This window comes from Mirounga leonina, unplaced genomic scaffold (genome assembly GCF_011800145.1).
Source record: "Mirounga leonina isolate KUSES-001 unplaced genomic scaffold, KU_Mleo_1.0 Mir_173, whole genome shotgun sequence".
In the NCBI taxonomy this organism is placed as follows: domain Eukaryota; kingdom Metazoa; phylum Chordata; class Mammalia; order Carnivora; family Phocidae; genus Mirounga; species Mirounga leonina.
In genome coordinates this window covers 46156822-46300986 of record NW_023270447.1, presented here as the reverse complement: position 1 = coordinate 46300986, position 144165 = coordinate 46156822, and the positions used below count along the sequence as shown (strand labels likewise).

At 40.2% G+C, this 144165-nt stretch overlaps 1 protein-coding gene and 1 pseudogene across 1 annotated transcript; both read right to left on the bottom strand.

Moving 5' to 3' along the window:
- Positions 1-27654: 27654 nt before the first annotated feature.
- CUNH1orf87 (chromosome unknown C1orf87 homolog) lies at positions 27655-108511 on the bottom strand. Its single transcript, XM_035018425.1, has 11 exons — positions 108405-108511; positions 91305-91539; positions 73423-73563; positions 72582-72845; positions 69870-69991; positions 66033-66195; positions 58771-58868; positions 45772-45836; positions 37407-37486; positions 33737-33944; positions 27655-27815 (listed from the first exon to the last, which is right to left on the bottom strand). Exons 1-11 carry the CDS (start codon positions 108509-108511, stop codon positions 27655-27657), a joined length of 1644 nt encoding a protein of 547 aa, XP_034874316.1.
- Positions 104167-106177, bottom strand: LOC118020367 (annotated as a pseudogene).
- Positions 108512-144165: the final 35654 nt, after the last annotated feature.

The window sequence follows — 144165 nt, the reverse complement described above, 5'->3', positions numbered from 1 at the left end:
TCCTTCCTTCCTTCCTTCCTTCCTTCCTTCCTTCCTTCCTTCCTTCCTTCCTTCCTTCCTTCCTTCTTTCCTTCCTTCCTTCCCTCCTCCCTCCCTCCCTCTCTTTCTCTCTTTCCCTCTCTCTTTCTCTCTTTCTTACTCTCTTGCGTTCTTTCTTTCTTTTGTCCTGTTCTCTATCATCTAACCTGAGAGGATTTGAGGGGAGAGGGTAGGGACATGGTCGAATTCAAGAAACCAAACAGGAGAATTAAGACTTTCTAACAATTAAGGAACTGCATCTTGGGCTGCAGGTACTGTTGTCTACTCTATGTCACTGGCACTCCATCCAAGGACTCTAAGAAGCTATGGATTCCATTTGCTGGAATCCTCTTCCTAGGGGGTTTCAGATCAGAACTGGCCAATGAGTGGCACTAGCAGGCGATTTGGAAGATGGAAGAGAAGGAGAAGCAAGGGTCAGCTGCAGCCATAAGCAAGGGCAGATAAGGGATTCTTAGAGGTTTTCCTGCAAGCTCTTGGCACCATCTGTTTTACTGCTACAGGCCTGACACAGTTAGTGGGAACTTCCCAGAGATCTTTATCGACTTTATGGCAAGCTCTTTAGAACCACCCCTACAATTCCTAAGGCTGAGTCTTCAATAACATTTGCTCCTCTAGCTGTTCCAATGGATGTATACGTCCTTACTCCCATATCGAATTCCTTATAGCTGGAATATGTGGAGTTGTTTCTGTTTTAATGACCAAACTCTGCCACCTCTTGTGGAAGGTGCGATATATAGAATGAGTTAGATAGTTGGGCTGTTGACCAGCCATAGCAGGCATCTAAATCACCCCAAAACATAGGGGTTGAGAACAACAGCGTTTCATCATTCCCGATCCTGTGGGTCAGGACCTTGCACTTTCCAAGCTCAGTGAGGATGTTCATCTCAATTCCATGTGGTGCTGCCTGGGCTTGACTGAGACTAGGAGATCCACATGGTGCCATTTAACACTGGAGGCCTGGATGCTGGCTGTCAGCTGGGGCACCTTGATTCTCATCCACACGGCCTCTCTCTCCACGTGGTCTGCCGCCACTCAGTAGTCCAGACTGAGTTTCTTTCCCTGATGGTTGGCTTCCAAGAGGAGAAAGCAGAAGCCACAAGGCTTCTTCAAGCCTAAGACCTGATTGGCACAGCATCAATTTTGCCACATTCTATTGGCTCCTTAGAAGGGAAGAGTGGCAAGGACACTTTATAGGGAGTAGGGGAGGGAATGTTACAGCCACATTTGAAAACAATCTCCACACTAGCTGAGAAACCTGAGACAGAGAGAGGTTAAATAACTGGCCCAAGGTCACTCAACTGGAAGTGGCAGGGCCAAGATTTGACCCTGATCAATTTGACGCCCGTGTTTGTGTTCTTTACCATTATACAGTACTGCCTTACAAGTTCCCTTTTATTTATCTCTAAGGCTTTTCCTAACTATGTGTTTGTGTGTCCAATTTCCGTGTGGCTTTCAAGGCCCAGAAAAAAAAAAAAAGAGAGATCTTATCTATTATTTTAACCTTGAAATAAATAGAATCAATTTCTTCCTCATTTGGTGCTTGGATAACATCTTTGTGTGCCCCCCCCCAGCCAGTCATATTTTTTTTAGTGTGTATTATAAATACACAGCCTTGACAGCCTTTCTTTTAAGGTCCTTCGTATTAAAAAGTTAAGCAAAAAACTGGTCTCTATTTCAGATAACTAAATCAGAAACTTCTGAGTGTCTCAATACTTTAGTGTCTTTAGTTTATACCTAAACCTGAGAGAACCCTGTGGCTGGGCTTGGTTCTTCTCTGCCTCTCTATCTCCTGGATCATATAGCATGAGGTCTAGTGTATCATAATTAATAACAAATACTGAATGAAGAAACATGTGAATGAGCCCACCCTGTTTCTTAAACAACATTCTGGGTGCATTGGGAAATGTTTGGTCATTAGGAGTAAGCTCTAAGAGCCTGGGCCCTACTCTTCTTAGTCATTCAGGACACTCTTGGCTTCTCCCCTGATCTCATTCTTCTCCTGTTCCATATCCAGCTAATATCTCGCCTTCGGCTTAGTATCGTAGCTTTGGCTCATTTTTTAAGTGATGGTTTTGACATTCTTGGTCTTGACCTTTAATGACCTCTGAGAACCACTTTGGATTGGATCTCCTACCTTGTTTCCCATGTCTGTCTTTGAGACCTTGGTTTCGATGACTCCATTATAATCTCCATGAGAACAGGGACAGTGTCTGTTTTGCTCACCACTGACTCACTACACAACACAAAGTTCAAACAGTATTATGTATTTTGAACTAACTGGTGCCCTGAACCAGGCCCACCCTGGTCCCTGATGAGACTGCTTGAGACAGAGTGAATGACAGAAGTACATAATGAAGAGCCCTGGGGCTGCTTTTGCACTAGGGAGGATCATGAGGGCAGATTTATCAGACGGGCTTCCCATGAGCCAGTAAGCTGAATAATTTCAAGTGAAGCATGCTTAACATAGCCATAATGAACCTTGTGTCAGAGGGGCCAACCGGTTGCCAATTCTCTATGCATATGGTGCTCTTTTTTGCTAAACTTCCCTGGAGCTCCTTTGCTTATTTAACTTTCCTTAATAACCAGCAGATGGCTTCTGTCTGGGCAATCATCAGCTGGTGCTTAGCAATGGCAGATTCAAGAGGAGGCATGGGACTTGTTAGGGGTGGGGGAATCCAGATGCCAACATGCAGAATGCCAGGTGAAGTTATCAGGCACTGTTTAATTGGAGAGTGTGAGGACAGCTGAGAGGGGTATTAGAAAGAACCCTAATCAGGGAGCCAGGCAGAAACAGAGAAGACAATGGCAGTGGAAATCAGGAGCAACTCCAGAGCAGAAACTAGTTCTTTTCTTTTCTGAGTGCTCATTGTCTAGCACTATGATTACACATACAGGTATGCAATCAATGTACAGGGAATATGAACTGGGACCCGCCATTTATTCACATGTTCTTCCATTCAACAAATATGTGCTGAGGTCCTAACTGGGTACCAGGTCCCATCCAATGCAGCCAGGCACTTGAGATATAGAAGTGAACAAGACATTGGTCCCTCTTGTATCTGTGACTGGTTTGCATGAACATAATTAAGTACATGCATGCAGTATCATAAGCAAACAAATGGGTCACTTAGCTTTAGAGGAAGAGGTTCTGGTAGACAGTGCAATTGGCATGGAAAGGATATTCAGCAACTGGAAGAGACTCAAAATTTGTGTTGTCAGCAGAATGAGAGAAATAAAGAAGATCACAGAGCTGGCAAAATCCTAGGAAAGTCCAGGAAAAGCTCTCCTCTGGTTGGTCCTAGTCGCTCTTGCTGGAGGTAGAGTACAAATGATGGCCAGGATGTATGTGAGCAAGTCAAACCCCTTACAACAGTGGGAGACTGCCCTTTGTCTCAGAGTCCAGGCCCGCTCTCCCCTGGAATGTTTACTAAGCCCCCATAACCTGTCTTACTGAGGCTTATGTTCTGGTGCTGAATGGGGGAGGCATTCATTTATGTGTCTAGCCAATGTTTATTGAGCATCTTCTCTGTGCTAGACACTGCTCGAGGCCCTGGGGCTACCATGATGAATTATATAGATACAATAAAAACAGACTGCCCTCATTCTAGAGGAAAAAAAAAACAAAACAAAAGAAAAAAGCAACAAATGAATGTCTGACATTATTTCTGGTAGTGATAATTGCTGTGAAAGAAAATGGAGGAAGTGGCTAGAGAGAAATGACAGAGGGCATGGAAGGGGTACTTGAGTCAGGGATGGCCTCATTGAGAAAGTGGCATTTGAATGGGGACCTAATCGGACTGAGGCAGGAGGCCATGTGAAGGTTGTGGGGAAAGCATCCCAGGTGGGGGAAAGTATGTGCAAAGTGTTTCTGATGTGGTGAAAATTTGGTAAGTGTGAACACTTAGCAACGAGACCAGTGTGGCCAGAGTAGAATCAAAGAAAGAGAATAGAAGGTGAGCTTGGAGTAGCAGTCAAGGTTATATCTTGTAGAGAATTGTAAGCCAGAGTAAGGAGTATAGATTTTATTCCAGGAGTGACGGGAAGATGTTGGAGGGTTTCACAGAAGGAATATTGCAGGTATCCACAGTTCTGTGTGTTTCTTTTTTTTTTATTTTTTTTATTTTTTTTTCCGTGTGTTTCTGAATGCAATAAATGCAGGCATATTTTTTTGTGACCTATGTTACATTTGAATTTAAACACACGAATAGAGCATTTTGGAAAGAGCACAGCGCTGTTTTTTGAATGTCCACATTTTGGTTATGTTTTTGTCTTTTTATCCAAACTAATTTTAATAGTTGAAATAATTTACAAGGAAAAAGAGGCATTTCCTCCTCTGCATTGGTGTGATAAACTGTACAGGTTTTCTAAGTGCTAATTTATTCCAACTTCGTTTTACCTGTTGTTTCAAAGGCTGGCAGCTTGTATTCATTATCCAAATGAATAACTGGATATTGATACAATTGGCCTTGCCCAGCGACAATAGACAATGCAGCACAATGAGCAAATGGTCGAGTTGGGGTTGAATTGGGTATTGTCTGAGTTCCGTGTCTGCCAGAGCGCCAGGCTGACACTCTATCCCACAGGTTTAAAAGTGATACTGGTTCAGTCTAGGTTGTTTCAACCATCTATTCTGGGGTGCTTATCCCATCGATCTCTGAGAAAAGCCCGTTCCAGCTCTTTGCAACTATTCGGCTTTTGAATACTTTTTTGTTTTCCCCTGTGAACTCAAAAGTGGTTCCAGTGAGTGAGAACTGATGAGACACTATTATTTTTAATGTTCCAATAATTTTTAAAATTGTTTCATGTTATCTGGACGTTTTGTTCTTAAACAGTTTTATTGACATATAATTCACTTACCTGTATATGTATAATCTCAAATTGAGATGTAATTTTCTCACTGAAAGTATATGGTTCAGTGTTTGTTGGTATTACATTATCAAATTATATAAAATTAAGTCATATATAAATATAATATGTATTATGTTATATTACATATAATATTATGTATAATTATATATTTTTAAGTGTACGATCAGTGCAACCATCACTGCTAATTCTAAAATTTTCTATCACTTCAAACAGAAACTCTGTGAAACAGTAAGCAATAACTCCCCCAAACCTCTACAATGTAGTCCTCAGTAACCTCTAATCTACTTTCTATCTTTAAAATTTTGGCTATTCTAGATGTTTCATATAAGGAGAATCATACAGTATTTTTCACTTGTGTCGTATTTATTTCACTTATCATAATGTTTCCAAAGTTCATCCATGTTGTGGGTTATATTAGGACTCCATCTCTCTTTAAGACAATGATATCCCACTGTGTATATGGAATCACATGTTATATATGCATTCATCTGTTGCTGGACGTTCGGGTTCTTGCTATCTGTTGGCTATTGTGATTAATGATTCCATGAACATGGTCATGTAAGTATCTGTTTGAGTCCCTACTTCCATTGAGAAACCACCTTGAATTATAACTTACATGGAAGTGGGAGTCAGGGGGCCTCAAGGTTAGCCCTGCAGCTGTCTATGAATAGCTGTAAGTTCCTGAACAAATAACTTTCTCCTTGGACTCAGTTTTCTCATCTATAAACAAGATAGCTCTAAAATTTTTTATTAGAATACTTTTAGATACTAGGGTTTAACATAAGATTTCACTTGAAAAATAAACACATAAAAGTTGTATTCTATTAGTACAAGCATATTTCATAAATTCAAGTTTATAATGCGAAACAGTGACCATAATTTATGCTGTTTTGATACCTAAGAAATGAAATCTGAGACTATTAATGGCAGTTTTTATCTATTTGGCCCATTGATGCATCTTTTTCTGAAAGCACAAAACCATCCACATAATTTTTTCAAGTGCTAAGGGATTTGATCTCTGATTAATCATGGCAATAAAGAAAACCCATCTGAACTGGTTTAAGCAAAATGTGTGAAGAGTATTAGGTAGGCCAAAGAAACTCCAGGTTGGATAGAGAATGGGGCCTAAGCTTGCACAGACAGAACAATACCCAAATGCCTTCTGGAATGCCTTTAATTGCCATTTTACCTCTACCAAGCACTGGCGGTGTGGAGGCTGAGTACTACTTGGAGAACTTCTGGCACTGATGTCCATGGAAGCTCACATCAGAGCTTTTTGCCATCTACCCACTCCAGGAATGAATTCAACCAGTGCCTGCTTCCTCACATTTTATACTATGAATGAAAGTCTTGCCAAGGTAGCAACTAATGGGCAGGCCTACGGCCCATGCCTATGTCCTAGTTTCAAGGGAGACTGGAAAAATTGAGTTCTGGCTTCTACTTTGGGGAGATGACATGCATAATATGGGGAGTTCCCCAAATATAAGAGATATACCCAAAGTTCATGGTTGGCCACCAATTGGACTCATGTCCCCTGAAGTCCTGATTTCTTTCCTCTGGAAAATGGGATGAATATTCCATATTATGAATTTACTTTAAAAATTATAGTTTGATTAATTCAGCAAAACTTGAGTGATTATAAAGATTTAAAAAGTGATTGCCTTTTAAAAAGTGTATTTGTCTTTTATTCTGAATGCCATGGGAAGCCAATGCAAGGTTTTGATCAAGAAATAAAATAATTTGGCTTATAGTTTAAAAGAATAACTCTTCATGCTATGTGGAAAGAAGATTTATATTGGGAGGGGGTGCTGTTGAAGCTTGGGGTCTGTTAAGAGTCTATTGTAATAATGTATGGGAGCTTTGGCTAGAATGATATTTGGAAGGTCACAAGAATAGGTCAAAATGAAGATGTATTTTGAGATGGGAATTTATAGGATTTGCTGATAACATGAATATGGAGTATATAGAAAAATAGAGGCATCAAAATTATTCTGAGGTTTTGGCTTGATCAACTGAGTTGTCACATTTTTGGAAGAGGGTGGGGCAGGTTTGGCGTTGTGATGGTGGTGGGGAATTAGTTCATTTTCGGAACTGTTAAATTTGAGGTAATTCTTACACATGCAAGTGAAGATATCAAGTAGCGAGTTGGATGGCAGCAGTGCAGAGGAGAGGACCAGGCTGGAATAAATGAGAAACACCGGATGTAGGTGGTATACAACTCCATGGGCTAGATGGAATCAAGTGGAGGGTGTGTGTGGAGAGAGAAGAGCAATGTTCAGAGAGCGGACACCTGGGTTCCTCCAACTCTATGTCACTAAAACCCAAGAAGAGAGTTATTATGCTTGTGAGAAAAGACACAGAGCGTGAGAGACCCTGTGAGTGGTCAGCCACTGCCACAGTGGTCTAGCTTGTCTGTTTGGCACATGGACTCCCCAGATACCCTTTTCCTGTGCCTGCTGTGTGGTTGTCCTAGCATCAGCATCTCAGTGGAATGGTAGCAGTGAGCTTGGTGTTATAGTGTAACTCTGATCATCACAGGTATTATGATTTTTTTAGTTGGGTAACTAGTGAGTTGTGTTAGTTGGTAACCTCCCATGTTTTTGGTGTATGGCAGGGTTAATTTATTTTGGAAGAGTTGTGATGTTCAGGATCTACCTTCTGACATGTATTGTAGATCCTTACTTGTCCTGTCATTAGTTGACCCAGAAGCAAGAGGGTGGAAGATAGAAGTAGCTCTGGTTAAGCTTGACCCTCGGCCTGGGAGTAATATAGGCTCAGCCCAATCTTCTTATGATGGTACCTCAAACCTCCATAGCAGTGCTCTTCTCCTTCCTCATTTTTTCCTGTGTCCAAAGTCCTTCCCGGGCAGTCTTTACTTAGAGTCCTTCATGAGGACATTTATAAAAGGTGTGCTACCTCCTGGGTACCTTAAGAATATTTATTATTTCATTTAATTGAGAATCATCATAGCAATCCTATGATATACGTTTTCTTTAGTTCTTACTATCCCCAGTTTATAGATGAAAAAACTGAGACTCAGGTGGATCTTGCATCAAGTAAATGGCAGAACCAAGAACCAGGTACAGGCCTGTTTGACTCTAAAGCCCGTGTTCATCTTGCTTTATTGCACTAACACATTCAGTGCAGACATGCAACAAAACTGTTAGCGGTTGCTGGTGAGGACTAAGTAGGTTTTCCCAGGAAAAATGCAGGTGGGGCTGATAAAAAACAAACAAACAAGCAAACAAAAGCTGGATTTCTTTAACAAAAAAAATTTATTTACATATTTATTTTTAGAGAGAGAGAGTGTGTGAACAGGGGGAGGGGCAGAGGGAGAAATCTTTCGCATAAACTACCTGCTAAGCAAGGAGCCCGAGGACATGGGGCTTGATCCCACAACCCATGAAACCATGACCTGGGCCCAAACCAAGAGTCAGACCTTAACTGACTGAGCCATCCAGGTGCCCAGCTGGATTTCTTTAGTAGGAATATCTTTGCAAAAATAGTGAGCGGGAATAAAGGCAGATGAAAACTCCAGTTGTGATTGTCTTCACACACCAACCAAGTTGGCTGAATTCACATTGGAAGAAAGAGGTAAATAGTATACATTGTCATCCATGTCACCAAACCAAACACCTGGGATGGAATTTTTTACTTTCTGGGTGATTGTTAATGCACTGTGAAGTCACGGTGTTTAGTCTCAGGCAGTGTTGGTAGCGGGTGGCTGAAAGGGACGAGGTATTTCGATCAAGGAAACCTGAGGTCTTCAGGCAGAAGTACCCCCCAAACCAATCATTTTGCATTCCCAATGTCTATCTCATCTTCCCCCTTTTTCTCCCATTGAAATGTGACCTTGGCCTCTGTCTCTGAACCAGCCAGCCTTTGAGCAGATGCAGCTTTATGGCTTTGGTTGAGAACTCCAGATACAAAAGCTTACACAAGTTTTAAGAATGAGCTGTGATAACTACTAAAGAAAGCTCTTGCTGGAGGAGCCACAAAGCCAGGAACAAATCTCCAGGCCATGTAATCACAAGGGGTTTATGCAAACCTCTTAAAGGAGGTTTACACAAATACACATCCAATTTCGTCTTTAGAAAGGGCTGTTCCTTTCCAATGAGTCAGTATTTAACAGAGCTTGGCAAAGCATGAGCCTGTCAGCTGGAAGAAGATGAGGTTTTAAAACTCGACCTATTCTTTAAAGGAGAAAATAACCCTTAAGCTGCATTAACATGGCCTACCACGAGCAGCAGGGATGGGGATTCTGTTATCAAGGCGTCCTCTAGGCTGGCGTTTCCTTTCCAGGCTGCGGCAGCCTTGCTTGCCTGCACCTGCCTTGTTATCAGCCTCCTGCAGAGGAGACTTGCCTTTGTGTGTGCTGTCTCTGGGTATGTATCTGTGAGCAAGGCTTGGCTTTCTGGGCTTTAATTTTGAATGAGATGGGAAACACACTCAGCACAGCCTCTGCCTCCTGTGTCTATGTCGTGGGGCAAAGTTCACGCTCATGTTCGCATCTCGGGAGAATGAATGGGCTGCACTGGGTGTAGACATGATGGGATTGTGCTGCAACATCCTTTTTTTGAGCACTGAAATACTGGCCTTTTGGGGTAGTATCATATTAGTTTATTGGTATTTTTACAAATCTGAAATCTGAATCATTTATCTTGAGATCAAGATCAAAGACTCAACTTTTTCAAGGCATGTGAAAAGACACATTGCCAGACAGTTTCCCAGCCTGGCCAGGACTGCATGGCTCACATCCCCAGGAAGCCCACAGGTCGTGTATCACAAAGCTTCTATTGAAGGAATGATTCTTCTGTGCTTTCCCAAATGGGTCGAACGTGAACTGAAAGTGATGCAGGGAGTCCCATGCTCACTGGGATCTCCGTTGGTAGATGGTAGCATTGAAGGAAACAGACACGAATCCAGAATGGCTCATCTGAAACCCAAACTATGCTCTCAACAAAAACCTTGTGGGGACTGCCCCTCCTTGCCCCCTCCCCGCAAATATTTTTAAAAAGATCTCTAAAGTCATCAAACAAGAGATGGGATTGTCTGAGTGGCATCACATGAATGTATTTGAAATTATGGTATAACCCCATCTTTTCATCATTCTCTTTTCCCCCTCCCTTGTTCCCCTCTTCTCTGTTCTCTTTTCTGTCTTGCATCCCCACTTCATTCCTTGCCCTTCTTGGTTCCAGTTGTCCCCCAGAAGGAAGTAACTAGACCCTCCTAGCAGAGGACAGCTGGGAGGGTTGGTGGAAAACCAGGGAGGACAGATGGGGAAGGGGCACAGGGCAGCTAGTTGCTGGCTTTCACTGCACAGGGCTTCTCTATGGAGGGTCCCAGCAGAGCCCTGGGGTGCCACAGTTCTGGTCTTCAACACTGGCTGCATGGATGGGGACCGTGTGTGTGGTTCCATGGACTGGTTGTCACCAGTCAGAGGACGGATCTGTGGGAGCAGCTGGGGAGTCATGAGGGGCACAAGCAGAGGGACAGGGCACACAGAATGCAAAAAGGGCTGGTACATGCCATTTTTTTGTGATGGGCACGTACCTCTCCCCGTGTGGCTGCATCCAAGGTGGGACCCAGTGGCTCATGCTACATTCAAAAAGTTTTGAAACCACTGAGAAGTTTTAAGCAGGGAAAGCTGATGCTCTGTAGCCCTCTAGGTGAGGGATAGGACAGTTGTAATTTCGAGTTCCTTTCCTACGGGTAAGCTCCCTTGGTTGTAAGGATGCTCAATGAAGGCAATAAAAATACTTCACATTGTTGTTTATTCTCAGCTTCTTGGACTGACCTGCTTCCATGATGGAAGAAAACCATGGTGTTAACACCATGTCTGTTGAGTAGTGTAGATGCTCAATAAATACTTGATGATGGTTCATGTTCCATGGAAATTTTATTTGCTATGAAAGCTAGTAATCCCATGGCCCAGTCTCTCGGGAGTCTGCAGGATGTGTGAAATTGATCTGGTGATGATTCTATGTTAGAGCTCATTCAGTTTTAGAACTGAAGGGACCTCTGACGCCACCTGGCACAGAGGAGGAGAAACGACTTGCCCAATGGCCCCCAGAGAGTTTTTGGTAGAGAAAGGAATGGTTCCTTGACTTACTGGGCAAAACTTCCCATATAACATTTGCATAAAGCAGGAGGGTGGGACCAGTGGTGGGTTATTTCCACAACCCTGAGAGCTAACTTAAGGAGCTCTCTGACCTCAGCTTGCTCTTAATTATTCCCCATTACTGCATCGGATATAGCCTTCCTCACCCCATTTCCCTTACTGCTGTCGCTGTTGGTTGGAAACCCTCTCAGGAGCTTCCCAGGCATAATCTGAAGCCAGGCCCCCTACGAGGAGGGCAGGGAGAGCTGGAACCAAGAGAAACACCAGGTTGGTAGGTGGCAGTTTTAATAAGCAAAGGGAACTTACATGTGAGGCTTGCCTTGGACAGGAGCCAGACGAATGGATCCCTGCCCCCGCCCACCCACCAAATCTTAAAAGGTGATAAAGAGGTCCTAACTGGGTCCAGTCATGTATGCCAGGCAGATGTTCTCAGCACCATGTTACTGTCTCAAGGCTGTGTCCTTGCAGCAGCTTGTGGGAGCAGGAAAGGGAAGCTGAACCTACATTCCAAGGACAGGGGGAGGTGGGAAGGAGCCTCCAAATGCCCCAGTCCAGCTCATCGGTCAGGTAGGGGTCACATTTTTTTGATGATGTTCCCACACAGTCATCTCCCTGGCCCTACGGGTTAGAGGTGAGAAGGTCTCTCTACTTCAGATGCTTGGGCCCAGGCATGGCTACATGTCCTTCTCCTTATGTCCTTAGCATGGCTGAAGAACGCTGGGGATGGGAGTTTAAATGAGATTTCACTAAAGGAAGGGGGTGGGAGGGATGGGGGATAGGCTTGCCTCTTTCCAGATAGACCAACATCATTAGAAGTCAGGTTTTCCTACAGCCCCCATCTCACAACAACCTGGTGGGACATTCAAGCCAGAAACACAAATTTACAGCAGCTGTGGGGGTGGGGTGGGTGAACTGCCTTTTTCTTTTTTTTTTTAAACAGAGACCATCCCTTACTTCCTCTTCCCCCTCTATCCTGTGTTTATTTCCTGCAGATTTCTCTCCCTTTACACAAGAGGGCGCTGGAGCCCACCGTACCGCGCCCTTGGCTTGGAGACGAAGATCCAGGGAAAGGCTGAAAAGCGGCTTGGGTGTGTTCCAGGTGATGGCACCTGCCCTGCGAGCTCAAGGTTTCAGGTACTCAGTGTGTACCCGTGATGCAGAGACTGGAAGGGAGCATATAAGCCCCAGCTGGCATCCAGGAGCGTGGGGTCCGGGCTCGCCTGTGAGAGAGGCATTGGCCAGCTAGCTTGCAGGGTATCCGACACGGGGTTCCCTGCAGGAAGTGGCTCTGTGAGAACCCACGGAGGGACTCAGGGCCTGTTAGTCCAGAGAAAAGGAGATTGGGGTGATGGGATCTGGCTCTGCGTTTTTGAAGGGCTTTGTCTGGGAGAGAGACGAGGCTTATTTCATGGGGCTCCAGCAGCAGAACTGGGACCTATGAATGATACTGATCAAGAAGGAGATTTCACTTGACCACAGGAAGAACTTTGTAGGTGTGGAAGGCAGCATGGTTCAGGCAATAAGCATGGGCTGTAGAGGAAGCCCTGAGCTCACCTGGCCGGCTGTTACTAACTCTGTGATTTGGACGAGTCGCTTACCCACTTAGCCTCAGTCCTCTTCTCTGTAAAATGGGGTTAATGATATCTATCTTGCAGGGTTGTGGAGAATCAATAATTTGGAGAAAGAATTCAGCATAGTGCCTAGCATTTCTTCCTTCCTCCCTCCCTCCCTTCCTTCCTTTTTTAGCTCAATTTTTTGACAAAAGATCATAGTAGCTAACCTTGAATGCTTATTCCGTGAAAGGCATTGAGTCATCTCCCATTCATGATCTCTGAGTCCTCAAACAACCTGATGAGGCAAGCGTCCCTACTCTTATTTTACAAAAGAGACAAGTGGGGTTTGGAGAGGATAAGAGATTGGCGCACGGTCTCAAGCCCGTGAAGTTGCTACGCTGAAACCCTCAGCCAGGTCTGTCTTCGGAGCTGCGCTCCTGCCAGGACACCATGCTGCCTGCCTGTGTCAATGTGGGGTCTTCCCCCAGAGGGCCCCTGGGTCTGGCGAGCTGTTGGCGGGTTTATCTATCACACACAATGACGCAGGGGCACATATGTTGTTCTGGCAAAGGCGAGGCGCATTTTCCAATGTCGGTCGAAGCAGAGGATGAATAATACAGGGAGAGGGATCAACAGAAGGGGCAAGAAGAGGCCAGAACCGCATCAATTCCCCTGCCCCCAACAGGGGCAGCAGAAGGTGCAGTTGGCGGGTCCCCGGAGTGGAGCCGCCAGCCCAATCATCTTGCCGCTGGGTTTTGCCCAGCTTTCCCTCTCCATTCTTTCTCGTTTTTGACACTTGTGATTATTACCAATCCTGGTGGCGCTGACGCCTGGGAGTGCAATGGTTACCATGGCATGCTTAATAGTGAGAGCAGATGTTTGGCAGGCTAGCTCCATGCATTCTAAACACACAAGGCGAAAGTCGGTGGAGGGCGTAATTGATTTGCTGGCTGCAGCAGGAAGCCCGCCCGTGCCCGTGCTGGGCCAGGGCACCATATACTTGAACGTCGCACACAGTCTCATCAGGAACTGACCCCTTGCAGGCCCCTCTGGCCTCACATGTTCTCAATTCCCACCTGCTCTCTCCTCTTCTGCCTTGCTCAACACCTGCAGCCCCCCACACAAGCTCGGGTCTGTCTCCTGCCTGGGTCTTCAAACAAACTGTTGCCTCTATCCAGGCCCCCATCCTTCATCACGTGGGCAATGCCCACAAGCCCCTCAGTGTCAGCCTAGACATCACTCTCTGGCATGCCTTCATGAGGTCCCACTTGGCAGGATCACCCGTTCCTGCCCTCTCATAGGACTTGTTGAGGTGCTATAATTGCTCATTTGTTTACCTTCCCCATAGAAGGCAGGTGTCTTGAGTGCAGAGACCGTATTTACAGGAATGATTTTGACTATAATTCATAAAATTACATGAAATAAAAACTTCCATCCTTTATCTTTCAGTATCACATTTCTTGCAAAATACATCACAGTTGGTCGTGACAGCAGGTACCCGTCTTCCCCCGCAAACAGAGTTATTGTTATCTGCGTACAAAGTACACTCTCCTACCTCTGAGCCTCTGTTGGCGGCATTGCCTCCATCCAGAAATGTGGTGTCCTTCTCTCATTCACCTGTGCCTTTTCAAATCCTGTTCCTCAATCAAGACAGCTCTCAACTGCTGTTTCATCTTTTCCAATATACCCTCCCCCAAGCAAATGTGATCGCCTCTCAACCACAGACCCCTTTCTAACACCCCCGCTTCCACCACACACTAAGCCCACAACATACTGTGTGCATCTCTTTCAGTATCTGTGACTTTAAAGGATTCAGTCAAGGGCAGTGGAGAGCCCAGGCTCTGGCCTCAGGCTCGAGTTACTTGTTTTTTTTTTTTTCTTTTTTAAAGATTTTATTTATTTATTTGAGAGAGAGAGAATGAGAGACAGAGAGCACAAGAGGGGGGAGCAGGAGAGGGAGAAGCAGACTCCCTGCCGAGCAGGGAGCCCGATGCGGGACTCGATCTCGGGACTCCAGGATCATGGCCTGAGCCGAAGGCAGCCGCTCAACCAACTGAGCCACCCAGGCGCCCCTCGAGTTACTTGTTATGTCTAACTTTGGACAGGTTGAAATGACCTCCCAGCTTCATGTCCCCCTTTGTTAAGATGAATATAATCACACCTATTTCACTGGGTAGTCGTGTGGATTAAATGAGATACTGAAGAGAAAATATGTAGCTCAGTGTGTGGAACACAATAAGAACTCATTAAATGGGGGAGGGCGCCTGGGTGGCTCAGTCGGTTAAGCATCCAACTCTTGATTTTGGTTCAGGTCATGATCTCAGGGTCGTAAGATTGAGCCCTGTATTGGGCTCTGTGCTGAGCCTGGAGCCTGCTTAAGATTCTCTCTCTCTCTCCCTCTGCCCCTTCCCCCATGCTGCTCCTGCGCATTCTCTCTCTCTCTCTCTCTCTCTCTCTCAAAAAAAGAAAAACCCCTTAAATAGTTGCTATTGTTAACTCACTATTTACGTATTTGCTTAAAGCCACCAAGGGGCGTGCCCTCCTTGAGGTCAGGTGCTATAATACCTCTGTACACCCTGCAGCCTGATCCAAGCTCATGGCTGGGTGAGTGGAGCAAACTTACCCACCCTGCAGACCTCTACTTTCCTTGTCTGTAAATTGGGGTTATGAGATCATCAAGAGCACTAAATATCTGAGTCCTTTTTAAACTGTAAAGCTCAAAAGCAATTTGAGTCAACTTAAAAGAGTAGTCTGAGAGGAAATGCATGGAGCAAAGGCATATTGATTTCTGCTTCACTTTGAAGACGTTGGGGCTGAGGCTAGTTGGTAGCTGATTGTTGCCCTGGTAACACAGGTGGTTTGCGTTCATCTCGCCCAGCCAGTTCTGAATCAGGTAAGGAAGAGGCAGAGAAAGGAGAGGAGTGTGTGTGTTTGTATTTGTGTATGTGTTTGTAAGTGTATGTGTGCATTCATGTGTGTGTGTGTGTTTATGTGTTTTCTGGAGGGAAATGGCAGAGAGAGAGAGAGAAGGTTTTCTGGGGACAGAACCACTGAGAATTTGCCTGGAGGAAAAAAAGACACTTTGGTTTTGACATTATTTTCCAATAACCACAACTAAGAGTAAAGAAACTACCGGCTTTATGATAGTGACTCAAATATCAAATTACTGAAGAAGAGTCAGAAAGCTTTTCCAAATGGTTTAATGTAGGGTATTGACAAAAGTGAACATTTGTGAAGGTCACTGAGCTGGCCCCCAGCTCGGTGGTAGGATGGGGAAGATTGTGTCATTTCTGCTATACCAAAGTGTTCACAGCCTTCCCCCACCCCTACTTGAATAAAAATTCTTTGATTTTAAAAACTGCTTCAAAAGAATATAGCCTGGCCATGGTCTCAAATTATGAAGTGGATTTTTTATGTCAAGTTTTCAACATTTGGCATTTCCACCTGTTTTGGAAAGTTACAGGGGATACATAGTCCTTCCCCACTAATGCAGTGCTCTCTCAGTTCTGTGCTTATGTGCATGGACCTCAGGTGCTTCTGAGCACAATGTGGGCTAGAGTTAGCTTCTTCTGACAACATTACTTCACTGCGTCATGTGAGAGCTACGAACGATGTCTCTGGATTATTGCCTCTCTCTACTTTAAAGACTTCTCTGGCTCCCACCATGGCATGATAGGCCCACACAACTCTGAGGTCCAGAGAGCTGGATTCTAAATCTGGATTTGTCAGATCTGTCACACCAGATTTGTTACACCTTTGTTACACCAAGAATGTATTTTCTCCACCCTGGGCCTCAGCTTCTCATCTGGAGAACATCAGGTGATCATACAGTTTTTCTTCATTAGTCTGTTGATACAGTGAATTGCATTGATTGGTTTTTGATTGTTGGACCAGCCTTGAATTCCCAGGGTAAACCTCATTTGGTATTATAGTTTTCATGTATTGTTGCTTCATTTGCTAATATTTTGTTCGGAATTTTTGAGTCTATGTTCGTGGAGGATATTGGTCTGTAGATTTCTTTGCTTGTTATGTCTTTGGTTTGGTATCTGGCTAATTTAAAAAATGAATTGGACAGTGTTGCCTCCTATTCTATATTCTGGAAGAGTTTGTATAGAACTGGTAGTATTTCTTCCTTAAATGTTTGGTAGAATTTTTCAGTAGACTCCATCACTTTGAAGGTTTTTCATGTTCTAGGCAGCTACAGGATAAGTGAGGGTGCTTCCTGGGGTAGGTTTGGAGGGGTGGCCCACCTCAGGCCCTCTAGAAACTCCCTGTGAATAGAGAAATAGGGGAACCACTTTCCTCTAAACCATGCAAGAAGGCCCCTCTTCTTAAGTCACTTCTGTTGCTATCTCACCAACTTGTAGGCCACGTTCTTCCCAGAATGATTTTGAGTCTTTGGGAGACAGCATGGTGTGGTGGAAAAAGCTCAAGTCCTTGGCCCTGGCATGTGCCAGTCACGTGACTGCAGGCCCACACTCCTGAACCTCTCAGAGCCTCGGTTCCTGTAGCCTATAACTGGGCACGGCAAATTTTAGCTGACCAGGCTATTGTGAAGATTGAAGGAGGTGATACTTAAAAATGTCTGGCAGAGTAGATTTCCAGTGAGTGCTAGCCTCCTTCCTGAGGAAATAGGAACACCCTGTCCCATTTTACTCAGGCCGTGGGACCCATCTGGATAAAAAGCCTGGTTACTCACCTCTGAATCTGGGAGAGAGATTTTCTTTTTTAAGGGAGTCAGAAATGCAAAGACAGACCTTATTTTTATTTATTTATTTATTTATTTATTTATTTATTTATTGCCATCTGTTCAACAAGATGAATGAGTTTACCTTGAAAATAGTCACATTACAAAATGATTGCTGGATGGGATCAATTTGTTATAATGCTCCAATTCCAACTGCTTCTTTCCCAGTGGGGAGAATGCCCTCTTCAGTTACTGAGGCTCCAGAGCATTGCTTCCTAATGGGAACTGGAGAGCAGGCAGCTATTCAAATTCTAACTAGAGCCTAGAAGGATGGTTCCTTTTGATAAAAAAAAAAAAAAAAAAGTCATGAGTCAGCTGCTTAGGAAAATGCCTCACTGATGATATTAGTACATAGAAGCAATTTCATCAGTCTGGGAAGTGCATTTTCAAGAGGCAAGATTGGCAGGGTAGAAAGGACAGAATATTAATGAAGCTGTCAGAGGGGACGATAGTGCTGTTTGGGTTCTGGGCAGCAGAGGGAGCTGTTGTTCCCCAATCCTGAAATACATACTTGGCAGGAAGGTGACCATCTTGGAGTGGGGAGAATCCTGACCTCTCCTTGTTGGCTGTCGTAGAGTTCCACGATTTACTTAGGAAAATTGCATTTGGATGGCTCTTAGACTTCACTAGGAAGAACCAGAGGGCAAAGGATGGTTAGTTACAATATTAGCTAACACTCTGCGTAAAATTTGCTGAGTCTGGCCCTGTTCTAAGTACTTCATGTACATTAACCCATTAAATTCTCACAACAGCAGTATGAGGTAAGTAATAATATTACTAAGCCCATTTGGGGATGAGGAAACTGAGGCAGAGGGAGGGTAAATGACTTCTCCAAGGTTACACAGCTAATAATTGTCTATAATCTTAGCCATTAATAACAAGTTGCATTTGCACTTTTGATTTTATTTGATCTTACAGACAGCTCTATAAGATAAGTACATTTTATTACCATTACTTTATTAGTGGAGAATCTGAGGCCAAGAGAGAGACAGACAGAGACAGACTGAGAGGATAAGGGAGAATGAACTTTGTAGACTTTGGGCTTGGAGAATTCAACAGATACTTTCAGTGCTAATATTCTAGGCTCCCTATAATTGGCCAATAACACAGAAAAAGAGTCGGAGAGCCGGACTCTGTTCCAAGCCTAATTGTAAGTTCACAGCTTCTTGCTGCTACCCTGTTTCCCACACACCTCCCTCCCCTGTGCTGGGCTCTGTGGGTGTGATGGGTCAAGAGGTGCAGAAGTCTAGGCTCTGAGCTGGCACCTGCCCTGGACTATGTTGACCTCTCCCCTACTTGAGTTTCTCAGCCACTGGATCTGGAAACATGGGGTGGAATTTTAGCTCTCTCAGTTGGTAGCCTGGTGACTTTGACCTGGGGTTTCTCTAATCAATCTGGGGAAGTGTGTTTTCAGGAGGCAAGACTGAAAGACAGAAGAAACAAAACTATCATTTCCATCACTACACGAGAGAGGAGAAGGGAAGTCCTTGCCCCTCTGAGGGTTACTTTCAGTAAAACAGGTATTTGTACCACACAGTGGTGACTCTTATGGTCAAAAGTCTCTTTTCGGGCTGACATTCTATGAAACCACAAGTTTATGTGAAGCCTGAAGTGTATTATTAAATCTTCATATGATGGCAGGAGACCTCAACCCAAAGGAACGATTCTAATGCAAGATTCTTCACCTTGGCACTATTGATATTTTGGGTTGGATAATACCTTGTTGTGGGGGGTGTCCACAACAGAGGGTAGCCCTCTGCCCGCGGGATACCAGTGGCACCATAACCTCCCTGAGTTGAGTCGGTTGTACCACAACCAAAATACCACCCCTAATAGTGGGAATGTCCACACTGTGGTAGACAAGGAGGACAGATGCTTTAGGTTGATGATGATGATGAATAACACTTTTGTACTGGCTACCCTGTCCCATGCCCTGTTTTACACAGTCACACATGTAGTCACGGTCTCTTTTCATCTTCATGACCTCCCTGTGAGTTGGTATTGTTCTATAGAAGAGGAAACTGAGGTACAGAGAGCTTATATAACTTGATCAAGGTCACATAAAGCTCATAAGTAGTCAGCTGAGACTGTATACTCCAGTGTTTACACCATCTGCTTTCCTTGAGGTAGTCTAGATGGCAAGACTCAATGTGTGGGCCACAGACTGGTGCTGGCCAATAGACTGTTTGCTTAAGTCTCTGTTGGAGTAAATCATCTGCATCACTAAGCACACCGTTTAGTTCAACTAATGTTTTTTTGTAGCCAGACTTTCTCAATGAAGGAAGGATTGCATAGATTTATACACTGACGCAAGATCCTTATCTTATTGCAGGCAAACATTTTGTTGCAAGCAGGCACAGAAATGAAAATGTCATCTAATACTTGCATAGAATTTTACCATTGACAAATTGTACTCCCTTCTATAATCTTACATGCTCCTTATAGATGTGCCTTTCCACACCCTTTGAGGTTCACTGAAGAGGCAACATAGGGTAGATTCACTTTCCAGTTGAGGAGACTAAGGCTTAGGAAATTAAGTGATTTGTTTTTGCTATTAAGATAAGTTTGGGGTCCAAAATATGAGTCCAGGTTTTCTAACTCATAGTTCACTGTTCTAAGATAGGACTGTATTCTGACCATATCAGTAATGACTCTCTTCCTCTCTCCAGCTCCATGTCATTGTAAGGACCTAAAAACGGATTATCTTTCCTTCATTGGATACTCTTCTATTATAATATGACATGGTTATCCAAAGAAACAGCATCATAATTCTTTGGTCAATGTACTTTCCATTCAAAAAGCACAGTGCTCCCCTGAATCGCTGGCATTATGGAAAGAGTCTGAGTTTTGGACTCAGTCCTAACTCCCTTATTTACAAATTATGTAATTTTAGGCACTTTTTAAAGCCCCTCAGACCCTCAGTTCCCTCATGTGTCAGATGGACATAATCACATTTACCTGTTGAATTGTTGTAGTGGTCAAATTACATGTGTGTAGTGCCTACGGTGCCTATAAGGTCAAGTTCGTGGTGGGAGTGAGGTCAGTGTGACTTTTCTCTCCTTCCTTTTATCTAGCATGTTTTTTGGTCCACTTCCAGATCTCTAAAACTGTCTCCTAACAAAGTAACTAATAACGGTGGAAACTAATCTTTATCACTAATGCACAATCCACCTGGGAGAAAACCATTCCTTCTTAAATCAGGACTAATCAACGGGGCCTCAAGACCCAGCGCCATCCTACCCTGAGCTCGTAGGAACAGATGGAAAATGGGCTGGGCAGATGGAAAAACTCCATTTTCCAACAGGAATTATTTATTTGTGAAGTTGGAACCACTTGGAATGAATATTTTGAATTAGGAGGATGAAATATTGTAAGATTCACAACAGGGCCATGAAATTAACTAATGCACTGTGACTACCAGCGTCACTGTGAGGCAGGGAGTAGGAATAATAATGGGGCCTTCAAAAAATGGTTCAAACACATAAATTATTTACTTGTGTGTGCGTCAGTGTCAATGACTCCCTTGAAGCTGTTCTGCTGATGGCATTATCCTTCATGCCCTTCCTAAGAAAGGCTGTTCTTATTGCAAGGTCCTTTGTCTTTGTGATCAGGTTATTATAGAACATGAATATTATAAAATACATAGCTATCACTTTATGAGACCTGTTTAGTGTTAGACACTGTGTGTGCTTTCCACACCTTATATCCAGCCTTTATAATGATCTTGCAAAATAGGTGCTTTAAAGCCTTCTGTTTTGCAGATGAAGAACCTTAAATTCAGTGATATTAAGTGACTTAAGTCACACAATCCTATGTAAGAGGTTTTCCTGCCTCTATTCTTGCATCTCAGAGCTTTCCCCCAAATGGCCCCTGAGCAATCGAAGCATTCATCTGATCATACCACAGCCCTTTATGCTTCGTATGGAGTCTTGGCTGGGTGTCAAGGGCCTTCAAGACCTGATTCTACCTTCTCCAGCTTTGTCTCCTCCACTTTCACCTGGAGCATCATGCTTGAAGTGTATGTAACCATAGTTCACAGTTCCCAGAACAGAGGGTAGATTCATGTCTCAGGGGTTTTGTTAATCTTCTTTGGCCCTCCAGGAGAACTCAGCCCTGCCACCCAAGCATGCCACCCCCATCCCCATTTTGACCAGTTGCTTCTCCTTTGCCAGGACTTGGCTCAGTCACAAATACTCTAGGAACCCTTCCCTGACAACAACCATGCTGCTATCACTGGGCTGAGCTGTGTGCCTCTCCACTGTGGCTGAGTACTCCTGGCTTTTCTCTCGCACGGCACTTATACTCTGTTTTACCCAACATCTTCAGTGTCTGCCTTTGCTTACAGACTATGAGTCCTGCCTCATTCACCTCTGTATGCCTGTACCCAGCACAGCTCTAAGCACAGGGGTGTTTGTTTTTGTTGAACCAATGAATGAGTAAATGAATGGGTGGATGGATAAGAATGACAAATGCTTCCTGCTAAAACATCTATGTGGTATATCTGTGGTTTTCATAATGGCCTCAGACCAACAAATAACTAAGTTATCCATATAGGAATAAATCACTAATGCGTCATCAAGATCCCAGAGAGGGCTGAGGGAAACCATAGTGTTGGCTGAGTGGTGTTCTCGGAGTGAGAAGGATTAAGTGGGGAGAGAGGTAAATGGGAGTAGACATGCATTTTTCTGATCCACTAAGAGCCAGGGAGAGAAGCTACCAACAGACCAATTCCAGACAGGGATCAGTATTAGAAAGAAGGAAGTCCAAGTCAGTTAATGGTGTTTGGGCCAGGGCGTTTTCTGGGAAGTCTAGAAATATTTTGGGAAATCCATTCAAACTGTTTACGGAGGCCTGACCATAGTAGGTGCTCAGTAAATACTTGTTAAATAAAAAAGAGAGAACTGTACAGGTCTGAGTTCCTCTTTTCCCTGCCTAGACACAAATGACCCTGGGTTATTAGAAGCCCCAGAAGGAAGCAGCACCCAGGCCATTTCTGCCCCCCATAGGCAACCCAGGGTGGGGGTCATCACAGGATTTGGAGCTGGGAAAGTCTGTGTTAAATCATGTCTCTACCGCTCTTTTGTTGAGCGTCTGAGCCTCAACTCTTTGTTCGTGAAGTGTGAATAATTCCCATCTCTAAAGGCTGTCATTAGTATTAGGTGAAATCGATAGTACCTGGCCCACAGCATGTGTTCAATACTGAGAGCTCCCTTCCCCTTCCCTTGGTTTCAGGGAACCTTGGCCATGAGGCAGGACACAAATCCCAAGGCTTATATTGTGTGGGAACACAGTTTCTTGCACCCTGCCAATCTGGCTCTTGGAATGGGGCAGACCTACAGCTGGCAGCTGGGAAATAAGCCAGGATGGAATGGGACTGGCAGGACTGGCAAGGAATAGCCCCTATGAACCGTGTGAGGGAAGGAGAATTCTCAGTTCTGTCTCCAGCTCCTCCCTCACCTTTAGCAAAGCCACAGAATTTCTCAGAGGCTTGACATGCTCATCTGCAAAATGCTCACCATTCTTCTTGCATTTCACTCCACTCCTGGCACATTCTTGTATTTTTCCCTCCCTCAGGATAGAAAGTTTACCTGGAAACATGCCCTAGATACTGCACAGGGCATCACAGCTGACCTGGTCAGAAATCAGTTCCTTCAGGAGGTGGGGGGATAATGAGCCCCAAATGTGTCTTCCAAAGCCAGGGTATAGATTGGATCTCAGGCTCTGGAATCTCCCATTGTGCATAGGTCTTTGTTTTGGGTCTGCCTGAGAAATAGCAGGGATCTGATTAGACCAGGCTTCTGGACTGCATGCAGGTCAACTGAGTCTACCCATTGTCCAATCTGGATAAACTGAGTCTGAGGAGAGACTGGACAGCAGAGAGGGGAGGAGGAGGGGAGACCTTCCAATGTCTTGGCATTCAGGGCCATGACGTGTCTGGGAAGTCCCCACCAGGCCTTCACACAGAACCTGGGGAGAGAGCATGGGGATGAGCCAGAGCCATATTGTGCCCCAGGCAGTCTGATGGCTTCACAAATAATATTGATGCCTTTTGTTTGGAAACTTTTTTGGGAGGCTTCCCATTTCCCAACAAGGCATGCTAAATGCTGGGCCTCCCCCAAGCCACTGCCTTTTGCGTGGTCCTGCAGCTAACTGTGCAGGCAGATGAAGGGCCCTGAATGCTAATGAGAGGAATGGCTGGCATTCCTGAGGCACCCCAGCTCTGGGACCCCCGCCTTTGTTGCTAAGGAGCGTTGGAACTGTAGCTGAAAAGCTCTAACGAGGAAGGGCAAGGAGAGAAAGAGAAGAAAGGCCAGCATTCGTTTGCAGAGCTCCACAGTTCTCTGGCCTGCTCCAAAGCTGTCCAGTTGCTGATCCCAATTAGAATATCAAACCCTGTATTGTTTCTCTTAATGATCTTGGGAAATTCCTCTGAAGAGTCAGGGAGCACTTAGCAAACTCTTTGGACTGTGTGATCTATACAGTTGTGTTTCTGCTTGTGTGAACACACAATGCCAAGAGTCCTGAAAACACCTTTCATTTCAGTCCCCATAAGGCAGTGATGTAGCTGGGAGAGCCAGAAGAGGGCAGAGGCCATGGGACTTCAAAAGTTTCATGTGGGGGCTCCATTCTACAGTGTTTTCCAGGTGCCCACTTGGGGGTGAATCTGCGCTCTGTGCTGGAAACAAAGCTGGGGAAGACCTTAGCCCTTTCTGGGAATGACCTCCAGACTTGCTGGGGAGACAGACCACACCTACTAGAGAGAATTTTGCAGGTTATTTGCTCTGTGACTTGCAAGCCACTGTTGGACTTGAAGTTGTGCACTGAGTTCTAATCCTGCTTCAGTCACTCAATAGCTGTTAGCCCTTAGGCAATTACCTTGATGACCCTGAGCTTCAGTTTCTCATCTGTACAATGGGCAAAGTAGTAACACCAGCTTAGTTGGGTTACTGGGAGGAGTCAGAGCAGGTGAGAGAAAGAAGAACAGCAATGTGGAGGGCATGGTCTCTGCCCTCCGGGACCACATGATCATTGAGCCATCTGTTGGCTTGGGAGGGGTCTGTACTTGGAAAAGGCATTTAATGATTTGGTTCATTGAATGGGGTAAATTGAGATACTGTGTAAGAATAAAATAGGAAGCCAGTTCCCTTTATGGAGCAAGTCTGTGTGACAGGTGTAGTGCTGGGCAATTTGCACCATTATCCCCTTTAATATGAATGACTCTGTGAGATAGGTAGTGAATTGCTCAGGGTCATACGTCTGGGAAGGAGTCTGCCCAGCTGGTGAGGTTCAGCCTTTGTCATGTCTTCAGTGATCCATCTTTAGAGGCTGAGGCTTTCAGACAATTGGGGCAGACACAGTTGACCCTGAGTCTCTGCAGGGAATGCTGGAGTTTGAACAGTCCACTGCACACAGATACCTATGTAGAAAGGGTCTGCTAAAGAAACCTGGTCAAGATCACAGACCAGACTTTCTCTCCCTAGTGTTAGAAGTTCACAGTGACGCAGTCACAGAGAGTGTACAAAACAACGCTGACCTGAGGGGAAAAGAGAGAGAGAGAAAGAGAGAGAAAGGTAAGAGATTTTCCATAAACAAATCATGGAGAAGTCCTAGGATAGAGATCAAACCAGATTCTAAAGCATAATGACCTCATAGCATTTTCCTGTCTGTGTCCAGTGGTTTGCCTCATGGCAAGGCCTCTTTTAACATCTGCTGTCACCTTGATATATCTTAGCTTTACCGATGACTTAAGTTGAATTTTGCTTCTTTTAATGTTTACGCAGAGAAAATCTAATGAGTATTTACTTTTGCAAAGTGGAAGTCTTGCAAATATGCACATGTACATGTGCACGCACACACTACACACACACACATACACACACACACACACACCTTTGGGTGAAGTAGTGGACAATTCCAGACAAGAGATGATCCAAGAACAATTGTCCCTTGGTTCTAGAAGGCAGATATATCTCAAAATCTGTTTTTGCTCTAGGGGTATCCTTATGTCCCTATGTCATTTCACAGAGACTGTTGTTCAAACATCCTGATGCTCAGCAGCTAAGGGAAGGGGAACAAGAAAGGTCCATCTCTACCATGTGCAAGAACTGTCCAAATGGCATGACTCTCAGTGTTTATAACACTTCTGTGAAACACTCAGTGTTTATATTATTCCTGTTTTACAGGAAGGAACTGAAGCTCAGAGAGATTAAACACTTGCCAAGGCTATCACCTACTAAGTGCCGGAGCTGGATTTGGGCTGGTTTTAAAGCCTTTTTCTGCACTCTGTCGAAGGGTGGGTAGGAGTGGTGGGGTGACTGTGGATCTGGATATGGCCATTGATACCCCACTTCCAGAAGCATTCAGTCAGCCAGCTTTGCAGGAGAACAGGGTGTGCATGACCCATAATCACATTGCTCTTGGGCACCTTTCATGTTGCGTTCTATGTCGACAGAGTCTCCTCCAATTGTGTGAGTTGGTGGGTGCTGAGGCTATCCATCAGGAGCTAATCTAGATGTTGCACACAAAGAATTGGGTAAGGTAAGGTTACACCCTCCAGAACCTCATGATTGAGTCTGATAACCCTGGCTTCATGGTTAGGGCCTCCCATCATCCAACCCTCTTTCCAGTCCACTTCCCCACAGAGATGTAGGGTGTCAGGGCATTCTTAGGTATGTGACCAGTGTTCTCCAGAAGGCTCTATCCCTCTGGCCAGTTATCAACAGGCACAGCCCAACAGCTTTTCTACCCTTTGCTTCTTTGAGCCTCTCTTTCCTCAACAGTATTGAGTACCACTTACTTAATATGGTAAAACCTGCCACATTGAGTTGCCAGAGTTGGATGAAACAAAATATGTCCAGTTCCCAGCACACGTTAGTTGCCCAATGTATGCTGATTTGTTTGATCTAATATTCTGAAAATTTGGTAGCATGAGAAATCCATGTTTATTTGTTTACTTCTCTGACCTAAAAGGCAGCTAGCAGGTCTAAGGGTTCCAGAATGTTAGAGAGATGGTCAGCCGCCTCAGGAGACATTTTTCTGGGTTACTCAAGGATTATAAAAACTAAAGCAGGTCAGACTAGGAACCCTTAGATCGTTGATGTTAGTGGATCAAAATTATTTTGTTCTTAAGGTTTTGTTTATAAGATTTTATGAGAGCCCCCCCCCATATAAAATGGATAAAAAGGGATGCTCAGAGAGCTTTTTACTTTCCTCCTTGACCTAAGTCCTTTGTCCTGTCTCCCACACAAATTTGAAAACCAGAATCCAGGTCACTCAGCATTAATGATAGTTCTGGGAACACATTTGTCTCTGAAGTCCTGCGTCAGTATTCCTTTGGTGAGCTCATGCTATCTGTGTGGTGTGATGTGCATGTGAGTGTGTGTTCTGTGGGAGGTGCAAAGTTGGATAGAAGAACTATGGGAACTTGTGGAAAGTTTTGCTTGATTTTCCTGCCAGAGAGAGCAAAGATGTTACCTATTTCCAGAACCCTTTGTCCCAGGTGTCAATCATTAAAACTCCTATCTAATACTCTGGGAAAATATCCTTGGGGACAGTGTAATATCATCTAGGTTTGTACTAGAGAAAATATCTCACTTATGCAGAAAACTCATTTGGAATTCTGTTCCTACCCTTAGTCTTATATATTGTTAATAATTTTATTTTTCTTGGGGTGCCTGGGTGGCTCAGTTGGTTAAGCGACTGCCTTCGGCTCAGGTCATGATCCTGAGTCCCGGGATCGAGTCCCGCATCTGGCTGCCTGCTCGGCAGGGAGTCTGCTTCTCCCTCTCCCACTCCCCCTGCTTGTGTTCCCTCTCTCGCTGTGTCTTTCTCTGTCAAATAAATAAATAAAATCTTTAAAAAAAAATTTTTATTTTTCTTATAATGTGGATATCCTTCCTAGAATAGTGACTAGAGGAAAGGCTAGTTTACTCATCCAAAAAGGATGTATCTAGGTCTCTTCTGTGACAGGCATTCTTGGGAGTTGACAACAATATCTAGCATATTTTTTACTCTATGGAATTGCAGGGCTTGCAAAAACAGAGTTTCATTAGCAATATAGAAAAAAATTCATACAATGTTAATAAGGAGCTTTATTAGAATAGAAGGGGACTTTAAGAAATTGGTCTCTTGCCACCTCGGGAGATGAAACCCCATTTTCTCGGGTCACTCTGAGCTGCTTATGAGGAAGGATCATAGCCAGAGAAGAAGTCCAAGTCCAAACCATCTCTAGTCCCTGTATTGGCCTCACTCAGGTCGGGGAGAAACACGTGTCTGGGAAAAAGGAAGATAAAGGAAACATCTGTTCTCACAATACGGGCTTGTTATCATAGCTCCTTTAAGTACCGAAGTACTGGCTCCAAGAGCATATTTTCTCCCGCGCGGAATCTCCTCAAGGCTTGGTCGATTTTCCGAGGGCTCAGGGACAGGTTGTAAATGAGATTGTAGTTGTGAATGAGGCGCCTGGCCCTTTCCTTCTCCAGAACTCCTGTGATTGGATTGGGTGGGTGGGTGGGTGGGAAGATTTGAAAAGAGGATGGCGAAAGCAAAAAAGAGAAAAAAAAATCTATATTAGCTTGAATGACTTCTGGGTAAAAACAAAATGTTAATATTTTGACACTTTCAGCTTCTTAAAGTAATTTAGGCTTATTCTTTGTGGCCATACAACTTTAAAGGCTAATTTTTAAAACAGGCGGGGTGCCTGCTAAAATCAATTTCTAATTTTTCTGGTTAATTTTTTATCCTATTGAAGTAGCCAAACATGCTCCTAAACATGCAGGATTCAAACAGCTCATTTTATGCATTTTTGGAAATGTATTTACTGTGACTCCCTCCTGCTTGCTGTGTGATCACAGGTAAATCATCTCATTTCTCATGGCTCAGAGTCTACATCTGTGTAATAGAGATGGTAGTGTGATCACCAGAGGGTATGCCCTGGTACCCATGCATCATATGTATCAATGCCACGGTGCTTTCCAAGTTAAGGGTGGGTGGATTTGGGTAGTTGCAGAGAGGAGTTTTAAGTGGAGAATGTGGCATCAGCAAAGATAAATAACTCATTCATAAGCCCCTAATTGGGAGCTCATATATGTCAGATACCATGCTTAGGAATATAGAAGATTTAGAGGAGGAACCTTTTACCTCAGGAAGATCCCCAGCCAGCCGAGACGGTAAGATATGCAGAAAATTAGCTAGAGTATCACAATAGTGACTGATACTTATATGTGTATATAACATTTTACTGCATTTCAGGCATGCCTCCAAACATTGTACCAGTAGTGATTCATGTAATCCTCACAACTCATTTTTCAGAGGGAGAAACTGAGGCACTAGCTAATTTTCTGTGGTGGCTGTTCTTAACAGTGGGCTACAGACAGGCGGGGTCCTAATGTGATTTATTCTATTCAGTTCTATTCTGTCCCATTCCATCCCATCCCATCTCTGTTTATTTTCTGTTCTGTGTAGGCTTGTTTATTGTCTCTCTCTTCTATTAGAATGTTGTTCTTTTCCTCTTTAGAAATATCTTTCTTTGATAGAGCTACCATATGATCCAGCAATTGCACTACTGGGTATTTACCCCAAAGATACAAAAGTAGGGATCCGAAGGGGTACGTGCACCCCGATGTTTATAGCAGCAATGTCCACAATAGCCAAACTGTGGAAAGAGCCAAGATGTCCATCGACAGATGAATGGATAAAGAAGATGTGGTATATATATATACAATGGAATATTATGCAGCCATCAAAAGGAATGAGATCTTGCCATTTGCAACGACGTGGATGGAACTGGAGGGTATTATGTTGAGTGAAATAAGTCAAACAGAGAAAGACATGTATCATATGATCTCACTGATATGAGGAATTCTTAATCGCAGGAAACAAACTGAGTGTTGTTGGAGTGGGGGGTGGGGTGGGAGGGATGGGGGGACTGGGTGATAGACACTGGGGAGTGTATGTGCTCTGGTAAGCGCTGTGAATTGTGCAAGACTGTTGAATCTCAGATCTGTACCTCTGAAACAAATAATGCAATATATGTTAAGAAAAAAAAAAGAAGAAGAAGAAGAAGGTAGCGGGAGGGGAAGAATGAAGCGGGGGAAATCGGAGGGGTAGACGAACCATGAGAGACGATGGACTCTGAAAAACAAACAGGGTTCTAGAGGGGAGGGGGGTGGGAGGATGGGTTAGCCTGGTGGTGGGTATTTTGGAGGGCACATTCTGCATGGAGCACTGGGTGTTGTGCACAAACAATGAATCATGGAACACTTCATCTAAAACTAATGTTGTAATGTAAGGGGATTAACATAAGAATAAAAAAATTAAAAAAAAAAAAAAGAAATATCTTTCTTTGAGTTGGCCAATCTGTGAGTTGGCATCTTTGCATTTCTCTGCATTGGGTGGCTGCTCTTGGTCTGGTCTAGGTTGGATCCCTCAAGACATTTCCTCATATTCTGCCTCTGGAAATATAAGTCATGGAATTTGGAGTAAGTGTCTGACTGAGGAAGGTACTTTAACTTTCTGAGCCTCAGTTTCCTCAACTTTAAAATAGGGATAATTAAACTGTATGAAAATCAATAAAATAATGAAAGCTTAGCACAGTGTCCAGAACTATTAAGCACTCATTAATGCAAGCATTATTATAGGATGATTATGATAGTTATAGCACCAATATTATTCAAAATAAATAAGAGTGTCTTAATAAGAAAATTTTTAACTGCATAAAATTTAGTTTATATTTAATTAAAAATTAAAAGTAGTGTTAAAAAAATAACATGTAGGAATCACTGCTGGTGTGTGTAGGGGCATTTTCTACTATCTTCTAAGCTTTACCATTGGTAGAGGATTCCTAGCGTCAAACAAAAGTTCATTGACTGAAATTTGTATCTAATTTACTGTCATTAGGGGCTGCCCAGGACAGCTGCATAGAATAACCCTTACAATCCATCTTCTTGCTGAAAAGCCTGTTCTTATCCCACCAGAACCAAAATGAAAGGAATAATAAGAAGAACCTCTTTAACATCCACTTCATTCTACAGTTTGCAAAGAACTTTCAAATCTCATGTGATCCTTTCTCCCAGCGGGGAGATACGTTTTATTATCATCAGTCTTATTTTATAGATAAGGAAACAGCCTCAGAGAATATAAATAACTGGCTTTCAGGGCTCAGCAATTAGTCAAGTCTGGACTTGAATCTAAGTCTTCCAGTAAAAACAAACAAAGACACAACCAACGAAGCAACAAGCACAACCTCATGTTCCTTCTGGTATGTCATGGGAGTTTAGTGTAGTGGGAAGTCCGATAGAACTGGGTTTGAATTATGGTTCCATTTCCCACTGGCTTGTCTTTTGCCACTTTGAGCTTGGCTTTTTCCTCCGTAAATAAGGCCATTAATCCCTTCAGCATGTGGTTGATGTGAGGAGTTAGTGATTCACTGTGTGTAAAGTCCAGACTCATGCAAAGAATGTCCTTGAGGGCTCTCACTTCATTCTGCCTCCTTGAACTGGAAAACATTTTCTATCTAGCCTTCAGTTCATTGGGAAAATTCCAAATCTACCATTCACCCAAACATTTATCCCAACCGCCCTTCTTTCTTTAGAAAACATGACCAGTTATTCACAGTCATTTCTTATTCTTTCTCCTCAAGGATATTTTCTTGACAACCCCTGTTAGGACATAAGCACAGAGTAGGTTCCCAGAAACACTAATTTGATGATGGATGGTCTGTCTTCACCCTGAATGAAGAACACCCTGGCCTACATATTTCCTTGCACATAATAAAGAACACTGATTCATCAATAGGCAAAGTAGGTATCATCTGCTCAGTGTCTCGAATGAGGCTGTGGTGGTCAGCTAAATTCTGTGGTTAATAAACCAACTAAATGACCTCAGTTAATCTTCTTTCCTCATTAAAGATAGTTATAGATGTTCCCAGATCAGGCTGACACATTCCCTGGCTGACGAGGAACTAACGAATTTCATAGAAACAGAGAAAACAGGCATAAATAGTGAAGAGGCCATGAGAGAGGCATTTCAAATCTGCCGGATCTGCCTCCAAAGTCAACAAAACTCTGTTTTTCCTCAGAACAGTTTAGAAGTATGAGAAAGGTCCCTGTCATTGGGGAGTCTCTTAGCAACTAAGTTTATGATCCATCATCCATCACTGCAACTCAGCGTTTGTTTCTTTAGAAATGTCTTCCCTCTCCACCTGATGTTTTTTTGTACACATTTAATAAGTTTAATAAATTAGATGAATTTTTCATTTAAAATTTTCATCTCCCCCTCTCTTTAGTATGATTATTAGAAGTTCTTGGGTATTGTATGGTAGTTATACTTTATGTGGTCTAGAGTTAAGTGCTTTGGAAATTCAAAACAAAATGAAACAGAAACACACAGAGAATGAAAATGCATTGTTACTGTTAAGTGATTACTTCTAGAGAGTGCTAATGTATCCACTATTTTTTTGTTGAGATGTAATTGACATATACCATTATATAAGTTTAAGGTGTACAATGTGATGATTTGATACATGTATATATTGGGAAATGTTTAACACAATAAGGTTAGTTAACATATCCTTTATCACATGTAATTACCATTTTATTGTGGTTGTTGTTATGGTGGTGAGAACATTAAAGCTCTACTGTCATAGCAACTTTCAAGTATACAACACAGCATTGTTAACTCGAGTCATCATGCTGTATGTTGAATTCCTGGAACTCATTCATCTTCTAACTGAAAGTCTGTGTCTTTTGACCAATGTTTCCCATTTTCCCCGGCAACCACCCTTCTACTCTAAACATGGGTTCCATGTTTTTATCCTCCACATATAACACACTAACTCACCATAACTACAGAACATAATTAAGTACCACCATTTCAGTCCATGTGCTTTTGTATCTGCTCCCTCTTCCCCAGGTTTCTGACCTTGTTCTGGACTTCATTTTCACTTGGACATTGCAAATCTTTACTCCTTTCCCTACTTTCAGTTTCTCCTTCAATCTGCACACAGCCATCAAGGATCTTTCTGAAATACAACTTCATCATACCACTTCCCTTCTTAGAAACTCTTAGTGCTACTCACTCTTTTTGAACCAAATCCAAATTCTTTGGTCTGGCATCTAAGATCTTCCTAGATCTGGAATCTTATATTTCTACCTTTATCATTTAACATTCTCTTAATAGCCCTTATATTCTTTCTAATCAAAACTTCTTGCACTGAGCTTCACACATAACACTTTGCTTGGCTAACGTACACCTTTGCCAGAAAGGTCTATTTCATTCCTTTGTAAACTGCACTTTATTCACACTAATATAACCTTCCCTGATCACCTCACTAAGAAGGAATACTTCTTTCTCTGCCCACATTGCACACTGTAATGGTATTTATTACCTTCCATCTTGGATTTATTTATGTATTTACATTCATTCCTTTCTTCGTTCCCTCAAAAAGAAAAAGTTGAACAGAATTGTGCAAGGTGCAAGGGCGAAAAAAGAAATATAGTCTACTGGTAAGACTGTAATATGTCCCCAAATGAAAAAAAATATATCAAATATGATAATGATTGTTAAAGAACTCTAGGAGGGGCGCCTGGGTGGCTCAGTCGGTTAAGCGACTGCCTTCGGCTCAGGTCATGATCCTGGAGTCCCGGGATCGAGTCCCATGTCGGGCTCCCTGCTCAGCAGGGAGTCTGCCTCTCTCTCTGACCCTCCCCCCTCTCATACTCTCTATCTCATTCTCTCTCTCAAATAAATAAATAAAATCTTAAAAAAAAAAGAACTCTAGGAGGCCAGATAAAGGTTAGCCTAGATTTGTCTGGGGAAATTTTGGGAGTCTCAGAGCCTGAGTTCTAACCTAAAACATGTTTAGGCATGAGCTAGCCAGGTGAACAAGATGGGGTGTTGGCAGGGGTGGGGTAGAAAGAGGAGGGGCAGACAGCTCAGATGGAGATAATAGTGTGAGAAAAGGAGCAACCACAGGAGAAAGCATGGCGTGTTTGAGGAAGGCAAGTTATTCATTATGATAGGGTAGGATATGCTGAGAGAATACCAGTTGAAGGAAAAGAGACTGGTCAGATGGACAGAACCAGCTTTTGCCTTGCTAAGGAGTTTGGAGTTCAGCCTGTCAGTGGGCACGCTGAAGATTTCAGCTGGTAGTTACAATATTGGTTTATAGGTTAGACGCCAGTAGTGGAATGGAGGAGGATCAAAGACACAAAGAGACTGTGAGTAACCCGGTAGGGAATTCATGTCTGATTCTGATTCATCTTTGTATTTCCCAATTGTGTTCCCAGTGCCAGTGCACATGGTTTGTATACAAAGTGTATTTGTTAAGAAGTGAAAGAAAAGGAGGTGTCCACTTCCAGACTAGAACACAAATAGAAAGGCATGTCAGCTCTAAGCTTCTCACTTCACCTGTATTACTCAGATCACACAGGTAGAGGGCATTTTCCAGCTTCCTGAACCTGTCGATCCATGTCTCATATTCTTCAGATTTGTTCTTCATCGTCGGACTCACAAGAGGCTGTGAGACTGGCCTGACCTTCACAGCACTCAGGGGATCTTTGGGAGCTGAAATCTCAGCAGGAGCGTTTTCTGGTTGCGGCTCCTCTTCTGGAGTTTTCTACCAAAACAACACAGGCATCTCACTGGCAAGACATTCACCACACAGAGCTCCTCCAGTCTCTTGGCCAAAGATGAGGCCACACAGCTAGCAAGATTTATTGCAAAGTCTGGCTTTGTAGAGTTAGAGGATGTGTTTCAAATTCTCAGTGCCATAGGACCATTTCTGCCAATTCTTGCTGGATATAAACTACTATGTTGAGGGTTTTTTTTTTTTTTTTTTTTTTTAAGGGAAGGGTGAAATCATGACTTTTTTCAGTTTACATTTCTGATTTACACAAAACAAAGGTTTTTGTAACTGAGACTTTTCATGACATTCTACTCTGCTTTATACTAGTGGGATACACAGGGGATAGGCTTCAGGCAATGCTTACAACTTCTTGGTGGGAAAACCTCTGCATCATGTGTGCGATTGTTGACAAAAAGTGATTGAAATAATGCTGATATTATCTTAGGCTCATGGGCTCATTCTAACAAACCATAAAGCACCTCTGTGTTCTGTCATTCCTATTCATTTAAGAATAGGCTGCGACCTAGGGAGTGGACTTACTAAGATCATATAATCTAATGGTAGACACAAAACTAGAAGGAGGGTGTAGAGGTTACGTCTAGCTCATTTTGGTATTCTAACTCCATGTCCAGCACAAAATGAGATGCTTTTAGAACAAGTAGACAGATGAGTCCCTGCTGCACCATGTAAGACATCCTGTCACCTACGTGAAGAGACAGAGTGGACATTGCCTGTTTGATCTGCCCAATCTGACTGCTCCAGGAATTGCCCATCCTCCCTATCTCCATGGCTGGGGAGAGAATCGCCGTGTATGTAAGTACATGGTGCAGGACTGGGCATCTAATGCCAAATGGACCAATAAACATACTGTCCAGTTGTTTTGGAACTATTTGTGAGAGATAAAGACAGAAAGATAGAAAAACAGAGGTCATTCTGTGTAAGATGTAGGAACTCTTAACAGGTTTTCCACTCTGTGTATTGGAAATGAGAAAAAAATGATCTGCTGAGAAAGACAGACAGATGGAAAGATAGGCAGATAGAGGATATGAAGCTGACAGCAGAGAGAAGAGAAAAGATACAGGAAGTCATGATGTTGTCCAAGTTTCTGATTTTAGTTCATTGTTATGGTTCTGTCCTTAGGTAGCATAATATGCTTGTCTATCCTTCCAATGTATTAAATTGGTAGAGTTGGTTCTGTTCACCTCAATGCAAATAATCTTAACTAATTTGCCATAGAATTATGTCTCTAAGTTCTATAAATCTGTGCTTCCCCCAATTTTCAAATATCTGAATTTCTCATTTTGTACCTTTGTCTCAAACTTCTCATCACGTATAAGTTGTGAAAATCCCATAGCTCTAAAGAATGGAAATTGCAATAGGACACTAAGTTTTGAGTTTGTTAACAAACATGCGTTAAGCTGCTGCTGGGGAATGTGAAGAACTGTTTGTTTGAAAGAATAGAATGCTGGGACACCTGGGTGGCTCAGTTGGTTAAGTGCCTGCCTTCGGCCAGGTCATGATCCCAGGCCCTGGGATTGAGTCCCACAGCGGGTTCCTTGCTCAGCAGGGAGCCTGCTTCTCCCCCTGCTTGTGCTCTCTCTCTCTCTGACAAATACATAAAAAAAAAAGAAAGAATAGAATGCTACATGAAATTGTAACCATATGGATAACCAGCAACCAGTAAATTGTAAGAGATTAATATAAAAGAATTCCACTTTGATAAAATCAATTTTGAGAAACAGCTGAAAGTTTTCATAAAGTATAAGATTATTATACTTTTTAGAGCTTTGGACCACTTTAGAAATCCGATGAATACTTTAGATAATCTACCCAGCTAAATGTACATTTGCATAGAGTTTGGTGGATGATTTTAGAGAATTCAAAGAGGTCCTTGGATCTGAGAAACTGATTTTAAATTTTTGTATTCTTTCAGATAGTTCAACATTCTCTTTGACCACTAAAGGCAGGGAAAGGGGGCTTTGTATGGACCTGAATTAGGCTCAACTAAATAAGTAGTAAGTAAGTAAGTAACACACTCGATTTGTTTGGTCCCACTGTATCAGGATAAAGTCCAAATTCCTTACTTGGCACATAGACCATTCAAGTTCTTGTTCTTGCTTCTCTTCTTTCAGCCCTATGTATACATTTTTTTCTCTCATCTTTTTCCAGCCACATAAAACCAGAAAAAAATGAAGCTGTATGATGCCTTTATGCTTTATACATGCTGTTCTCTGTCGTGAGAACCCTTCTTACTACTCATGTCTTGATTGGTTGGGCTTCTACTCAGACCCAACTCATATTTCACTTCTTGTGGGGAGCCTTACCCAAAGCCCCAGGTGGGGTGAGGGGTGATTCCTTGTAGCCCCTTTATCCATCACAGCATTTATTAGAGGATATTATGACTGTTACAGTATCTCTCTCCTCTACCAGAGATGTAGAGACTGGGCCTGTGAGTTAGTCATTTGTGGACCTTGAAGGTCTGGTTAGTGGCCGGCACATAGTTGGTTATAAAGACATGTTAACTGAACGAATAAGGGAATGAATAAACAATTTTCTCTGGGAAAAGAGGAAATGTGCTTTACCAAACTTCTGCTTCAATTTCACTCTCTAAAAGTGGGGCAGTGAATGCTGCTTATAGAGGAATGTGAGAAGAATCAATTATTGGAGAGATGCAGTAAAATCCTCAAACAAGAGGCAAAATAAAAGAGCAAAGTATATTTTTTATAATCTTATTCACAACAGACTTAACACTCAAGGAGAAAAGCATTTGCTGTTGTTTCTTGCGTGGCAAGAGGCTTGCCAAAATGGATACTATTTTCTAAAATATTTCAAAGTGTGAAGTGCATGAAGAGGCCTCCCGTCATTTTAAGATGAATTATGTTCTAATCCGGGCATTTAAAAAACAACAACAGAAAAACTCAGGCTGTTTTTCAATTCTGTCTGCATCTTCTTTTGGCTAAGTGCTGGGAATATTAAAACGGATTTTACTGCTTGCCAGATTTTTTTTTTTAAATCAAAGAGCCCATTACATTTTAAAATGTGATGTCTGGGGAAAAAGGTCACCCTCAGTTTCTGGAAGCTGGGCTTAAGATATTAAAATAGGTCTCATAACCATCTTTTATTTTGATGGCAGTTGGTGGATTGGTCACAGGCTTTGGAAGGACACCTGTATACATGCTATAGTCCAGTTTCTTGGGGCAGAAGGTGGGCCCATCACCGCGTGTTGAGAGATTCCTGCATGCATACCAGCTGGGACAGAAACCAACCCACACACTCTCAAGAGTTCTGCCTCCTTCTCCGTTGGAGCAGAGTCTCAAAGTCAAAGAGAGCCTGACATCAAGGTGTTGGGTGGAAATCAAAAACCCAGAAGGGAGGGCTCCACACAGCCTCAGAGAAGAGAAGGCAAAGGATGGGCGAAGCCCTTCCTCCAGCTCTGTGTAGCCAGGTGCCTACCATATGTTCTGTTTTGCCTGGAGACATCTCAGGGACTTCAGCCCGCATTGCAGCGCCAGAGGTTTTCTTTGCATTCTTTCCTGGACAAGAAAGAAGAAAATGGAAGGGTTTAGTTTGGTCTTCTCATGTTATCACCAACACGTATGCACCCAGGCCAAGAGAATGTGGAGGCTCCATTATGTGATTGGCACTGTGTTAGGTGATAGGGAGACACTGGTAGATAAAAGCTCTGGTACCTGCCGTGGTGGAGCTCACAGAGGGCAAGTAGATGCTAAATGTCTACTCAAAATTATTATTTGGTTACAAACAACCATAAACACAACCCAGGAAAAGGTGAAAATATTTACGCTTATTTTGAGATGGGGCAGGAGCTGGGGAGGATCGTAGAAGGCTTGCTGGAGGAAGTGACACTTAAACTGGGGGCCTGAGGGATGAATAGGAGTTTCCAAGTAGAAGTGATGCTGGCAGTGCCTCCTGCACTACAGATTGTTCCAGATAAGCAAAGACAACAGCCCATAGAACCACCTTGCATAAGGAGGCTTTCTATAGTTTGGAGAGTGGCAAGGGGGCCTCTTTCCAGAAAAGCAGGAACTTCTGCCCCTCTCTCCACACAGGTATGTGCCTGAAGGATCAGGTAAAAGCTTTGTCTTCCCCCTTCCTTACTCCTTTCAACGTTCAGAGGTGCTGTACCGGAAGAGGTTTGACCATTATCCCTAACCCGGGGGGCGGGGTCTCCAGCCCAGGTACTACTTGCTCAGGATGCTGCCTTATGAATAGAAATTTCCTTAGGATCCAGGAAAAAGACATGAAGAGCTTCTGCTCAGGTCCTCTTAGGCTTATGATGGGTGTCATTCATTCGTCGCTAGCACCTTTGGTGACTTACTCATTTATTTTACAAATCCATGCAACGACCACAGTACAGATATCTGGGAGCTTCAGCTTCTGTATTTAGTGCATAATTCAAGTATGCCATTAACAAATGCATTTTGCTTCTCACTGCTTTCAATAAAGATGGTTCAATCAGTAAGTTTTTTAAAAAGGTGGAGAGTGGCAGTGTAACATCGTGGTGGAGAGTGGAGGCTCTGAAGCCCTCCTGGGTTTGAATCAGTCCTGGCTCCTTTCTCTATGCTCCTTTCTCTATGCGTGACCTTGGGCAGGTTATTTGTCCTCTTTGTGTCTCAGTCTCCACTTCTGTAAAAGGTGGCTAATGCCACCCATAGATTATTGTGAGGATTAAATGGGATAGAAACTGTAAAGCAAACACCTGGAACATAGCAAGTGCTCAATAAATGTTAACTAATAGTGTCATCTATATAAGGATGTTCATGTAAATTAACTTACATATCAGATTAAAAAGCCTTTTGTTGCACCTTTAATATTGCACCTGTGAATCATTATGAATCTCCCCCCTCAGTCTCTTGATGAAGATAATGTGACTTCATAATATCTGAAGCCCCAGCACCCAGCATTAGAATAAGTACTCAGTGCATGCTTGTAGACTACGTGAATGACCATGTGCCCTGATGGAGTTTAGAAATTAAAGTCACTGAATATATATTTCTATTTCTCCCAATTCCTTTTCGGACCCTACAGAGGGAAAATTTTTTCTCTGCATTTCTTTATCTTCCCATCCCTAACCCAGATGCTATATAGAGTAAAACTCAATAGATGCTTAATGAGAATCATGATAGCCAGTTAAGGCAGCCCCTTCAAGGCAGATCTGTTTTAATTGCTGAAAATTTGTCATGGGAACCCATCATCACCTAGTAGCCCTGGCCCCAGTTTATTTCACCCAGTATGTGAAAGAAAAGCTTTCTGGTTGCTGCAGGTGAAAAAAGGTTCCAATTGCTCTGAATTATCAAGGTTGAGAGTTAAAAGGATTCTAGAAGCAGTATATGGCATATAAGATAAACTTTGGTGTCAGACCTGAATGTGAACCCTGATTCTTTCCTTTACCAGCTGCAACCTTTCAGATCCTAATTTTGTCAGTTGTGAAAATGGAACCAGCAGTTTGCAGATTGTGGAGATTAAAAAAAAGTTACCGACCAAAAATACTTAACACAGGGAAGATGCTCAGTGTAAGGAATTATTATCTGTTACTGTGTTATCATTATTGTATGATCTTAAACGAATCTAGCTTCCCCAGAAGAGAAGACTTAACATTAATTATCATGTGCCGAGCAGTTTTCTGGGCACTGTTCCTGTACATTATCCCTTTTAGCATAAGATCTAGAACCTAGTCTTTGTCCCAGGCCAGTTTCTCTCTGGTGTCTGCACTTCTCAAAGTTACATTAGGAGAAAATACATGCTAGTCTCCCTGGTCTCTCTTCAGCTTCACTTTCTCCCTTCTAATACCTAGGAGCATATAAAAAGGTAATGGTTTGCACATGTAAAAATGGTTTGAGAAACCCAAGGCAGAGTTAATTTTTTTTTCTTTCTAACACAGCAGGAAGGATAAATAATAACCATCTGTCTAGTCTGCCAGTTGATGATTTGTACTGGAGGAAATAAGCCAAGCTGGCTTCTAGAGATTTCCAGGTGTTGGAAGGGCCAGGTTTTACAGGGCTTCCAGTGGATTCTGATAGTCACACAGCCAGCCCTCCCATCCCTTCCCCCCCCCCCCCATTAATGACTTGAAATCAGTGGTCTTCAGCACAGGCTGCTAATGTGCCCCCACCTGGGGAGCTTTAAAAATTACCAATGCTTGGGCGGCACACCAGACCAATTAAATCAGAATCTCGAGGGGTGAGAACCCAGCTCAGGACTTCTAAAGAATTCCCTAGGTAATTCTAAAGTGAAGCCACAGGAGAAAACAACGGATTTAAATAAAGACTTCTGGCCTCACTGGACCTAGTGAATGAAACTTTTATGAGAAGGAAACAAATATATGTTAAATATCTATATATGCCAGACATTTTTCACAGGTTTTCTTACTCAATCTAAAGAATAACCCTGTGAGGTAGAAATTATCTGCATTTTACAAATGAGGGGACCAAGGCAACACCAGGTTCAGTTTCTTGCTTAAGACAACGGAGGTAGGGTTAGGTCTGGATTCTAATTCATTCACTCACTCAACAAACATTCCTTAAATGCTAACTGTGATACAACGATGAATAAGACAGAATCTTCCCATGGAGTGCGCATTCCAGTGGTGAGGACAAACAGAGAGATATGTAATGTCAAGTAGTGATAAGTGCTAGAAACACAGCTAAAGCCAATTATGGGGGTAGAAAGTCTTGGCAGTTGCTATTTTAGGGAGGGAATTCACCCAAGGCCTCTCCAAGTGACATTCAAATAGAGCCCTGAGAAACATGGGAGAAAGCCATGCAAATGTCTGCAGAAAGAGCATTTCAGGAAAAAGCTATCATAAAGGCAAAGGTCACAAGGGAGGGAGGAGTGTTTGGTGCATTCAGGCAATAGCCGAGAGGAGAGCCTAGCTGAAGCAGGATGAAAAGGGAAGAGAAGGTTAAGTATTCACAGAATTGAAGGGCCTCATGGGCCATGCATGTGACTGAAATTGATTTATTTTTTTTTTCCATCATTCATTTCTTCTCTGGCAAATGTCCTCTTCATTCTTCCCTTCTAGTGATAGCAACTATATTTTACTTTGTGGGGACCCCTCCTCCCCATTCTAGTGATGTGGTTTGGTAAGAATGACACCCAGTTCCAACTCCGAGGTTGGTCTCTGATTAGTTGAAGACTATCATGGTGTCCTAATCACAGTCTTGGTTCTAAGGTGGACATAAAACTTAATTTAGTCTAAGCTCTGAGACTAGAGGAGACATCTGCTACAGTTTCTCAACTCGTAAGATTCTCTCCTTCTGGGCAGGACCAGCCAAAAGAGAGTGCTGTGAAGATATGATGACCTTGACTACCATAATTATTTTGTTATTGAAGAAGTGTCTGGAGTAGTTGAGGCACCACCATGTAGAGCCTAAAGATGATGTCAGCACCATATACAGCAGAGCAGAGAGCCAGAAAGAAACCAGATCCTGGATTTTGACATTTTTAATGACTACATCAAAAAAGCCTATAGCTCTTGCTGCTGCCAGACTTTTTATTTACATAAACCAAACCTCTTTATTCTCTAAACCAACCGAGTTAGCTTTTCTGTCCCTCCAATATAAATAGTTCTAAGTAGGAATTACTATGGATATTTTTTTTTCCTTAATAAAAGGGAGGTTAAACTCTTAGTCATTTTTCTGTGTTGTCTTCACGAGATGTTCGAGGGGATCAATGAGCCTCTGAGGCTATGATTATTCCCTCCAATTTCTCCCCATTAGCAGCTTTGCTATAACCCTGCTCTGTGCTTCCTGCTTTTTCTTCCTCTTCCTTACTCACAGGCTCCAGAGTGAAGAGAGTCAAAGTTGGAGCCATACTTCATTTTTGTGAAATACTATTTTAGACCTCAGACCATAGCATGTTTGGAGGGGTCTAAGCTCTTTTGTATTTGTCTTCATGGGAGTTCCTAGCACTTCTTGGATCTGTGGCTTGAGATCTTTTATCACTTTTGGAAATTTCTCAGTCATAATTGCTTCAAATACTGCTTCAGCTCTATTCTCTTCCTCCTATCTGTGACTTCATTAGATGTATACTGGATATTCTTGCCATTTCCTATATGTCTCATACACTTTTTTTGGTATGTTCTATCCTCATTGTTCCTTCATGCTTCAATCTGGATATTCCCTACTGAACTATATTCAGGATTAGTTCACTAATCCTCTCTTCAGCTACACTCAACCTTCTGTTCAACTGATATAGTGAGTTTTTTAAATTTAGTTTTTATATTTTTCAGTTCTAGATATTCTATATATCTAGAGGGAGGAGTGTTTGGTGCATTCAGGCAATTCTATATAGAATTTACATAAATTCTATATAAATTCAAATGGCTTGCTGGAATTCTCCATCTTATCCATTTTCTTAAACATATTAATTACAGTTATTTGAAAATTCATGTCCTGTTTTGTATCATTCCTGATTATTTTTAACTGAATGCTGGACATTTTGTATAAATAATTCTCAAGATTTTATATGATGTTAACTTCTTCCAGAGGGTTTTTTCCTCTTTTCTTTCTGGTACTCAATTTGAATTCCAAATAATATCTTTCAAAGAGATGTTGTTTTGTATTTTATCTAGTCTTCTAGTTGATCTTGCCAAGAGGTTTGGTCTGCTGTAAACTAGTCCGTTCTAGACCTTAGCCGAAGTCACAGATACTAAGTATTTATGTGGCTATCGTGTGTACATTAAAAAAACAAGTTCATAGGATTCCTGGGGGTCCAAATGAGATAAAGTTTGTGATACAAGGCAGTATATATAAAAATGAGTCATGTTAATAGGTTATTATAGAATCTTTGAGTGAAAACAGGCCCCAGGAATGAAAAAATTCACAATTCTTCACACCCAAAAGGAGTAGCTGCCTTTAGTTTCTTATAATGTACCTCCTTTCAAGAAAACAGGCAAATAAAATGCCCCCTCTCAGGGCCTAGGAGCACTTAATCATCATAGCTCCAACAATACAGAAATAGGAAGAGATCAAGGCATTAACTTTCTCAGTAAGCAATAGGCTATCACAACAACAATGCAACAAAAGTATCGCCAAAGTCCTGTTTTGCACTGTGGAGTGCAATATTGCCAGAAAACCTTTGTCTGTCATACCTGTAATCACCCTATCAGAGCAATAGAGCAGGTATTTTTTTTAATTTCATATTTTTGGTTCATTTTAGAGATGAGAAAAATGAGTCCAAGAGAAGTAAAATAAGTGTTCCAATATAAGGTGGTTATTTAGTTGCAAAAGTGAGACTTTGACTCATCTTTTTATACACTTTTCTATGTCGTCCAATATGGGTTGAATTCTGTCCCCCCCAAATTCATATGTTGAGGTCCTAACCCCTAGTATCTCAGAATGTGACTGTATTTGGAGACAGGTCATTTAAAGAGGTGATTCAGTTCAATTGAAGTCATTAAAATGAGGATACCAATCTTCACCATGACTGGTGTTCTTATGAGGCCAAAAATTTGGGCACACAAAGAGACACCAGGGATGTCCAAAGAGCCCATCTTCAAGCCAAGGAGAGAAAGGCCTCGGAAGAAACCAAACTTGCTGACACTGGGACTTTGAACTTTTAGTCTCCGGAACTATGAGAAAATAAACATCTGTTGTTTAAGCCACTCTAGCAAACGAATGCATCAAGTGACCTGGATTTATATTAGAAGAGAAAGAGAAAGTATTTGGTTTAGACATTTGTCGTGATCACCTTTTGATGTCCTTGTTTTGTCTTTTCAACAAAGCTGAGTTCTCTGAAGTTATAGATGACATCATGAAAAATGAACCCTCGCTTTTTATCACCCTATTGTCTTCTAGCACATCCCTTCTATCTCTTTTCTATAATGCTGGGCTGGGGAGCTACAACTACATTTCCCAGATACCCTGGCCCACTGGCTTCTGGCTAAATTCCAGAAACGGGAGGTGCTTGGAGGGAGATTAGACTGTGGGGAGAGTAGAAGTACTCTCTTCTCGTTTTTGGAGTTTGTTAGTATCTATCCAGCATCAGGGGAGCGCTACTGCTGTTGCTAAGATTTAAGCTGTCAGAGAAGCCTCCTGGATCTCACTCTTGGGTCTGAAGGAGACTCCTGAAGTGTTTTTCAACATTCTCAGCACAAGTCAAATGTGAAAATTCAAATTTAGAATAGCCACAGGACAGACATCCCATTCAGTAGGTGCAACATTGACCACATGGTGTTCTGTCAGAAATGCAAGCACCAGCCCCCTTTGTGAAACACTGAGTTTCAAACTACGTGGTGTAACCCACTATGTGGCATCTCCTTCAAAATTCTTTCTCTAGCTGCTTGGCATATTCTTGGCGATCCTAGAATCAACTATGTAGTAGCACTCGCCAAGATTCTGCTAATAATACACCTTTCACTATGTTCCCTCAGCCCTAAGGATGAGAGCTGCTTTCTATAACTCCTAAGCTCTGGGTTACCTCAACTGTCATGGGTTGAATTGTGTCTTCGAACATAGTTGCCACTGGCACCTGTTAATGTGACCTTATTTGGAAGCAAGATCTTTTTATATGTAATCAAGTTAAGATGATGTCATTCTGGGTTAGGGAGAGCCCTAAATCCAATGAATAGTGGTGGCTTTATATGAAAAAGGAGATACAGAGACACAAAAGAGACAGAGTTGGAAGAAGGCCATGTGAAGACAGAGGCAGACAGTGGAATTAAGCAACCATAAGCCAAGGAATGCCTGGAGCCACCAGAAGGTGGAAGAGGTAAGGAAGAACTCTTTCTTAGAGCCTTCAGAAGGAGCATGGCCCTGCTGACACCTTGGTTTCTGACTTCTAGTCTCCAGAACTGTGAGAACTATTCTCTGTCTGTTATTTTAAGCCACCCAGTTTGTGGCATTTTGTTATGGCGGCCCTAAGGACAGGAATACACACACCATCCTCTTTTTGCTCTTTCAGTCTAATACTTGTGCAACCAGTCCCCCGATCCTCTGTTGTAAATTCCCTGTTCGAAATACAGGGAAGTAAGGTTTTTGTTCTGCTGAAATGCAAACAGAGATGCCACCCCTCCTCTCAAACTTTCAGTACCTTGTATTTTGATCCAAAAGATAATCAGTAAATGGTTGATGAATGTAGTAAATAGAGAAATTGCAACAGCAGATTAGTATCAATGCATATTTTTTCACCTGTCATATTTAAAACTTGCTAATTGCTAAATATTTTGCCCAAATTAATCTTTATAATTTCACTTAATAATATGTCTTGGAAATCTTTCTGTATCAAGGCCAGCCATGTTATTTTACAGCTGCATACTTTATCATTTGGATATACTGTAATTTAATTGTCCCTGAAGGATTTCTCATTGTTTCAATTCTTATTTTTAATTTTTTTTAAAAAGTTTATTTCCATTTTTAGAGGCATTTACCAAAAAATGCTACACTAAACTTTTATTTTGTTTTATTTTATTTTACTTTAATTTTATTTTTTTGGTGAGATGCCAGTAGGGTAATTACCTAGCTGTAGCATTCCTAGATATAAGGGGCTGTACAACTGAAGTTCTAATAAATAATGTCCACTTCTTCTATAAGTGCTGCATTCATCTGAAAGGGCTCTCACTAGAGACTGCTTCATGATATAATACAACTTGGAGAATTATGCCTTTAATGAGCCCACTGGCCTAAAAGAATAGCCAGTAAGACAATTCTGACTCTTACTTTTTCTGCACTGCTGAGCCATTTACATTTCTGAGAGCAATGAGATAAAACCCAACAAGCAAACCACCGGAGCAAAGCAGCAGAGTCAATAGTAGTTCTGAGAAATGGGAGGTCTCTCAAGGAACAAAGTCGCAAAAACTCACCTGTAGGCAAATCATGTGACAAATCAGAAGAAACTTTGCTCAACAATTCAACAAAATTCTGCCATCTGTGCAAGAAAGGGAAACAGAGTATTGGTGATCAATGTAGAAAGCTCTGGAAGAATGTGCAATAAAGGTCGAAGTTTCTATTGATAGTGATATTGAAGGAGCTTTTTTTTTTTTTTGTAGCTGAAGGAATTTTTATTTTTATTTTATTTTTTTTATTATGTTATGTTAATCACCATCCACAATAGCCAAACTATGGAAAGAGCCAAGATGTCCATCGACAGATGAAGGGATAAAGAAGATGTGGTATATATATACAATTGAATATTATGCAGCCATCAAAAGGAATGAAATCTTGCCATTTGCAATGACGTGGATGGAACTGGAGGGTATTATGCTGAAGGAGCTTTTTGATACCTGTATCATTCAGGGTATAATTCAGGAAACAGAAACTACTTTAGAGGTCTCTATTAGAACAGGGCTTTAATATAGGAAATTAGGTGCCTACACAATTATTGCAGGGGTTAGTAGAATGGAGGTTGGCATCTGCTGCTAGGCTCAGGATTAGTTCTCACCAGTTCTGGAGACCAGTAAACTGCAGGAAATTCTGACTGACATCTCAGTTGTCCCTGACTATGAGGTTGGTGACTAGGCAGTACAAATGTGTTCTGGCCACTGCAAAAACTGATGCGTGCCAGGGTCTGGAGTTGCTACTACTTCAGGAAAATAAATAAATACTTAAAATGTCCCCGCCCCCACCCCCACACCTTCCGCCTTTCAAATCACACGCAATTGCATCTCACTGATGGAGCTTAAATCAGTTCCAGAACCTTGGTGTCAAGGGAGTTAGAAATGTTTTTTTGTAGCTTTCCCAAGAATGGGAAGTATTTCAATACAGGAAAAAACATAGGAGGGGATATAGAAATGGCTTCTGAATGCAAATAGACAATATTTAATGAAATCCCCAAGCAGCAACTGCATTAAACAATGTATGTATGTGGGACAGTCAGAGAGTCATTGAAGGCTTACTTGTACTTTAGGAACACTTTGGTAGTGAAAATCACCTGTATTTGCTTGCCTGACATCTATCCTCCATTTATATACAAATATGTTCTTCCCTGGGATGATGGACTATAATCAATGCCCCATAGCCTACCCTGGTCAATGTTGTGACTCACCTTGTCTAATGAATCTCTATTTATCACTTTCTCCACTCATCCCTCCTTACTTTCCTCCCTCTCTCCCATTCCATGTCTCTGTATCTCTCATTAATTTTTGGTTCTGATTCTTCCCAAAGTTTTATTTTCCCCCAGTTTTGTGTATAACTCCATATCCTTTCAAAATATTTCTTTTTGCTTATGTTAACAAAAGGCAGTTTCTGTTGCTAGCAACCAAACTGCAACTGATCAGTATTGTTATCTCCTCCTTGCCCATCAGAAGTCAAGCAACTATAAAGCCCAAGTTGTGAGATATAGAAGCCCTGGATTTTCTAGAAGAGTTCTAATGTCATGTGATTTTACTCCTTAAATAAAAATGATTCATTGTTTTGCTTATACCTCATAAAACTTTTCCTATGCATGACATCTCAAGTCAGAAAATTTCTTTGGTTGGTATGGAAATATGGCCTCCGGAGCTTCATGTCAGTTTGGGCACAAGAATAGATAAGGTGTAGGTATGCAGAATCATAAGCCTGATAAGCTGATGACTCTATCAGCTGCTGAAGGGATACACAGGGAAAAGAAAGTTGGAAAAGCAGCACTGTTGAGAAATATCAATAATCATGCAAAGGTCTAATATTAGCACAGATCTGAAAGTGAGCTGCAGTGGAAGCCAACTCCTGTCTTCGATGCTTGCTGCAATTCTGTCCTCTTAGGAGGTCCAGGCTTATGCCTGCAGTATCTTCTGACCCTTAGAAAAACAGCCAGAACAACACAACAACAAAAATCTAGATCCATCAATGGTTCCATATTGCATAACATTTATTTTTCAGAGCTGTTAGGAGTTATCAAATATGAGATAAGGCATCTGGACTAACAGCACCAGAAACTCTTCTGTTCCTTCTTGAATAGTACTGATAGTAGGGGGAGGAGACTGTGAAAAAATTTTGTTAAGAACTGAGCCTGGACACTGCCTGATTTAAATGGTTTATAGGACTTATGTGACCAATGAAATCCTTGAGATCCTTCTAATTAATTTTTTTTCTTTCTTCCATATTCTTTATATTACCCTAGGACCTTCGAAGAGCCAGTAACAATTTAAATGTGAGAATGGGTTCCAGTTACCATAACAGGCACTATAAATCTAATCACAGAAACAAGTGCCAAACTCCCAGTGTTGAGTCAGAGAGTTCAGGACTGGAGGACAAGGTCTGTGAGCCTGATTTTAGATTCAGGCAGATCTGAGTTCAAATTCTAACTTCCACTAGGTTATTAAGTTAAAATGACCTTTAGTAAGCGTTCTGAGTACTTTGTGTGCATTATCTCATTTAATCGTGACAACCATCCTATGAAACATGTAAATGAGTTGCCCAAGGACACACTGATCAATGGGGTAGCCAGATTTAAACTCTGGCTGTTTGACTCCAAATCCTGCATGCTCAACCATTGTATTATATGGCCTTACACGTGAATGTAATATCATTTGATTTCGGTTACATTTTTTCCCATGAACACAGCTCCAGTGTCTTCTGATATTCATTATTCCAGAAGTTTGAGGTCAGTCTGATTTGGGTTCATTTAAAATTAATGTTTTCCTTCCTTTGCTTTGGTTTAGTTTTATTTTGGTTTTGGCCTGCATCCTTAAGTAATTTTCTTTGTCTCTGTAAACACAAAACTTTTGTCAGGATAGACATGGATACATTTTTTTTCTTCATTCAGCTTGGTCATACTGAGTCCTTTCGATCTGTACACAGAGGGTTTTTTCTTTTTTCCCATCTCTGCAAAGTTTTTTCAGTTGTGGCTTTTGTTGTTAGCTCTTGTTCCATTTTTTCTAGTTTCTTCTTCCACAATGTCAAGGCCTCTTAGGTTCAATTTCTATTCTTCCTCTTCTATGTCTACTATCCTCTCTCATTTTCTTCTCTGTTTTTCTTTTTTAGATTTCGTGGAAACCTCTCAAGTTTGACATTCTGTAATAGATTTTCTCTAATGTTATTTTTACTTTTTATTGATTCCTGGTTACCTCTTTTATTTTTGTAAATAATATTTTCTTGGAGGGTGCCTGGGTTTCTCAGTCGGTTAAGTGTCTGACTCTTGGTTTCCACTCAGGTCCCTATCTCAGGATCATAGGATTGAGCCCCACATTGGGCTCCACACGGAGCATGGAGTCTGTTTAAGATTCTCTCTCTCTCTTCTCCTTTGCCCCTCCCCCCACCACTCACACTTCCTCGCTCTCTCAAAAAATTAATATTTTATTGGAATACAACCACAGCCATTTGTTAGTGTTATTTGTCACTGCTTTCAGGCTACAGTGACATAGGTGGGTAGTGGAAATAGACTGTACACCCACAAAGCCCAAAACATTTACTATTAGGCCTTTTATAGAAAAAGTTTGTTGACAGAAAAATTTAATACAAATATCTTAATAGCATCAAATATCTAGCAATAATCAGATTTCCTTGATTGTCTCATAATTTTTATTGAGATATAATTGATATGTAATATTAGTTTCAGGTATACAACATAATGATTCAATATACGTATATATAGAGAAGTGATCCCAATTAGTCTAGTTAACGTACATCAGCACACATAGTTACGATCCTGATTACCCCTTAATTTGGCTTATAGAAGCTTCCGTTTCTTGAAATTGTCCATGTTTTACTAAGTTTTTTCTAATTTCTTCTGTTCACTTTAGTGCTTTCTAAATTTCATTTTACTAGCTTATTATGCTTATTACTTTCCAGTTGGTTTCAATAGAGGACATGGCTCCATAAGGCCTACAGAGAACACCAATGGCTTTCTAAAGGTTTCCTAGTTTTTAGAGTAGATCGTTTTTAAAAATTTGCTGCTATTTGGAGTCTGCAGGATTGTCACTGCCTCTCCATGTTCTGCAGTATTTTTTAAAATTAGGCCTCATATTTGGGGTTTTCTCTATTCACCGTCAAATGAAGAACTGTTCACATTCTGCACAACCCAACAGATGAGTTGCATAGACTTCCCTTGGCCCTATTTACTGCTCATTTAGCCCTACAGTCAAGGAATGAGTGACAAGCCTCACTGATGCCTGGTGGCCCTTCATTGGGACCACCTCAGAGATGGGTTGCATATCAGACATGAAATGAACATGTATGTCATCATTGATACCCTCAGCATATACAAATACCAGGATCTCCCTCCCTCTGCTGCAACCCACATGACTTTATTACCAGGAATTATGCCTCATCAAATGCAGACATCACACCCAGGTTTGCCCCTGCCCACCCCAACTTTCTGCTCCATCATTCTTGGAAGTTGAGCTTTCTGCATAGGTACAGAAAAGCAGCGTGTGGGTAAGCCTATGTGTGTGCAGCCTTGGGTGGGGATGGGCACAGGCTAACAGTATTCAGGCAGCTACAGAAACCATTGCCTGTGTCATTTTCTAGTGGGTTAAGACTGGGGGCCTCCAAATCAAGGGGAAGTCTGATGAAAGGATGAGAGATCTTCTGTCAGCTGTACTTCTCACAGGTAGACAGGGCAAAGCATGGGTGCCAACTCACTGATTTTCCCAGATTCCATTTACTTATAGTTAGTGGATATTCCTTCTAGATTTTGACACTAGAGTGCTTATTAGTTTTTGCTACTGGTGCGGTTTTTGCGTCTTTACTCATTGGAATTTTAATCACGGATTGATAAGTGGATAACGTTTTATACAGTAAGTGGATGACATTTTATACAATAAGTCATTTTATACAGTAAGTCTTATATATTAAAAAAAATGAAACAAAAGCCTAAACATACCAAACATACAAAAGATGGGCTATTTCATAGAAACACCCTGGTAATCTTGATGAAGTTAATTATAGGTGACATGTTTCTATATGAACATACAGGCTTAAACCAAAAGTGTGCTGGTGCTTACTTCCCAAGCCCATTGCCTTTCTCCAGCTTGTGAAATGTATGCTTCAGCCATAACCAATAGTTCATAGTTCTCCAAACTTGCGACGCTTGCTTCTTTGTCTTGGCACATACTGCTCTTTTTCCCTCTGAGACACTCTTCTCCTTCTCTTATCTGGTTAGTCCCTACAAGTCCCCCCAAGCTCAGCTTAAATGTAGACTAGAATAGCACTGAGGTGCCAGCTCTATTCAGACTTATAGAATCAAAGGTTAAGTCCCATGATCTGAAGCATTTAATCATTATAGCCATTCCCTTAAGGATCCTATAATCTCCTTCACCTGAGAGGGTACAGAATATGCTAGAAGGAGGAGGCAGGTAGGCTGTCATAACAAAATACCATAGACTGGGGGTTAAAGAACAGAAATTTATTTTCTATGGTTTGGAAAGCTAGAAGTCCAAAATCAAGGTGTCAGCAGGTTTGGCTTCTTCTGAGGCTTCTGTCATTGGCTTGTAGATGGCCACTTTCTCACTGCGTCCTCACATGGTCTTTTCTCTGTGTTAGCCCATCCTTGGTGTTTCTGTTTCCAAATTTCCTCTTCTTGTAAGGATACCAGTCAGATTGGATTAGGGCCCACCCTAACGGCCTCATTTTATTTAACTCAATTGCCTCTTTAAAGGCTTTATCTCCAAACAGGGTCATAGTGTAAGGTACTGGAGGTTAGGGCTTCAACATAGGAGTTTGGGGAGATGTAATTCAGCCCATAACAGAAACAAAGATTCAAAGAAGCCCAACTTTTGGGACAATTTATTTAAGGTCTCTGAATCTCAGTTTACTCATTTGTGAAGTGGGTATAAAAACATAAATCGTGGGGCTATTGGGAGAATAAAATGAGATAAGCCATGTAAAGCATTTAGTCCCATGCCTGGGGCATATTAGGTGCCACCTGCATGGATCCCTTACAGCCTCAAGTCGGGAGGTTATTTTGGTTATGTTATTTAACTCAGCTACTGGGATGCTCATTCCACCCCACCATCTTCCTTTGTGTTCACCTTCTCGATCGTGGACCCTGCATTGTATTCTTGCCTTCCAGTTAACTGTGAGAAGCACAACCGTTCCCTGATTCATAGGCAATAAACTCTCAAATCCATACAAAAGAATTCTTTTTTCCATTTGCAGATGAGGAAATTAAGGTTAAGGGCAATTAGTTACTTGCCCAACTTCCCAAAGCTAGGGCGTTTCAGAGCTTTCTATCTAGGCCTGTATGATTCCAGAGCTCTTGCTGCCTTTCCCCAAGGACAGGGGCTAAAGGGCTAGGGGAGGTGCTCAACCAGTGATAAGAAGTTACCTCCTGGGCTGGGCCCTGGGCTTCTTTGGATCAAGCCTTTCCCTGGAACTTAAGAGCCTCCTTGCTTTTGTATCTGTATCTCACACCTCTCCCGGGTCTTAGGGGAGAGGACAGGAGCTACTGAGCTCCTCAAATCCAGACTGCTCAGCACCAAGCCCAAGGGTGGAGCCAGCCATGGAACTCGGTGGGTTTGCCTAAAGCCCCTGTGCTTAGTCACTATCCTAGAAGCTTCTGAATTTCCTAGGACTTGTACAAGAGTCTTCATGGTTTACTGAGAGTGAAGACTCTGAAGATAGAGAGCCTGCTTTTGACTCAGCCTGATTGATGAATTCATTTATCAGTTACCTATTGGTTTTACCCTCTCTGTGCCTTAGTTTCCTCTTTTGCAAAAGAGTAGTACCTACCTCCAGAGGCACTTACAAGGACTAAAAGACTTAATGTTTATAAAACACTTAAGAGTATTGCCTGTAATATAGTAAGCAATATGTAAATGTTGACTCAATAATAATAATAATAATAATAATAATAATAATAAAAATGCTATTATTATTAGTCTCACCCCATATGGATATGGACTTCTGCAAGAGAAGACGAAATTAATGATCTCTTACAAGCCAGGTCCAGTTCCCAAGACCCAGCCGATGGGCAGATCATAACATGTCTCTAATTGCTCACAATCTACCAATTTTCCTTATTCCCATTTACAAGTAATTGTGGAATCGGACACCTCATGTTTACTTTAGCTCCTAAAATCCTCTGGGTGTTCCTGGGATTATCAAACTAGTCCTTTTCAACCTAATTGCACTCTTCATAATGGGCCAGATGTGTATGATAAGTCCTACTTGTGGCTGTGTCAGTTGCTGCATTCTATTTACGCAGCTTCCAGAGCAGCTTCATTATTTATCCCCTCCCCCAACACAATTTGGCTTGTGTGCCTGTGTTTTAAACTGGGTTTGAAGCATTTAATTTTGCCAATACAATTTTAGGGTATTAGTTTGCCTCCTGTTCTCTCTCTGCCCTCGTTAATTACCATTTATTGCAAAGTCACACAGAAACATTAAATGCTAATTCTGACTTACGTGTTCCTGGCCAAGAATGAGGGTAATAATTTCCATCCAACACAACCTGAACTCATTTTACATAAGGGTGATTCAGAGTAGAGATTTGAAATCGTAATCAAGTCTTTCTCAAAATCGCCTTACCCTAGCAGACATTCACTAATGTCTCTGCTAATTGGTAGGCAAATGACAAAAAACAAAATCTCAGTGTTAAAAAAAAAAACAAAATGCAAAAAACAACAACTTTGTAACAGCGTTCATGAAATTGCTCCACTCATCAGCTCTTGCAACGTGACAGTTTAAGAAGGGAACACAACTCATTTTATTTGGTTAGATGGGGCTAATCCTACATCACCATAATCCCTCCTGATGTTTTATTGATTCTAAAGGACATTTAATCAGGAAGCAGCTCAGCACTAGAATCCTGCTAATTAGCAAGCAGCCACATTCCAAATGGGTTCCCAATTGAACAGCAGATTAATGGACAATATGTACTAAAATAATGATTCGTGCATTCAGCTCCTAAAATGTGTGTCTAAATTGCATCTTTAATCTCTTAAGGATATAGGTTTGTATACAAAGCCCTTAACGGAATGGTTTTAATTCAACAGAAGAAGCTTTAGCCAATGACTGTTTAAGGATGAAACAGGTTTATCACTTATAAATGCAATTCTTCACTGGTTCTCATGGTTTGATGTCCTTGAACATTCAAAGGTCAAAGACAGGTGAATAAAGAAACCACTGTGCTTCTCTGATATGCACATAAAACAGTGGGAAATTGAGAATTTTGATATACATAACCTAACCTCATTTGCTTCCCAATCACTCTTATTCTCACATCTGTTTCCTGGAATCTTGGTTCCAGACCCCATCTTTTAATCAAGTATACTATATACCAGGTATAATGTGAGCTCTGATACTTGCATTTTCTCCATTTTTATCGGTGGCTTTTTGGGACTCCCAATTTTAGATTATTGGTTTTCTACTTGGCTCTTAGCCCACTTTTCTGCTTTTGCTGTTTAACCACCTCCCTCCCCCTTACCCAAACACCCCCAGGGTTTTACAAGGGAAACTCCTGTGTCCTGAAGCTGATCTGGTAGAAATTCATTGGCTAGGCTTAACCTCCTTCGATCATTTATTTATCAATCGATGTTTGCCTGTAACCTTTACCATTCTTTGCTTTTCTGTATTACTCTTATCATCATGTGATATATGTCACATATTCCAGCTTATTTATTGTTTCTCTTCCCCATTAGAATACAAGCTTCATGGGAGAGGAGACTGTTCCATTCATATCTGTATCCCCAGTGATTAGAGTAGTGCTTGGTATACAGTAGGAGCTCGATAAATATTTGTTAACTAAATTAATAACTGGATTAATCAAATGTTTACTGTGTGACTATCATGTGCCAAGTACTGGCCTATAAGATATTGGGGATATAATGTGAGGGAAACAGTCATATTCCCTGCCAGCATGGAGATGACTATCTAGACATTAAAGTAACAAATCACACAAATAAATGTATAATTACAAACGATGATAAGTTTTAGGAAAGAAAATAGCTGAGTGCTAAGAGAGAGTAAAACACAAGGAACCTGATTTTGATGAGGTCTTTAGGAATGGCCTTCCTCAATTTGACCATGAGAGGGACTAGTCAGAATTTGCAAATCTGCATGCATCCCTGAGAGTATTTTGAGACTCTACCCCTTCCTTAGTTCAGTTCAATTTCATAAATATTTATTGAATTCTAATATGTGCCAGGCAGTGCTCTAGACACAGGATACATCAATGAGTAAAACAAAGACTCGGGGCCTGCCCCCTGGCAGTATAGCTTATAGTCTATCAGAGATTGACAAATAACAACAATAAACATCATACATCAGCAAATCACAAAATACATTAGAAGTTGGTAAGTGTGTAGAAGAAAGCAGAAGGAAAGCCGGTTAAGAGGAAGAGGGGCTGAGAGACTACAGATTTAACTAGGGTGGTTAGTGTAAGCCTCATGGACAAGGTGACATTTGAGTAAAAAATAAAATAAAGAAGATGAGAGAGTTAACATGGGAAAAAATGTTTTAAGTAGAGGAAACATTCAGAGGTTAGTTGCTAAGGTGGATATGTGTGTGGTATGTGTGAGAAAGACAAGGATTACAGTGTAATTGGAACAGAATGAGCAAAGGAAGTTGTAGATGGAGCCAGAGAAGTAGTGGGGGAGCAGATTAGGTAGAACTCTTTATAAGGACTTGGATGTTTTTTTCTTTTTTTTCCTTCTCTGAGTGAAATAAGATTCTCTTACAGTTTCATGAGCAAAACAATGACATAAACTGTTCTAGGTTTTAATAGATCACTGTAGCTATGGTACTGAGGATAAACTAGGGGCAAGGGAGAAGTCTAGTTCAGTTAGGAGGCTATTATACTAATCCAGGAGAAAGACAATGGTAGCTTGAATGAAGCGTAGTTAAGTAACAATAGAGGTGGTGAGAAGTGACCAGATTCTGGTCTTCTATTCTGAAGATAGAGTTGATTCACTAATGAATTTTTGATGGATTGAATAGGAAAGGTGAGAAAAAGAGAACAGCTAAGAATTACAGGTATGTTGTGTTTTCATTTTAATTCAGTTCAAAATATTTTCTAATTTCCCTTTTCTGTCTTACCATAGGTTATTTAGAAGTGTGTTGTTCAGTTTCATAATGTTTGGAGATTTCCAGTATTTTTGTTTGTTTGCTTTTAATTTCTAATTTAATTCTGTTGTGGTCAGAAAACATATTTTATATGATTTCATCATTTTAAACTTACTGAGACTTGTTTTATGGCTCAGAATATGGTTTATCTTTTAAATAGTTCATATATGATTAAAAAGAATTTGTATTCTGCTATTGTATGGAGTGTTCTGTAATTGCTACTTATATCAAGTTATTTGATCATTTTTTCAATTTTTTATATTATTACTGCTTTTCTATCTCCTTATTCTATCAATTACTGACAAAGAGATATTATATTCTCCAACTGCAATTGTGAATTTATCTATTTCTCCTTTAAGTTTTATGTTTTTGCTTCATGTAAATTAAAGCTATATTATTAAGGACATGAACATTTAGGTTTGTTATATTCTCTTGGTGAATTGACTTTTTGGCATCCCTTGCTTTGCAATCCACTTTGTCTGACCTTAATGTAACCAAGCCAGCTTTCATTTCATTAGAGTTAGCATGGTATATCATTTCCATCCTTTTACTTTTGGTATGTCTTATGTCCTTATATTTTAAATGGGTTCATTGTAGACAGCATTTAGACAGTTGAGTCTTGCTTTTTTAATGAAATCTGAAAGTCACTGCCTTTTAATTGGTGCATTTGGATCATTAATACTTAATGTAATTCTTTATATGGTTGGGTTTAAATCTAACACCTTGATATTTATTTCCTATTTGTCTTGTTTCTTGTTTCCTTTTCCTCTTTTTAATCTTTTATTATTTAAATATGCTATGCTTCCTTTTTATCTTTTAAATTAGCGTTTTAACTCATTATATTCTTCCTTCAAACAAAATTATAATACTTAATTGATGTATTAGCATGGCCAATAAGAAGAACCTTATCAAGTACATTTTCATTTCCCCCTTGCAGCTGTGTATGCTACTGCCAAATGTTGCACTTATGTTATGAACCTCACAGTGCATTATTCTTATTTTTGCTTTAAACAGTAAATTTTCTTTGAGTTTTTTAAATAAGAAATGTATCTTTTATTCATCCATACATTCACTATTTCTAGTATTTTCATTTTTTGTGTAGATCCAAAATGATCGTTTTCCTCGGCCTGAGGACTTTTAATATTTGTGGTACTGCTCCGATGGTTATGAATTCTCTCATCTCCATCTTATCTTTGTTTTAAAGTCTATTTTGTCTGATGTAATTATAGCTCCCCCAGCTTTCTTTTGGTTTCCATTTGCATAGAATATCTTTTTCCATCCCTTCACTCTCAGTCTGCACGTTATCCTTACATCTGAATTGAGTCCCTTACGGGCAGTATATAGATACATCTTGTTTCTCTCTTATCCATTCATTCACTCTTTATCTTTTAATTGGAGAATTTAGTCCATTTACATTTAAAATAATTATGGATAGGTATGTACTTATTGCCATTTTGTTCATTGTCTTCTGGTTGTTTTGTAATTCCTCTGTTTCTTTCTTTATCTTTCGTTATCTTCCCTTTGTGGTTTAATGACTTTCTTTAGTGATATGTGTAGATTTCTTTCTCACTATCTTTTGTGTATTTGTGGTTACCATGAGGCTTACATATAACAGCTTACATTTATAACAGTCTATTTTAAGTTGATCTGAACTATTCCCAACCCTTGTGCAAGACCTAAAAATTTTTCTGTCTCTTTCTTTTGTTCTCCCCCTCCCCCACCTTGGGTAATTTCCTCAAATGGATACATTAGCCAGTACTCAAGAGCAACTCTTTAGAATCTCCAGAGGGGACTCTCTGGGGATCTCTCTTCTCCACTACTCTGTACTGTGCCTTCTAGCCTCCTTTGCCTTGACTTCCAAATGCCATCTCTTTAACTGAAGAAGAATTCAGGGCTCTGGATTTCCTCTTCTTGTTCAGTAAGCTTAGCTTACCTCATTTATTTTTCTTTCTTTAGGAATCACTGTTCTGTGCTGCCTGGTGTCAAATGTCTGAAAACCATTGTTTCATATATTCTGTCCTGTTGTTTAGTTGTTTGACTCTTGATAGTCTATAATGGTTGGAATTTGAAGCTTCCTGCTTTGTCTTTCAATGACCAAGAAGACTCTGTCGTTAATATAAGCAAACATTCCTTAAGTATCTTTAGTAATGAAATTGATTACTTCAGCGGTGCCTGGGTGGCTTAGTCGGTTGAGCGTCCGACTCTTGATTTCAGCTCAGATCATGATCTCAGGGTCATGAGATCAAGCCCTGCATCAGGCTCCATGCTCAGTGGGAAGTCTGCTTGAGATTCTCTCTCTTCCTCTCCCTCTGCCCCTCCCCCACTCATGTGTGTGCTCTCTCTCAAATAAATACATCTTTAAAAAAAAGAAATTGGGGGCTGGGAGGGATGGGGTGGCTGGGTGATAGACATTGGGGAGGGTATGTGCTATGGTGAGTGCTGTGAATTGTGTAAGACTATTGAATCACAGACCTGTACCTCTGAAACAAATAATACATTTATGTTAAAAAAAAAAAGAAGAAGAAGATAGCGGGAAGGGAAAAATGAAGGGGGAGAAATCGGAGGGGGAGACAAACCATGAGAGACTATGGACCCTGAGAAACAAACTGAGGGTTCTAGAGGGGAGGGGGGTGGGGAGATGGGTCAGCCTAGTGATGGGTATTAAAGAGGGCACGTACTGAATGGAGCACTGGGTGTTATACGCAAACAATGAATCATGGAACACTACATCAAAAACTAATGATGTAATGTATGGTGATTAACATAACATAATAAAAAAAATTAAAAAAATAAATTGATTGTTTCACACATAAAACTTCTAAAGACAGATCTCAGTGTTTGGTATCCTAATAGAGGACTATATGAATAAAAAATCAACTTACTTTATTTCACCATGGTAACCCAAATCTTGATGGTTTAGCAATGTTTCCAGGAGACTCAAAGTTAGATATAATCCATGCTTTCCACATATAGCCCTGACCTGCAAAGTAAGAAAGGATTTGGAGTTTCATTATAATGAAGTTAAGATTTGAATTTTAGCTAACATAACACTGTATGTTAACTATACTGGAACTAAAATGTAAAAAATTAAAATAAAAATAAATTTTTATTTGATTGATGCAGAGGTATATTTCATTGCTCGAAGCCAATGAACTTTGAAATGTTGATCTTAAATTTTTGCCAGCAATAGAATGGGTGGTCAAGGCCTAGAAGTTATATATACTTATTATACAGGTAAATTGCAAAATATTTTTGTGTATTTCCTTTGATTTATAAAACAAGCTTGATGTATTAGCATGGCCAATATTGCTATCTGCATTTCATATAGGACAAAACCAAGACTTAGATTAAGTCACTTCCTTGATGTTACACAGTTCATAAATGATGGAACTGTGTCTAGAAACCAGATGTCCAATAAATTTTTGTTGGATCAATGAATAAAGTGTCATTGTAGTTTCCCAGATATTTAATATTTTCTGAGTCTAGCTGACAAATCAGTTCTCAGGTTGGTGGGTGGGTGACACTTAGATTCAAACATGTCAGACTTTTAGGGGTATGATAGCATGTTTTGTGTGTTTAGCATATATATATACATGTATATATATACATGTATATATATATATATATATATATTTAGAGCCAGAGGGAGAGCATGGACACGTGGGGGTTGGAGGGGCAGAGGAAGTGGGGGAGAGGGGGAGGGAGAGAGGGAATCTTAAGCAGGCTCCATGTGGAGCCTCATGTGGGGCTTGATCTCATAACCCTGAGATCATGACCTGAGCCAAAATCAAGAGTTGGACACTTAACCAACTGAGCCACCCAGGTACCCCTAGCATAATGTTTAAACATAGACTTTGGAATGAAACAGGACTTATTTTGGACACTAGATCTGTTGTCTGATCTGTGTGACCTTTCTGTGCCCAATGTTTCATCTACTAAATAAGACTAGTATTTTCTAATTCCTAGGGTTCTGTGAGGGTTACATGAGAAAATAAGCAGTTAGAATAATGCCTCGCTTTTAGTACACATTTGATTAATATTTGTTGAAATGAAGAGATGAAGAAAGGAGAGAGAGGAAAGAGGGATGAGAGGAGATGATAGGAAAGGAGAGAAGGGGAGAGAGAAAACAAGAAAAGGAGAAAGAAGGAAGAAGGTGTGGAAGGAAGGAAAGAAGAAAGGAAGGGAGGGAGGAAGAAAAGGGAGGGAGGAAGGAAGGAAGGAAAAGGTAAAGAAAAAGATGTCTAATTTGTGTTTGGACTGAACAGTAGCTACTATTATTACTTTGAGAGGAAGTTCAGTATAGTGATTGTATTATGCATGTTTTTTTACTCTGATGATTTGACATCCAGAGCTGTGCTGACCCTGGAGTGATTGCCCCTCCCAGGGCTAGCCAATTCCTAGAGATGGTAAAGGACTGGCTTTGAAGTGTGTTTTTCTTTCATATGCAAACCAACCTCCTTTTTATGGCCGGGGAGGGCTCTCACCCTGGGGCCACTATTTCCCTTCCCTTATTGCCCCAGGGTCAAACACTAGGCACCTAGGGATAGCCCCTATGCCCCAGAGCTCACTGAAATTATCCAAACTAACCAATCCTAAACCTGCTTACCCTGCCTTGTCCATTCCACCATAAGGGCTCCTGCCCACATTTTCCCCTTATCCCCTCTGCCTCCTGACTAGCCCTGCTGCTTCTGGAAGAGTCTGTGTGGGTGTGCCATGCTCCCTTGCCTTGGAAACTGTGTTTAACAAGCTATCTCTTCAGTGGCAATGATCTCCTGATCTGTTGGTCTGAACATAGCTGAATAATGTATAAAACCTAGATTTTAAAACAGTGACAAAAAACTAATCTTTGTTTATCTTTATGTAAGGAAACAAACAACAAATCTCGGTTCAAAACTTGTACATGTTACTTCCTAGGTATAGGGGAGTCCTGTCAGGGATGCTTAACAGAGGAAAAAAGATCATCAATTTGGAACATAAAAAACTGAGTAGGAGTTTACCAGAAGAGTAAGGGGTCAGGGAAAATTCCAGGCAGAAGAAAATCATGTGTGATTAATGGATGAGAAAGAGTATGGTGCTTTTTAGAAACTGCATATATTTTGACATTATCCACTCTACTATAGTTTTATACCCTTTTCCCAGCTGGGCAGTAATGATCTGGTCACTAGAGCTTCTCTACAAGACACGGGATTACTGAGGGCTTCAGCTGTGTTTCATTCATTTTTCAATCACCATTTGTTTAGCACCGTGTTGAAAAATAAAGTATCAATAATTATTGAACAAATAAATACGTAGATGAACAAGGAAGTGAATGAAAGAGTTGAAGACAGTAAAGAGTAGAGTGTGTATGGGCAGAGATTGACAAAAATAAATTTAGAGAGGTAGAAATTAGTCACATTATGCCATTTTACTCCTTAAATAAGAATTGAATTATCTCCATGATTACAGCATATTAATATATTTTTAAACATCAGTGTAAGGGGTTGTTCTAAAAACAGTTCATTTACTTCTGGCAACACTGAGTTTTGCTCTAGGCTAAAATGAATAGCAGATTAGAAATAGTACATCAGGGTTCCTAGAAGCAGATTGATTGATGGCTGCTAAGAGCTGACAGTTATAAAGGAGCAAAAAAACATCTACCAGAAAATTCTGGCAACTTAGTGTTATTCAGGATTATTACTAAAATTGTTTAAAGCTTGAATATTCATAATGATGACCCTTGTTCAAAAAGAAAACATTTCATTATGTGTAGTTTCTTCTGTTTAGTAAGGAAATGTTTTTTAATCAAATGTAAATAAAATGTCTATGTTATTTAGAAAATGACATGTGAAATAAATATTCATTTCCCCTAAATGCTCCTTGAAAGAGTGGCGCACAGATGCTCTCTCAACTTCCTCTCTTCCCACTTAAGGCTCCATTTGCATTTTACCCCATCACTGTACTTAAACTGTATTTGCCAAGTCACTGGTAACTTCCATGGTTTGAAATTGCATGAGTACTTTTCAGTCCCAATTATTGGTCTCTTCACAGCATGTAACATGACTGATCATGCCATCCTTCTATAAATCTCTTTTTTGGCTTTCTTGACCACTCCCATGCCTCTTGTGATTATTTTTAGTCTCCTTTGTTGGCTTCTCTTCATCTACAGTGTCCTCCTCTACTTTCCCTTTTCACTTTCCATTGTGTCCTTGGGTAACCCTAACTACTCCCATGGCTTCAACTGTATATCAAAGACCTTTAAATCATTATTTAGCTTTAATCTCTCAACCCAGAACAATGTATTGAAAACTGAGCTCCTCATCCCACCCTCCACCCCTCCAAAGCTACTCCTTGTCTCTTTTCTTTTTTTTTTTTTTTAAAGATTTTATTTATTTATTTGACAGAGAGAGACATAGCGAGAGAGGGAACACAAGCAGGGGGAGTGGGAGAGGGAGAAGCAGGCTTCCCGCCGAGCGGGGAGCCCGATGTGGGACTCGATCCCAGGACCCTGGGATCATGACCCGAGCCAAAGGCAGACGCTTAACGACTGAGCCACCCAGGCGCCCGGCACTACTCCTTTTCACTCACCCTATATGTATAATCTATCAGTTGCTGACTCCACTTTCTTTTTTTTTTTAAATATTTTATTTATTTATTTGACAGAGAGAGACACAGCGAGAGAGGGAACACAAGCAGGGGGAGTGGGAGAGGGAGAATCAGGCTTCTCGCTGGGCAGGGAGCCCGATGCGGGGCTCGATCCCAGGACCCTGGGATCATGACCTGAGCTGAAGGCAGACGCTTAACGACTGAGCCACCCAGGCGCCCCTCCTTGTCTCTTTTCTATCACAGAGAATGGTACCACCACTCACCAAGTTGCCAAGGCCAGAACCTTGGGAGTCATTTTTGATTCTCCCTAATTCAGGGCCCATATCTAGTTAGTCACCAAGACCTACTTTCCTACCTCCTTAATATCTCTATCTCTCCTGTTAACTGGCCTGGTTTAAAGCCTCCTAATTTCTTGCTTGATTATTGGAATAGCCTTCTAAAGGGTCTCTTTACCTCTAATTCTTCATATTCCATTAGACTGCTTTTTTCAAATTTCGAATTTGATCATATCATTCACTGTTTAATATCTTTTTTTTTTTTAAAGGTTTTATTTATTTATTTGAGAGAGAGAGCACATGAGAGGGGGGAGGGCCAGAGGGAGAAGCAGACTCCCTGCCGAGCAGGGAGCCTGATGCAGGACTCGATCCAGGGACTCTAGGATCATGACCTGAGCCGAAGGCAGTCGCCCAACCAACTGAGCCACCCAGGCGCCCACTGTTTAATATCTTTTGATGATCCCTTTGGGCCTTCAGGGTAAAGTTTAGCTCCTTAGAAAGACCCTTCATAAACTGGCTCCTATTTTCCATTCTAACATCAACTTGGGCAGCATCTCCCACCATCCCCAGCCACCACACACCCACTATATTCTGTCTATATGAATGACTTCCAGTTCCCTGAATTAGCCATGCTCTCTCTCATTTCAGTCCTGTTTCACATTGTTCTTTTTACCTAGAATACCTTTCCCATCCCTTCCTCTGCCCCTCCTCCTAATTCTTTGCCAAATTCACCTGTCCTCTAAGATTTAGTATTTGCATCATCTTTTTGGAGGGGTTTTGAGCCAGGCTAGCTTGTTGTTCTTTCTCTGTGTTCCAAGTTACTGCCATCACTGCATTTGTCATACAGAACTGTGACATGTTTAAAATGTCATCTTTCCCCTGAGCTCCTGGAGAACTCAGGAACTGAAATCATAATAGTCTCTTGTCCTTAGTGGCTTATCATAGTGCTCAGAACACTGGATGTGGATCTACGTTGCCTCAGCAATCCTGCCAGAATCCATCATTGCATCAAAGATGGGCTAGAGGAACAGGAGGACTGAGTCCACAGAATGGGGATGGTAGATATTTGACATGTTTTTAGACTATTCTTTGAGAATGGCAAAATTTCATTCATTTAAGTGGCAAGACCCACAGATTATCCTTCAAGACTGCATTTATTTATCTGAGAAGCTACAGATGATCTGTGAGCCCTCTGAAATGGCTGTGAGGATGGCACCCCCCCCAAAAAAACGCACACACAGGGGCACAACAGGGTGCATAGATTTCATGAGAAACTTAAGGAGGTCTGTGATTCTTTCCCCTACACTCCAAGGAGATTAAGAATTGCTGTTCAAAAAGAGAAGCCCTTCCAACTCATAGCCTTTCCCTATCTACCATGAAGTCCTGTGTCTAGCAACATGAATGTGGGGGCGCAGCTGCTGCTGCTTTTTGTATCCAATGTCCCTTGGGCCTCAATTTGTCTCACGTTCTGGGGAAACAGAATTCTATTTTACATGCCTCCCAGACTGCAATATACTTTGAGTGAGTTCCAGATGTCTTAAGAGATGCCAGATGGCTCAAGAGAGACAGACCAGCTTCAAGGAAAATGTGCCCCATTTCCTTGGATATGAACCACAAATTTAAGCTTTCAGGGCCAGCTCTGATAGCCAGTGCTCAATGTGGCCATCACTTGACCCTGGAAATATCCTCCTTCCTTGGGCTGTTTTGAGTAATAATTTAACCAAATACTGATTTTTTTTTTATTAGAAGAAAAAGAAACTAGTGTTTACTGAGTGCCTCATATATTAGCGTGGTTAAGTGCCTTCACATACTTATTTTGTTTAATCCTCACAATAGATGCAGGAGATAGATATTTGAAACCCAGTTTTTTTTTTTTCCAGCTGAAAAATCTGAAGACTCAAAGAGTTTAAGCAAATTTATTTTGATTCATGTTATTTATGTTTTATTCTACTAGTATCACCTGAGAACATTCAAGCTTCATTGATGGTGTCATGTAATTTCCAATCTAACAAAGAATTGCTGCTTCTTATTCTATTTCCACTGATATTATGTACACAATAAAAGCCATTTATGTTGTGTGGAATCTCCTGCAGTGTGCTCTCTCCCTCTTTCCAGTGAAACATACTTGCATGTGTAATATTCACATACATACACACACATGTACATACTATCATTACCTTTGCCCTTGCATGGTTAGCTGACTGTGCAAATGAAAGCACAGAGAAAGCTGCTTCTGTCCTGGAATAAGAATCTACTTCCAGCATCCTCTGTCCTTGCTTTCTTAATAGAATGTCATATGCTCCTCTTAATTCTCTCAATTCTAACCCCTGTTTACCTAGATGAGAGGCATTTTCCAATCTTTTCTATAGCACTTTCTTTTTTTCCCCCTGCAATTATAAATCCCTTCTACTCCTCTGGAATTCTAAGTCTTATATCCTGGACTCAATGGATAATTCCAGATATCTTTTGCTGAATAGAGTTCCAATTCTGGCTCTCAATATCCAGTATTCTACTGTACTTTGAACCTTGACTCTGCTGCTTGCTAGCTGTGGCCCTTGGGTGATTCAATTGGCCTCTCTGAGACTCAGTCTTTTTCATTAAATGGGTATTATAACATCTGTCTGGATTTTGTAGTTATCTGTAAATGTTAAATGAGAGAATGTAAATAAAGCATTTAGTGCAGTGCTTGGCACTTAGTAAGAACTCAATAAAGTCTGGTGGTGACAAGTTGTTGTTGATGAAATTGTAGTAATAGTCGTAATTATTATTTCACCTGTATACAAGGTAGCCTCATGACTAGGGTTTGTTTGGCTAAAGACAACACTTGAGTTTATATGGTTCCGGATCCTCTTCCATAAAACACGTCTGCACTGTTAATGCTCTAAAACAGCATGCTAATCTCTATCAGCAATAAATCACATTAGTTCCTAAAAATTGGGTGTTCTAAGGAATGGGATAACACATGCTAATGTCACTGAGCTGGTAGAGGGTATGAGAAATGAACATTTGGCCTTGGAAAAAATATTTGTTTTCCATTATGAAATATTATTTGGGTGTTATCCTATTCTCTATTATTAACATAGAACATATCCCAGCATAAGTAATTCCTGGACCAATTCTGCATATTCTACAATTCTTTTTTCCTTTTGTTTTTCTCCTCTCAGGCACAGAAAACAAACAATTGTATAATGTTATCCACAGGCAGAACACAGATCATAACTGAGCTTTCTGTTAGACCTTGAGGTAGGCTTTGGAGACAAACACATTGGAACTCTAATTTTCGTTACCTTGGGTGGGGGTAGGGAACCGGAGAAAGAGTGGTCTTCTTTCCGGAAACTCAGACTGAGGCCCTCTAGGTCGAGTTTTCCATGGGTTGTCCTTAGTGCCATCAGGATCTCCAACAGGTTCTTGCCCACTTCTGACCGAGGGCTGGCATCTCGAGGAGCCATACTGCATGGAGGTGCAGGGGAAAGCCTGTGAAAACATGATCCACCCAAAGCCGCTGCGTGTTTTCATACTACATCTCTCAGCCCTGACATACACCGTGAACCCAGAGAACCCACCCAGTAAGGTCTCCTAAGTCTCAGGAACCTGGTCATGGGGTCTGCACATAGAGATTTCCTAGATTATCTCCAATCTGTTCCATTCTACTGACCACTAGAGCCTTTTCCAGGAGGCACCAACCAATTCGGCTAGAACAGAAACCAAAATTTGTAATCCACTCTCACTCTTTTTTCCAGGTTGAGAGGAACAATTACAAGTGACCACAGTAGTTTACTTTAGCTGCTTGATCTTACTTCTCTTAAGCCCAGATAATTATTGATGGCAAATCAAACTTCCAAACTGTCCCTTGCCACAGGCAAAGCAAAGTGGATCCTGCCAGATTCCCTATAACCATGGAACCTCTGTAGAAGGAAATCTTGAATCAAGTGAACTTCCTTTGTTATCCTTGACTCTGCAATTTTTATCTAGAAAACCGAGAAAAGTTTTGGGAATAATGATCTTGCAAATGTTTGTAATTATTACGATGGTTTATCTCACTGACTATTGTTACTTTAAATAATAGGTGAAAACCCAAGGGTGATAAAGTGTTATAGTCATTTATTTTATGAAACTAGTTTGAGATGTTTACTCATTTAGCATTCAAATGATGTGTCATTCCAGATCCAGCTGAACTATCTTCTTGGCAGTGAAGCTTTTTCTAATTTCCACTGTCTCAATGTAAAATGCCACTTCCCTACAGGGACAGTCTCTGACATCTCCCAACCTCCACTCCTGTAAATCAGCTTCCTTTCAGTGGTGTGTCAGTAAACTTAACAACCCGCTCTCCAAGATAATGCCCTGATTTGTGGCATTACTAATTTTCACGGTTTGAGTACTCCCACCATGGCCGACTTCAAACTACAAAAAGGATGTCACTGAAAGACGATCTGGGAAGTGGTGCTCCTAATTGGCCCTCAGTGATGCTCCAGCACCCCATGCTTGATCAGCTCTTTCAAAATTCCTTTTTCTTTTCCTAAATAAGTCTCCCTTAGGTTGCAATCACATCTTTATTTCTTTAGCTATTGTTTCATGTCTGACTTCCCTACTAGACTGCTCCATCAGACGTGGCTCAAGTCTGTTTTGTTTTTTACTATTTCCTGGGGATCTTGTACAGTACTTGGAATTAATTATTTTTATATGTATTTAACTTTTACTAGAGGTCATATTGTATCTTCTTTTTTTCTTAAAGAATTTTATTTATTTGTATTAGGGAGAGAGAGAGGGAGCACACATGAGTGGGGTGAGAAGTAGAAGGGGAGGCAGAGGGGGAGGGAGGGAATCTCAAACAGACTCCCTGCTGAGCGCAAAGCCTGATGGGGGGCTTGATCTCACGACCCTGAGATCATGACCTGAGCTGAAATCAAAAGGTGGTCGCATAACCAACTGAGCCACCCAGGTGCCCCTGTATCTTCTTTTTGCTCTGTGACTCTTACTTGAGTTTTGGCCTAACAGCTCATATTTTCTGAAAGCTTGGTACAGGACAGAAGGAGTGGCTGTTTGTCTTTGTTTGGGTCATATAGTTTCTGCACCCTCCTTCCCAGTTCAGAATGTTCTCCAGCTCAGGAGTCTGCCTCTCAGTCTAGCGGAGGAAAATGCCAGCTATGTGCTTTATGAGACTCTCTTTGCTGAGAGAGCCCATGACCCAGACCTTGCCAATCAGATGTGTCTGTCCCAGATCTGAATCACAAGTTTTCCTTCCTCTTTCCTTTTCTTGCAATGCCAGTTCCTGGGGGTAGGAATTCATGAGGCTTTGGCCCCTGTATCCGAAATGCAAGTATGAAATGGGCAGGTGTTGTATGGAACCCATTTGCTTCAGCTGGTGGGGTTTCTTAGGAAACCTGCTGTGGGAGGTGGTTTCATCTGGTCCAACTTAGGTAAGGAGAGCTATTGCTACAGGTGATGCTGGAGGCTTTTTAAACATCACAGAGCTGCCCCATTAAAGGCTCTACCTGACAGAACATGGGAGGGCCTTTTCCTGAGCAGCACGTTAATTAACAAAGAGCCTGGGTTCATTTAGGCCATCAGTTCCACACTTCCACAAACACACTGTCTGGTTTGTATCAAGCAGCACCTTCTCCGATGAGTTCAAAGTGATCTCTTTGTGCACCATTTTTATAGAGGAGGTATCCAGATGTCTCTGCAAGTGGATAATTGGAGGTACCAATTACATTAAAAAAATATTCATTGAGCATCTCCCATGTGCCGGGAATGATGCTGGACACCAAGCTGGCCAGGGCAGACACTATTACTAACCTCAAATGTCAAGTTAGTAATTACAAATACAGTGGCCATCAGGCAGGGAAAGGACTGTGGGGCCATACCACAGAGAGACTGCGAGATATAACGTAGTCTAGGGCTCAGGAACGCCTTCCTGTCCAGGACTCATTAAGACCCATATCTGCCAATGGCACCTCACAGGGCCCAGATCTCATTGTCTGTGTTTTATGAAGTGTGGTTGCTGATTATTAAATATTTCTGGGGCTTTACGGCCCTCCATAGGACAGTTGCTCCCAGATATTTGACTGGTGTACCCACCTGGCAGTGTCTTTCTTTGCCCTTTGAGCCTTGAGGGAAAGACTGGGCCTTACCAAACTCTGAATTCACTATCCCCGGCAAGGTGTCCCTGGCAAGCAGCTGGTATTCAATGAATATAAAAAGGCATGAAAAGGGCACACTGTAGAAAGGAAGCAAGTCCAACACTTGGCCCAGGGCCATTTTTGTAGGAAACTGTTTTCCTAGAGTGAAGTGATGAATTCCAATACCGTGGCTCTTAACCACTGTGTCCCATTATTTGTAACTGAAAAGAGTGTCTTCTGGTAGGATAGTTTAAAAATAATACTAAAAAAAATTCTTATATAGCATTTCCTATGTATCAGATACTGTTTTTAAGAACTTTGCATTGATTAAGTTACTCTCCAAATCTATGAAGTGAAGGGAAATCTCTTATGGCTCCCATTTCACAATGGAAGCACAGAGAAGGTAAGTGACTAGCTCAAGGTTACACAGCCATTAAATGGCAGAAACAGGAACTGAGCCTAGGCTTCTGGTAATAGAGGCTATGCTCCTAACCACTGCACTTTGTCAACTTTCTTGGAGAACACAGGGACTACCATGCTCTACTGTGCCTCCTCTCTAAAGATATTCCTCACATCCTATTTTTACTATGTGTCATTTATTTCCCTTGAGATTACATTATTGATGCTGGTACCTGAAACCCTTCTTTGCTAGTGCCTGTAAGCCAGAAGTTCATTGACCAAACATATTTCTGGAATCACACTTCATAGACTGGAGCTCTGCATCAGTATACGATCATTTCTTATTCTATAATGAGGGTTTTCATTGTCACGTGGCAACCTCATAAAAAAGACACATGCTTGATCTCAAGAAACCTATGCAATTGGTGCAAATAACTTTCTGTGCTGGCCTGTCTACGAGAGAGAGAGAGAGAGAGGAAATGATAAGCATGAGGTGAAGGGCACAGTGATTCTATACTGGGTGAGCTTTTCGGGTGAATGGCCTCCAAAATCACATCCAGTTCTAGAAGTCTAGGAACACTATGCCCAAGGAAAGAAAGAAAGTACCTTTGGCCATGATGATGACAACCCTGAGATTTCCTGGGGTTGCTGCCCACAGCTTCTTTGCTTTGCTGTGGATCATCTAAAGCTGCAGCTCTTAAAAACCAGAGGAGCTTTCCATAATTCACCTGAAAATCCAATAGGAAAACAGAACATCCTTATTTAGTGTACATGTAAGAGAAAGAAAAGCCCATAAGTGAAATGCCTGTTGAGACAGAGTTTTTGGAAATGTTTTAATAAAAAAACTTTTATTAAGGGGTGCCTGGGTGGCTCAGTCAGTTAAGCATCCAACTCTTGGTTTCAGCTCAGGTCCTGATCTCACGGTCGTGAGATCGAGCTCTGCATTGGGCTCTGAGCTCAGCACAGAGTCTGCTTCAGATTCTCTCTCCTTCTCCCTCTGTGCCTCCCACTTGTACTCTCTGTCTCAAATAAATAAATAAAATATTTAAAAAAAACCGGGCGCCTGGGTGGCTCAGTTGGTTAAATGACTGCTTTCAGCTCAGGTCATGATCCTGGAGTCCCGGGATCGAGTCCTGCATCGGGCTCCCTGCTCGGCGGGGGGTCTGCTTCTCCCTCTGATCCTCTTCCCTCTTGTGCTCTCTGTCTCTCATTCTCTCTCTCTCAAATAAATAAATAAAATCTTTAAAGAAAATATTTAAAAAAACCTTTCATTGAAAGTTTTTTAACTGGTTTTAAAAATAGAGTATAATAATTATTAGTGCTCTTTACCAAATATTCCTATTATTCTCCCTTCCTGATTGCCCTGTGGTTGGGTAGGGCTATGGGAACATTTCTGGACAATGAGTTGTGAGCAGAAGTGACATGTGTTCCTTCTGGTTGAGGATTAAACTGCTCACACGAGATGCTCCAGAGCTTTCTTTTTTCCCCCTCTGCCAGCACATCCAAAAATACACCAGAGTCACTGCTTCATCAGCCTGGATTTTGGAGCTAAGATAAATGACAGTGAGTGACTTATTATGGAAATGTAAGTGAGAAAGAAACTTCTGTTGTTTTGGGCCACTGCCACTTTGGGGCTATTTGTTACTACAGCCTAAACTAGCCTCTAGCTTCTCTCTCTCTCTCTCACATCTCTTATATACTTATTATATAAAATATAGGCTTATATTTAGATATATCCAGCAGATATATTCAAATTATTTGAGGACAAAGCTTTATTAAGCTAAATGAAGAATCTCGAGGACTCCCCTCCCCCACACACACTCCCCCCCGCCCCCTCCCAGGAAAGGACTGAGGGAATGTTGTCCATTTCCATTGCTGGTCTGGATGACATCCTAGGGACTCTGGTGGGCAGGCAACTCCAGGGTGCTGGAGGAGGTAACATTTGGGGAGTGAAGCTATATAAGTTTCTGATATAAACTTGGTCTCAGGCCAGAGAATTTGATGAAACTGAAGATTCACAGTGGTTGTACTGACATTGTATCACTAAATACCTACCATCAATATACAACTAATTATAGTGGATTAGAGATGGGCATGAGAAAAAACTAACATTTATTTGAGTACCTACTAAATACTAAGCTCATGACCAGGTAATTTGCATCTATTATATTGCTAAATTCTCATATTACCCCTATGAGGTTGGTTTTGGCCTGCTTTTCTTTTCTTTTTTTAAGATTTTATTTATTTGGGGCACCTGGGTGGCTCAGTCAGTTAAGTGGCTGCCTTCAGCTTGGGTCGTGGTGCCAGGGTCCTGGGATCAAGCTCCGCATTGGGCTCCCTGTTCAGTGGAGAGCCTGCTTCTCCCTCTCCCACTCCTCCTGCTTGTGTTCCCTCTCTGGCTGTGTCTCTCTCTGTCAAATAAATAAATAAAATCTTTAAAAAAAGATTTTATTTATTCATGAGAGACAGAGCGAGAGAGAGGCAGAAACAGAGGGAGAAGCAGGCTCCCTGCTGAGCAGAGAGCCCGATGTGGGACTTGATCCCAGGACCCCAGGATCAGACCTGAGCCAAAGGCAGACACTTAACCATCTGAGCCACCCAGGTGCCCTGGCCTGGTTTTCTATCAGCACATGCTCACTCATGATTTACCCACTGCTATTACTTTTTCCTATTGTAGAATATATTCCTCTAGAATTTGCTTGCATTTGGACTGTGCTTTGTATCCACCCACAAATGTAAGCTTGGAAAGTGCAGTGCTCAGAGCAAGAACCCTGGAGTTGTCAGTGGGGAGCCTTTATCTCTGCCCTGGGTCTGCCATTAATTCTCTGGGTGCACTGCATGATTTCCTTACCCCACTATGGGTCTCAGTTTCCTAATTAGTAAAATGGTGGTCATATTATATTTCAAAGATACCCCCCACCTCTAATTCTCTAGGAACTGTCCTGATACATCCTAGTCAAATTCACCATTCTTATCTCAGAACTTACAGACTGATCAACTTGTCAATGAGATTCAAGTGAGCCCATTATCCTAAATCTGTAACCACCCCAATAGTGCTAGGAGCAGCCAGTGAAAGCCAGGACAGGAAAGTCTTTGAAAAAGAAATCAAGTAGCCCTAAGAGACCTTAAACTATTTTCTATTCTCGTCTATTCTGACTAGAAATTTCCACATATGAATAAAAATAAGCTTTGTGTCTTAAGTTTCAATAGTAAAGGTTATTTTTAAGAAAGAAACTAACCTTTTAATTCTATTACTCTGGTGGGTACAAATAAAATAAACAAAAGGAACCCACACTTAAAATAGCAGCATGGCTGTACCATTTCTGGAGAGTCCCTCCTAGAAAATCTCTGGCAAAGGATCTTGACTGTTGGTAACTGTAGAGGGACTTCATGCCTCAAGAAAAGGCGGCTCAGTTGAGATTGGAGAAGAAATCCTGAAGAGATAGGATCCAGGGTCTTCAGCTCTTTCTGAAATTTTTCTAGTAAGCCAGAACTCAAAGGGCGTGATCTGAGTTCTCTTCTGACCAGGGCAAGAAGAAAAGCATCTTCTCTTGTTGTTCCACTTGGCCTCTGGCCAAAATCCTGACACAAGAGCAATAGCAACAATAAATTAACAGGGCTCTAAAATAAAAAGGCTGAAGGCCAATGCAAGGAAGCAGAAACCTAGTGGGCCTGCCTGGTATCAGAGCATCCACTTTCAGGCCTGGCCTAGAATAAGACAAGTTGGTAATACTGGAAGCAGGAATTCGATCTGGGTGTATTCATTAGTTTGCAATGCCTCGGGACCTTTGCCTTCAGGAGAAGAAAAGAAGCAAATCATTTTAAAGTGCATACTCTGTTAGAAGCCTCCTTAGGTTATATCACAGGTCTTCCGTAAAATATTTTTTTAAATATAAGGGAATTTAGAATGCCAAGTCTTAGAGACCCATTGGATCTGGGAGGAAGAAGGTAGGAGAAAGATGAGAAGTTCAGGTGAGGCATTTGAGGTTTGCCTGTGAGCTCACCAGGAAGTTCTTGGAGGCTGATTGGACATATGGCTTCTGATGTCCCCCAGTCCATCCTCAGACTGTCTCATTATCTGCTCCACATTAAAATTTACAGGCATCAAATAATACCCTTCATCCACAATAGAAAACAAGTCCAGTCTTAGTATAGGTACCTCAGGTTGGTCAGAGCTGTCCCTTGCCATCTGTTCCAAGGACCGGTCTCTAATGTTTCTTCTGGGGAGGCCATGGATATAGGACAGGGACTGGTCTCCAGTTGGTACCGAGCTGCAGTGGGCATTTGCCTGGCTGGGAATCTTAAAGAAACAAAGACATATGTTAGTAAGGATCAGAAGGGGAGAGGAAAAGAGAAAGAGGAAAGAAGGGAGAGGGCGCCTGGGTGGCTCAGTTGGTTAAGCGACTGCCTTCGGCTCAGGTCATGGTCCCAGGGTCCTGGGATCGAGTCCCGCATCGGGCTCCCTGCTCTGCGGGGAGCCTGCTTCTCCCTCTCCCACTCCCCCTGCTTGTGTTCCCCCTCTCGCTGTGTCTCTCTCTGTCAAATAAATAAATAAAACCTTTAAAAAAAAAAAAAAAGAAAGAAGGGAGAATATGAGTGAGGAACCAATCTCTTAAAACACATTCCCAGTTCCAAATGACTTCAGCCCATATAGTCATTGAATCATTCAGTCCCCAAAGAAGAAAGCTTGCTCAACATCAATCTCAGCATTATGCGATTAACATGTCTGACAAATACATTAACAATAAAACAATGCTGTTTCACCTTTGCAAGAAAGGTGTCTGTGGCAGACAAAGGAAAAAGAGGTAGAACGTAAGGTATTCATAGGCAAAAGTAAAGTTCTTATTAGAGATAAGGGTATCCTTAAGCTGTTTTATTTTTATTTACTTATTTTTTTTAAATTTTTTATTTATTTGAGAGAGAGAGAATGAGAGAGAGAGCATGAGGTGGGGAGGGTCAGAGGGAGAAGCAGACTCCTCGCTGAGCAAGGAGCCCGATGCGGGACTCGATCCTGGGACTCCAGGATCATGACCTGAGCTGAAGGCAGTCGCTTAACCAACTGAGCCACCCAGGCGCCCTTACTTATTTTTTAAGTAGCCTCCATGCCCAAAGTGGGGCTTGATCTTCCAACTCTGAGACTGAGGGTCACCTGTTCTACTGATTGAGCCAGCCAGGCACCCCCTTAGGCTGTTTTAATTAGCAGATTGAGGAAGTATTTATTATACTTCCTCAGTATATTGGCAGCAAAGGCAATTGTAAGTTTTGTCAAGAATGGAATAGAAGAGATTAAAAAGACCAGCATGTTATATCCTAAGAGCAGTATTATTAAAGGTTACAATAGAATAAATGATGGAACAAAGGTCAGTGATAAAATACCATTCCCTTTTGCAATGGAGTATGGAGTATGGTATATTAATTATGTTTTTTTTTTTTAAATTTTCTAGATTTTATGATGTTTTGACATCTTGGGCAGCCTTGCTGTCTGGAAGAGATTGCCCTTCCCAGGGTTAATTAATTTCTCTCCAAGCAAATATTTCCCCTGCCCAAAATCAACCCAGTCCAGATATTAGACAGCTGGGGACAGCCCCTAGGCTCAAAGCCTGCTGGAATTTTTCAGACTAGCCAGTCCTAAGCTGTTTACCCTACCCTGCCTTGCCTTTCCCCTAGAAACCTCAGTAAGGGCTGTAGCCTGTGCTTTTCCCTCACTTCTGCCTCCTGACTGAGCGTGGCGCTTCCCCGTGTGATCCTGTGCTGTCTCATGCCCCCTTTTCGTGGGAAATGTTAAGAAACTATTCTTTCTTTTTTTTTTTTTTTAAAGATTTTATTTATTTGAGAGAGAGAGAGACACAGTGAGAGAGGGAACACAAGCAGGGGGAGTGGGAGAGGGAGAAGCAGGCTTCCGGCTGAGGAGGGAGCCTGATGCGGGGCTTGATCCCAGGACCCTGGGATCATGACCTGAGCCGAAGGCAGACGCTGAATGACTGAGCCACCCAGGCGCCCCAAGAAACTATTCTTTCAAAAGCAGTTGTCACTCTGTTACCTTGTCATACCAGATTAAAAAAAATAACATTTTGGGTACAAATTGAGACACATGGTTATTTTTAATATCAGACAATTGAAAGAAGACAGTTATCAGAATGATTCACTGAAAACTGAATGTCTGTACTCAATTGATAGGCACTTTAAATAACCTGTCAGTATGGATAGCAACCTACAGGTGCTTTATAGTCATGAAGCATTTTACAGAAAAATCAAGAGGCTCTCTAGAGTGGGAAGAGCGAGCAGGAGTGGCAGAGAGTTCTAGAATAGGCATAAAAATAACAAGGTATTTATTGGGCACAGACTCTGTACAAGGTACCATATGGATGCTTTGTTTATATCATTCCATTTAATCTTTAATCCATTTTATCTTTACAACAAGCCTTTCAGAAGTTAAGTAAGTTTATTAAATATTAGTTAAGAAATATTTATGGCTTGCCTAACCTGGGCCAGGCAGGGTGATAGGCCCTACAGTGAACAAAACAGATTTGGTTCCTGCTCTTACAGAGCTCACAGATGGTGAGGGGACAGCAAGTACTCGTGACAGCACCGTATGGAGCAGTGAGGGTCACTGTCAGAACTGTCCACAGGTCCACCTGACCTGGACTTGGTGGTCCAGGCCTGGAGGCAATGACATTTAAGTCTAGGCTTGAAACATGAGTTAGGTTTGGATTTGGATAGGCTAACGAGTAGAGAGGGAGGAGAAGAGAAGAAGAAAGGGCCCAGGAAAAGGAAACTGGATGTTGAAAACCTCAAAGGTATACACAGGCTCCTAAAAGAGAGAGGAATACTTCCAGAGCATAGTTTAAGTTTTGAAAAAGGCAAAAGTTAAGGCTGCAGAGGGAGATAGGAGAAAGGGGGTGAATTGCCTCAAGTCCGATTAGCCTCTGTGCTTTCTTCTGAGGGAAGTGGGAGCCGCAGAAATGTTTTCAGTAGAGCTAAGACTAGGTCAGAGTTGTCCCAAATTTACCCCCTAGTGAATTGTGCAGATAAGACTTGAACCCTGCTTTGTACCACTACCCCCAGGATGAGAGAGATTCCACATTCATTCAGTCCACAGAGCAGATTCATCCTGTAAAATATTTGGCTAGGCATCTCAGGTATTTCTTAGAACAGTATGTTTCATTGGAAATTATTTGTAATAGAAAACATTTCCATTTTCAGCCACATGTAAACCTTTTTTTGCCTCTGAGAACTGATACACTTTTATATTGCAGTATTCTAAAGGAGCATTTATCAATACTTCATCATCTCAGTGGAGTCAAGGTGTCCCTTTTCTCATTTAAAACACCAAAGTTTATTGAGTGCCTTTGTTTTCAGCACTATGGATACAGGTGAACAAGGCAGGTAGGATTCCTGCCCTCATAGATCTTTCAGCCTAAGTATCACAGAATAAATTTTATGGCCTTCCCTATGGAAAGAGGAATATATATTCTACTCCCAGGACTGCTGCGAGCAATGAGTATTATAATGTATTTTAAACATTTTGTGAACCCCAGAAGTTTGGTATTTGCTGTATATCTCCCTCCAATAGAGTGTGAACACTGTGTGGGCCAGAACGGTTTTGTGTCTTGCTGACTCCCAGCATTTAAGAACAGTGCCAAATTGGAAGAGCAAATAGAAAAACACAGTTTCAGAATGGTGATGATGACTTGTTCAGGCCCAGCCCAAGCGGGGCTCTAGATTTCTCTCTTCACTGACGTCAATCACCAAGTGTATCCACAAAGTATCAAAGAAGATAAAATGGAAAATGTTGACCAAGAATCACCATGTTTCTGACTTCAGAAGTTGCCAGAGTAACTATAAAATCTCCAGTACTATAGTTTTCTATCATTTGCTTTACTTTGAATCACAAAATAGTGCTTGCGGATGACACAATAGCCTGAAATGAGTTTGGGGCGTAATACTAGTTTTGTGATATTTACCTAGAGGAATTGTTACAAACGGAGCACAGAAATCTAACACAGATTTGGTAATTCTTCTTGGGGTGTTGGAAACTTGCAACTGTGAGGAGTGTAAACAAGTCTTTTTTTTTTTTTTTAAAGATTGCTTATAAATTACTTTAAAGTGGTTATATTGTGGAATCCGTGGACACTTTCCTCTAAGACAAGTGAACACACCAAATTGTCTTAATACTGTGCAATGCGTAGCCGGGGCTTGGGAGAAAATCTGCAGAGACAGCATCAAATGAAGATTTGAAAAGTTCTGTTTCCTCAACATTTTAGACCAAGTTGTTGAAGTGTTCTAGAAAGCTGTTAAATGGTTCAAAAAGGGAACCTAGTGACAATAAATACAACAAGAAAGATGCGTATAAAAAGCTTGATAGGATTTCTCAAGAAATGTAGAATTGAAAAAAACCAGCATTTCCAAATTAATAGATTTAACATACGATGTTAATATATACCTTAAACCAATACAATATTAGAATTAATCATTTGACTATTTTATTTATATTTGTAAAAATTTTTATTTTCTTTACATTTTAACTTTATGGGAAGTTATAATTATGGAAAACTTCAAACATAGGCACATGTGTCCAGGATAGTATAATGGAACTCCATGTACTCATCACCAAGCTGTAATTATCAACTGACATTCTTGTTTTATTTATACCCACATCACCCGCCACCAGAAATGAAGTAAACCACAGATGGTGTATTATTTCATCCACATTTTTTTCAGCATACATCTCTAAAGCAGTGGTTTTCAAAGTGAGGTTCTTGGGCCAGAAGCCTCAGCATCACCTAGAAATGTGTTAGGAATGTGAATTCTTGAGACCCAGCCCAACACCACCGAATGAGAATTTCTGAGTTCGGGGTCCAGAAATCTGTGTTTTAGTAAGCCCTCCAGTACTTGTAATGCATGCTAAAGTTTGAGAACCACTGCTTTAAGGATAACGATTCTTTGAAAATATAACCATAATAACATTATAATACTTTTAAACATGGTAATCCCTTAACATCATCTAATATCCAGTCAATTGTTCAAAATCTCCCAATTATCTGATAAATCTTATTTTTACAGTTTGTTTATTCAAAACAGGGACCAAATAAGATCCATATATTGCAATTGGCTTCAATCTTTTACACCTTTTTTTTTTTTTTAAAGATTTTATTTATTTATTTGACAGAGAGAGAGACAGCGAGAGCAGGAACACAAGCAGGGGGAGTGGGAGAGGGAGAAGCAGGCTTCCCGCCGAACAGGGAGCCCGATGTGGGACTCGATCCCAGGATCCTGGGATCATGACCTGAGCCGAAGGCAGACGCTTAACGACTGAGCCACCCAGGCGCCCCTCTTTTACACCTTTTTAAATTTCTACTTCTTCCTATCCCCCTGCTCCTTTTTGTGCAGTTTTTCCCTTTGCAATTTATTTGTTGAAGAAGCTGTGTTGTCTGCCCTACAAAATTTTCCACAGTCTGGGTTTCCTTGCTTGTATTTCTATGCTGTTTAACAAACTGTCCCATATATTTATTAGAAAATAATAGCTAGGACTAGGGTCTTGATCTTCTTCAAGTTCAGTTGTTTTAAGCAAGATTGTTACATAGGTGGTACGTTGCCCCATGCAAACAAATGCTGTCAGGTTGTCTTGCTTTAGTCCATTTTTTTTTTTCATTAGCGTTTTGGAAATGATGATATTCTTATCCTATTATCAGTTCTCATTTTCTTTTTTTTTTTAAAGATTTTATTTATTTATTCATGAGAGACAGAGAGAGAGAGAGAGAGAGGCAGAGGGAGAAGCAGGCTCCCAAGGAGCAGGGAGCCGGATGTGGGACTCGATCCCAGGACCCTGGGATCATGACCTGAGCCGAAGGCAGACGCTTAACCATCTGAGCCACCCAGGCACCCATCAGTTCTCATTTTCAATAGATTAATAGGAATACTTTTTTTTTTTAATTTTATTATGTTATGTTAGTCACCATACAATACATCATTAGTTTTTGATGTAGTGATCCATGATCCATTGTTTTCATATAACACCCAGTGCTCCATGCAGTACGTGCCCTCCTTAATACCCATCACCGGGCTAACCAATCCCCCCTCCCCCCTCCCCTCCAAAACCCTGTTTGTTTCTCAGGTCCATAGTCTCTCATGGTTCATCTCTCCCTCCAATTCCCCCTGCCCATTTTTCCCTTCCTTCTCCTAATGTCCTCCATGTTATTCCTTATATTCCACAAATAAGTGAAACCATATGATAATTGACTTTCTCTGCTTGACTTATTTCACTTAGCAGAATCTCCTCCAGTCCCATCCATGTTGATGTAAAAGTTGGCAACCCACAGAATGGGAGAAGATATTTGCAAATGACACTACAGATAAAGGGCTGGTGTCCAAAATCTGTAAAGAACTTCTCAAACTCAACACCCAAAAAACAAATAATCAAGTCAAAAAGTGGGCAGAAGAGATGAACAGACACTTCTCCAAAGACATACAAATGGCTAACAGACACATGAAAAAATGTTCATCATCATTAGCCGTCAGGGAAATCCAAATCAAAACCACACTGAGATACAACCTTACACCAGTTAGAATGGCAAAAATGGACAGGGAAATAAACAACAAATGTTGGAGAAGTTGTGGAGAAAGGGGAACCCTCTTACACTGTTGGTGGGAATGCAAGTTGGTACAGCCACTTTGGAAAACAGTGTGGAGGTGCCTCAAAAAGTTAAAAATAGAGCTACCCTATGACCTAGAAATTGCACTACTGGGTATTTACCCTAAAGACACAGATGTAGTGGAAAGAAGGGCCATATGCACCCCAATGTTCATAGCAGCAATGTCCGCAATAGCCAAACTGTGGAAAGAGCCGAAATGCCCTTCAACAGATGTATGGATAAAGAAGATATGGTCCATATATACAATGGAATATTACTCAGCCATCAGAAAAGATGAATACCCAACTTTTACATCAACAGGAATACTTTTTTACAGAGAAACTGCCGTCATTAACTATTATCTAAAATACAGTTTGTATAGAAAAGGCAAACAATAAATGCTCCTTTGATTTATCAGTTTTAAAAATAGTTTGTTCCCTAGGATTCTTCAGAGGTGACCAATGAATTTTTGTTTTTTTCTAAAGAATCACTATAAAGTTAGAGATTTAAACATATATAATGCATTTAAATCATTATAATTGTTATGTTTACTGATAGCGAAAATATAAGTGGTTTGGGCTTTTCTTTATTTTCTTTTTTTGTTTTTTTAATAGTGAGAGCCATTTTAAGTTAGATTCCAAGTCTTTTTTTTTTTTTTTTGACAATAGAAGGTGTTTGTTATCTTAATTGCTTTTGGTATAAATAGATGTTCCAGGCTCAAAGCTGGGATCAGCCTTCAGAATTTACTGAACATGATGCAGGTGCTAGGGTACTCATTGCTATATGGTTGGTCATTGTTTCTGTGTTTTTTTTTTTTTTTTCAATGAACAAAGCTAGGAAATCTATTTTCTTAAAAGGAGTGCATACTGATATTCCCAATTCAAATGTAGGTCTTTGGGGTTTTATAAAATCTCATCAATATTATATCTATATTTCATTTCTCCTACACCAGAAATCCCAAATGTAAAAACACCAAGATAATGACTCATTTGCTTTATTCTACAATACATACACACAATAATAATATCAACATAATGGTTACTGAAAACATTTGAAGATAGTTTTTCAAAAACTATTTTCCTTAGAGTATACATCCCACAAGAGACACAGAGTGAAGTCATTATGTTTTAAAGTCATTTAAAGTCATTGCCTGGGTGGTTTAGTTCGTTAAGACTCCGACTCTTGATTTTGGCTCAGGTCATGATCTCAGGGCTGTGAGATCAGAGTTGTGAGATAGAGCCCCGAGTCAGGCTTTGCACTCAGCGGGGAGTCCCTCTCTCTCTCCCCCTCTGCCCCTCCACCTGCTCACGCGCACGCTCTCTCTCTCTCAAATACATAAATACATCTTTAAAAAAGTCATTTACAATAGTTCCATTCTCTTTGGTTTTATTGCCAATTAGTACATAGGTTCACGTGGTACCCAGTCTCCAGGGTGGCTCTAAGTAATCCCTGCCTCCTAGGACTCAAGTCCTTGTGCAGTTCTTCCCCCACCCCTTCTCATTAGGATTATCTCTGTAACCAATAAAATACTCTAGTAGGGTATGTCACTTCTGAGATTAGGTTATTACAGACATTGGACTTACTGCTATGGTTGGGTGCACACACTCTATCTTTCTTTCTGGGATAACTCATCTTTGGAATGCCAGATACCGTGTCTTGAGCAGCCCTATAGAGAGGCCCAAATACAAAAGAGACTCTTCCCTCTGGCAACAGCCAGCAAGTAAATGAGGCCTCTGTCAGTAGCCACTCAAATAAGCCTAGAAGTGAATCTTCTTGTCCTGGTCAAGCCTTCAGGTGACTGCATTCCTGGCCGACATTTGGAGTGAAATTTCAGGGGAGACCTTGAACTAGAACCACTCATCTAAGCTGCTCCTGGATTCTTGTCCCTCAGAAACAGTGCAAGATGATGTATGGTTATTGTTTTATGTAGCTATCTTTTGGGACAGTTTGTTATTCAGCAATAGATAGCCAACACAAACTTATTTTGGTTTTGATTTTTAGGAATTGATTTTTTAATTTTTAAATTTGTTTTATATTTATGTGAAATATTTATGTGGTTCCAAAGCCAAATCTATAAAAATGACTTATTCAGAGATGAGTTGTTTCTGTTTTTGATCCTTCCAACATTTTCCCTTTATCCCCAAGAGATAACCACTTTTTAAAATCCTTTTTATTAATTCCTTCATTTTTAAAAACATAAGCAATAGATAGATGATAGATAGATACCACGAAGCATAATCTACATACTTTTCTTCACCTTGCTTTCATTTAGTTAATGCTATATCTAGTTAGATTACTCCATACAATGATACGTAGTGATATTTATATACTTTAAAACTGTTTATATTGTGATATTCTTCATTACTTTTTACAATTTTAAAGGTTTTATAATACTCTGTGTGGATGAACTGTTATTTATTCAACCAGTCCCTTATGGATGGGAATTTAGGTTGTTAATAGTGTTGTTGTTTTTTTTTTTTTTGTAACAAGTAATGCTACAGTGAATACTTTCTGCATAAATCTTTTCACATTTTTCCAGTGATCCTTGGGATAGATTTTGAAAGTGAGATTTTTCATGTCAACAAATAAATGCATATATAGTTTTGCTAATTATTGCCAAATTTCCTGTCAAAGTGGTTTTCTAGTTTAAACTTCTCTAACTTCCAACAAAGTATGTTGTCAATTTTCTGGATTTTTGCCAATGTAGTTGTGAGAAATTATATCTCATGGTGGTGTTAATTTATATTCCTTTTATTAAGAGCAATACTATATTTTTTGATATGCTTTGAGACCATGTACATTTATCTTTCTGTGAACCGTCCTTAATGTTTTGCCCATTTTCCTAATAGTTTACTGTCTTTTTTTTCTTTTTCTTTTTGATAGAAGATTCTATATGTTAGGGACATATTTATCTATGATATAAATTACAGATTTCTTCCTCAGTTTATCGGGTATGTATGGACACTTTGTACACAGTGGTTCTGGCCACATATATATAGTCAAAATTATCACTTTTTTTCTTATTGTATCTGCATTTTGAGTCACAGTTGAGAAATGTCCCCTTATCTCAAATTACAGAGGAAATCATCCATTTTCTTGCACTATTGTGTAGGTTTATTTCTTTTACATTTCAGCCTCTGATCCATTTGGAATATATCCCAGTGTACATCATATGTATGTACAATATATGAGAGGCCCAATTTAAAATTTTCTCTGTGGCTATCCAGTAATCCCAGCATTACTTATTAAAAAGTCCATCTTTTCCCTACTAATTTGCAATATAATCTTTATTATATACAAAACCGCAATACGCCATTGGGTCTGTTTGTTGATTTTTCTTTTCAATTCCATTAGTCTCCTATCTATTCATGTGCCAAAATCACATTATTTTATTTTTTATTTATTTATTTATTTTTTAAGATTTTATTTAATTGACAGAGAGAGACACACACAGCGAGAGACGGAACACAAGCAGGGGGAGTGGGAGAGGGAGAAGCAGACTCCCCGCTGAGCAGGGAGCCCGATGCGGGGCTCGATCCCAGGACCCTGGGATCATGACCTGAGCCGAAGGCAGCCGCTTAACTGACTGAGCCACCCAAGCGCCCCCAAAATCACATTATTTTAGATATAGAGATTTTATATTTTATATTTGTTAATGCTAGCCCTACACCCATTGCTCTTCTATTCCTGACTCTTCTTTCTGGTTTTGTTATTTCAAATTAATGTTTAATCAATTTGACTAGTTCCAAAAGAAAATGAAACAAAAATCTAGTACCATTCTTATTAGAATCACATTAAATTTATAAATTACCTCAGGGAGGATTGACATCTTGATGTTGTTAACTTTTTTTCAAGATTTTTTTATTGTGGTAAAATATACATAACATAAAATTTATTATCTTAACCATTTCTGAGAATACCGTTCAGTGGGATTAAGTACATTCCTATTGTGCAGCCACCCCCCATATCCATCCCCACGGCTCTTTTCATCACACAAAGCTGAATGTCTATACCCATTCAACAATAACTGCCTATTCCCTCCTCCCCCAAGTCCCTGGCAGCTACTAATCTACTTTCTGTTGCTATGATTTGACTACTCTAAGTATCTTTTGTAAGTGGAGTCACATGGTATTTGTCTTTTGTTGGCAGGCCTATTTTACTTAGTAAATGTCCTCAAGGTTCATCCATTTTATAGCATGTGGCAGAATTTCCTTCCTTTGTAAGGCTGGGTAATATTCCATCATGTGCATATGTTCCAGAATTTGCTTATCCACTTACCTTTGATGGATATTTGGGTGGCTTCCCCATTTTAGCTACTGTGAATAATGCTATGAACATGGGTATATAAGAGACCCTCCTTTCAATTCTTTTGTGTATATCCCCACGAATGGACTAGGTAGATGATATGGTAATTCTGTTTTTAATTTTTTAATTTTTTTGAGAAGCTACCATACTGTTTTCATACTGTTTTGTTTTCTGATTTTACCACTTTACATTTCTACAAACAGTGCACAAACTTTCCAATGACTCCATATCTCTGCTAACATTTGTTGTTTTCTGGTTTTTTGTCTTCCTTGGTTGTAGCTATCCTAATGGGTGTGAAGTGGTATCTCATTGTAGTTTTGATTTGCGTTGCCCTAATTAGTGATGTTGAATATCTTTTCAGGTGCTTATTGTCCATTTTTAAATCTTCTTTAAAGAAATGTCTATTCAGGTCCTTGCCCATTTTTGAATCAGATTGCTTGTTTTTTGGTTGTTGAGCTTTGGAGTTCTCTATGTATTCTGGATATTAATCTCTCATCAGATATGGGATTTGCCAATACTTTCTCCCATCATGTGGCTTGCCTTTTTACAATCAATTGTGTATTGTGGCACACAACTTTTTTTGGTGCCTATGCTTTTGGGGTGATATCCAAGAAATCATTGTCAGGTCCAATCTGAAGATTTTTCCCTATTTTTTCTTCTAAGAGTTTTATCATTTTGCATCTGTATTTAAGTCATGGATCCATTTTCAGTTAATTTTTGTATATGGTATTAGGTAAGGGTCCAACTGCAAACTTTTGCATGTGGACATCCAGTTTTTCTAGTGACATTTCTTGAAAAAGTCATCTTTTCCCCATTGAATCATCTTGGTACCCTTGTTAAAAAAAATCATTTGACCAAATATGTGAGGATTTATTGTGGACCCTATTCTATTCTGTTGGTCTCTATATCTGTCTTTATGCCAGTACTATACTGTTTTTATTATTGTACCTTTGAAGTACCTTCTTTTTAAGGTTTGCTTTAGATCTTCAGGGTCCCTTGAGATTCCATATGAATTTTAGGATGGGTTCATATTTCTGCAAAAAAAAAGTCATTGGGATTTTGATAGAGATTGATGATGTTAACTTTTTTCTGTATAAGAACATACTATACCTTTCCATTGTTCAAATCTACTCTTGTGTCTTGTAGGAGAGTTTTATATTTTTTCTCATAAAGGTTTGGACATTTCTTATTAAGTTTGACTCTGCATTTGATTTATTTACTTATTTAGTTAATTTAGTTATGCTTTTATTTGTTATTACAAATGCTGCCTTCCATTTTTTGTCCTAACTAGTTTTTATTTATATATGTGAAGGCCACTGATTTTTATATATTGATGATATAATCCTGTTTTGCCAAATTCTCTTAGTGTTTTAGTAGTTTCTTCATAAGCTGTTTTGAAATTTTATATGTATAATCTTATCATCTGAAAATAGTTTTTCCTCTGCCTTTCTAATTATTATGCTTATAATTGCTTTCTTTTGTTTAATTACTTGGCAAATACTTGCAACATAATATTAAAAACCAGTGGAAATAACAGATACCCTTGACTTCTTCCAGACTCTAATGTGAAAGCCTCTAGTGTTTGTCGATTAAATAGGATGTTGGCTTTGGGTTAATATATAGAGAGAAGCATTTTGGAAACAAAAGTGAATAAGAAAATTCTTATTCTCAGGGGATTTACAGACTTGTGGAAGGAGACAAGGAAGCCTTTTTTTTTTTTTTAATTTCTAAAAGACGTATTTACTTATTTATAAGATTTATTTGCAAGAAACTTTACCATAAATTATGTGTTTATGAGAGGCATTATAGTGTAGTGCATGCATTTTTTAAAAAGATTTATTTATTTATTTGAGGGAGAGAATGTGAGCAGGGGAGGGGCAGTGGGAGAGGGAGAGAGAAGGAATCCTCATGCAGACTTCCCAGCTGAGCACAGAGCCTGATGCAGGGGCTTGATCCCAGGACTCTGAGATCATGAGCTGAGTTGAAACCAAGAATCTGTCGCTTAACTGACTGAGCCACCCAGGCACCCCAATGCACACATTTTTCTAAATGTTACCTTTAAGGGGGCAAAAATCGGTTCTTTGGGGCAAATGTTTCTTTTTTTAATTTTTTAAAAAAATTTTGTATTTATTAGAGAGAGAGAGTGAGAGAGCACAAGTAGGGGGAGGACAGCAGAGGGAGAGGGAGAAGCGGGCTTCCCACTGATCAGGAAGCCAGATACGGGTCTTGACCCCAGGACCCTGGGATCATGACCTGAGCCAAAGGCAGACGCTTAACCAACTGAGCCACCCAGGCACCCTGGGGCAAATATTTCTAAAATATTACAGTGGTTTCTAGTGCTCAACTCTACTCAACAAAATAGTTTTTCTTGGTATTTAATTCCTCTTTAGGGAGAGTTTTAATTTTTCTCCTAAGGAGTGGGGTCTAATAATGAAAAAGAGATTGAAAAACATTGGTGCTGTGGATCCAGACTACTTAGGTTCACATCCTAGACCCACCAATACTTGACTGGTTGTATGAGCTTTGGCAAATTACTTAATGTCACTGTATCTCAGTTTTCTCGCCTATAAAATGGAGATATTAGCACCTACTTCACACCATTGCTTTTTAATTAATTTTTTATTTGAGTGTAATTGACACACAATGTTACATTAGAGGAAACAACCCATTTTAATAGTACAACAACTGCTATAGGGGAATGTACAGATTACAGATTGATTTATGAGTATCATATGAAAAGCACTTATCTTGACAATCAGACAATGACGCTTCTTGGTAGAGTTGATATCTAAGTTGAGCCCCTAGTGTAATTAGGAGTTAAATGAAGATGAAGGGAAATTTTCATACTAAAGGAATAGCATGGGTAAAGCATAGAAGATAAAATGGAACAGAACTCTACTGGGGAAATAGAGGTTGTTTAGGGAAAGGTGGGCATGAAGGAGAAGTAGAGAATGGACAGAAGTGAGTTGGAATGGCAATCAAGGAGTCTGCATTTTATACTAGAGCAAAGGGGATTAAACAGTGGTTTTAAGTGTTTTAAGTAGTGGCCACACTTGAGTACTTTTGAAGTTCCTCCTAAAAGAGGCAGAATATATATCCTTGCCCCAGTGGTATTGAGCTTTGCCATGTGGCTTGCCTTGGCCAATGGGATGGATCTTCATGGATATGACACAAGCAAAGACTTAAAAAACCTACTTGTGGTTGAGCCTGTCCTCTTGAAATGTTTCCATAACCATAAGAAGAACTTGCTTTGAGGGGCTCACTGGATTCAGAACAATAAGAAAAACACAGAGCAGACCTGAACCAAATCTACCATCTGGAGCCAAGCCTAGAAAAGTCTAATTTAAAAGAAAAGCAAAAGCTATCTTAGCTCATATTTGCAGATGTGAGCATAAATGATTATTGTTATAAGCCACTGAGTGCTAGGGTGATTTCTTGCACAGTAGTGTTATTATAATAGCTGACCAGTACAGAGAGGGAAGCATAGAAAAGGACAGCCAGTTTGAAGATAATTAAAATCATCTTGCCAAAGTACTATGGTGGTTTGACTAGGATGATGGCAGAGAAAGCATAACTAAGAAGGTGTTTTTGAGAGATAAAGGGGGTGGAATTTAAAGGGCTGAGTGATATTAGACTCAGGGAAAGGGAGGAGGAAAGCATGCCCAGGTTTCTTGCTGGTGTAACTGGGAGAGTTGTGGGACTGTTCTGTGAGCCACAGACCATAGAAAAAGAGCAAGATCAAAGGTTCTGTTTTGAACCTGGTGAATCTACCAATGCACAGCCAAGTGGAAATGTCCTTGACGTCCGTCTATTTACCTAAAAATGAGGATGACATCATATGCCTCTACCTACCTCACTGGGCTACTGTACAGAACAAACAAGATAAAACACACAAAAGTGCTTTGAAAAGAACACATTACCAATCAACTATGATAATTATTAAAATTAAAGCACTAACACTTTCATTTTCATGCTGCCAGATGCAAAAGACACACTCTAACTTTATTTTTGAAACCGTGCTACTGAGTTTGTAGCTAGTCACACATTCTTTTTTATTTTCTGAGAGAAGGCAGAGCTGATGCTTCTGAGAAATAATACAGATGATACTTGTATTTTCAAAGACACATAAGGAACAGAATTTGGAGAAAAAAGATTCTAGGGCTACTGTTGAGAAGAGCCAGGCTCTTGACTTGTGAGACCTCAAACTAATCATTTAAGCTCTCTGGGCCTCCCCTTCTTCATTTCTGAAGTGAAAGTTTGTACTGGTTGATTTCTAAAATATCTTGCTGTTCTCGGATACATGAAACCATGGGTTCTTATAGCATTTTCAGCTTTACTTACCTCCTACTAACTAATGATACTCTTCAAACTTGATCTGTAATTTAGAAAAGAGTTTCACACTTGCCTTTCCTCACCCACGTTAGCTCAGTCTTTATCAGCAACTTTTCTTTTGGAGCAAATTCAGGCAGTCCAGATTGCCTGTTATATCCCAGGCAGGAAAGCTTATTTTCATCTATGTGTGAGGGAGAAGGATCTAGAAGGAGTTCTGATTGGTTTGCTTCTTTCACTGCAGCAGAATTCCATTTACCACTTAGTCAAGGTGGTAATGAGGGTCTCCGTACCAGACAAATGTGGCTGCCATCTGGCAGGCCAGCACCACACACTCGGCAGACAGAACCAATTAATCAGGCCCCACACCTCCCAGGAGGTCTTGCTGTATTTGGTGGCTGCTGAGTCTCCCACAAGAAGCCTCATTGAGTTGTGGGAGGGGAGGGGCAAATCATCTCCCTCTGGCACTACAGGGCTAGCAAAGAATCCAGATCTTGGAGGTCCCAGAACAGTTTACTCAAGAAATATTCTGCCCGCGATGATGGCAAATGCAGGATCTGTACCAGGAATGGACAGCTTGATGTGGTAGAGGGAGTGTCAAGAAACAAATTTCCATTTATAAGAGAAAAACTAGAAATGACTTCAATGCCCATCAGTGAGGGATTAGTTAACTGAACCATGTTATATCCATACAAAGGAATGAATACAGTTGGTGATTAAGGATTTAGGATTTGGGCTTTAATTATGGCTCTGCCACTTCTCAACCTTTTGACCTGGGCAAGGCACTTGACCTTGTTTTTTAGTTCCTTCATCTATGAACTGAAGACAATAGAGTTCCTACTTCTTTGGGTGCTTGGGAGTAGTAAGTTAGCTAATAGTTAGAATGGTGCCCAGCACATAGTAAATGCTATTTAAGTGTTCGTACTGAGTCTGATTCTCATAGAGCCATTCAAGATGATGCTTAGGATGCATTTTTTGAAGCCAGGGTGAAAATTCTTAATATAAAATGAATCAAGCAGGATAACAAAGAATATATACATAATGATTCTCATTCTGTATCTATGCATGGAGAAAAGGAGAGAAAGAAATATATTATTATTTTTCTCTCATTGAGTTTTCTTTTCTTCTTACTTCTACTCTCCATCTGCCAAAATTGTACATGAGTATGCAATACTTTATAATTAAAAAGATGACTTTTTTTTAAAAAAGGAAGAAAAGACTGGAGAAGAAACCCTGGATAAACATCTTATCTCTACACTTAAGAGTGACGTCAACTTTTCTCAGCCTCAGTTTTATCATCCATATCATAGTGATAGAAAAAACACTGGTACCTACCGCAAGGGGTTAATTCCAAGGAGCAAATGATAAAATTTACCTGAAAGTAATCAGGCAATAATAAAGTGTCTTATTACTATAATACTATTACCAAGGTCATCCTTGGGGAGTAACAACAAATACATTAATGCTAGAGACAAAATTATGTAAAAACTCAGAGGTCTTCTGCAGTTCAGAATGGATCATTTCACCTCCTCAGATGCACTATATTCTGCTCCAACTAGGCCTTAAATTCAAGAACTACGTAGAAGACAGTCAAAAGAGGGGCATCTGGGTGGCTCAGTCAGGTAAGCATCTGCCTTCAGCTCAGGTCATGATCCCAAGACCCTGGGATGAAGCCCAGTGTCAACAGGGATCCTGCTTCTCCCTCTCCCCCTACCCCCCTCCCTGCTCATGCTCTCTCTCTCTCTCAAATAAATAAGTAAAATCTTAAAAAAAAAAAAGTCAAAATAATGCATTACCTAGGGATTTCAAAAGTTCTAGTTGCAGTATAGGCTGTGCCACTGACGTTTTGGGCAAGTCACTTGTATTTCTGGACCCACGTTCAACTAGACCTTGCAGAGTATGGTCTCAGGTCCATTGGGGGGCCATTAACCACTTTAAATTATAAGCTTTGCAGAGTTCTTATGAGCAAAAGACCACAAATCCATAGGCTTTTATTTTCTCAGATGACTAAAGACTAGCTAGTATCTGAGTGATTTAATAAGGGCTATTAAAATTATAAACTAAAAATAGTTATGTTAGAGTTTACTGCAGACTCTAATTCAGTATTCTACTAAAATATTTGGCTGTCACTTAATGCTTGGCAGCATTGCAAAACTCCTACTCTATGTATCTGTCTAATTGCAATTTCAGCAATTTTTGGAAATGGTGCTTTGTTATCAATGAATCATTAGTTTTGTCTTGATTTGGATCCAGTTTTCAATTGCTGCTATTCTTGCTTTTTAATTACAAATTACTAATGATATAGATTCATCATTATCAAGTTAGTTTGTTGTGGATTGTTTGGTTGATTTTTAACAGAGTACAGTGATGTATATTTCTATCAAGATTTTGGCTGATAATTTTTTGATATGTAGACATGGTTGCATTGGATTTTGAAAATAAATGATTTCTTCCTGTAATGTTAAAGCAGACAGACCTTCCCCCTCCAACACAATCCAAATTTTCATGTACATTTACTTGGATCACTGTATGAGTATCACCGAGTTAGCCGCTGATAGAGTAGGTTGGCCAACTCAATTGGTGGTCAACCAGGATGCAATATACAAAATGACCTAAAAATTTAGTTTCAGATTAAAAAAAATGAACTCCAAGTCTATCTTATGCAAAATATATTAATCACCATTAGTACAAGAGTGTGTGGTGTGAATCTGTTTCCAACCTAATTCTGAATTTACCTGGTCAATTACCAAGAAAAGTTTGCCTATTTGTTACTCACTTTGCCATCCAGAAATCTGCTACTGAGTGCTCCTGTCAGGAATTTCTCGTTGTTCTCTGGTTTCTGATTGTTCTCTGGTTGCTTGCTTTCTTCCTTATCATCTGGGTCATGATTGATTTGATGATCAGTAGGATTAGTAGGAGCTGGGGAGTCTCTGCTCATCTGCTTTGCACCACCAATCATGGATTTCTGGAGTACTGTTTGAGTTTCTGCCTTCAGGTTCTCATTTTCCTTGCTGTGAAGAAACAGTTTTGCACTTTGTTACTCACAGGGCAGACTCTGCATACACTAGGCTGGCATAAGAAACAGAAGGTGTTAGTCTGGTGGTGTGAACAGTGGTAACTCAGCATGGTGGAATGAAGGAGTAAACATTGATTATACATATAAGTATATGAATCATTTACCATAGAGAGACTGTGTTATTATCTTCTCAGAGTTGAACTTCTCCTACCCTCTTCCTCATATTCATAAAGAGAATCTATCCAGGGGCGCCTGGGTGGCTCAGTCGTTAAGTGTCTGCCTTTGGCTCGGGTCGTGATCCCGGGGTCCTGGGATCGAGCCCCGCATCGGGCTCCCTGCTCTGTGGGAAGCCTGCTTCTCCCTCTCCCACTCCCCCTGCTTGTGTTCCCTCTCTCGCTGTGTGTGTCTCTCTCTGTCAATTAAATAAATAAAATCTTTAAAAAAAAAAAAAGAGAGGGAATCTATCCATCTGCTCTCAGACCCTTAATATAAGTAATAGCAGTGTCAAAAATGAACCCTACAGGTTATCACATATCTTACTGACAAATCTAATGGGTATTTTAAGTGTTTGCAAATAGAAGAAGAAGAATTCCAGTCAAGGGGGGTTGCTAGCTCTAGTCCTGCTCTGTGTCTCTCCTCAGGTGCCTCATCCTGTGGTTTCTTTTTCTCCCAGTAGGCCTCCATTTAAGTTTAGTATTAAATAGAGAAAAGAGAAGGAAAAAAGAAACTATAGGAATGATTCAAAGAAATACAAATAATAAACACAATTTTAAAAAGATTCAACCTTGTTTAATAACTAAAGACTCACAAATCAAAACAATTATATAAGACATCACTTTAAATTTAGGAAACTTCTTTGGAAATAAGAAAGTCAAATGCTAATGGCCATATAAATAGACATAATTAATATAGTGGGTGACCTGAAAAAACATATGAAGAGTGAGTCAGGAAGTTGCAATGGTTTAACCTACTAAATCAATATTTAAGATTGTGTATTATGGGAAAAAATACAGAAGAAAAATTTTAAACTCTAAGTATTTAGTAATAGGTGAATATGTTGAGTATTTCATTCTATGTTCATATGATAGAATTTATAAAGCTATGAAAATAGTTGGGAATGATTTTAATGACACAAGAACATGTCCAGTTATACAAATAAGTGAAAAATGTAATTATCTCTACTATGTAAAACTTATGTGCATAATATATGCATTTATGTGTGAGAGTACATAGTATATCTAAAAAGAAATATGCCAGAAATTAACAGTAAGTGTCTCTGGGTAGTAGAGCTCAGAATATTACCATAATATCTTATAACATTATTATTCTAAATTTTTTACCTGAGAAAGTATTATTTTATAATCAGAAAAAATCAATTTCAATATAGCTGTAGAAGGCATTCTATAAATTCTAGCTGTTAGTACTGATACAATGGAAAAGATCCATTTTATTTTATTTAGATTTTATTTTATTATGTTAGTCACCACACAATACATCATTAGTTTTTGATGTAGCGTTCCATGATTCATTGTTTGCATATAACACCTAGTGCTAGAAAAGATTCATTTTGAAGCATGACATATTATCTGAGCATAAAACAGTCACTCTGATACTTGTTGATTTGAAAAAGTCAAACCATAGTCAATGATTTGAATGTGTGTATACTTTTTATAGTAATCCTCTTGGTCATGGCAGCACAGGCCAAAAAGAAGGCCTAAAAAAGAACACTGAGGAACACCTACATTTACAGAGAGAAGAGCCCTAAAAGGAGATTTAGAAGAAATTCTCAGTAAGGTAGAAGGGACACCAGGAGCATGGGGTCTTGGAAGCAAAGTGAAGAGGATGTTTCCAGAGAGAGGTCAATGTCAACAGTGTCAGGGGCCCTGGAGAAAGGTGGGGTCTGAAAAGTGTCCATTGGATTAAGCCATAAGAACATCGACAGGCATCTTGACAAAGGAGCTTCTGTGAGGTAATGGAGGTGGATGCCAGACTGAAGCAGGTTTGGGAAAGTGGGGGCCAAAAAACCGAATACCAGAAGTATAATCTCTGTGAAGAAGTTTGGCTGCAAGAGCGGAGAGAGAGAGCGAAGGATTGGTGACTGGAGTGCAATATGGGTTTCAGATAGGGCTTTATTATTGTTATGTTGAAGAACTGTGGGGACTTTAACATATTAAATACCATAGGTGAAGAACCCACTGAACCAGAGGGAAAGAGAGGATATTATTGATGAAATATGATGAACCCTGACAAAGTGAGATAGAGGGAACCGAGATAGAAATGAAATGAAATGAAATGAAAAGAAAAGAAATGAAATGAAATAAAATGAAACCTCAGGGTAGGGTTGGTAGGGAGATAGGTGAGGATATAGGCAAATTTATTTGTACATTTGGTGGCAGCTTAACTTTTCTCTTTGATATATAAGGTACACTTACCTGTTGGCTCTCAAGGGGGAAGTGCTAGGGAAGGAAATCTAAGGGCAGATGGCTTGAGATAACTGCTATGAAGAGTGGAAAAGAGCTGATCAGAACAAGTAGAAAGGTCAGCTGTGTACAACCAAGTAGCCATGAAGGTTGGAGACCACAGTTTTGTGGCTTCAGTGTGAGAGGGTGCATGCTCTTCTCTAGGATTGCCTAGGAGTCCTCGTGGAGATGCAGAGGAGAAAGGGACTCATTCAGGGCTGGGATTTGCCAGACAGGTGCAGTCGAATGATCACAGAGCAAGATGGGAATGCGAGAACAATAGTGTATATATAACAAATAATTCTTGCAATGAGAGAAAACATAGAACATATGATCCCTGACCTCAAGAAATTTAATTTCATTTGGCTGTCCAAAAACAATACAAATAATAAGCTAACAAGTGGTATAAACTTGCTTCTAGAAGTCAGATCGATAGCTTCTACGTAGTGGTTACATTTTTGGGGAGGTGTAGAGCCCAGAAGGGAATGCTAGGGCCTTCCATGGTATCTGCACTATTCTGGTTTTTTGTTTTTGTTTTTTATCTTGGTGTTTGTCACAAGGGTGTATCACATTTGTGAAAATTCAGTGAGACTATATATTTGACATGTGCGCTTTTATATGTTTATATATGATAAATAGATAGATATATTCCTATAACATGCTCAGAGAAATTGGTATAAAATTTGCATAAATATGAAACATACCTAACTAGTGTATAAATCAATGTCAAGTGAATATTACAAAGAATCAGTGCTGTTTGGGCGCCTGGGTGGCTCAGTTGGTTAAGCGACTGCCTTCGGCTCAGGTCATGATCCTGGAGTCCCGGGATCGAGTCCCGCATCGGGCTCCCTGCTCGGCAGGGAGTCTGCTTCTCCCTCTGACCCTCCCCTCTCTCATGTGCTCTCTCTCTCATTCTCTCTCTCTCAAATAAATAAATAAAATCTTAAAAAAACAAAAAACAAAAAACAAAGAATCAGTGCTGTTTGAAGTTCATAAGAAAGAGAAATAACTATGATTTGCAATGGTTGCAAAAATATTACTGAGCATTTAACTACACGACAGTCACATTATAGCCACTCACATACACTAGTTAGTTAATCTTCAGATCAACCCTATAGGTAAGTGCTTGTATTATTTTCATTTTAGGATGAAGGAATTAAGACTCAGAGAGTTTATGTGATTTGTCCAGTTGTACATGGCTTTTCAGTAGTGGAACCAGAATTTAAACCTAAGTTGGCCTGACTGCACTGAGATGCCTACTTACTGCCAATAGGGTCAGGAGAGAATCCATGGAAGTTTATATTATATGAGGAGCAGAAAGTAGAGGAGGAGGAAGTGCAGATTTAAAGGCAAAAATGGATTTGGGGCAGAAAGTTAACTCCTCTGGCTGAAGCAATCAACTTTGCTTTAATCACCTTCAAAATCCTTTTGTGGGCAGTCTCAGGACAGAATTGCTTGAGAAACGTGAAATGTATCTGCCTGCCTGTTAAAACAGTCACAGTAGATGTAAAACCAAAAATAACCTGTTAAATCTGTTCAAAGTAAAAGCTGTTTTTTTTTTTTAAACATACATAGCACTTTAAAATTATCATGAAATGACTCCCCAGCTGAGAAATGGCATGTGCCTGTTAGCACAAACAATTTGTCAACACACATTGGTTGTTACGCCGTTCACAAACTCACAGTTCTTTCTTCTAGACTTGTGTACTATCTACCTGAAGTACTGAAAATAGAAGTTTGCCATTTCAAAAGAAAGAAAAAAAAAATGCCATAACACTATCTTGGAAGCAAGGCATAACTAGCTTCTTCATATGTACTTCTGACCTCAGCTGCTGCTCTTAGGGATGCTGTGAAGAGTTTAGTGTCATCCCGGAACTACAGCAATTAGAGAGGATTACTGTATTGCTGGATGATAAATAAATGAGGCGAAAACTGTTCAGTTGTCTCCCGTCACCCTGGGCTCTTCCTGCAAACCGCCCTACAGTGCCACCCTCTACTAGAGCTCAGAGTCTCAGGGTTAGAAAGAAACATTGCAAGGGCATCTGGTAGCATCCTCTGCCCAAAGTAGTGCAGAGACCTCCCATCGGCCCACCTCCCATGTAACTCCAACTCACCAGATCTCACATTTGATTTGGATTACACCCCTGCCGAGAACATCAAATCTCAAATGGAGGACCCAGGGGGCTCAGCAAAAAGGTCACCAGATGCCATCTTAAAGGTCTGCCAGCCTTGGCAGCGACTCAGTGCCACCAATTTCCAACTGTGCGCCATCTAACAGGCCTCCAACCCTCTGGAAAAGACAGTCCTGAGTGTGCCAACCAGTGAATGGGGATCTAATTTCAGTAAATGAAAGCATGTTCTTATTTGGAAGTAATAGCAGATAATCAACACAACCAGACTTTCCTTTTTTAAGAAGACAACAACAAAATAAAAATATAAAATGGGATTGGGGAGGAGAGTGCAGCTGAAAATCTCACCAAACTCCATGGGAAGCTGAAATGGTGAAGTTTGTGCTAATGTAGCAAATGTTATTGTGATGAAGTGTGAGGTTTTTTTTTGTTTTGTTTTGTTTTCTTCTTCTTCCTTTTTTTTTTTTTTTTTTTTAATGCCAGGGAGCCATACCATGTATTATCATAGAAATTTAGTCTTCAGAAAGATTTTTAAAGTACTTTAACTCCCAAACCTATGTCCGAATAATCTCTTCATCAATGGAATTATATGAGCTAACATTCTAAATGCTCATATGTGTCAGATACCACATAGAAATTTTCATAAATTCTTTCATGGTATCCTAATAATCCTGAAAAGTAGATATTACTTTTTTTTAAAGATTTTATTTATTTAATTGAGAGAGAGAGAAAGCATAAGTCGGGGGGAGGGGTAGAGGGAGAAGCAGACTCCCTGCTGAGCAGGGAACCTGGTGTGGGACTCTATCCCAGACCTGGGATCAAGACCTGAGCCGAAGGCAGATGCTTAACTGACTGAGCCACCCAGGTGCCCCTGAAAAGTAGATATTATTATCACTGTTATGCAGATGAAAAAATGGATGATCAGAGAGGTTAAGTACATTACTCAAGGCCTCCTTGCAAGTAGAGATCTAAGACTCATAGTCTGATCTGTGTGGCTCAAAGGCCACACAGATTATTATTATAATTATTGCTCAGGCAATAATTATTACTCCCCATTCCCATAGACCATGTGGATGTATCCAGAGGGTAGTAGAGAGAGAGAACTGTTTGTGCTACATCCTCTCACAATATGGACAGAAGTCCTTCCTCAGAAATTGTGCCTTAAAGCACTGAGATAATTGGGAGAAAGGTGAGCCAGTTGCACAATCACTTTGCTTAGACTTTCAAAAGTGAAACAAGCTAGAATGCAGTGCACAGGACATTAAATTTCAAGCTGATAAAGACTGGCTCAAAGATTTAAAAGCAGTGCAGGCTGCAAAACTCCTGAGTATAATCCACGTGAGGACATCATGATGAGACAGTGTTGGGGCTTTTTTTTTTTTTCTGTAAAATCAAGGAAAATGATTCTGAAGAATTGTGCTTAATCAGAGCAGATTTTGATACTGATTAATCTGCTTTGTTTTTTAAAGTGAGTGACTTCCAGAACTTGTATTCACTGTTACTCGTAAATTACGAGGTGGTCAGTTAGATTACATGATCTCTTTTTACCTATTTAAATAAATTTTCCTCAGTTCTTATGTACTACAAAACTTTGGTCTTTTGAACTTTAGTTTTGCCTATCAATAAAGTTCAGAGGTCCCAAAAGAAAGCCTCCCTTCTGTACTCAGGTGATGAGGGAGGTGTTTATAAAGGAGACAGCACTCTACTTTGTGACTCATGTAAAATTATCATTTGTCAGGGTTGACTGACAATTGCTCTTTGGTAGGATGCACTTTTAGCTTTTAGAAAATGATATCCCAACACACCTACTCTCTGTGTCCTTCTTTCTTCACTTACATGCAGTTCTACAGCATGAGATATATATTTACACCATAGATGTTTTCTTCTATCTGACTTGTCTTTCAGCTATGCATTACTACCTTATTGGTCAATGTTGTATTGGGCATTCAATGGATTGTTTTGTCTCCAAATTTATGAAAAATAGTGTGATAACTGAAAAAATAGAGGATGAAAAAAGGAGATCATAGAGGAATTTCAAACCAAACCTGCTTAAGGAGGATAGAAATGATTCCACGAAGGTGTTGACCAAGAGGAAGAGGCTAGAAAGCAAGCAAAAGCATTTGTTTGGGGTCTTGAGGGATTGCAATCTCAGAGACACAGGATCTGCTCTCATGCCTTCTGATTCTGGCTGGTTTTGGCCAATGGGTAGCCCTGGCAGAAGATGGCTCTGTCCTGCAACATTGCCTTAAGCTCCTTGTGTTTCTTGCTCAAAGGTCATTACATTTCTCAAGGTGGCCTGAGCTACAGTGTTCCCTCCTCGGCAGCATTCTCCTCTTCCCATTTCTGCAAACTGAAAGCTGGTCACAACTTTGCCTCTGCAAGCCTGTGGTTCCTGCTACAGCTTACATTTCTCTTACTCTTATAAACAAACCCTTCTTGAATCAACCTCATCTGAATTAGGTGATCTGTTTCCTACTGGACCTGACTTGTACATTATTATGTAAATTTTTGAAACCAAACCATATATCCATCTATAACTGTTTCTACAGAACTGATTCATGGATAGAGATCTTCTGCCAAAGTACATACACTTTTTTAAAGTTTTTATTTAAATTCTAGTTAGTTAACATATAGCGTAATATTGGTTTCAGGAGTAGAATTTAGTGATTCATCACTTACATGTAACACCCAGTGCTCATCACAAAGTACATGCACTTTTTTTTTTTTTAAGATTTTATTTATTTATTTGACAGAGAGAGACAGCGAGAGAGGGAACACAAGCGGGGGGAGTGGGAGAGGGAGAAGCAGGCTTCCCGCCAAGCAGGGAGCCCGATGCGGGGCTCGATCCCAGGACCCTGGGATCATGACCAGAGCCGAAGGCAGACGCTTAACGACTGAGCCACCCAGGCGCCCCAAAGTACGTGCACTTTTAAGGCTTTTGAAAAGTATACTTAAAAGCCAATAGCGTATGAGTACTCTTTTCTTCTAAATCCTTGTCAACCCTGGATATTTCCATTATAAAATATTTCTGATTTTATTGGTAAAAATAATGTCTCCTTACTGTTTAAATTTTTTTTGTGCCAGTCACATTGAATCTCCCCTGCCTCCATCATACACATATCTAATGTTCATTTTTTTTTTTAAGATTTTATTTATTTTTTGACAGAGAGAGACACAGCGAGAGAGGGAACACAAGCAGGGGGAGTGGGAGAGGGAGAGGCAGGCTTCCCGCAGAGCAGGAAGCCCGATGTGGGGCTCGATCCCAGGACCCTGGGATCATGACCTGAGCCGAAGGCAGACGCTTAACGACTGAGCCACCCAGGCACCCCTCTAATGTTCATTTTTATTTCTTCTTCTGTGAATTTCCCATCTAGATCTTCTGCCACTTTGTGAAACTGGGCTGGCTGCTCATCCTTTTCCTACTGATTTGCAGGAGCTCTTCATACAATAAGAGGATTAATTTTTCTCCTGTCATAAATCTTGTAAATAGTGTATTGTTTTTTGTTTACTTTTTATTCTATTTTTAAAAAATATTTTTAGTTAATATTTCAAATATTTAGGATTGATGGACACCTATTTTTTTTTTATATCACTGATTTGGCATTCATTCACATAATGCCATATAGTCTTACTGAAGGTTTTACGCCTATGTCTTGCAACACTTTGTAGGAGATTAATAAAAAACAGCTTCCTGTAGTAAAAAGGCATAAAAGAAGTATGATTTTAACATAATACTCCATCACTTTGAATTCGTGAAAATGGATATAATAGTGTGTGCTCTGATGTTGCTCTGTTTTAAAGAAAGATTGAGTTCCTGGATATTAAGGTATATAGATTATATAGCAAGAAAAGCAATAAACAAAGATAAGGCATTATGATCAGTTCTTTTCAAAAAGGAATAAGTAGAGTACTTGAATTCTTAAATCACGAAGTTTTATCCAGGTTTTCTTTTTTCTTTTCTTTTTTTTAAAGATTTTATTTATTTATTTGAGAGAGAGAATGAGATAGAGAGCATGAGAGGGGGGAGGGTCAGAGAGAGAGGCAGACTCCCTGCTGAGCAGGGAGCCTGACGTGGGACTCCATCCTGGGACTCCAGGATCATGACCTGAGCCGAAGGCAGTCGCTTAACCAACTGAGCCACCCAGGCACCCCATATCCAGGTTTTCTATAGAGACTATAATTGGTCATTTCTACAATCTCCTGCTTGGATTACCATAATGACTCCCTAAATGGTCCCTTTCTTTTTACTCAGGTTTCTTCGAATTTATCCTCCACATAGCAGCCAGAACCATCCTTTAGATTGTGACTTCTGGTGCTCACAATTTTCCAATGGCTTCCCATTCTACATAGAACAAACCCTAAGTTCCTACCATGGTCCACACAGCCCAGGATCTGAGCCCTGCTGGCCTCTCTGACCTCATTTCCTGTCCCCTCGCCCCTTGTTCACTCTGCTGCACCAACATTGGCTTCCTTGCTCCTCCCTAAACATGTCGTGAGGCTTTCTATTCGCTGTTCCCTCTGCCCACAATGTTCTTTCCTCAGGGATTTGTGTGGTTTACTCTCTGAGCAGATCTGTGGAGGCACCAGGATCATGGTGAACACCTGTAATGTCACTTGGGAAAGGCTGAACCTCCTCCCGGGCAGGATAGTGGCAGCTACGTGGGTACCCTGATCTCTGGGTACTGTTCCTGGAAAACCATGTTCTCTCACTTTTTATGAAGTAAGCGTAGGCAGCCTTGTACAAAAAAATCTGCTTGGGCTCCAGGTGGTCAATTTAGGTGCTGTTCATAGCAGGTGCTGCATACAGCGGTTGCTGGGAAAGTCAGATGTCTAATATTTGGAGAACTTGAGGCCGTGGGAAGTTGCAGCCTCTTCTTTGGATGCAGGATCAGGAAGAAGAAACTAGAACTGCTAGTTTTATGGAAAGTTGGAATCCAGTGAGTCATGCCCTCCAGGCTGAAGTCGGACCAATCCTAGCCAGCTCACTGCTAACTAATAACTTGCTCAAAGAGGCCTTCTGAGAACACCCTTCGTGACTCAACATACCCTTACAATCCTCCTCTATTTTTCCTCACAGCACTATGCTCACTTGAACAGTCATTATTCATATGTCTACTATGTGTCTCCCATCATTAGAAGTTTAGATATATTGCTGTATTCCCAAGGCTTGGCACTCAGTAGGTGCTCAATGTTTGTGGAAAGGATGTTGATGGAATTCCATATATGCATTAATTTCTAAAACTGTTAACATTAGTGCTTTTAAAAAGTTCAAGAAAGAAAAAAAAATAATGTATTCATATGAAGGGCTTTGAGGGATCAAAAAATAACAGAATATGGGCTCCAGGATAATCAGGTGGGAAAACACCAAAACTTTTAAACTAGGCTATCAATATCAACACACATTATAACAAATATTTGCTACCCTTTCCCATAAAAATTTGCAGCCAGCTTCCCCTTTACTGAACAATACTATACGAACAGCAATGTAACTATGGAATGAAGTGCTTTGGGTCACTGATTCTTGGCATTGGAAGGAACTATAGAGGCCACCTTTATTCACTGGAAGCATCTCTACTCATGGGCATTTCTTGAAATGGACCCAATTCCTCTTTTATTTAACAGCTCAATCCCCAGATTCTGTAAATGTTCCCCTAAGCCACAGTTCATACCCTGGACCTTCCATCATGCTACACCTTTAGTGCCCACACTTTCAGTGTGCGAGGGTCCCTCCTAAAAGGTGGCATGCAGAAGGAGGTACACTATTGCCCTGGTGGCATATCCAGTTCTGAATACATTGGGCCTCCCACATACCTCTCTGTGGATCCTCTCGGCTCATGCTGAGCACAAACAGAAATGGAAAGGGGAAAACACTCCATTTTATCCTCTACTCTCTACAACTACCACATACGGCCAGTCACCAACTGTGTGTGGGTGTTTCCCCCTACCAAGCAGTTCTTCAATACTAGCTGGGTATCCCTACAATTCAATTCAGTTCTGATGCTATCTACCTAGAGTTAGCACAGACCCCACAGGTTCAGGGCTCCGTCCCACAAGACTGTCCCATCCCCTTCAGACATCAATCACAAGTCCGAGTTATTCCCCATCTTTCTGATAGCCCTACTATAAATCAGGATTCTCACAACCCCCTCCTCAGACTTGATGAAATTGCTAGAGCAGCTCACAGAACTCAGGAAAACAGTTTACTTACCAGATCACTGATTTATTATAAAAGGATATAATTTAGGAATAGCCAAATGGAAGAGATGCATAAGGCAAGGTATGTGGGAAAGGGCATGGAACATCTATGCCCTCTCCAGGTACACCACCCTCCCAGCACATAGATGTGTTCAGCAATCTGGAAACTCTTTGAACCCCACACTTTTGAGATTTTTAGGGAGGCTTCATCATGTAGTTATGTTTAATCATTAACTCAATCTCCAGCCCTTCTCCCCTTTCCAGAAGATGGAGGGTAGGGCTGAAAGTTCTAAGTTTGTAATCATGGCTTGGTCTTTCTGGTGACCAGCCTCCATCCTGAAACTGTCCAGAGCCTATTGAGAGTATCCTCATGGGAGCAGAGACACTGCATCACCCAGGAAATCCCACGGGATTTAGGGACTTTGTGTCAGGAACCAGGGTCAAAGACCAAATATTAGGACAAAAGATGCACCTGGTGCTCTTATCTCTTAGGAAACTGCAAGGTTTTTAGGAGCTCCATGCCAGGAACTGGGAGCAGAGACCAACAGATATATTTTCTATTATTTTGCAACAAGTAAAACCCAAACATTTATTCAATATAATCATTTACATGTACTCTTATCTGAGGACAGATTTTGCGTATATCTCCATTGATTTCATCTTGTTGGTTTTAGCTCATTTTTCTGCCAAGGCTTTCCAGCATTCTTCTACCTACATGTTTACTGAAGAGATTTCAGTTATGGATTAAAAAATGTTGACTAAAAACAGGGTCACACACAAATCCTCTCAACCTCTCCACCTCTAACACAGAATGTTGACATCAGTTGTTCAATCACCCCCATGTTGGCATAATCTGGTTTTAGTCAACATGTACCAACCCTTAGTGACCATCACTTTTGTGTTTTTGTTTTCACAACTAATATATTTAATTCTTTGGCCTGCAATTTTGCCAGGGATTGTCCATAAGCTTCAAGTTTTGTGGTTTTATTACCCACTTTTATCTCCTTTTAGAAAATGGGAATATTTGTCTCCTGTCAGTTGGCATTATCTTGCTTTCCATGAGCAATCAAAGATTACTACTTAGGGTCCTATGGTAACATCTGCATGCTACTTTAGCAACATGGGCCTTTAGACTTGGATTGAAAGCAACTGAGTATTGTCTTTCTAGATCTTTATTTTTCTTGGCACCCATTGTGCTGTAGCTAATTTATTAGGCTTTCAATATGTATAAGACTTTGTACTTAGTGCTGAGGGTGCGGTCGTGCACATGGGCTAAATAGAGAAGCCAGAAATGCAAAGGAAATCGTTACAGAGTATAACAGTCCCTTAAGGGTGCTATGGAAGCCCACAGGGGAGGGAGTGGGTGAATCTGGGGCTAGAGGTGGTGGCACCTCATTAGATCTGCATTTTAGAAAGATGATGCTGGCCGTACTTGAGAAGTGGGCTTCTCAAACTGTAATGTTGCATAGAGTCACCTGGGAATTGACAAAAATGCAGATTGTGACTCACTGTGTCTGGAGAGGGGCCTGCAATTCTGCATCTACCCAGCTCCCAGGTGAAGCTGATGCTGGTGGTCCATGGATTACCCAATGGGGAGCATGCCGTTATAAAATGGATTAGAGAAAGCGAGAAAGAGCAGGTTGGAAGTCTGGTGGAGTGATCTGGGAGGCAAATGATGGTGGCAAAACTCAGGGACACTTGTTTCGCTCTTTGAAGCCTGGAGATTGATCTCTTTTGTGAGGAACTTGACTACTAAATGGGTATTGAGTATTTTCCTTTCATCTGTCAATAACTGTACAGGCAAAATTAAGGATAGAGGAAGGGAGCTCGACTCCAGTCTTAGTTCTTAGTAACTGGCCTCACTTCAAGCCCAACCGAGGCCTCAGTTATCTCATCTGTAAAACAGAAGATTGGTTGTTATGGGCTGAATTGAACCATAAAATTCATATGTTGAAGTCCTAAACCCCTGGACATCAGAATATGACCTTATTTGGAAATAGGGTGATAGCAGATGTAATTAGTTAAATTGAGGTCATACTAGAATAGGATGGGCCCCTAATCCAATTGACTGGTGTTCTTATAGAAAGGGGAAATTTATACACAGACACATATGCAGGGAGACTGCCATGTGAATTTTAGAGTTATGCTGCCAGGAGGCACAAGACTACCAGAAGCAGGGAGAGAGACCTGGAAGCTCTCCTTCTGGGACAGCTGCAGAGGGGGCACGACTCTACCAACACCTTGATTTCAGACTTCTAGCCCCCAGAACTGTGAGACAACACATTTCTGTATTGTCTAAGCCACCCAGTTTGTGGAGCTTTGACACAGAAGCCCTAGCAAATTAATACACTGGTTTACACCATGAAGATCACGTTCAGGTCTGACATACTATTCCATTGTCTCCACATATCCTGCAGAAAATCTGAACTAAATGTGGTTATACAGGAAGATTTCTGTTTTCCATCCATTATTCATTTGTGATTTTTCTTTTTAGAGACTTCATTTTTTTTTTTTTGGCTTTCACTTATGTTTCTTTTTTTTTTTTTAACTCTAAAAACATTTTTTTTCCATTTAAATAAGTATTTAGAACACATTGAGCAAGGCGACATTTATTCATCTTCTCGTCTTCCGGCGTGGGGTCTGTTGGTGGTTCCTCCGCTGTGGCCCTGCGGCTCTCTGAGCCGGCGTTACTCTCACGGGCCCCTTCCTCAGCTGTACTGTCCACCCCCTCCTGCCTGCTCTCCTTGTCCTCAGGAGTAGACGTGCTTTCTGTAGCTTCTTCAAGGCGTGTCTCCCTGTCCCCGTCGGGATTCTCTTGTCGTCTTTCTTCTCCTTGGTCTTCCTTGCAGCTTGCTCTTCCTCAGGAACCATGCTGCTTTGACCAAGTTCAGCTTGCTCTGCTGCCTCTTTCTCCCTTTCCTTCTGCCTTTTTCGAGGCTGTTCCTCTGCCTGTGCCATTTCAGCTGCAGTTTTTTCCATATCCACTCCGACTTTCAAACCACACGAATTTTTAAGTCCACTGTTCAATGAATCTGTGCTTTCCAGGAATTTCCTCTTCTTTTCCTGGTGTTGCTCCTCTATTTGAAAAGTTCAGCTTCTAGTTTTCACTGATGAACCATTAAGGACTGGACCTGTCGTTTGAGGACTTGCAATCTAGCTGTTGTGACAACTGACTGAACGTCTGGCACCACCCTCTCACTAAGAATTTCACTGATGAGGCGGCGGTTTCTCTGGAAACGGGTGGTGGCCTTATGCGTCACTGAAAAGCCATCATCAGGATCATTTGGATTTGAGCAGGCTGAACACTCATGTAAGGTTCTCCTTTTTCCATGTGAGACTCTCTGTTGACTTTCTTTCTCTAAAGCAGCTTCTGCATGACTTTTTGCATTTATGTAAGGAAGGTATGGGGGGGGGATTATGATAGGCCTTCATAGATTCATTGTACTCTCTCTTTTCTGCTTCATATTCATTTAAATATTCTTGTTTTTCTTCATCAGTGAGATCTCGTCACATGCCACCAATAATCTTGCCAATCTCCCACAACTTTAGATCGGGGTTGGAAGATTTTATTTGGTCCCAGACCTTTCTGCTGCACCTCATGTAGGCCATCAGTGGCTCATCTGGTGGTTTTGGGGGTTTTGGAATCATAATACCAGAAGATGCCATGACCTGACTGTTGGTGCCCGGGTTCCCTCCCAGCCTCTAGTTGTTGCAGGCGAGATGACTATATGGATTGTATCCCATAAACCCTGGTGGGCATTTGTGTTGCAGGAGCTGGAGAGGGAGGTGGGGCATAAGATGGTCTTTTTGACATTTTGGAAGATTAAGTTCTCAGTTCCTTAAGAATGAATCTGAGACACCATGGGCAGAAAAAGCCTCACTTACGTTTCTTAAATAGATATTTTACTAATGGACTCAACAGATTCAACCCAAAGAAAAAGCCCTCTTGAGGCTCAGGTTGAAAGGGATAGATGCAACACAACTAAAATGCTTCAGAGACAGATTCTGGGACATGCGTGACATGATAGTGGTGGGTCTGTCCTTACCTCAGCAACAGAAACCCTTTTGAGAATCATTTATTTTTGAACCATACAGAAATATTTTAGCAAAGCATATTAATGGTCCTATGTCATTCCAGCAACAGTAACATCAAACCCATAGAAAACAGAAACAAAGCAACCTATCTCGATATTTTTTTAAACTTTTTTTTTACAGTTATCATAGAAGAAACAGAACTGTGTCTTTTATTTCACAATTTATGTATCTAATCTAATGTACTCTTTTATTTCTTGGATTCTGAAATTTAAAGAATAGAGAGAAAAAAGAAAAGGCACAGTTTTATAAGACAAAGGGAATTTTTCCCTATTTAAAAGGACAAGAACCCTCCCCCAGCAACCCCTTTAGGAGCATTAGGCTCTGATACTTCTGGAAAAAAGAAAGGATTTGGAATGAAAGGGGCTAAACAAAGAACCCCAGAGGGGAATGGAATTCGTGGAATAGTAATGTCCTCTTCTGGGTAGAAGGAGAACTGAGCAGAGCATCCAAACTGATCCTAGTACTTCCCTTGCCAAACACGGGCATTTGGTAGGAGATCTTATTATTACAATTATGATTATTACAAGATTATATCAGAGTGTCTTGTTCTCTCATCTACAAAACAGAGGTAGACTGCCTCCCAGACATAGAATATAAAAAGGATGGCAAGCATTCCATAGAATGAGATTTGATTTTTTTTATTAAATGTCTTGTATCCCTGGAAAGATATGCTTCAATAATAATAGCAGAACCACTGACTGAGCATGCTGAATATACTACTAGGCACTGGAAAGGGGTTTTGCATACTTTTTTCTCATTTGGTCCTCAGAACAACCCTACTAGATACATGTATTTTAGCCTTACTTGAGAGATGGTAGAATCTGAGGCCAGAGATATTAATTAACTTTTTCGATGTTGAAAGGCCAAGAAGGCACAGAGCCAGGATTCAAATTCACATCTCTCAGCTCTGTAGGGATCCCAGATGCAGGACTCATGGGCTGCAAAGCTCACTGCTGTGCCAGGACAGACACTATTAATTGATTATAGCACTCACTTTGGAATTTCTCTGGGCTGACAATACTGATGGTAGAGAGTTAAACCAATTTGCTAATTAGCCTGTGCTCCCTAACAGTGGTCCCGATGGCCTCATCTTCAGAGATTCTGATTCAGTAGGTCTTGGGTTGGACCCCAGATCTTTATTTTAAGGATTTTCTAGATGTTTCTGATGACAGCCAGGTATGATATCCACTACTTTCTGCACCTATGTTCTGTGAGGCCAGGTCTTTTCTGTTTGTCTATTTGTTTTGTCTGTGGGTTTCTGAAATAAACGCAAAAGCTATGGCAATAATCTTGGGTGGGAGAGGCACCTATTGACTGCTGCTACTTATAGAATGACTACTTCATGAAAGGCAGGTCTAGTGCCTTATTTTTCTTTTGTGAACCACCAAAACGCTGGAAGGGAGACCTTGTCATACCCTTCTGTGCCAAGTACCCGGTGAATTTTAGAGATACCTGACTGTCCTCCCTCAAATATGACTGTGATGAGCTTGAAGGGAAGAAAGACCCTTTAGCTATGCTCCAAGAAGGCCCTGCTTGGAGGAGTATAGAATATAAATAAGAATAAGTGAAAATCTTGTAATTTATGATTCATTATTAATCCCACTCCTTTAATTCGTAACAAATTAACTAACACTGTTCCCCTCCCCCCCAAAAAATTACTACATGTAGTAGATTACAAACGTGATGAAAAGCAGCAGCAATACCCCATTAATGGTTACAAATGTCTCAAGGCTTATATTCCTCATCTATTTGGAGAATCTGCCTATGTAATTAAAGAGTAAGGAGAATTAAAAAGATGAAAAATATCAGGAAAACAGGGTGCCTGGAAGTTATCAACACTATTTTACTTCTACTGTTACTTCTTAATGGCTTAATTTTCCATGGACAACATTTTAAAAATGTAAATTTCTAGATTAAAGAAAAAAGCCCCAGACCTCATTACCTTCCCAGCAAAACAGGTATTTGTCAAACAGTAAACTTACATCTTTGGCTTCTCCACAAGGTACCGAAAGTGTTTACTTCCAATGATTTTCACCACTGTCTCAGGCATTGCTTCTGATCCACAGGGAGTCTCCCAAACAGAAGGCATGCTTCTTCTCAAAGCCCTTTCAAATCCTTGGGTTGGAAAATAAGTAAATCTTTCTTCCTCTTGATTTCCCATTAGTCAGTTTAGCATCCTTGTCAATATTAACAAAAATAATAGCAGGACCAAGTGCTTTACCTATCTTATCTCACTTGGCATTCCTAATAAAGGCATGAGTAAGATATTCTTAATTACTATTATCATTCTTGTCTTACAGTTGAGGGAACAGGCATAACGTAGTTATGTAATTTACTCAGTAGCATAGAATCAGTAATGAGCAGAATTGGGAATCCCACTCAAGAGGTCTGCAAAAACAGGTCTACTGAGCCATTTGGAAACTCTACCTTCTTGATAGCAGATGGGATTCTTGTGAGGTCAGAGAGGAAACCAGGGCTTTAGTGGGTTATATGAAGATCTTATGTTCAGCTCTCATGCTCAGTTTCCCTTCTTACAAAACTGGGATAATTCCAGTTCTACTTTCTGGGATTTAGGGTGAATCCAATAAGATAATACATCTGAAGGAGTGCTATACATAGGAAAGAGGGATTTTTGTTGTTATTGTTGGTGTGTGTTTCTGCAATAATCTGGTGAATCTGAAGTTGAGATCCTGTATTAGATAAATACTGGGTGTTTATACAGGTCTGATGCCAAGGGCAACTTAGAAGTTCTATAAACCTGGCCCCAGGCTGATCACTCTCTTTCAGAGACCCTCACAGACTGAAAGCTCTTCAGAGATCATTCTAATCCAAATGCTGGATTTACAGATTGGTAAACCAAGACCCAGAGAGGGTGTATCATTTGACCAAACTCAACAAAGCGAGTGTGACTAGACCTGTTTCTAGTGCTCAGGTCTGAGGTAGACCAGCGCTTTTCCCAGGACCCCAGCTTCACTTGGTGTGTGGTCTGCATGAAAGAAAGACCTGCACTGAGAGGGTAGCCCTATCCAGCGGGACCTGCAGCCTCTTTGAGGCTGTCTGGAAACTTCAAGGACCACAGTTTGTGACTGTGGGGGTCCCCTTTCTGCCCAGCAGCTGTGCGTCAGTCCTGAGCCCTTTCCTGGGATAGAACAGAGGGGTTGGCCTTACCGCTGAGGCGGTGTTTCCCCACCTGGGCAGCTCAGGGTTACTCCGTCTGTTTTCTCCCCAGGATCGAGACCCTCGGCGACCTGCAGGGAGCAGGGCGGGCGATAGGAGCCCAGGAGTAAGCCAATCACAGGGCCCGACTCGTGGGGCTGCTCCTGCCCGGGTCGCTAAGGACGCAGAGGCTGTTGCTGGGCGGGGACCAAGTTTCCGTTCCCCGGAGGGTGGCTGGGGCCTCCTCCGCGGGGCGCCTGAGAGCTCCTGCAGACAGGGAAGAGTATCTGTTCTCAAATCTGTGCTTTGGAGCTTCTCCAAGATCTGTGAGCATTTTTCTTGAAGCTCATCTCGCTCACCTGTGTAGTCACGCTTGTCCCGCTCTTTCCCTTAAGCTTCATTTTTCCTTGGTGAAATTGGCAGGTAATTGGAATCTTGTACTTGTCCCTTCAAGTCCAGGCCCTTCCACTGTATGGCTTTGGATAAATCCCTTCTTTCCTCTGAGGTTCAATTTCCTTATCTGTAAAATGAGGAAAAGTAGTAACACAGACGTAAAGGTAAATCGGCGATGAAATTAAATAAGAGTATAAAAAATTAATTTTATGGCAGATCCCTCATTTGAGCCAGACAATTATCCTTACCTTATAAGTTAACAATTACCAGTAACATAATTTTATTTATTTTTTTAAAGATTTTTATTTATTTATTCGAGAAAGAGAGAGAGAATGTCAGAGGCTGAGGGAGAAGCAGGCTCCCTGCAGAGCAGGGAGCTGGATGGGGGACTCAATCCCAGGACCCTAGGATCATGACCTTAAGCAGACACTTAACCGACTGAACCACTCAGGCGCCCCTATATTTTAAAATTTAAAAAAAATAGGGCTTGGGGTATTGAGTAATTACCCAAGACCCCACTGAAGCAATTGACAAAGACTAGATTTGAAAATATATATTCCTACACCTCCCAGATTTCCAGAAAATTTTTGTTCTGTTTAAAGACTTCAGCAAACATGGGTAAAGACACTTTAAATTGACTCCAAAGTGGTGCTACTATTTCCAGCTGCAGCAGCCCCAGCATCCATATTGCCTGCCTCCCACCCTCTGGCTCCACTGTGCTTTGTGGTTCTATATCATCTACTGGCACATGCAGTGTGGTGATACACTCAGCTCCCCTCTAGGGCTCACTCTCTAGTGAGCAAGACACACAGGCACATTCTGTGCTACACAAAGTACCTCAGAGTAGAGGAAAGAGAGCAGCTCCCTATTTACTCTTCCAGCCCAGCTTCACAGGTCAGTCCTCCCAAGGCACAATTCTGATAAGCCCCCTCGAACCCAAGGTCTCAAAGGACTCCCACCAGTCAAAGAGGTTGTCCATGGTTTCAAAGTCTTCGATGACCTATCCTCAGGCTAGCTCTCTAGTTTGATCTCCCACTACTTCTCCCAGGCTTGCTATATTCCATCCCACCCAGTTTACCGACTGGCTTGAATCTGTCTCTTATTTTTCTGCTTCTGTGCCTTTTTCATTCTGTTCTCTCTGTACAGGACCCTTCTGTTTACTCACTGTGTCAGCCTGCAATCCATTCTTTAAGTTTCATCTCAAATGGTCAAGAGTATGCACTTGGGAATCAGATACCTTAGGTTCAAATCCTAGCTGTGCTAGTTCAAAGGGATCTTTGGCAAATCACTTAAAGTCTTTGTGCCTTAGCTTCCCTCTTCTATAAAACGAGGATGACTTTTTGTGAAGATTAATTGAGTTATATAAGTAAGGTACTTAGAACAATGGCTGACACATAATGAGTAATATTAATGTTTGCTATCATCATTATTATAATTATCTGTCCAGAAGCCAAGTCAGATCCCAGAAGCTGAAAATGGTTTCTCCATTCTCTGTATAGTTCGTGGTTTCTCTCTTTTATAAAATGTATCTTTCTTTGCCTGATAGTATGGCTATTTGTTTGCACTGGTTTCCATACCTTCCTGGACTATGCTTGCGGTAGGCTGAATAATGGCCCCCCAGACATCCATGTCCTGATCCTTAAAAACCTGTCAATTTTATCTTCTGTGGCAAAAAGGACTTTGAAGATGTGAGTAAGTTAAGAATCTTGAGGTGGGGATTACTCTGGATTATCCAGGTGGGTCTTAAATATAATTGCAAGTGTCCTTAGAAGAGGGAGGCAGAGGGATATTTGACTACAGAAGAGGAAGGAGGAGATGTGACCATGAAAGCAAGAGGTTGGAATGATTTAAAGAAGGGGTTTGGGCCAAGAAATGCAGGTGGCCTCCAGAAGCTAGAAAAAGACTCCAGAAGAAACCAGACCCGGCTAACTCCTTGACTTTAGCCCAGTGAGACTGATTTTGGGCATCTGGATTCCAAAACTCTAAGAGACTAAAGTTGTATTGTCATGACCTGCCAAGTTTGTGATAATTGATGATAGCAGTCATAGGAAACAAATGCAATGCTATTGAAGGACCCACTTCTTTAAAGAACTGATCTCACTCTGTGGCTTATGTAGGCCAAACAGAGTTCTTATTGAAGACCAATGTACAGGTGTTGGATGACAAAGAGGCCTTCTATCTGTTGGGGTCACTGAAGTGTGAGGATAAGGTATTGAGGCTGTTGGCAGATATTTATGTCAATACATAAATATCTTTTCAGCAGATGAGATGGAAGCCAGATCAGAGCTGAAAATGGAACCAGTGTGGGAAGGGGGTGAGAGCAAAGAGCCTGGATCCAGCTATGCCTGAAGCTAGAAAGATTCTAGAACTTCCAAACACAGAAGTGAAAAATTTCCCTCTTTCTTAAGATATTTTGAGGTGAGCTTTGTTAATCTTTACCCAAAGAGCCCTGGTGAATGCAGAGACTTTCAAACTTCAGGTTGCTAAGGTTCATATGTGGGGTGCAGTTAATTGATTCAATGGCATTTTAAGTTTCATTGTTAATTCTGTGATAAAGCTTGAAGAAGTAAATCAATTTTGATCAAATCAGATATTCTACTAAAGACACTCCTTTGACCTTATCTTGACTTAAAGATTTTATAAATGCCAACTTGAAACACAATGATATAAAAGGGAGGCTTTCCATTGCAGCTCTTCTGTCAGTTTGAAGGTATTCATTTGAAATGTGATATATTTTTTCAGACCCGAGGGAACCTCTGCTTTGCCGTTTCCTAGCCAAATGACCTTGAATAAGCAATTTCACTTTTATCTTTGAGGTGGAGACAAACAATAATTACCCTGAAGATTGCTATTGGGATTGGAGATAATATTCTTAGAGCCCCTGGCATGGAATAAGCTTTCATAAATTGCATTCTTGTTCATAACAGTAGCAGCTAACATATAGTGAATATTATGTGCCAGACATTGTGCTAAAAGCTTTCCATTTGGTATCTTATTTAATCTTCACAACAATCTTTTGGAATAAGGACTTAATATCCCCATTTTAGAGATGAGGAATCTGAGGTTTAGAGAAGATAACTTGCTCAGAGGGAATGTAGCTAGGAAGACTCAGGGCTGCAAAAAAATCCGGGTGTGTCTGATTCTAGAAGTACCTTTATAGCCACTACTCTTTACCTCCTCTGTGGCAGTTAGGCATTGTTGTTGTTGTTATTATAATTATTACTATTATTATTATTATTAATGTTTTCATAGGCACTGCTTTAAGGTTTTAGTTCCCTTTGAGAATGCTGATTCTATGGTAGAATTCTTAAGGAGGAGTGGCCTCTTCTTATCTGGGATTTTCTACTTCACACTCTGGTTCATGAAATGACACAACCAGGAAACGTCTCTCCAGTGGTTTGTATTAAACAAGGCAAAACAAAAAGCTATGTAATAAATGTCTCCAGAAGATTAAATACTGTGGTTAAAACTTTCCTTGAATTCAACAGCTTTAGATTACAAGTCACCAGAGAAAGATTCCAGAGAAACATCTTCCAACAGAGTCGGCTCTCTTTCTTTCCCCAAAGAAAGATGAATAGCTATAATAAGGAAACGGAAGAATGCTCCCTCCTAAAACTTCATGATTTTACATTTACCATCAAATAGAGTAAGGAAAAGGAGAAAAAAAATTGTCTCCAATGTTTTGTTTTTGCCTATATTAGTCAAAGTAGAATGAGTTTATAAACAGGAAGCAATAGAACACTGCTTTTTTGGGGGGCGCCTGGGTGGCTCAGTTGGTTAAGTGGTCGACACTCTATTTCGGCTCAGGTCATGATCTCAGGATCCTGAGATTGAGGCCCAGTGTCGGGCTCCGTGCTCAGTGCTCAGTGCAGTCTGCTTGAGATTCTCTCTCTCCCTCTGCTCTTCTCCCCTGACTCTAAAATAAATAAATAAATAAAATCTTTTAAAAAGATTAAAAAAATAAAACACTGCTTTTTTTTTTTAACAGTTTAATCATAGATCTATAAAAATGAAGGATTTTGCATTGAGGTCCCTGTTCAAAAAATAGAAGGGACAGATACTGACATTAAACTGAGCTGTACTGCAAAGAATTTGGAGCATTTCACTTTTTTCCCCCCTAAGAAACATACAGGACCCAAGCCAATGATCTTTATGACTAATGGAGGACTTCAGGTAAAAAGAGCAACAACAGGCTGATTTTAGAACAGAGTGCGAACATGGCCAAGTTTCTTTTCCTTTTTAAAACCCCTGTCATGGCTCTGGAGAAACAAGCTCATGTAGCATACTCATTAGATGAGCCAATTTTGGGCCCTACATTAATTTACTAGGGTTGCCATAACAATGTACGACAAAGTGGGAGAATTAAACAACAGAAATTTATTATTTTACAGTTCTGGAGGCTAGAAGTCCAAAAAGGTGTCAGTAGGATTGGTGCCTTCTGAGGGTGGTGTGGGAGAATCTGTTCCATGCTGTGTCTTCTTGCTTTTGGTGGTTTACTGACAATATTCGGCATTCCTTGGCTGGTAGACCATCAGCCTCTGTGTTTGCTCACTAGTGTTCTCCCTGTGGCACATCGAACCCACTCTACTCCAGGATAACGTCATTAACTAATTGCCTCTGCAATCACCCTATTTCCATATAAGCTCACATTTTAAGATACTGGGGGTTAGGATTTCAATTTGGAGGGGATAGAGTTTGCTGTCAACTCAATGTTTGTGGCCCCCCCAAAATTAATATGTTGAATTCCTAATCCCCAATGTGATGGTATCAGAGGTGGGGCCTTTGGGAGATAATTAGGTTTAAGTGAGGTCATAAGGGCAGGGCCTCATGATGGAATTAGTGCCCTTATAAAGAAATGAAGGGACGAGTGCTCCCTTTCTCTCCGGCCAGTGAGGGTACCACAAGTCGTACCTCTGCAAAAGGAAGGAGGCCCTCTCTCAGCACTGAATTGGCTGGCTCCCTGATATTGGACTTCCAGACTTCAGAACTGTGAGAAATGAGTGGTTGTTATTTATGTTATTTAATCTGTGGTATTTTTGTTATAACACTAAGACACAGTTCAACCCAATACAAGCCCTAACTGCTTGGGCTCCAAACCTGGCTCTGTGCTTAGGATGGTGTTACTTCAGGCAATCTGTAACTTTAACTACAATAATGGAAGATCAAAAGGAATTAACAAATGTTTAGAACAGTGTTTGGTATCTGGTAAGAATTTGTTGCTGTTACCCTTACTTCCTTAATATAATATGCACGCCCTTTATTCTAGCTCCCTTGATTTGGGTCTTGCCCACTTCTCTACCCTTGTCTCCCACCCTCTCTCTCTCTCTCTCCCCACCTAATTAACTGAAGCTGCCCCATATTACCTGAAGTTCTTGAAAGCTTCCATAAGTTTTATCTCTTATGCCTTTGCAGAGGTGATTGTGTTTGCTTGAAATGTCTTCCTTATGGCCCTGTTTCTAACTTTGAAGATAAATCAAATGTTACCAACTCTGTGAACCTATCTATACTCAATATCCCCAGGCAGGTAGGTGTGCTCTCTTCAGTAAACCAGCAGTCTTACCACCCACAACTCTTCACTATAATTACTGGTTCAAGGTCTTTCTCCCCTGCTGAGTTGTTCCTGTTGATGGTGAGTGCAATGTCTTATTTGTTATGTGGGCAGTTCTAAGCACAGTGCTGGTACCTAGTACATGATCATAAATACATGTTGGGTAATTTTTAATAGTATAATAATGATAATGTTAAGTAACCACAATTTAACAAAGGATAGCATCTTCTGTTTATTTAAGGTTTACTATGTGCCAGTCACTGAGGGAGACACTCATATAATTTCAATAATGATTCGATAAGGGATATGTCAGTTTTTTTGTTCTGCTGATAAGGAATCTGGTCTTGAGTGCTGGATTAGACAGGAGTATTTGTGGTATATGGCAGAAACTCAACTAAAGTAAATTCTAGCAAAAGGCGTGTTTGTCATGAAACTCAAGTGCAGAAATGAACAGCCCTCTGACACAGTCAGGGACATGGAGGAGAATTCTCTTTTTCTAACCCTTGTTTCTGCTCCTCTCTGTGCATCAGCATCAGTTATTCTTTTCTCTACTATACATTGCTGTTTTCCGATCCCAAGACCACAGGAAGGAAAATCACCCATAACAACTCATGAGTTTACATCATTTCCATTCAAGAGACCAGTACACCTAGAATTTCTTAGTCCCGTTTACTAGGGGAAAATTATGGTTGGCCTAGTTTGGGTTAGGAGACATTTGAACAAATAATTTGTTGCACAGGGAGAAAGGAGGTAAAAGCAGAATCATGAATTGCTGGAAAAGCCCTTAGCTCTGGAGAAGAGCTAGTATCCAGAAAGTTATGAAGTACAGGAATCTGGTAGTGATTAACCAGATAGGAGGTTGAATAACTTGCCCAAGTTATGGTCTTGTGGCAAATAAATGGTAGAGCAATGGTTCAAATTCGCATCTGTGTGACTCTAAAGCATTACATCTTCTCCTTGGAACATGGGTTTTTAATCTTGATAGTATAATACAAGAGGCCTGGAAAAATGTGGCTGTATTCAAAGGTTCTAGAGAATGACCACAGAGAAGTTTGAAACCATAGAAAGCATTCTGGCCACCTCTGCCCTGGATTGTTAGGAACCTTACTTGCTTTTAGGTTTGAACATCTCTAAATCACAGAATCTCAAGGTTGAAACGATCATCACAAGTTACCTTACCTTGTCTAATCATTCCTCCACCCAGCCAGATGGAGCATGGATATTCTTTATAACATGCTTGCCTAGTGATTCTGAAGGCCTCAAAGAGTGTGGTGGAAGAATTCAGAGTATTGACTCCGAGGCCAGAAGGCTTGGGTTCAAATCTCAACCCTGTCATTTACTATTGCATGTCTTTGGGCAGTGGGCTTAGCATTTATGCCTTAGTATCCTAATCTGTGAAAGGAGGATGATAGCAATTATATCATTCTTTTTTTCAAAGTGGTACTTATTGTGCACTTATTATATGCAGGCCCTCTTCTTAGTGTTTTATATTTTCTAACACATTTATCATCACAATAACTCTATGAGTTTGGGAGTATTATTTTCAATTAAGGAAACTGAGGTAGAGGAGAGTTAATTACCTTATCCTGGGTCACCCAATTAGGCAAGGTTGGAATTTAAACATATGCAGTCTGGCTACAAAGCTTATGCACTATCCACCATGTTACAATACCTCCCTGCTGTTTTGGGGAAGAGCAAATGATAAAACAAACATAAAACGCTTAGCATAGGTCCTGGCACACTCTATATTCTCAATAAATATCAGTGCAGTTGCTACCCTCCTCCCAGTCCCAATCTACTTAATGCCAACCACCAAGCCTGGATGCTTGTGGGAATGCTTATGGGAAAAATGGGAAGACTGCCCTATTTCCTTTTTTTTTCTTTTTTTAAAGATTTTATTTATTTATTTGACAGAGAAAGACACAGCGAGAGAGGGAACACAAACGGGGAGTGGGAGAGGGAGAAGCAGACTCCCTGCCGAGCAGGGAGCCCAATGAGGGACTCGATCCAGGGACTCCAGGATCATGACCTGAGCCGAAGGCAGTCACTTAACCAACTGAGCCACCCAGGCACCCTGCCCCATTTCCTAATACTGCTTCATGGCCTAGAAGAAGGACTTGTGTAAATGTAGGACTTTTTAGTGCCCATATCCCCACCAGCTACTAAGCATGGCTTGATTAGGAAAATGCTGCTTTAATGAAGGGGAAGTAAGAAAGTGGTTGAGAAAAGGAATGCTTCTTGATAGTGCCCTAAAGAGATATGGATTCTATTTTATAGTATGAATGAAATGACCTCACCTACAGTGTTAGTCAGGAGAGTCCATGTTATGCTGTGGTTAGAGACCATACCTAAATCTCAGTGGCTTAAGAAAAGTTTATTTTTATTCATGCACATTCTGCTGTGGATTTGGGCACTTCTCGAGGACAATTACTTCCATGTATTGGTTCAGCAGTCTGGTCTCTCTGGACCTCATGGGACCTCCATTTCAACACATGCTTCTGTAATGACTGTGGCAAGAGGAAGAAAGTTGTGGAGGGTTACCGACCTGGAACTAAGTGCTTTGTTCTAGAAACCACACATGCATTGCTTCTGCTTATAGCCCATTGGCCGGATGAGTACCATGGCCTACATCATAAAAAAGGGGACTGGGAAGTATGGTCTCTGTATGTCCGAAAAGAGAGAAAGATCCTTATGAGCCCTGGTAATGTCTACCACATCCACACTTACAGAACAATTACTGATTCAGAACAAGATTGTATTTACAAACAAAATAAAAATATGTAAGATTTCTAATATACTATTAACAGAAATATTCCCATCTGTTGCATTTACCACTTTCAAATGCAGGAAATGTTGTTTACGGTTTATCCACTCACAACACATAATGAAAGAAAGATATTTACTTATTTCTGTAATCTGCTTGTTATTATCTCTAGAGTAGCATGGATTGATATACATTGCATGTGATGTAGGCTCTGCCAACACACAGCTGAAACCTCCTTTGGCTTCAGCTGCAAGTTGCAGTCTAACTGGTATAGACCATGGCTTCCAAAGGAACACCCCCTCATCAGAATGTGATGAGAGAGAAACCTGTATTTAAAGAACTAAGGATACATATGTGATGGGTATATACACACAGTTGCCTACATGTGATATTAACATATTACATGGTCTCAAATATCTTATTTTTACATATAGTGGAACATAGAGCTGGTAGGATTTGATCAAAAGTGTCTGAGCTTTGGAGTCAGATAAGTTAGAAGCCTAACTTGATGAACTAATTGCTCTGTGACTCTGAGCCTCAGTTTCTTCATTTTAAAAATGGCACTGCTGGGGCACCTGGGTAGCTCAGTCGGTTAAGCATCCGACTCTTGATCTCAGCTCAGGTACAGGTTGGTGAGTCTGAGCCCCATGTTGAGCCCCACCGTGGGCTCCATAGTGGGTGTGGAGCCTACTTAAAAAAATGGCATTGCTAACAATAGAGTTGTCAAAGATGTATTAATAATAATAGCTAAAATTGAGAACCAGGTGTATGCCAAGTGTTTTACATATGATACTCTATTGTATCTATCCATCTATCTATCAGTCAATCATCTATCATTAATATGTATAAGGACATTGATTCAGTTCCTATGTAGCAGGAGGGAGTGGTTCACATTGAGTCTAAACTGAGATTTAGATGTATCTGATAAACTGAACTGGTGAATAAGACCTGAGGTGTTGGGTTTGCATGAAGGAGAAAAATGGCTTGGTTTTATGTGAATATGTAGGACTGAGCCTGAAATAGGATAGATATTATGGTGTTTGTCTGAAATTTAGATATCCCACCCATGTAGCCCAAGTCCTCACATAACTAGAAGCAAACAATCAAGGGGATGGTGTAGGGAGACTCTGAGATGCAGAGACACAAGCAACACCTGTTTGGTGAGCCGGTGACAAGGTGTGACACAAAAGAGAAAAAAGAGGATGTTTCTCTCCACTGTGGTGTGAACACTAACAATTAGAAGGCAGCTCTGCTAGTGTCTCATGATGCTTTCAGTGCTCTGGACCACAGCATCCTTGGCCAGTAATCAACATTCTCCTGGAGGGCACCCTCATCTCTGACAGTGGCAAGATTCTGCTCTCCTCAACTGGCTTCCTGGCCAGTTACCACATCCTCAAGATGGTGGTAACCTGTTCTTTTTTCCTCAAGGGAAAAAAGAAAATCAACAACTGTAAAGTGTTAGTGTGTTGGTGAGAATGCACGGAATGCCCACTGGGATCCTCTGAATTTTATGGGAAGCTGTGTCTTTATTATCAAATCTGTAGATTCTAACCCGAGTTCTGACATGAGGGGCCTCAAAAAATCCTTTATCAAAGAATGAAAGAAAGAATAAAGAATTTTCTCAATCCTCAAGTGAATGCTGTGTTTCCTGGTGGGACAATATTGGCATTCTTGTGCAAGACTGTCCAGAATATTGCATGACATTTAACAACTTTAACCCCTGAGCACTAGATTCTAGGAGTGTACCCCATTCATTGTAACAATCAAAACATAGGCCTTCGTCCATTTCTTCTTTTTAAAGATTTATTTATTTATTTGGGAGAGCGAGAGAGCACACAAGTGGGGGGGGGAGGAGCAGAGGGAGAGGGAAAAGCAAACTCCCCACTGAGCAGGGAGCCCAAAGTAGGGCTTGATCCTGAGATTCTGGGATCATGATCTGAGCCAAAGACAGACACTTAACTGACTGAGCCACCCAGGCTCCCCATGGCCTTCATCCATTTCAAATGCTTATTGTGGGGATGTTATCCTTGGATTGAAAATCATTGATCTAATAGGACTCAACATCTCTCTACAGCCTTAGAACCAGTATTTCTGTGGGAACCCTTTGGGTCTCTGTAGAACAGGACCTTTCTTCTTTCTGTATGCTCAGTACATTGGGACTGAGATTTTTGTCTTGCTTCCTTTGCTCTGTACTCTAGGAATCTCCTAGAAAAGAACTCCACTTGCCATCCCAGTGTGCTGGTCCAGGGCAATGAGTCTGCCAACTTCAAGCCTAGTAATCTGAGGAACTGATCCTAGCTGCTAACTTCTCTGACTAGAAGCTTCTCTGTATTGAATTAGAACTGGTGGAGGTGTTGGAAAGAGGAGTCAAACAGGAATCAAAATATCAACTTTGTTAATGGTCACATCTTTGTTAAAGATCACAGCTCTTTGGCAAAAGTAGATTTGGGACCTTTTCTATCTCCTAGGCCATAATCCATTGTAGAACCTTATAGATTCTGACTGGAAGTGTGTGTGTGTGTGTGTGTGTGTGTGTGTGTGTGTGTGTGAAAAGCAAGATGAGTGAGACAGGAGAGAAAGATGCCTATTGGAATCATTTGTTTGTCATATACTTGAAAACATCTGCCTCCTGAAACTCCAATAGCAAAACTGCCAGTTCTAATATGCACCATTAGGTGGCAGTAAAACAGAAATGTGTGCAAAGAAAGCAGAAATCCCTTCAGAATTATAATAAGTTTTATAGACCAAGACAACTGCAGTTGTAAAACATTATGGTGTATCAATTGGCATATTTGCTGATCAAATCTTTACAAGGTTTGAATAGGCTCATAAATACTGAGTTTTCTAGTTTGGCCTATTCATGCTTCATGCTTCCGTTTAAGACATTTAGGGAGGCGGGAAATCCAACAAATGGTTGAAATACCAAAGCAGTATGCCACTGACAATTTGTTTTCCTGTGATTGAGGCAAAATATATATGCCTCGATTAGAAGCACTACCCAAACAAGCAGAATCTGCTACATTCAAAGATGAGCTCATTTCTCATGCAAAGCACAGCCCAGGCTGGAGTGAACCAACAGCTAAATCGTTTTGCTACTTGATTTTTATAAGTGAGTTCCAATTCCTTTACTATTCCCACAAGAGTCTTTTTATACAAGGATGTTTCCATTTTTTTTAATAAGTGGTTATTGGCTGATGATAAAATCAGGTTTTATGTTAAATGCATAAAATCACAGGGCAGGAGGTGATATCAAAACGCCCCTTTCATTAAAGTTGTTGGTCTCATATGTATGGTTGAAAAGAGGAGTGGACAGGTTTATGACTGTCAACATTTAACAATGGGGAAACTGAGGCCTAGGTGTTAAGCAACTTGCACAAAGACATATGACCAGTGAGTGATTTAGCCAGACTGTGAAATCAGATTTCCCATAAGGCATTGTGTTGGCTGTGACACTGATTACCTTTAGAGACCTGTTCAAGAATTTTTGGCTACCCAAGCATGTCAAGCAGCTAAGCTTCTCTCTGCTTTGTGTTTGTGCTTTGTGTTTGTAGATATGCCGACTGACCTTTTTTTTTTTTTTAAAGAGAAATTGAAATTCCTTGGGAAGATCACCTTCATCATATGGTGACTGCTTATCTTTCATGTATAGATAAGGATCTTGTCTCTGACCAATTATTACCCACAGATTCTGCCTTAGGAAATGTCTCTCAGCTTCTTCCTTAAAGCTAATGCATGTATGCCCTTTGCTCTATCTAGAATCCTCTGCCCCTGTGTTCATCTGGCTAAATTCTGTTAAGAATGAGTTTAGGGGCCCTTTGATATGTTCCCCAGATTCCCTCCCTAGGTACTTTGGTCAGGGAGGAGCAACCCTTTGTTATCACTGCCTGAACATCCATTAGAGATGGAGAGACCACATCTGTTTTGCTAGTAGTTATATGCATGAAAGTGCTTGGCACAGAGGAGGTCCTTCAATAATTATTGTGTGACAGAGTAGACTGATTCTATCCTGGCTTTTATACAGTGATACTCTTTTTGAAGAGGAGATATTTATTCAAGAACTCAAAATAATGGAGTATAAAAATGTGTCATATATTATACATTATATATTGCATATACTTAAAATCATTTTAAATGAATTTTAATTTATCTGCATAATGCTATATATATGTGTATGTGCATGTATATATATGTACCTATGTATGTATGTATGTACCTATGTATGTTTCTGTGTATTTACCAAGTATGTATAGACTTTATTGTTTTGCTCTAGGGAAAGAGAAATTAATAATTATTGAATCTCTGTTATGTGCCAGGTATACTGTTAGGTCTTCATGCATACTGATAATATTTAATCTTCAAATACAAGCAGTTCAAGTGATGAAATTAGGGGCTGAGAAAATTGGATAATTTGTCATGCATTCAGAATGTAGGAAAGCTGGATTTACACCCAGATCTACCTTCCTCAGAAATTCATGGTATTTCTAGTCTGCAGAAGGGACTGGGGCTCTGGAAGCTGGAGTCACTTTGCTGAGGTAAGACAGCTAGTCAGTGGCAGAGCTGAGTGGTAGAATATGGAACCTTTTTTTTTTTTTTAAAGATTTTATTTATTTGACAGAGAGAGACACAGCAAGAGAGGGAACACAAGCAGGGGTAGTAGGAGAGGGAGAAGCAGGCTTCCCATAGAGCAGGGAGCCTGATGTGGGGCTCGATCCCAGGACCCTGAGATCATGACCCGAGCCGAAGGCAGACGCCTAACGACTGAGCCACCCAGGCGCCCCAGAATCTGGAACTTTTGGCCTTTACCTCCCTTTTCTGCATCGGACTTTCTATTCTGTATAATGAGAAAAGGTAAGAATTCATTTTCATTCAGCTGGAGTAATTTGGCAGATTTCAAGATTTCATGAAGCCCAGATTTTCCATGGGTTCTGTTTACACTGAGAAATGTATTCATTTGGCAACTGCCTGGGACCCATGTGAACATCTGCTAACTTGTGGTATTAGCTAGTTCACAGATTCCTTGGTCTTCCTGACTTGAGCTCCTGCAGAAGTTCAGGATTGGGAAACACAGATTTTGTAATCCATTTATTTGCATGTAAAAATGCATTTTCAGCTCTCCCACTCCTTAGTGATTCTCTCCTAAGCCATCTTGCTGTGCATTTGTCAAGGAAATTTGCCATTTTCAACTTGGAGACAACAATTCAAGTTAGAGAAAGCTAAGCACCAGAATTCATTGAAAAAAAGTATTTGAAATGGTTTAAAAAATGAGAATGGCTGTATTTGCTCTATAATAAACAAGGCATTAAAAAATCAATAATAAGAACAACTAATGGTGATAAAGTCTTCCCTGACTCATAGGGATATTTAAGAGTAAAATGATGTAATTGATGGGAAACACTGAAAAATAAAAGCACCATGCAGTACAAGACATTACGATTATTATACGAGCGTCCTGAAGCACAGCTAAAAGTGAGCCTTATCTCCCTCAGGACCAGATGTCATCATTGATAAATCACTGATGCAATTCCCAGCATGCAAAAGATGTCTGTAGGGCTCCAGGCTCTTGTACTTGCCGTTATGATCTCTCTATCACGGTGTGCAGGGGACGTGGCCAAGGGCAAGTCACAACCTCTCTGAGCCTTTGTTCCCATATCTTTGAGCTGGGAATGAATATTACCACGAATGGCTACCATCTACAGAGCAATTCTACGTCCAAGATACAAAGCATCTTGGGTTATGATTTCATGCAATGCTTATGGCCCTATGAAGTGCCTTATTTTATAGCTGAGGAAAAGGAAGCACAGAGCAGTGAAATGTCTAGGCCTAGATCACACAGCTAGAATACTGTGAGGTGTCTGTAGAAATCCACAGAGCTTGGCTTTAGGTACTCTGTGTGTCGTGGATTGTATAGACTTGACTCTCCAGCATGCTTTCCTCTATGCTTTCTTCTTTGGAGAATTGCCCCTCCACCAGAACATATTCCACAGGATTCTGATAGGGCTGCTATCCCCCGTACCTCTTCCTGTCACCACAGGGTAAAAGTATGACCAGGCCTAGCCAGTCACAATAATTCACTCTAGTCTCAATAATTGACTCAAGGAATAGGTAAAGAATGAAAGCTTGGACAATCATAATTCCTGGGATTTATATATACAAGAGTGGAGAGAGAGACTTTCTCTTCTGTAGGCTTGTCAGCCAGGATGAGGTATGAAGACTCAGGAAGACTGTTCACAGTAGGAAAGAATGAAGCTAACAGAGTACCAAAGGCAGGAGATGGAGAGCATTCCGATGGCATCATTTTGGCCCCCAGGTACAGCAGTGCGTGAGGTGAGATCCACTCACTCTTTTCGGTCACTGGAGTCAGTAAATACCATTTTTGTTTTAAAAAGACCTATTTTTAGAGGAAATTTAAGTTCACCAAATAGTTGAAAGTACTGCAATTTCCCCTATTCTCCTGACCCCACAATATAGAGCCTCCCCTGTTATCCCGGACCAGAGTGGTGTATTTGTTACAATTAGTGAACCTACACTGATACATAATCACCCAAGTCCATAGTTTACCTTACAGTTCACTCTTGCTGTTATACATTTTATGGGTTTGAACAAATGTATGATGACATGTATCCATTATTATAGTATCATATAGAGTATTTTCACTGCCCTAAAATATTCTGTGCTCTGCCTCCTCACTGGGCCCTGCCCCCATCCCCAGCAACCTTTTACTGTCTCCATATCTCTGCCTGGTCCAGAGCGTAATGTACTTGAAATCATACTGTAGGTAGCCTTTTCAGACTGGCTTCTTTCACTTAACAATATGTATTTAAGCTTCCTTTATGTCTTTTCATGGCTTGATAGCTCATTTCTATTTAGAGCTGAATCATATTCCACTGCCTGGATATACCATAGCTTATCAATTCATTTACTGACAGAAGGACATCTTGGTTGCCTCCAGGTGTTGACAACTATGTGTAAAGCTGCTATAAACATCCCATGTGTAGATTTTTGTGTGGACATTGTTTTCAATAAATGCCAATTTTGAAGCTAATTTGAGTTAGCTTTTTAGCACTTACAACCAAAAAGTTTCTGATTGATGGAATACGTAATTCCATCAATATATGGATGGAATATATATATTTACATATATTGTTCTCCTCAGTTCTCACAGCAAGCTTGTGTCCATATTCTCATGAATGGCTTTTTCTAACAGAAATAAAATAAAGAACTAGTAAAACTAGAGACACACTTGATATTTACACTCAGTGTTTGTGCTTCCAAAGACCATGCTCTTTCCACAATATTCTGTTAGATATAGAAGGTAGAACCAGACATGCTAATGGGCTTTGATTTTACTGTAAAACAAAGGCAGATAATCAATCATATGGAATAAGCTCTTACTTATTCTGCATCATTCAAAAAAAAATTAACAAATACTTTTCTAGCTATTAAATCACATACATATAAAAGCCCCAAACTTATTTTAATAATATCTTGATTTAAATCTAAAATATATTTAACTCTATCCTATCTTCTTGACAACAGAATTCTAATTATGATTATATTTCTACTTGATGATCTAGGTCATACTTGCCCCTGTCATAACAGATTGCACACTTGATCATGTTGCTAATTAAATTGCTTATGTTTCCAATTAGATGGTAAGGTCTATGTGGGTGGGTAGCGTGCTGTCATAATAATAACAATAACCCCATATGAATTTCCAGTTCTTAGCCCAGTACCTGACATCCAATGTTAACTAAAGGCCTGACATGAATGCATGTATAAGTGGGCCCGAATAATTATAAATTGAACCTGAATAATTGTAATGCAATTCAATTACTAATGTTTTAGAGGCTACTGAAATATGCAAGATTGGCCTTTTGCTGAGCCCCAGTTACTAAGGCTTTTGTCTGTGTTTCTGCCTCTGGCTGTAGGATTTATTTAGGTAGTGTGTAGAAAGGAAAGAGAAAAGTCTACGATCCTATAGATCCTGGCTCTGTCTCTTAATATTTGTGTGACCTTGAACATACCCCTTCATATCTCTGACCTTCACTCTCCTCTGCAAAATGGGAATCTGAAAAGTTACCCTAAAGATGTGTGATGAGGATTAATTAAGGCCATAAAAATCACCTACTAGGTGAACAACAAGCACTTTTGTCTGTTTTTGTGTTTGTTTGTTTTTGTTTTTTGAGAGAGAGCTCGCACACATGAGCACCTGGAGGGGGCAGAGGAAGAGGGAGAGAATCTTAAGCAGTCTCCATGCTGAGTGCATAGCCCCACCTCAAGACCCTGAGATCATGACCAGGGCCTAAATCAAGAGTCAGATGCTTAACCAACTGAGCCACCCAGGGCCCACAACAAGCACATTTTTAATGAGATTTTAGAGGAGTAGGAAACAGAGTGTTGAAGTGTGTCAAGAAAGTGCATGAACACTTGAGCAGTGCTTTAGTGGAAAGTGCATAGGGAAAGGAAGACATCCCACAGAAGGGTTTTCAGTGTGGTCTCCGCTCTGCAGGTGAATGAGCAGCCAGAGGCCAAGGCCAGGCTGAGAATAAGGAAGAGTTCTTCTATAGGATGGAAGGAACACAGTTTGCTTTGAAAGCAAAGGAAAGTTTTTTCTTTAGTGACTTAACGAAATAAGTGCTCAATGTAAACACTTCTAGAGCCCTTCTGTCTTCAGCATGTGCAAGCCCTGAAAACACTTCTAGGGGCCCAGCTCCAGACAGCTTTGTAGGAAATCAAGCTGTTGCTATGTCTTATCACTTTCCCTTTCCCGAGTCACACCTACGCTATTCATCAAAGATAAAGGAAGGTAAGTGCTAGGAAAACAGTTTGGCCTTGCTATTTACCTGGCCTTTCAAAAAACAGACCTAAATAGGTAACTACTGGCAATGTGTTCACAGTAGAGAATGGCAGTTAGGAATAAGGCCTGGAAGTCCCATAGAAAGGGATTCAAATCCTTGCTTCTGTCTTTACTAGTTTTGTGAATTTGCACAGGTAACGAACGTCCCTAAACCTCATTATATTCCTCTATATAATGGGTATAAAAATACCTACTTGGTATGATCGAAGAAAAACCCGGAGTCTGGTAGCTAGGACTTAATTGACTGTTGCTGTTGTAAATTGTTTTGTACAAGGACAGGTTATGTCCGTGTTTCAGGTAGCAGGACCACCTGTGTGTGAATCTTTAGCTTTATTGGATACTGCCCATAGGTTTTCCAGAGTAGTTCAGCCAATATACTCTCTCAGCAGCAGAGAATGAGAATTCTGGTAGCTCTACACACTCACCAACAATTGGTATGGTCAGAATTTTAATTTCTACCTGTTCCTTTGGGTATGTAGTGGTATTATTATTTCAATTTGCATTTCTCTAATGCCTAAGGAAGTTGAATGCCTTTTCATATGCTTATTGGCCACTTGTGTATCTTCTTTTATGAAATGCATGTTCTGGTTTTGTCTTTTTTGCTTTTTTATCTAAGAAACTTTTTGAAGTTTCTTAAAAAATTATTTTTTGAATTCTGGATATGGAGTCTTTGCTGTATATATGTTGGCAAATATATTCTGCTCTGTGGTTGGACTTTTTACTCTCTAAATGCTGTTTTTGGCATATAAAAATACTTAAGTTTTATATGGTGTTATTTGTAACATTTTCTTTTATGTTGTTGATTTTGTGTCCTGTTTAATCTTTGCTTACCTTCAGGTCATAAAGATATTATCTCTTTTTTTAGAAGTTTTAATGTTCTACTTTTCACATTTAGATCTACATTTCATGGGAAATAGTTTTTGTTGTTAGGAAAGCTTCAAGACTTACTTTTTCCATAATAATTTCCAACTGACCCGGTACCGTTTATTGCAAAGTGCATTATTTCCTTACTGCGCTGTGGAGAATTATCTGTCCAAATCAAGATACCACGTAAGTATAGGCTTAATTTTGAACACTCTCTTGTCTTCTGTTGTTGAATTTGTCCATTTATGCATCAGTACTACCAATACTACAATGTGTTAGTGTAGATTTAAACGAGTCTTCATATTTGGTAGGTGAATCTTTCAGTATTTTCTTTTTCAAGACACTATTGTTAGCCTTTTGCATTTCCATATGACTTTTAGAATCAGCTAGTCATTTTTCACAAAAACAAATAGCTAATTCTGCTGGAGATGTTGAATGGGGTAGTATTGATTCCAGTGAACCATTTTGGAGGGAATTAACATTTTTATAGTAGGAATTTTCTAGTATTTAAGCATGGTATCCCTCCTTTTATTTTGGTTTTCTTTAATTTCTCTAACGAATGTCTCATAGTTGTGAGTGCAGAAGTCTTGCACATTTTTCATCATTTTTTCCAAAGTATTTCATGTCTTTGATGTTTTTGTAAATGGCATTTTAAAAATACTGTTTTTTAACTGATTGGAAGGGATACATGCACCCTGATGTTTATAGCAGCATTATCAAATAGCCAAATTATGGAAATTGACCAAGTATCCATGGATAAATGGATAAAGAAGATGTGGTCTATATATAGAATATGGAATATTACTCAACCATAAAAATAATGAAATCTTGCCATTTGCAACGACGTGGATGGAGATAGAGGGTATTATGCTAAGCAAAATAAGTCAGAGCAAGACAAATACCATATGATTTCACTCATGTGGAATTAAAAAAAAAACATACAGATGAACACAGAGGGGAAAGAGAGAAAGAGAGGAAGAGAGGGAGAAGAGAGAGAGAGAGAGGCAAACCAGAAAACAGACTTTTAACTATAAAGAACAAACTGAGGGCTGCTGGAGGGGAGGTAGGTGGGAGGATGGACTAAATAGGTGATGGGTATTAAGGAGGGGCACTTGCTGTGATGACCACTAGGTGTTCTAAGTGATGAGTCACTAAATTCTACACCTGGAACTAATGTTATACCATATGTTAACTAACTAAAATTTAAATAAAAACTTAAAAAAGGAAAAAATATACTATTTTCTATTTGCTGTTGATATATAAAAACATATTTTATATTAACCTTGTTAATTTCATTTGTTACTTCTAATTGTATATTCTTTTAGATTGTCTATTGCATACAATCATGTCATCTGTAAATAAGAACATTTTAATTTCTTCCATACCACTTCTTAATTTTTTTTTTCTTCCCTTATTGAACCAGTCAAGTCCTCAGTACAATGTTGAATAGAAATGCTAGGTCAACATGTTTTTTATTCTCAGTTTCAGGAAGAAAGTTTTCCATATTTCACAATTAAGTATGATAATTGATATGTCTATAAAGGATAATACTTATCTAAGAAAGTTCACTCTATTCCAAGTTTGCTAGGAATTTTTAGAGTAAAGGGTGTTGGATTTTATCAAATGCTTTCATCTACTGAGATTGTCATTATTTTATTCTTCATTCTATTAATGTACTGAGTTACATGGATTGAACTTTGAGTGCTAATCCAACCAGGAATTTTTATTTCTGGAATAAACCCTAACTGGCCTTGGGAACAATCATTTTTACAAATGCTAGATTGGACTTGTTTATTTCTTTGTTTGTTTAAGATTTTTATATGTTCTTGAGTGCAATTTTCTGACATTTTCTTTTTTTGTAATATTCTTGCTAGATTGTTGAATCAAGGTTATTCTGGTCTCATAAAGTTATGTTCCCTTTACTATTATTTGGAAAAATGTCTAAGATTGATATTTCTTCCTTAAATGTATGAAAGAACCAAGCAGGTAAGCTCTCTGAGCCTAGAGACTTCTACATTTGGTAGATTTGTTTTGTTTTTTGTTTTTGTTTTTAGGATTTTATTACTTATTTGAGAGAGAGAGAGATCACAAGCAGGGGGGAGGAGTAGAGAGAGAAGCAGACTTCCTGGTGAGCAGGGAGCCCAATGCAGGACTAGATTGCTGGACCTAAGATCATGACCTGAGACAACAGGAGATGCTTAACTGACTGAGCTACCCAGGCACGCTTGGTAGATTGTTTTAATTGGAGGTTTAACTTTTTAAATAGATACAGATCATTCAAATTTTCTATTTATTCTTGTGTCAATTTAGGCAAGTTTTGTTTTTTAAGGAACTTGTCAATTAAATTTTAAAAATTTAAAATTTTGGCATAAAGTTATTCAGAATATCCTCTTATCCTTCTTTCTTTTTTAAAAAATGTATTTGTAAGATATACTATGATATGCTTTTTTTCATACCTATTTATCATCTTTATCTCTTTATCTCCCCATGCTCAGTCTTGCTAGGAATTTATTCATTTTGTTATTCTAATAATCACTTTTGCTATGTTCACTTTATTATATTTTTCTCCATATCATTATTTGTTGCTTTTTAAAAACTTTTCCATCCTTCTACTTTTTGAATTAATTACTTAAAATGTTGGATTTGGGACATTTATAATTTCCTTTCTAATATTGTGCATTTAAGGCTACACATTTTTCTCTAAGCTTATACTTCAACAGTATCCTGCAAGTTTTGATGTTTTATTGTAATTTAATACAAAATATTTTCTAATTTCCATTGTTATTTATTCTTTGTCTCAATAGTCATTTAGAAATATTTTAAATAATTTTGGTTTTAGGGATTTTTTTTTAAGATTCTATTTATTTGACAGCATGAGAATGAGCGAGAGAGAGAGGGAGAGATGAGAGAGAGAGAATGAGCAGGGGGAGGGAGGGGCAGAGGGAGAAGGAGAAGCAGACTCCCCACTGTTCAGGGAGCCTATTGAGGAGCTAGATCCCAGGACCCTGAGATCATGACCTGAGTCAAAAGGAGATGCTTAACTGACTGAGCCACCTAGGTGCCCCAGTTTTAGGGATCTTCTTTTTAGATTTTTGTTACTGAATTCTAGCTGTAAACCACTGTGTTCAGTGGCCATATTCTTTATGATTTCAATTATTTGCCAGTAGTTCAGGCTCACTTCATGGTCTAGCATATGGTCAATTTTGATAAATATTCTGTACACTTGAAAATAATGTGTGTTCTGTTACTGCTTGCTTTCATTTGCAGGGTTCTGTCAATTAGTTCCAGAGTATTGTGTTATTCAAATCCTTTAAGATTTTATTTTACTTTAGAGAGAGAGAGAGAGAGGGAGAGAGAGAGTGGGGGGGTGGAGGGGCATCGGAGGAGGGAGAGGGACAAGCAGACTCCATGCTAAGAATGGAGCCTGAAGCTGGGCTCAATCCCACAATCCCATGACCCCACGACCCTGAGATCATGACCTGATCCAAAGCCAAGAGTCAGGTGCCCAAATGGCTGAGCCGTTTTTTTTTAACTGATTTTTTTTTTTAAAGATTTTATTTATTTATTTGACAGAGAGAGACACAGCGAGAGAGGGAACACAGCAGGGGGAGTGGGAGAGGGAGAAGCAGGCTTCCCGCGGAGCAGAGAGCCCGATGCGGGGCTCGATCCCAGGACCCTGAGATCATGACCTAAGGCAAAGGCAGACGCTTAACGACTGAGCCACCCAGGTGCCCCTAACTGATATTTTTGTCAGTGTACATATCATTATTGAGAGAGACGTGCTGATATTTCTGCTATGATTGTTGATTTATTTTTCCTTTTACTTATATCAATTTATATTTTATATATTGTGAAGCTAACAATTGAATTTATATTAATTAGTAAATGCTAAATCTTTAATGAAATATTCTTTTTTTAAAATATTTATTTTATTTATTTGAGAGAGAGAAAGGGGTGGGGGCAGAGGCAGAGGGAGAGAGAGAGAACCTCAAGCAGACTCCCTGCTGAGCACAGAGTCCAATGCAGGGCTTGATCTCAAGACCCTGAGATCATGACTTGAGCTGAAATCAAAAGCTGGATGCTTAACCAACTGAGCCACCCAGGCGTTCCTTTGAAATATTCTTTATTTCTGTTAACATGTCTTGCCTTAAAGCCTACATTGTCTGATATTAGGATGGCCGCACTAGTTTTTTGTTTGTTTTTGTTTTGCTTAGTGTTTGCAGGATATATATTTTTTCATTTCTGGCTGAACCTACTGATGCCCTGCTCATATTTCCTCAGCACTTACTCTTCCAGTACATGCCAAAGCATCCTCCTGAGTCCTTGTGAAGCCACCCATGACTCTCCCTGACAGTTTTACCTTTGTTTTATTTATTTATTTATTTATTTGTTTGTTTGTTTGTTTGTTTGTTTGTTTTTAAAGATTTTATTTATTTTTTTGACAGAGAGAGACACAGTCAGAGAGGGAACACAAGCAGGGGGAGTGGGAGAGGGAGAAGCAGGCTTCCCGCGGAGCAAGGAGCCCGATGTGGGGCTCTATCCCAGGACCCCGGGATCATGACCTGAGCCGAAGGCAGACGCTTAACCGACTGAGCCACTCAGGTGCCCCGACAGTTTTACCTTTAAACATGTTTTTCTTTTTCTTTATTTATTGAAGTGTTGTTGACATGACTCATGGGCGAGGCAGGACGTACGTGGTTAGTGGTCCTCCAGATATAGCCCTCTACCAATAAGGTAGGGAGTTTAGGGATAAATACCTCAGTTTCCTCATCCCTCTGGTGAGACAATTGTGATACGTATTTTATACCATCTCTCAGCAGTCCATGCCAGGATTCAGTTATGATTGCCTCAAGAATTAAACTGTTCATTAATAGATCCCATATTCCTTTTTTCCCGTCTTATTTTTCTTACTATCCTACATATGATCCTGGCATCACCTAATACTAAATGATTTACACTCAAAGTCTTGTGCCAGTTTCTGTTTCTGTGGAAATCTGGCCTAAGAAGCTATTTTTCTACTTAGTTTGTCTGTGTCTTTATGTTTAAAGAGTGTCTCTTATAAGGAGCATATTGTGTTGTGTTTGGTTCAGCCTGACAACATTTGTCTTTAGTTGAAATATTTAGTCCACTTAATGTGTATACCCGTATGTTTGTCGATTCTGTTTTCTCTACCATGTATGTCTTTATGATATCTCCTCCATTAACTAGTTATACATTCTTTTACCATAGTGGGTATCCAAGAATTTACAACAAGCATCCTTAACTAACTGCAGTGTAATATTAATTAGATCTTTTATAACTTCCCAGACATTGCTAGGATCTAGAACACTCACACTCCATTTATTTTCTTCCTGATTTTTGGTGATTGATTCCAAGTGAAGTAATACACACATTTTAGTGTTCACAAGACATTATTATTATTGCTTTATACAGATAATAGTCTTTTAACGTTCTAGTCTTATGTTTCTTTACCAATTGCCCTTAATTCGTTCTTGCATTTTTATTTTATTGTCTAGGATCATTTTCCTACTGTCTAGAGAACTGCTTTTAGCATTTCTTTTAGTGTAATTCTGTTGATAACACATTTTCTGAGAGTTTTTTCTTTCTTTGCTTGTATGGAAATACTTGTATTTACCGTTTGCTTTCTTTTTCTTGATTTAAATTAACATTGTTTTTATTGAGAAACAGCTTTACATATATTCAAAAGCACAAATCTTACGTGTTTGACTTGATGAATTTTTGCATGTACTACCCAAATCAAGGTTTTGAACACCTCGAATGATCTTTCATTCCCTCTCCCAGACAATACCCTTGCTACAGAAGTAATTACAATTCCACATTCTCCAGCCATGAGTTAGTTTGGTCTGTTCTTAAACTTCATGTAAATGGAATCATACAATATGTACTTTTCTTTCTGGCTGTTACCCTCAACATGAGGTCTGTGAAATAATTCATCTTTTATGAGTACTGTAAGTTTTTTTTTTTTTATTGCCATGTAGTATCCCATTATATGATTTGTTTACCAATTCTATTACTGATGGACACTAGAGTTTTTCATTTTTGGCCATTAAGAATAATTCTGTGATGAACATTACTGTGCATGTCTTCTTTTTTGTAGGATGTAAACACTTATTTCTGTTGAGTATATACCATTGGTTTTAGTTTTGGGCTGGATAGTTACTTCCTTGAAGTACTTTTAAAAGCATTTTTATAGTTCTGCAACTTCTAAAGTTACTACAGAGAAGTCAGCCATTAAGTCTTGTTATTGCTCCTTTGAAAGTAAATGTGGTTTTTCCTCCTTTGAAAGTAAATTAAAAGCAGCTTTTAATAAGATTTTGGTTTTGGTTTTTAGTACTTTTATTATGATAGGCCTAGGTGTGGTTTTCTTTGTATATATCCTGCTTTAATCTGTAACTTCATGTCTTTTGTCAATTTTTGATAATTTTTAGCTATTTCAAATATTGCCTTCGACCCTTTCTCTTCTTTTATGTGATTCCATTTATATACATGATAGACTTTTTGACCATCTCTCATATATTCTCATGGTACTTTCTAAATTTTCTATCTTTTTTGTTTTCCTTGTATTAGCTTGAATAGTTTCTGTTGACTTTAGGTTCACTGTTATGTTCATATTGAATTCTTAGTTTAGATGATTATATTTTTTAGTTCCACAGTCTTTGTTAGATTTACAGCTTCCAGTTCTCTGATTACATTCCCCATCTTGTCGTTTATTTATTTATTTTTAAGGAAGAAAATCTACTTATTTATGTATTTTTAAATTTCAGTATAATTAACAGACAGTATTGTATTAGTTTCAGGTGTACAATATAGTGATTCAACAGTTCTAAGGAGGGTATTTGTGGTGAGCACTGGGTGTTGTATATAAGTGATGAATCACTAAATTCTACTCCTGTAAGTAATATTACACTATATGCTAACTAACTGGAATCTAAGTAAAAGCTTGAAAAAAATTCCATATATCACTCAGTGCTCATCTGGATTAGTGCACTCTTAATCCCCTTCACCTATTTTACCCATCTCCCCACCCATCTTCCCTCTGGTAACCACGAGTTTGTTCTTTGTATTTAAGAGTCTGCTTTTTGGTTCGTCTCTTTTTTCCTTTGTTTTGTTTTTTAAATTCCACATATGAGTGAAATCATATGGTATTTGTCTTTCTCTGACTGGCTTATTTCATTTAGCATTATACCCTCTAGATCGACCCATGTTGTTGTAAATGGCAAGATTTCATTCTGTTTTATGGCTGATGTATATTCCATTGTGTATATACCACCTTTTCTTTATCCATTCATCTATTGATGGACACTTGGGTTGCTTCCGTATCTTGGCTATTGTAAATAATGCTGCAGTAAACTTAGGGGTGCATGTATCTTTTTGAATTAGTGTTTTCATTTTCTTTAGGTAATTCCCAGTAGGGGAATTACTATGGGAATTACTAGATCATATGGTAGTTCTATTTTTAATTTTTTGAGGAGCCTCCATACTGTTTTCCATAGTAGCTATACCAGTTTGCATTCCCACCAACAGTGCATGAAGGTTTCTTTTCTCCATATTCTTGCCAACATTTGTTACTTCTTGTGTTTTTGATTGGAGCCATTCTGACAGGTGTGAGGTGGTATCTCATTGTGGTTTTGATTTGCATTTCCCTGATGATGAGTGATAGTGAGGATTGTTAAAGTATCGGTTGGCCATCTATATGTCATCTTTGGAGAAATGTCTGTTTGTCTTCCGCCTATTTTTTAATTGGATTATTTGGTTTTTGTTGTTGAATGTATAAATTCTTTATATATTTTGGACAGTAACCCCTAATCAGTAGATCATTTGCAAATATCTTCTCCCATTCAGTAGGTTGTCTTTTTGTTTTGTTGATTGTTTCCTTTACTATGCAGAAGCTTTTTATTTTGATGTAGTCCCGATCATTTATTTTTGCTTCTTTTTCCTTTGCCTCAGGAGACATATCTAGAAAAATGTTGCTATGGTTGATGTCAGAGAAATTACTGCCTGTGCTCTCTTCTAGGATTTGTATTGTTTGAGTCTCATGTTTAGGGCTTGAATCCATTGAGTTTATTTTTGTGTGTGGTATAAGAAAATGGTCCAGTTTCATTCTTGTGCATGTAGCTGTCCAGTTTTCCCAACACCATTTGTTGAAGAGATTGTCTTTTTCCCTTTGCTATTTTTGCCTCCTTTGTCATAGATTGACCATAAAAGTGTGGGTTTATTTCTGGGCTCTCTGTTCTGTTCTATTGCTCTATGTGTCTGTTTTTGTACCAGTACCATACTGTTTTGATTACTACAGCTTTGTAGTATATCCTGACATCTGGGGTTGTGATACCTCTCAGTTTTGTTCTTCTTTTTCATGATTGCTTTGGCTATTTGGAGTCTTTTGTGATTGCATGCAAATTTTAAGATTATTTGTTCTAGTTCTGTGAAAAATGCTGTTGGTATTTTGATAGGGATTGCATTAAATCTGTAGATTGTCTTGGGTAGTATGGGCATTTTAAACAATAGTCTACCAATCTATGAGCATGAAATATCTATTTGTTTGCATTTTTTAATTTCTTTCATCATTGTTTTATAGTTTTCAGAGTACAGGTCTTTCACCTTCTTGGTTGAGTTTAATCCTAGGTATTTTATTAGTTTTGGTGCAATTCTAGATGGGATTGTTTTCTTAATTTCTCTTTCTTCTATTTCATTATTAGAGTATATAAATGCAACAGATTTCTCTATACTGATTTTATATCTTGCAGCTTTACTGAACTCATTTATCAGTTTTAGCAGTTTTTTTGGTGGAATCTTTAGGATTTCCTTATACAGTATCATGTCATCTGCAAATAGTGAAAATTTTACTTCTTCTTTATCAATTTAGATGCCTTTTATTTCTTTTTGTTGTCTGATTTATGTGGCTAGCACTTCCAGTACTGTGTTGAATACAAGTGGTCAGAGTAAACATCCCTATCTTGTTCCTGACCTTAGGGGAAAAGCTCTCCATTTTTCACCATTGGGTATGCTGTTAGCTGTGGGTTTTTCTATATATGGCTTTTATTATATTGAGGTATGTTCCCTTTAAACCTACTCTGTTGAAGATTTTTATCATGAATTGATGCTGTACTTTATCAAATGCTTTTTCTGCATCTTTTGAAATGATCATATGGTTCTTATCCTTTCTCTTGTTGATGTGATATATGATGTTGATTTGTGAATATTTAACTACCCTTGTATCCTGTGAATAAATCCCACATGATTGTGGTGAATGAATTTTTTTAATGTATTGTTGGATTGAGTTTGCTAATGTTTTGTTAAGGATATTTGCATCTATGGTCATCAGAGATATTGGCCTGTAGTTCCCCTTTTTTTTTGTAGTGTCTTTATCTGGTTTTAGTATCAGGGTAATGATGGCCTCATAGAATGAATTTGGAAGCTTTCCTTCACCTTCAATTTTTTGCAATAGTTTGAGAAAAATAAGTATTAACTCTTCTTTAAATGTTTGGTAGAATTTGCCTGTGAAGCCATCTGGTCCTGGACTTCTGTTTGTTGGATTGTCATTTATTTTTTAAAAACATATTAGTTATTTTGAAGTTCATGTCTGATGACTACCCAAACCAAGTCATTTCTGGTTCCTTTTCTATTATTTCTGTTTTTCTCTTAGTCCTGCTTGTTGATATGTCTGGCATGTTTAATTGAATCCCAGACTCTATGTGTGGGAATTTACAGAAGCTCTTGGTGATGGTATTTTCCTCCAAAGTGAGTTTATCATATGCTCATGATGGTAAGTAGAGGACAGATGACATTAATATAGTCCTAGACTGACATGGCTTTAAGCTGGGTTACAACTTTGGTAAGGTTCCATTTGTCTCTGGTTTATCCCATATCTAGACAGTAGCCCTCCATAGGCATTATTTATTTTATCTTCATATTTTTATCAGGTAGAATTCCCTTGGCTGCTACAAGTTAGAAAAGAAAAAAAAAAGTAGCTTAAACAAAATAAGTTTCTCATCTTACATAATGAGAAGTCTGGAGATAGGATGAGTCTCTCTGGCTATTAATCCATAAACGCATCCTATCATTGATACAGCTTGGCTTCTCTAAAATTCTCTTGGCTTTGTTTTCATGGTCCTTACATGGCTGATGAAGCTGCAGGTGCCACACGTAGCTGAGACTGTCTTGAGGTAGAAAAGTGAAGTTTGTCTTTATGGGGCTCTATGTAAGAGTGAATAATCCATTTTCTAGAACACTCCTTCCCCCAGAGACTATTCAGATGTCTCTTTGGCCAGAATTTTGTCACATGCCTACTCCTAAACCAGATATTGTCCATGGCAATGGCATGATTATGTTTCACTTAGACTGGTCAAGATTAACCACTTAGGCCTGGAGAGGGGTCCTTTCTCTGAATATAGCCAGGGAGACTATGAACACCTAAGCAAAACTGAGACCTGATTAACATGGAAGAGGGATTCATAGGTATCTGTCACAGGGACAGATAGCTGCCTCTCACACATCAGTCCTATGAAAATCATATTGTAGTTATCCATCTACTTTAGTTATGAGAATTCTATAATTGAGTTTACCCAGCATAAGGTCCAGTATTTAGTGGCAGAGTCTCTATTCAAACAAGTCATCTGATTCTAATTTTGTGCTTGTTTTAATGCTCTGTAGTCTTCCAATAGGGATGTAAGTTTTCTTTTTATAACCATTCCTACAAGATGTTCACATATACAAATTGAGTTAGACAACACTATTTTTTCTCCTGCCTTCCCAGACTTTAGCAGAAGCATCACAAACAGTCAATCAGGGTAAGAATGCTACCTAGAGAGTGTTAATCATCTATAGATCTAAGATTGCCTAAAATTTTAATTCCTATATATATATTTTTTATTCTTATGTTAATCCCCATACATCATTAGTTTTAGATGAAGTGTTCCATGATTCATTGTTTGTGCATAACAGCCAGTGCTCCATGCAGAATGTGCCCTCCTCAATATCCACCACCAGGCTAACCCATCCTCCCACCCCCCTCCCCTCTAGAACCCTCAGTTTGTTTTTCAGAGCCCATCGTCTCTCATGGTTCATCAACCCCTCTGATTTCCCCCGCTTCATTCTTCCCCTCCCGCTACCTTCTTCTTCTTTTTTTTTTTTTCCTTAACATATATTGCATTATTTGTTTCAGAGGTACAGATCTGAGATTCAACAGTCTTGCACAATTCACAGCGCTTCCCAGAGCACATACCCTCCCCAGTGTCTATCACCCAGTCACCCCATCCCTCCCACCCCACCCCCCACTCCAGCAACCCTCAGTTTGTTTCCTGCAATTAAGAATTCCTCGTATCAGTGAGATCATATGATACATGTCTTTCTCTGTTTGACTTATTTCACTCAACATAATACCCTCCAGTTCCATCCACGTCATTGCAAATGGCAAGATCTCATTCCTTTTGGTGGCTGCATAATATTCCATTGTATATATATACCACTTCTTCTTTATCCATTCATCTGTCGATGGACATCTTGGCTCTTTCCACAGTTTGGCTATTGTGGACTTGCTGCTATAAACATCGGGGTGCACGTACCCTTTCAGATCCCTACTTTTGTATCTTTGGGGTAAATACCCAGTAGTGCAATTGCTGGGTCATATGGTAGCTCTATTTTCAACTTTTTGAGGTACCTCCATTTTCAACTTTTTGAGGTACCTCCATACTGTTTTCCAGAGTGGCTGCACCAGCTTGCATTCCCACCAACAGTGTAGGAGGGTTCCCCTTTTTCCGCATCCCCACCAACATCTGTCGTTTCCTGACTTGTTCATTTTAGCCATTCTGACTGTTGTGAGGTGGTATCTCATTAAGGTTTTGATTTGGATTTCCCTGATGCCGAGCGATATTGAGCACTTTTTCATGTGTCTGTTGGCCATTTGGATGTCTTCTTTGGAAAAATGTCTGTTCATGTCTTCTGCCCATTTCTTGATTGGATTCTTTGCTCTTTGGGTGTTGAGTTTGATGAGTTCTTTATAGATTTTGGATACTAGCCCTTTATCTGATATGTCATTTGCAACTATCTTCTCCCATTCTGTCGGTTGTCTTTTGGTTTTGTTGACTGTTTCCTTTGCTTTGCAAAAGCTTTTTATCTTGATGAAGTCCCAATAGTTCATTTTTGCCCTTGCTTCCCTTGCCTTTGGCGATGTTTCTAGGAAGAAGTTGCTGCGGCTGAGGTCAAAGAGGTTGCTGCCTGTGTTCTCCTTTAGGATTTTGATGGACTCCTGTCTCACATTGAGGTCTTTCAACCATTTGGAGTCTATTTTTGTGTGTGGTGTAAGAAAATGGTCCAGTTTCATTCTTCTGCATGTGGCTATCCAATTTTCCCAACACCATTTGTTGAAGAGACTGTCTTTGTTCCATTGGACATTCTTTCCTGCTTTGTGAAAGATGAGTTGACCATAGAGTTGAGGGTCCATTTCTGGGCTCTCTATTCTGTTCCATTGATCTATGTGTCTGTTTTTGTGCCAGTACCATACTGTCTTGATGATGACAGCTTTGTAATAGAGCTGGAAGTCCGGAACTGTGATGCCACCGGCTTTGCTTTTCTTTTTCAACATTCCTCTGGCTATGCGGGGTCTTTTCTGGTTCCATACAAATTTTAGGATTATTTGTTCCATTTCTTTGAAAAAAGTGGATGGTATTTTGATGGGGATTGCATTGAATGTGTAGATTGCTCTAGGTAGCATGGACATCTTCACAATATTTGTTCTTCCAATCCATGAGCATGGAATGTTTTTCCATTTCTTTGTGTCTTCCTCAATTTCTTTCATGAGTATTTTATAGTTTTCTGAGTACAGATCCTTTGTCTCTTTGGTTAGATTTATTCCTAGGTATCTTATGGTTTTGGGTGCAATTGTAAATGGGATCGACTCCTTAATTGCTCTTTCTTCTGTCTTGTTGTTGGTGTATAGGAATGCCACTGACTTCTGTGCATTGATTTTATATCCTGCCACTTTACTGAATTCCTGCATGAGTTCTAGCAGTTTTGGGGTGGAGTCTCTTGGGTTTTCCACAGAAAGTATCATATCATCTGCAAAGAGTGAGAGTTTGACTTCTTCTTTGCTGATTTGGATGCCTTTTATTTCCTTTTGTTGTCTGATTGCTGTGGCTAGGACTTCCAATACTATGTTGAATAGCAGTGGTGATAGTGGACATCCCTGCCGCATTCCTGACCTTAGGGGGAAAGCTCTCAGTTTTTCCCCATTGAGAATGATATTCACTGTAGGTTTTTCATAGATGGCTTTTATGATATTGAGGTATGTACCCTCGATCCCTATACTCTGAAGAGTTTTGATCAAGAAAGGATGCTGTACTTTGTCAAAAGCTTTTTCTGCATCTATTGAGAGGATCATATGATTCTTGTTCTTTCTTTTGTTAATGTATTGTATCACATTGATTGATTTGCAGATGTTGAACCAACCTTGCAGCCCAGGGATAAATCCCACTTGGTCCTGGTCAATAATCCTTTTAAAGTACTGTTGGATCCTATTGGCTAGTATTTTGGTGAGAATTTTTGCATCCATGTTCATCAGGGATATTGGTCTGTAATTCTCCTTTTTGATGGGGTCTTTGTCTGGTTTTGGGATCAAGGTAATGCTGGCCTCATAAAACAAGTTTGGAAGTTTTCCTTCCATTTCTATTTTTTGGAACAGTTTCAGAAGAATAGGTATTACTTCTTCTTTAAATGTTTGGTAGAATTCCCCTGGGAAGCCATCTGGCCCTGGGCTTTTGTTTGTTGGGAGGTTTTTGATGACTGCTTCAATTTCCTTAGTGGTTATAGGTCTGTTCAGGTTTTCTATTTCTTCCTGGTTCAGTTTTGGTAGTTGATACATCTCTAGGAATGCATCCATTTCTTCCAGGTTATCTAATTTGCTGGCATAGAGTTGCTCATAATATGTTCTTATCATTTTTTGTATTTCTTTGGTGTTGGTTGTGATCTCTCCTCTTTCATTCATGATTTTGTTGATTTGGGTCATTTCTCTTCTCTTTTTGATAAGTCTGGCCAGGGGTTTATCAATCTTGTTCATTCTTTCAAAGAACCAGCTCCTAGTTTCGTTGATCTGTTCTACTGTTCTTTTAGTTTCTATTTCATTGATTTCTGCTCTGATCTTTATTATTTCTCTTCTCCTGCTGGGTTTAGGCTTTATTTGCTGTTCTTTCTCCAGCTCCTTTAGGTGTAGGGTTAGGTTGTGTACTTGAGACCTTTCTTGTTTCTTGAGAAAGGCTTGTATTGCTATCCATTTTCCTCTTAGGACTGCCTTTGCTGCATCCCAAAGATTTTTGAATAGTTGTGTTTTCATTTTCATTGGTTTCCATGTATTTTTTTAATTCTTCTTTAATTCCCTGGTTGACCCATTCATTCTTCAGCAGGATGCTCTTTAGCCTCCATGTATTTGAGTTCTTTCTGACTTTCCTCTTGTGATTGAGTTCTAGTTTCAAAGCATTGTGGTCTGAAAATAGGCAGAGAATGATCCCAATCTTTTGGTACTGGTTGAGACCTGATTTATGACCTAGGATGTGATCTATTCTGGAGAATGTTCCATGGGCACTAGAGAAGAATGTGTATTCCGTTGCTTTGGGGTGGAATGTTCTGAATATATCTGTGAAGTCCATTTGGTCCAGTGTGTCATTTAAAGTCTTTATTTCCTTGTTGATCTTTTGCTTAGATGATCTGTCCATTTCAGTGAGGGGGGTGTTAAAGTCCCCCACTATTATTGTATTGTTGTCGATGTGTTTCTTTGCGTTTGTTATTAATTGCCTTATATAATTGGCTGCTCCCATGTTAGGGGCATAGATATTTACAATTGTTAGATCTTCTTGTTGGATAGATCCTTTAAGAAGGATATAGTGTCCTTCCTCATCTCTTATTACAGTCTTTGTTTTAAAATCTAATTTGCCTGATATAAGGATTGCCACCCCAGCTTTCTTTTGGTGTCCATTAGCATGGTAAATGGTTTTCCACCCCCTCACTTTCAATCTGGGGGTGTCTTTGGTTCTAAAATGAGTCTCTTGCAGACAGCATATCGATGGGTCTTGTTTTTTAATCCAGTCTGATAGCCTGTGTCTTTTGATTGGGGCATTTAGCCCATTTACATTCAGGGTCACTATTGAAAGATAGGAATTTAGTGCCATTGTATTGCCTGTAAGGTGACTGTTACCGTATATTGTCTGTGTTCCTTTCTGGTCTATGTTGCTTTTAGGCTCTCTCTTTGCTTAGAGGACCCCTTTCAAGATTTCCTGTAGGGCTGGTTTTGTGTTTGCAAATTCCTTTAGTTTTTGTTTGTCCTGGAAGCTTTTTATCTCTCCAGTTTTCAATGACAGCCTAGCTGGATATAGTATTCTTGCTGCATATTTTTCTCATTTAGTGCTCTGAATATATCCTGCCAGTCCTTTCTGGCCTGCCAGGTCTCTGTGGATAGGTCTGTTGCCAATCTAATGTTTCTATCCTTGTAGGTTACATATCTCTTCTCCCTAGCTGCTTTCAGGATTTTCTCTTTGTCTCTGAGACTCGTAAGTTTTACTATTAGATGTCGGGGTGTTGACCTATTTTTATTGATTTTGAGAGGGGTTCTCTGTGCTTCCTGGATTTTCATGCCTGTTTCCTTCCCCAAATTAGGGAAGTTCTCTGCTATAACTTGCTCCATTATACCTTCTGCCCCTCTCTCTCTTTCTTCTTCTTCTGGGGTCCCAATTATTCTAATGTTTCGTCTTATGGTATCGCTTATCTCTCAAATTCTGCCCTCGTGATCCAGTAGTTGTTTATCTCTCTTTTTCTCAGCTTCTTTATTTTCCATCATTTTGTCTTCTATATTACTGATTCTCTCTTCTGCCTCATTTATTCTAGCAGTTAGCGCCCCCATTTTTTATTGCACCTCATTAATAGCCTTTTTGATTTCTACTTGGTTGGATTTTAGTTCTTTTACTTCTCCAGAAAGGGTTTCTCTAATAACTTCCATATTTTTTTCAAGCCCAGCTAGTATCTTTAAAGTGATGATTCTGAACTCTAGATCTGACATCGTAGTAATGTCTGTATTGAGTAGGTCCCTGGCAGTCGGTACTACCTCTTGTTCTTTTTGTTGAGGTCATTTTTTCCGTCTTGTCATTTTGTGCAGAGGAG

Bases quoted from the DNA above. Each gene is read 5' to 3' on its own strand.
- CUNH1orf87 (XM_035018425.1), bottom strand. From the start codon at position 108,511: ATGCCTTCTGTTTGGGAGACTCCCTGTGGATCAGAAGCAATGCCTGAG. The intron at 73,564-91,304 runs GTGAGTAACAAA...TGTTTCTTTAAG, and splicing joins GCAGATTTCTGGATGGCAAA to ATTCCCAGCCAGGCAAATGC. The intron at 66,196-69,869 runs GTACTTTCTTTC...ACCTCCATGCAG, and splicing joins TGTCATCATCATGGCCAAAG to TATGGCTCCTCGAGATGCCA.